Source organism: Archocentrus centrarchus, chromosome 23 (assembly GCF_007364275.1).
Source record: "Archocentrus centrarchus isolate MPI-CPG fArcCen1 chromosome 23, fArcCen1, whole genome shotgun sequence".
Taxonomy (NCBI): domain Eukaryota; kingdom Metazoa; phylum Chordata; class Actinopteri; order Cichliformes; family Cichlidae; genus Archocentrus; species Archocentrus centrarchus.
Genome location: NC_044368.1, coordinates 4,069,422 through 4,182,927, shown reverse-complemented (window position 1 = coordinate 4,182,927; position 113,506 = coordinate 4,069,422). Strand labels below are relative to the sequence as shown.

Below are 113,506 nucleotides of genomic sequence, written 5' to 3'. Positions count from 1 at the left end.
CTGTGGCTGGCTTTGCTACAGTTTTGCGTCGACCTTTAAACAGCCAATTATTAAAGGTAAGTTAACTTAACGGTTTCTAGAAGAAGACTTGAGCCAGCATGTTATAACATCTATAGTTTGAGTTAGCTTTAACCAACGTCAGCTAAGGAAATGTAGTTTAAGTACAGGCTAAACATATTAGTTAGAAGTATTGTGGTGAAATTTACGGTGATGCAGAGTGCTGGGATGGGCTGGTGCGGGGGGGTGGTCTGTGGTGTTACTGGCCAAAGTTACATCAAGGAAAGCAGGCGCCAGTTTAAATTTAAGGACTGGTCTGGTACTGATGCCAAAGTGCTTAAGCTGATATCTTGTTGATTTCAGTTAAATGTGCAAAGAGCAGTAAACCTCGGAGCAGCAGCAGCAGCACCGGTCAGCTGAATTATCTTTGGTCTGTAAATATTTCCCCAAGCTGCACCCCTGCTGCACCAGATACTAGATTTCCTCCCATCCCCATAAACCCTGGGCATAGCGTATCTGCTCCTGTTAACACTTTTAAAAGATGGTGATGATTTGACTCTTTATTTATTTTTATTTTTTTTATTTCATTTTGTTATAATTTATTTATTTGTTCTGTCTTTTATTTTTATTTTTTGTGGCATGCCTCCTTTACTGAACAGCAGCAGCAGACAGATGGGAAACACAGCAGTGAGAGGGGATGATCTGCAGCAAAGCACCCAAACTGGAACTGAACCTTGACCGCTGTGATAATAATATGTGGTGCAGGTTCTCCCAGATTAGGCCAGCTGTTTATAGATTTGAGAGTAAATTTTATTAGATTGTAATTTGCAACACGTGCACTGTAAAGTAAAAGTGTTGATGCCTCTTTAACCTAGGAGGATGTTTGTCCTTCTCTCGTCTTTCCTTACTGGGTCTCCCAGTGGTTGTCACAGACTTTATCAACCACTTTGCTGTCCTGCTACTCTGCCCTTCTGATCAGTCATGTCGAGGATAAACAGAGATGAGTGGCTGCACAGATCAGTGTACGTTAATTTAACAACAGAAGGCTTTACAGTCACCTACTTTTGTAAACACCGTGTAGCCACTTCATGTTCAATTTATGCATTTGTTGATGTTTAGCACTGAATAAATCCAGGAATCACACAATCAGCTTTTTTTACTTCTTGCTGGGTCAGCCCCTCAGGTCCCTATGTCCAGTTGTCCTGGACCTTTTCAATATTTGATCACAGATTTATATTTGATCACAGATTTTAAAAAAAAAAAGTTTTTTTTTTTTGATCACCTACCTGAATATAGATATGTTTTGGAGACTTTGCTCGGACCAGTGGATCGCTGCCCCCAGTGCAGCTCTACATGCTGTGGTGGGGGCACTGCAGCTGTTCAAGAGCACCACCTCTGTTCTGTCCTGTTTACTGCTTTATTTTTTAATAAACATTTATATCAGCAATTTCTCTGCTGCCTATTCATACAATTTTTAAACACAACAAAATAATTGATCCTTCTCCTCAGCACGGTGTAGCTGGAGAATGCAATGATGGCAACTCCACAGGGATGTGGGATGGCCCCCACTCATGACTCATCATCAGTGTCATCATCCTTTCTTTGTTTTCTTTTTGGTGGTGGTTGTTTTTTCTTTGTTTTCTGGATTTTTTTTTTCTTTCATATCTGACAAACACTTAAATGTTCACATTAGTAATTGTGTTGCTCAAAGGTATCATTGGTATGGTGAAAACACAGCTTGTATCACAGACTGGATGCCTCAAATATCCATCTTAACTATGACTGATGCTGACTTGTCCCCCTGCCAGTCTGTGTGCTTCCCATCAGCCCCGGCATTGAGGTTTGGTTCTGAGTGTTTGGTTATGTGTTTCAGGTGGAAAACAGCACAAACTCCCACCAGGTTTATGGTGAAACTGCTTCTTAATTTTCTTCATAATTCATGAAGTCGATCCCCGAGGACTCAGATGTCAGTCTTTTCCAGGCTAATTACAGGTGAGCAGTTCTATAGTTCAGTTTTACAAATAATGGGCAGATGCGGGACCAACTCAAACTCAGCTGATCTTCCTCAGGTGCACAGAGCCTGTAGCCTCAAACAAACATAGAGGAAAATAGCACTGTGTGGTATACAGTGGGAGAAATAATTATTTGATCCCCTGCTGAATTTGTAAGTTTGCTTACTTACAAAGAAATGAACAGTCAGTATTTTTATGGTGGTTTCATTTTAATGGAAACAGAATATCAACCAAAAATCCAGGAAAAAAAAAAAATCCCACATTACATAAAATTTATAAATTGATTTGCATGTCATTGAGTTAAATAAGTTTTTGATCCCCAAGCAAAACATGACTTAATACGTGGAGGATAAACTCTTGTTGGTGAGCACAGCGGTAAGATGTTTCTTGTAGTTGGTCGCCAGGTTTGCACACGTCTCAGGAGGGATTTTGGCCCACTCCTCTTTACACAAACTCTCTCAATCTTTTATGTTTCTTGGCTGCTGGTTGATAACTTGAAGCTTCAGCTCCCTCCAGATTTTCCATAGGACTGAGATCTGGAGATGGGCTCGGCCACTCGGTGACCTTCTAGTTCTAAACTGTGAAATTTATGGTTGACAAAAAGCCTACAACCACAGCCGTCAGTATTTTACTGTAAATTCAACAAAAGATTTTTAACAGTGTGCAAAAAACTAAGAAATCAAGAAGGGGGCAAATACTTTTTCACAGCGCTGTATGTAGCGTTCTTCTACTCAATTTGAACACACAAGCCTCATTCACTCATTCATGCAAGTGTTTTTTTCTCTGACTACGATGAAGGGGGAAAAAACAGCAGTCACACACTCACACTCTGATGGGGGGGCTCAGGGTTCAGTGTCCTGCTCAAGGACACTTTGACATGCAGGCTGGAGGAGCCAGGGACTGAACCACTGACTTACCTATTGTAGACGATCTGCTCTACCCCCTGAGCCACAGCTGCCTCCCACCTTTGGCTCACAGGGATTATAAGAATATATGCTCACCTCTCTAACTTTGGCTTTCGTCTTACATTCTAACAGTACAGTATATACACTCGCCTGCCTGTTTGTTAATGCAAATATCTAATTAGCCAATCACATGGCAGCAACTCAATGCGTTCAGCCATGTAGCTGTGGTCAGTGTGACCTGCTGAAGTTCAAACCAAGCATCAGAATGAGGAAGAAAGATGATTTAAGTGACTGAATGTGGCATGATTTTTGGTGCCAGGCAGGCAGGTCTGAATATCTCAGAAACGTCTGCTCTACTGGGATTTTCCCACCCAACCATCTCGAGGGTTTAGAGACAATGGTCCGAAAAACAGAAAATATCCATTGAGCAGCAGTTCTCTGTCCCCGTTAAGGTCAGAGCAGCCAGACTGCTTTGAGCTGATGGTACAGTGACTCAAATAACCACTCATCACAGCCAGGATATGCATCTCTGAATGCACAACACATTGAAACAGAAAATCACACCAGGTGCACCTACTGTCAGCTAAGAACAGGAAAGTGAGGCTGCAATTTGTTCTACAAATGAGTTCATTGCACTCAAATGGTCTCCACAGTCACCAGATCTCAATCCAGCCGAGCACCGTGGTGGAACGGGAGATTCTCATCCTGGATGTGATGCTGTCATGTCAATATGGATCAAAATCTCTGAGGAAGGTTCCCAGCAGCTTGTTGAATCTGTGCCATGAAGAATTAAGATTAAGGCAGCTCTGAAGGCAAAAGTCAAGCAGCTGGTGAGTGTGACAAAAAAATGAAAAAGCATTTAAGTATAATAGGTCCCCTTTTAATCCTAATCTTGATGTTTTAGTGTTTGAAGAAAAGTGAAGCACAAGAAAAAAAAACTGATAAAAATCAATAGAAATTTATTTTCTTACTTATCAAAAATATCTGCAACAGAATTGCATAGATGGACACAAAATAGCTTCCATGATTGTTTCATGTGACTGTAACAATGAGAAGAGAGCAAGATTATTCCAGTGTGTTGTTCTCTCAAACACATGGGATGCTTATTTGAACGTAATAAATTCATACCACAGTTTCCTGTTTTCTTTCAGTGAAAAATGAGTTGATACATACAGCGTGATATACAGCTCCAATTCTCTTCTCAAAATCCAAATAGATAAATCACTCCTTATAAATAAGGACAACAATAAATATTCCAAATATATTAATTCTTGGTTTGTTAAATACTTTCCGATTATACTTTTCTGAACCGATTATGTCACACAGAAAAGGGAAAATGCTTCATAATTATAATTTTTTCTTAACTTAAATGCTATGATGCTCCTCTATGACAAATCAAATGGAAATGAAAAGTAAGAAATAAACTATTCTTGAAAAATGAGTCCTCAGCTCCTTCACAGATCAGCGACGTGTGTTCAGTTCTGCCGGAGTCGGCAGCAAGAGAGTTTTTTTTTATTTTTGTGGGTACTGCATAACATTTTCACACAACTAGTATCCCAGAAATCAATCCTTCAGTTTCTCGTTGGGAAACATCCTCCAGCTGTCCCTCGGTTTGTGCTTATCGAAAATAACCGATTGCCGGAACAATTTGGAAATCCACGTGATCCAACATTTCCCCCCGACTGAGCGGGTGTTCGGTTGGCGGTTTGCTCCTGTCGCTGCTCCTCGATCAGTTGGCGTACTGTTTGTAGAAGGCAACTTTGACGCGCTCGATCTGGTGGCACAGCTTAATGGCGGGCCCGAGCTTCAAGTCCATGCACTCCTGGACTGTGGGCAGAGTGAGCAGCAGCAGGGCCTGACCATCGATGTCCTGCACACAAATTAAACAGTTTTAACTCACGTTTTTCAGCTGAAACTGACCAACTCCTGGGGTGTATTTCACTTATGTGCTAACAGCTGGTTTCTTTCCTTCCACTAAAAGATGCTATTTACACTTTAGGTTTCCCCACTAAGGCCTCCTGAGGCAATACTTTCAAACAAAGCAATGAAAATAAAAATGAACCAGAGCTTTAGCTTTATTATACTTGCTTGAGTTTAGTTTAGCGTTCATTAGTTTCAGTGTCGGTTTTTGTTATGATTTATGTGACATTTGTCAAGTTGTAAGAATTGAAAAGTTTAGAAGAGGGCAATAAGAAAACACAATAACTAAAGCATTTAATAACACTGATATCACAATCTCGAACATGCGCACCAAAGCTTTGATAGGTAGATGAAAACGGTAATTTGTAGGTGAATAAATATCTCAGCGTTTCTCCTGCCATCAGCGGTGTTTCATAAACCTGAGTTTTTACCTGCTCCTGGAAGATGTTGGCCAGGGATGCACAATCAGTAGAGTTTATGAACTGGACGACTTCGTCTACGCTCCACTCCAGAGGGTTTCTGTCCAAAACCAGCTGACCTTCCTCCTCCCCCACCTGAACAGACACACATTAAAGATGCACTGTGAACTACAGGATAGCGCACACACACACACACACACTGCCCTGGGTTCTGTTAATCACTCAACTATTTCATTCTAAAGCTCAATTAATCGCCATCATTGATTTATTCCAGTGTAGAAGCTCATGATGGAGCTCTTTTACACTCCTCTCAACCACAACACAATTATGTTTACACATATTTGCAAAAAAAATAAGTTTATGTAGCTGAAAAATCTTTGAAATCTGCTGCAAAAGTGAAGGCATTCAAAAATGCCCAACTGCAGCCAAAGATCCTAAAGTGCACCTAAATTATGATGCATTAATTTTATGTCAGCTCTATATGTAAACAGGACCACGAGGAACCTGTTTTGTAGTCTGTGTTGTGTGTTTTACCTGCATGTCTTGTCCTTTGGCTGGCTGGTACTTGTTCTGGTTGTAGGCCGACAGCGAGCGAGTTGACCTCCGGCGCCCTCCGGGAGCTTCTGGGCCGACTGCTGGGTTTCCCACGCTGACGGCCCTGCGCAGCGTCGTGGCCCGGCGAGGACGGCTGCTGGTCACGTCCACCGACGAGGTGTCCGTGTGGTCCTCGCGAGGTTCCGAGCTGGTGCCCTCACTGCCCGAGTGCAATGCCATCTCTTCATCCTCCTCTCCCTCGTCGCTGTCCTGCAGAGGCGAGAAAGATGGGCATTGATGGTCAAATTAGTGTTGTGGAATAATTAAAAGGAGAATCGTAAAAGGCCGTGAATACATTTTAATTTAAATCATTTTTGTGAGGATTAATGAAAATTAGCACAAAAACTGAGCATGAATATTCATGTCCCAACAATGCTCCAACCTTCCCACTTTTCTCCTGCACTGGTGTAACACTAAAGGAAACATCTGAGCTGGACAGAAGGAGAAGAAGAAGTAGACGTGAGGGAAGTCTGAAGTTTCTTTTTAGTGACATCAGCTGTGACTCGTGTTCTCAGAGTTTCTGGTTTCCGCAGACAAGGCCGAGGATTTGGAGTTTACACATGAGCTGCTGTGTTGACTTAAATGTTTATATAAATATTTGAATAAGTTCTTAAATATTATGAGTGTAGCTTACTGACAGAAAGCCGCAGTTTTTCATGCAAACTGCCAAAGCTCAAATTAGCTAACAGTATAAATTATTTTAAAGATAAGTTAAATTGATTACATTTTAGGGGGACATTTCCATTTGCATATGTAAGAGAGAAAAGGCCACTCCTCATCGTTAACATAAGTGGATTATCCCTTCAATCACTTCTTGTTTCTCTTTAGGACTGAAACCATCTTCCAACCAGTCTGGCCAGTAAAACACTCCACATTGTTGCTGAACTGCCTCACACAAAAACTATAGCTTCGATCTAACAAACCGCTCCCTCCCGGCAGCCTCCACCCTCGCAGAGGCTACATTATTTTTCTATAATGTGATGAGGCAGGTAATCAGGTTTTTAAAGGTTCCTTACTTCTCTGGATTATTTCCAGTTTGGCCAAGTATATGCTCCTGTGCCATAATTCTTCATGGAGAATATGTACATATTCACGAGGCTTTAGTTGCGTTTTTTCCTTATAGACTGCCCAGGAGTATGTAAAATAGGTAAAACTAGCTAAACTTCAACCAGCCACTGCAATAAAATACCATGTGAAATATTTAATATTAATAACCCAACAATTTAACAATATACAAGTATATTTGCATTATTTATACTATTTTTCTCCTGTTTTTACATTTTGCTGACATTTTCCAAATGCCCATCTTTTACTTGTAACTGAGTATTTTGTAGTGCAGGGTTCCTGCTTTATGGTATAAATACTTGGGTATGTTCATTGCAGGAGGAGGACATCATTTTTGTGTTAGAAGGCTAAAAAAAACGCACCTTTCACTTCATAACTGTGAGCTATGAAGCTCACACATCATAAAGCAGCACTGCTTCTCGCTTGCTGAGGTTTTGTCAGGATGTTTGTTGCCTTAAAAAAGTGACAGTGGTAAAAATTTTCTGAGGTTAGATGCTCTAAAAAAACGTTTGGCCCATATTTGAACTTAAACAGTGCCCCTAAATAATTCACACACGTGGTTTCAGGTAATGTTAGTCGGATATGTTGAAATTATTGACCTTTTTTTTGCCAGAATGCTCCCACTTATTCTGGATTATCTGTCCATCTGGGCTTTCTCTGATGCAAAACAGCACCTCACTTCTTACTACACTGACACTGGATTAAATCCTGTGACTGCAGAGGATCAAAGTTTCACTGTGGACTTAAGGAGGCCTCTACAACTGAGTGAGCTCTGAGAACAACCACTGACGTTTAGGAAGTCTTCTGGTCATAAAGAGTATTCTGTGGCGAGGTCGAGTGATCATAATACAATCACAGAGAAGATGCCGCCTGTTCACTAAAAATATCTTTACACTTTTCAGTGATGTTAAAAACATATTCATGTGGTTTAAACATGATGCAAGAAATGGAAACTTCTGCTGCTGTTAGACGAGGAACAGAAGAAACAGATTTAATTTTAGTTGTAGGTTCAAAGTCTCAGTGGGGGATGCTTGGCACAAAATTTTATTATGTGAATAACACAGCTACACTAATGCAGCCTTTTATTATCCAACATGCCAGGTTGTACTACCCTCCTACTGACAACATTCAGCAATGCTGCCTGAGAGCTGAGGACCAAAATGTAAGAACATATGATAAATCCCTTTAATTACTGTCAGTGTTAGTACAGAAGTCTATTTTTATGTGTCTTGACTTTATATTCTTCCAGTCTAAATCTACCTTTCAGCCTGTTTCTCTTCATATCATTAACACAACCGCTCATGTTAATGCTGTTGTTTTGGGTTATCTTTGATATTCATAATTCCATCCATCCTGACCCTTACAGCACCCCTCCCGAGGGAGGTGGGCCAACAGGAGGGCGTGCCCGTGTCTCCTCTTCGAGCTGCACCTGGGCCAGCCCCACAGTCTAAGGCCTCGAGCACCACTCCATGGTGGGGTCCCGGTAACCCTATCCCGGGCAGGGTAAACTGTTCCCCTGATCTTCCTCTCATGAGGGTCATCTGAATGATCGTCTTTTCAGTTAAACCTTCCATATCCATAAGCATGAACACACATTCAGTACAGTGGCCTACAGCATATTAACAGTTAGTAAATAAATAGAAATTAAGACCCACAAACATAAATCTTTCAGGGTCTACTTTTAACTTTTAGTCACTCATTGCCGTGTTGCCAATTTTTAAATGGTTACTTTTACAAAGTATGTATTGTTTATTCACCATCTCTCTTGCTTGTGTGTGTGAAACTGTCCTAATATCACCTCACCAATCACCTATAAATAACTGTGAATCACACTAACCTGCGCAAAAGGTTCAATACAAATAAAGTCTGACTAGAAGTTTCCAGAGTGTGTGTCATGCGCCCGCCCCCGCCTCCCCTTTGTGGGGAAAATGTTTTGGGTTTTTGACCACAGCAGCAATGACAAGGACATCTTACCCTCATGAATTTTTATTATTATGTTATCCAACTCTTCTTCATGTTATCTGGCCACCGAGTGACAGTTTGTTTTTCATAAACAGACCAGGAGCACAAGAAGAGAGGAAAGTGCAAAACTGCTCGCCCTGACCTGTAATTCATGCACACCAAAATTAACAGAGCCTTTTAAAATAATTACAGTTTGTTCAAATCCTTTCTCCAGTGTGAAAGGTTCTGTGCATGTTTTATTGTTTCATTCATCCAGACTGCACAGTGGGCGTATTCAAAGGCAGCTTAAGTGCTTATATGCACTTCCCATAAAAGTAGAATGTGCTATTTTTGTAAATATCAGCTGAACTGGCCTCAAATATGACTGATAACCACTGATCATTTAGTCATAAAACAAATATGATAAGAAATGCCTGCTAAAGCCTTTGTGACAAGTGACAAAGGACATAATGTAAAGCTGCCTTCAGCTGACAAAAGACAGGAATTTCTATTAATTCAGAGTCAAAGGCTGTCTGTATGCTGTCCCATCAATGCCTGATCAATGCAAATCCAAAGGTTGTCTCTCTCTGCTGAGGAGCTGCATGCCTTTCATTGTTCTAGGCTGTGGCCTCCAGATAATCACATTTACATTTAGATGGTCACAGAGACATGACATGAGGATGAGATATGGCACTCAAGGAATCCAGAGTAGAAATCCATGAGACTGCTAAAGATCCTTGGCCCAGAAGAGCCCATTAAAACCCAAAGCAGGAAGAGGGTTTTATACTTTTTCTTGGCTTACTGCACCAATAATATAGATTTCTATGGCATTTGTAGGGTGGTCTGGATTAAACTGTGGGTGTTTGCGGGGGGTGGGGGCATTTTAAACCTTACTGTGGGTCAGAAACGCCAAACTTTTGAACCGTTTTCTGTTGTATTTACCTGGTAATTTATATAAATTAAAATATTGGGTCCGCATGACCGCTGATATTAAAGTTATGGTGCTCTCCCCATTGGATAGGGGCTGCCCACTTGTTTTTTTGCTTCCCCATGTTTGACATGCTGCTTGCAGTGAATTTGTCAGAGCTGGTTTCTTTGTTTACCCCACAACTGTTTAACCAGGATGAGAAATGTTCTAAATCAGCCATTTCATTCTGCTGTCACAAATGTAAAGATGGTATTTTCTCAGTCACTCGTGCGAAAGCAACAAGGTGAATACTGAGCAGAAATTTCTCTGACTGCTGTGGAGAGCTTTTAAAAACAGAACAGTGGTTTTGCAACCGGCGTTGTTATTGATAAATACACGATGTTCAGCACAGCAGTCATCCAACGTTTGTTTAATCCATCTGAAAACTTGCAAATGTCCTCAGCTGGGTTCTCAAATATGTCTAGATCCCCACTTTCATGCTCGTACGGGTTTGTTGGACTATTGGATTACAGGGAACTTGGCGGGGAGCGGCATCAGAAGGTCCTCCGGTGCTTTCATCACCTTTGCTTGCCTCTTGTTCTTCTTCTTTACGAGTTTAAAGCTCACACACAAATGTGGCCTTGATGCTGTTTTACGGTGGTACTTAGGCTGCCTGAAGATGGTACTTCTCTGGCATCTACATATTAAATTAACGACTGTAATGTGATTGACGGCAACCTTACTGTGCCAGATGTGAGGCTATTTTTAGCTACAGCAAATAACTCTGCCCAGCAGTGGATATATCTGCATGACGCGCCACAACACCTGTCTGAGAAACTCATCTTTTTCCCCCATATTTGTTATATTCACGCATGAGCTTGTTTATATTTATACACCATACACTCTTTTGTGACTGTACACACTGCTTGTCACGTGAGCAGGAGCGCACAGGACACTTGTTCTGAGAAAGAAAGGAAAAGATTGTGTAAGAACTGAAGAAGAGAGGTGTTAACTAACCTGTGGGGAGCCAGCAGGAGTGTAGTCAACAGCAGATGAGCGTCTTTTCTTCTGCACAAAGATAGCTTTCCTCTTCTTCCTGCGGCGCGTCGGCTTGGCCAGCTCCCCCTCTGCTGTCTCTTCTCCCGCCGTCGGCTTGGACAGCTTCCTCTTCTTCCCATAGTAACAGGCTGTGGACACACAGCAGATGTTGGAAACAATGCACCCAAAACAAAACTTAGCCACTCATCCAGGGCAATTATACACTCTGCAGCGTCACAAGCTTTGATTTGGGTCTCCTTCATAGCTGTGGCGCAGGAAGTGATGCGTATAATTACAGAGACTCACTGTATTTGGTTTTTGTTTGGACGGAGCAGTTCTCTGGGCACTTGTCAGTAACGAGGATGGGGCTGAAGAGGTTCGGGCAGCATTGCAGCTTCACACATACTTTACGGCAGAAATCTGGGATCTGGTCTGCTAGGCGAACAATCCGAATGGTGGAGCGATACGTTTTCCCTTTATATCTGTAGGGAAGAAAGAAACACAAAGGGACATTGTCATCCAATAATTAATTTTATTTATAAGGACAATGGCTAATTAAACTATCTGTGATCCATCAAAGCACCCAGTGATGGATGATGATTGCCTGTACATAAGGATATGAAAAGCAGGCTATTTTAGGAGAGCACGCATGAATTCAGACTGCTCGGTTGATGAGAGCGATTCAGGACGGCAGAGTGAGATAAAGGGTCAATTTGGCAATATCCCACTTAATGGCTAAGCTCAGGGAAAAGTGAGCACATCTCCTGGCAAAAAAAAAAAATACAAAAGTTGCTTTATGCTTCATTGAGCTGAGGAGATCTATTTTAGGTAAATTTTTAAAGTTTTTTTTAACATGTACTAATAATTAAAGAAAGACAACATGAGTACAGCTGGACCGAAAGTGTGATCATCATAAGTTCTGTTTTGTTTTGTATTGTCAGAAACAGAGGTGGCAAAAGTACTGACATTCTGTACTTAAGTAGAAGTACAAGTACTTGTGTTAAAAAATACTTTAGTAAAAGTCGAAGTACTGGTTCAACTTCTCTACTTAAGTAAAAGTAAAAAAGTACAGGCTCTGAAATGTACTCAAAGAAAGTAAAAGTAGTTCTTTGGAGGATGTTTCTACAAGCTATTTTTGTGTAAAACTAACCGAACCTCATTATATATTATTGAAATAATATAAAATATTACATGAGAATACAAACGTTATTCCAATCTAAATTTTAATCCTAATGAATGCACTCAGCTTGAATCTGTTATGTAGGACACAAACTGTGAAAGGGAATTTAAACACAGCTCTATTCTCTGTGTCCTCCATAGTAGAGGGTGACTGTGCCTCAGGGGTTACAGTGGGATTCAGAAGGTGGAGGAACCCTAAGATCAGCTGTAGTGGCTCTGCATGGGGAGAAGAATCACAACTTTCTATTGTAGCTCCAGTAAATGATGTTGGTGTGCAGGCTGTGATCAGCTGACCTGCTGCTGCTGCTCTGAGGTTTACTGCTCTGTGTGGATGAACTGAACTCACAAAGATGTAACCCAGTATTTCACAGCTATCTGAGCTGATCTCCATCCCCTACACTGACAGCATACAGGCTGTAGAAATGTTGGATTCAGTGAATGAATCTCAGCATCAGCAGCTTTGATTCAAACTCATCTCTGCTGCACTGATGTAACCTGTAACTCTGACCATGAACACAAACACTGTGCTCCAGTCCAACACAGAGCTTTACTGTAAATACAGTACAACAAGCTGACCTGTTTATCACACACTAAACTGCAGTATTTTCATAGAATCTCTGAATTACACAACGTCAGCATACTTCCAGTCCTTACCTTTAACTCTAACCTCTCTTCTTCCTCTCCTGTCCTCTTTCTCCATCTCTGAGTGAACTTCTCTCTCTTTGCTCTCCCTGAAATACAGCAGCTTTTCTTTTAGCTAGCAGACACACTGTGTGACAAACTGCACACACTTTGTGTGTCTGCTGATATTTGTTGAGCATTTAGAAACGTTGCATTTACCTGCCACACGTTACTCCCTTCATGCTCGCTCCTCTTCAGTAGCGCTAGCTAAGCTGTTTATGTGCCGCAGCGTAACTTACGGACTCGGTCCGGCCCGATTATAGCGCTATAAATGATACATTAATTATATGGGTTTGCGTATTTAATCCCTTTGTACGAGATAAGCCCCGGTGATGGAGGATACGCAGTACGATTGTCTCTTATGTGTTATTATTCCTCCATTTAGGCTCAGATCGTTTGATGTTTGAAGGCGCACTGACCGGAAATAAAAACTTCTCCCTGACGTGTTAAAAAGTAACGAGTCTGTTTGAAAATGTAAGAAGTAGAAAGTACCGATACTTGTGTAAAAATGTAGGGAGTAAAAGTAAAAAGTAGTCAGAAAAATAAATACTTAAGTAAAGTACAGATACCTGAAAAATCTACTTAAGTACAGTAACGAAGTATTTGTACTTCGTTACTTCCCACCTCTGGTCAGAAACTAAAAATGAAGGTTTGCTGGTTTCACAAAACATACATTCAACTACTTAGAGAAAATCATCAATTTCATGTCACAGTTTGAATGTTGAGTCATTCAATTTGTTGCTCTGGTCACGTGACATTTAAGATAAACTAATAAGGAAAATCACTTTAAGTCAAAGCCCTAATAGGAAAAAAATAATTAAATGATCCATTTTTACCCTTAAAAAGTTCAATGTTAACATGTTTCTAAACATCCAGCAGAGCTTAGCTGATCTCTTTGTTTAATCATTAATCAGGCTGGATGAGGGGGGATTTCCACATCCCCAACAGTGTCTGTGTAACTTATTTTTCATAGGCCCCTCAATGAAGCAGTCATAATGGAGAACGCGCCTTGTGTTATTCAAGAAAAGAAAAGAAAAACACAAAAAATATATATTTTATTTCTTCATCTAATTGATTTTTTTCCCTCTGCAGCCTTTAGAGGTCTCATCTAAAAGTGGCTTCAAACAGACCTGAAGATAATTAGACCCAATCAAACTTTAACATAATAAAAAACATGATCGGCATAACAAAATGCACCAACAGTTATGAGCAACAATGTTCATAGCAGCTTATATTAATTCAATTATTTTAATTTACTCAGTTACTTTTATTCACCTCTATCTTATTAATGTATTTTTTTGGTCTTCCTGAGTTTACATTAGACAGTGGAAACTTCTCCACATTAACACCTTAAAATGTCTCCTTTTGCTTGATTATCAACCCAAAACTGAACATATTAAACTATAAAGTAGCACTAGTTTAAAAACTGCCTAAACCTTGCTTAATGATGTCTTTTCTTACATTTTAAGGCACTAACATGATCTAAAAAAAAAAAACCCTGTAATGATTATGACACAGCATGTGAGTTAATTGTGATCTGTGCATATACACTATACAGTGACCCAGAGATGTGCTCTATCAGGACCTCAATTTTAAGTAACAATATGACGAAAATTACAGCCGAACAGGACACAACCATAAATTAATGAGAAATATGTACTCTGTCAACTTGTTTTTGCCCTTGCCTAATTGAACTCAATTGTGTACAGAACCTTCTCCAATTTAGAGTCAGAAATAAATTGGCTCTCTGGGTGGTAGATGCCCCAGAAAATTAAAAGTAAATCCTTTGGCTTGAATGTGATCACTGTGCTCTGTGGGCCACCACAGGTGACTCACTCAGACTCATGACTGCCTGATTCTCTCTCGTTTCAGATGGAAAAATGGGGGAAGTTTTTGATTAGAAAACACCAAGCATGCAGCCTGAAGCTGTGGAATAATTTGACTCTGTGCTGCCAACAGTGGATGAAAATGCAGACCTTACACAAACCACTGCAGCAACAACAAAAAAAATAACATCAAAAATAAACGACGGGCAGCAAAGATGGTCTCGCAGGAAATGAGGGGAGGGTTTACTGGGCCCTTTTGGGAGAGATGGTGATGATTTATTATGAAATTCAATGGGCCGTGACCAAAACAGGAGTGGAGCAAATGAAATGAGAAAAGAACATGTTCATTGTTGGTTCCCCTGCCATTTTGTTTTGTTTTGTTTTGTATTTTTCCCCTCACTTGGCTTTGAGGGTCTCCTCTTGGCAGTCCCAGCTCTGATCCTCCAGCTCCTGCAGCTCCTTCAGGACTCGTCCAGGCTTGTACGCGGCGTTGATCAGCATGCTCAACAGCTGAAGGCAAAAGCAGATCAAAAAAAAGATAAATAAACTGAACAACTCAAGACAAAAATCAGCAAACACAAATGAGGATCCAGGTGAAAGCGAAAGGACAGCCGCAAGTCATAAAAACTGTGGCCAAAACTGCATTCTCACACCTGCATAAAGTGCATGAGCACGCACTGTCTCAGGAGAAATTAAAAGGCTGTTTTCCCAAGCGGTGGTGACGGCGTATAGCGGTAAACACTGCTGACTGACAGCTCCTCACATTAAAATGAAGGTGCTGCTGGGAAACTGCAGGTGGTTAACAAGACATCGCTGTCTCGCCCTCCGTCTTTTCCCCTCCTCCCTCCTTCAATTTCTGTCAGCCCACCTCTCCCTTTGAAAGTGTGCAACTCTTTGATTAAACCTGCTCCTCTCTGTATCCCCCCCACCTGCCTTTGACATCAGCCCACCTCTTTGAGGACCAGTGTGCATTTTCCAGGTCCGACAGCCTGCGGCAGCTCTGCGATGCGTCCCTTGTTGAGGTAGGGTCCTGAGAAACAGCGGTGGTTGACAAAAATCTTGGAGCAGCAGTATCTTCCATTAGCTGAACCTAGGACAGAAGAAAAGAAGGAAATAAATATGCTACATGTAATATTGCTACAGGTCAATAAATATCGTTCACAAATTCTGAAACAATAAAAATAATTAAAACAAATAAGTGCATATCTAAAACAAATATCTGGGAGTTCTGAAATCCAGGCACCAATCTGAATCTTTCCGGTTCTCTGGGATAAAGATTTAGCCTCAACTGTAAAAAGCTATTTTACGCAATATTGGATTTGGAAAAAATCAAATAGAAACAGAAAAGAGTGTACAAGGAAGCTTTTAAAGTAAATGTATTACTCCTCTTTTTCTGATGTAGCCACGGGTCACAACATGTCATTATTCCTGGAAGAGAATGTCAGCGTGCCCAACTGCTCGAAAGAAAATGTTCCTCAAATACGAGTCAGCCATCGAGCTTAAGCAGGCTACAGCCACTTATATAATCAAGTCAAGTTAATCGTATAGCACATTTAAGCACAACAGATGTTGATCATCACAGTAATCAATAAAACTATTAGGAAAAAACTGAATAACAGGACAGTAAGGGAATAACCTGAAAATAACCTGAACTGTTCAGAGAAAGACGGTTGTAACTTACAACTAAACTGAAAAGGCTAAAGATAACAGCTGACTTTTTAGTTGACACGTGAAAACTGTTAACGAGGCAGACCGACTGATCTGGAAGGGGAGGCTATTCCACAGATTCGGACCTGCAACCTGCAAAGGACCGAATGGCTGTAGAAGCCAGTCTGCCAGGCAGCTTACGTAAGCATTCGCTGGGAAGTCTAACAGTGATAGATACTCGGGGGCAAGCCCATGCAGGCATTTCCAAGTTTACAAAAGGATTTTAAATGAATCCTGAACTGCGCATTAACCAATGTAATGATGCCAAGATGGAAGAAATACGTTAATGATTCTGTTTGCCAGTTAGGACTCCAGCAGCAGCACTTTGGATCAGCTGCAAATGTGATGATAAGTTGGTATTAAGTACCACCAACTCACCTGTACCAGGAGTACCAGGATTACAGCAAACAAGCAACATTTAAATTGGAAATAATGGATAGACGTATTTGGTCATTACTTTTACAGCATTTAACAGTCACTGAGCTAATCGGCTTTTTCAGGACTGTGTGTGTTTTGTGGTTTGATCAGCGGTGGCAGTATAAGGAAATGACCCAACTACATTTCTCTGGTTTTGTTTCTCGGTGCTTTAACTCGACTCCAAACCAGAGAAAAGACAAAAGAAGAAAACAGAAACCTCGTCTGTGAAATTCTTCAGTTTTCATGCAGGATTCCAGGTTGTGACGCTCTTTACTCGCTGCTTTTGGTGTCTGTTTTCCACTTTATTATTCTTATGTTCCTGTATTTCATTAGTATGTGACTAACCATTTCACCACATAGGTGAGAGCAGAGTCAAACTGGGCCATGAGTGCATCCTGTTCACATGACCCCCCCAACCCCCTCCAGTGCCTTCAAGAGATGAACTAAGGGGGTCGAATGAACAATGCTGCTCTCTGCCCTTACTGCAGCACCTGAAAACTGTCTGCACCTGGAAGTGCACTGCCAGGGGTGAATAGTAATTAGATAGGGTGATGAATATGCATGAGCGAGTGGGCGGATTTTAAAGAGGGACAAGGTTCTCCTGGAAACAATGCCTAAACCCCCTCTTTGCTGTTTTTGTGCTTGAACATACATGTTGCTTACAGACGTATCTGTTCCCAAAAGAAAACACTGTCCACACAATGAGGACGTGAGAGAAGGATGTGGTATTTTGGTAAAATCTATTTTCTGCTCAGAGATTATTTACTGATATTTCTTACTGTTCGGCTGCACAAATGAACCCAGAATTATACCTAACATTGCCCAAGCACTATTCTTTAAAAGAAACAAAGAAGAAAAAAAAGCCACATTACCTGGCTGTAATTTTGGCCTAAATCCCACTGGCCTTGTTGATATTTCACAATTACTGATGTTTGGAGAGATATAGCTTCGTGGTGAATTCCCTTGGGCCACAATGATGTTGAGGAAAACCCCAGTTAAGTTCGGTTATTTCAGACATGGAGGCAAGTGAAAATGAAAAATAATACACCCACATTTATCTATCAGTTGCACTGAATACACAAAACACTGCCTGCTTCAATAGAGATGCTGCTGAACAGTCTTGCTGCACTGGCTTCAGACTGCTCTAAACATCCCTTCCTATCTGACATTTTTAACTCTAGGATCTCTATGATGTCATAGAGAGGGGATATCCCTAATATGGTCATCTCAGGTACACAGCTGTTTATGAGGGGCAGCCAATCAGGGGAAAAATGGCTTAAAAGGAGAGGAAACAGCTTGTTTGAGACACCAAGGCCCAGTACAAATAAATAAGGATATTTAAAGGATTGTTTAAAATTATGACCACTCTTAGTAGAGTCCAAGAATGCAAATATGAAACCGGAATGAGCACAATAGATTCCCTTTAAGTTGTGTGATAGAAAACCAGAAACACAAGACAATTTACTAAAAAAAAAAGAAAAAAAAAAGTAATTTTTAACAATTTACTTTATAAACACATTGAGGTTTATGTGGTTAGCAAAGAATGCTGCACTTCTGGCTCTAAGGTTTTGTTTGTGGGTGTAGCCTTCTTGCTCCAGCTGATAAAAAGCCAAACAAGCACAGAGTAGTCCCGGGGCAGCTACAATAACATTTGGCAGAACTGAAACGCTCTGGCTCTTTAATGCGTTGGAGATAAATAGGGATTTCCTGTGCAACAACATGTGCATATTTAGAATATGGTTTATAAGAGAGGGAAAGAAAAAGATGTTCACTGAGGAGGAAATGAAACTTAATGAGCCAAAGTGTGAAATATAGGCACAGGTTGCATCTTGTTGTAAGTGCTTTTTGCTTTCTCTAGTAGAGGTAAACATTTCTTTAACATTTCTGACGCAAATTAACCAGAACAGAAAAGGCTAAAATCTGAAGACAAAATGCATTTAACTTTGTAGGATCGATAATGAATTTATCAAAGAGACCGATTGATTCAGTTTATGCTGATAAACTGAATTATTGTGGCAAGGAAGATCATTTTATTTAAAAAATTATTTTTCCCCTCTTTTGACTTCAGGGGAAACGGAAGAAGAACAATAAAAGGAAATCCATGTAGCTACAACCACGATAACAAGGAGTAGTTGATAAAGTAAAACTGTGGTTCTGGTACAACAACAAATCAGAACAGGGTTGGGAACCACTCATATCGATGCCAATGCTTTTCAATCATTACAGGGATATATTTCCAACAGCACTGACTGACTTCCCAAAGGGTTTTCCTGTTCCCACTAATTCATTAACACCATGGGTGTTAAAACACAGATTTTAACTCGAGCCAATAACAACGCTGGTCTAAATTCCCACTTCATGTGCTCGGGGTAGGGCTGTAGCAATAACACAATTATAAAAAAAAAAAATCCTGTCATTTTTTTAATTCAGTGCTTCGTTTGAACTCTGTAGCCATCAGTTGTGTAAGAGCGAGCGTTTCACACACGTTTGTGACTAAAATCAGACCTGCAATAGAAACGTATCTAGGAGCACACGGGTGAATAAGGATTACAACGTTAAGCCCATGCACAACAAATTTCTCAACATAAATACTGATAACACAACAACCACACTGAAGACTGTGCTGCCATAGATTAACGTACATCTGTCTACACACCGCGAAGAGCAAGGAGGCGGAGCCACTACCGAGACAGTGAGCTCAGGTGGAGTCGAAGAAAATGTTTTTCTAGTGTCCAGAACACCAGCTCTTATTTCCGTGATCACCACTAAAACCTTTACTGGGAAAAAGCTGGTGGAAGCCCTTCATCAAACAAGCATCAACGTGAAGACGACAGAACTGTGTAGCTGGTCCCATCCACCGCCGTTTGTTTTACACATCGAAAAAAATCTGCAGTGAAACTGCAGAAGTTAAAATATGCAAATGAACGCTTAACTGAGTCTGATGCGATGTTTAAATCGGGGGCACCTGCAGCAAGCAGGAGTGAGCCTAAAGGGGAGCATGGGCTATACGAGGTCATGGTTATTTCAGAGCTTTAGAAACATTATTTTCCAGATTTAGATTAATATAAACATAAAACGAATTATTATATAAATTAAATTTTATTAATATTTTAAAATATAAAAAAAAAAGTAGGCCAGTAAAAATATACATGAACCAGCAAAACTCTGAGCCACTGACTTTTAGCTGTTGGGCTGGACACTGAATTATTGTTAACATTACTTATTAACATGTGCACCATCAGAACGGCTGCTTTCTATAGCAGGAAACGCATCAAAGCGCAGGACAAACCTCAGTTCTGAGAATGCTGATGTGCTCGCTTTTCTTTATGCTGCTTTAAAGGCTTACAGACACACATACTCATTTCACTAGCGCACACACACACACACACAAAAACATATATGAACACACACCAAATCTACCTCATCCAGGAGATACAACACTGTCAGAACACTTTTTGCTTCTTCTTGAGGTAAGAAAGCCTTCCAAGAAGACAGAATAAAGGCTATTTTATTCTATGGTATAGTTTAAGTTCCATGTATACTTTATTTTTCCTTTTCTGCATACAGATGTTGTATGCAGTCAAACCATTAAAACACTGCAAATTCTCAAATGGAAACCAATTAGCAGTTCATTTTAAAAGACCTGTGTTTTTTTTCTTATTTGAATATTAATTATTGCTCATTATTAAGACAAAAGTATTTCTCATCTGATTACTTGATTAATCAATGGAATAACTGATCGAATACGTGATTACTAAAATAATCGATAGGCTCAGGGTCGGCAGGTCTCTAGTTTTCCTGTGAATGGCGCTAGATTGGAAATGCTACTCATTAAAATTACATGAATGTCTAAAAATAAAAAACCATACTTTAAATTAAATCATTTATTTATGCTTAAAACCTACGAAAGAAAAGGCAAGATCGCCAAGTACAGCAGTGGTGTCATGACGCGCGCTTCATCGCACCAACTCTGAGTATGTGTGTGGTTTGTGGGCTAGTTTGGATTGAACACTGAGCTCACAATGATATGTGGGGGAAAAAGAAAACTTAAAGGAGTATAATAATCAGGGATTATGAAGAGAAGCCAACATGGAAGAAATCTGATCCCTCATTGTAGTTCTTGTTTGTACTTTTACTACAGTGTTTTGGATCATCTGAAGGCTTTTCAGGGAGCTTTTAGAGCAGCCTGACAATAATTTACAATATTCCAGCCTTGAAGTAACAAATGAATGAACTATTTTTTTCAGCATTACTCTGAGACAGGATGTTTCTACATTTAGAAATACTGCAAAACTAGCAGTACTGAAAGAGAGCAGTCCAACACATTTGTTTAATGTGTGCACTGAAGGACATATCCTTATGAAAAATGTCTCCAAGGTTTGGCTGAAATGACTCACAGTGTTACCGGAGGTCTAGGTAATGCCATCCATCATAAGTATCTGTGTTTCTGAGGCTTTTAGGAAGAATTACAATCACAGAAATACCTGTACTTTAACTATTTTATTACAACTTATTTATTGTCCTCCCTGCCCACAATACCCCCACCCCTCTTCTCCTTCCTCCTCTTCCTCACTGCAAGTGATAACTTGCATTTCACCTGAAAGGATGCATGAAGTCACTTTAAGTCAAACTAGTAGGGAAATCCCTTAACAGCCCCTACAGATTTTAATATATCATCACTATTTGGAGCAAGTGATGTCACATGAGGAAGTTTGATATATCTATACAGCAGTACCACAGTGGCATTATGTAAATGAAATGAAATATGTAAATGAAACTGAATAACATGTTAAATAACATTAAAAAAAGGAAAGCAGATCAGAAAGCAGCAGTATCACACACACAGATCCTCTTTTTACTGAAACTCAGAGTGGAGAAAGAGTGGGGTTTCCCTTTAACCCTCGTCATAGCATCTGCTCATCTGCATTAATCAACACAGATAAATCATATGTAATGTGGCTTTTGATTACCTAGATCCAAGGTGGCAGGCTGGCAGTGGTTGACAGGACTCATCTCAACAGGCTGGGACGGAGCCAACCTGCAGGAAAACACAATCAATCCAGTCAGACTAATCAATAAAATTATCCAAGGGATCTAATCAAACAGGAAACAGAGAAGTCAATTCAGCCGATCAATCTGCACAGCAGCAACCGCTTTCAGTTTCAAATTAGAAACAGGAGCGTCGGAAAGCTACAGGGGGGCTCAGGGGTGGAGGGGGTGCTCATGGGGGTACTGATGAAAGGATTCTCCTGAAGGTACGAAATGGGATTAGTGGTTAGATGAGTGAGCTGACAAAGTGCAGCTGAAGACCTCATATTTCTCCCGCTCTCTGACCGCCGCTCCCTTTCTCGCTCCCGCCAGCAAACAGCAAAACACGCCATTCGTCAACAAAATCAATCAGTGCCCCAGGAAAGCAATTTCTGCCCTAAAAAAGCCACAGTTTCAATTAATGGGTTTGAGTGACAGAGAGGAAGAAACACCTTCAGGGTTTCTCTGAAGAAACTTGTACTGATTTTTTTTTTCACCTCACAGGTAAAGGACAGAAACCAAAAACCCACAAATGATACCATTTTTCTGACCACACTGAATTTAAACCGATAACAGCGGTCTTCAGGTTACAGATACATGCAGCTCCTGTTTCACTTTCATCTGCAGCTGAACTGTTTTTTTAACACTTGGGAAACGTGTTTAGGTGCAGTTTTAATGACAGCGAAAATGCAGGCTGCCCGATCACTTTGACAAATAGTGGTAGGAATAGCTAGAAGAATTTATGTTAGAAATTATGTCACTAAATTCCTTCTCCCATCATCACTCCAACACAGCATATTATACTACATTTCCGAGGTCCGAAAGGGTAAAAAAATTGAGGGTTTATCAAAATAAAAGCACAAAGAATTCAAAGCTGTGTAATACACTGCTTTGTGAGGGAAATACCAGCACATTCATCCAACTCATAGACTGTACGTAAAAGATGGTGGTAGCCACTCCAATCTTAACCAGTAATTTATGAAGTTCAGGTGTCCCATCTTTTGAAACCAGACATCATGAGGGTGCAGCAGATCTGACTGTGAAACTAAAGGGCACTGCCTGCTCATACAGTAACTACTCGTCAATCATAACAGTCATAAAATCACACCCTTGTGCATCCTAACTGAGAGAATAGATGACAAATTTAACATCATGCAGAATTAACTAAGACTTGAAACTAGTGATTGAGAGCCTACACACCAGCAACGAGTTCACTGAGGCCATAGATCAAGAGAGAATAGTCATTTTCTTATAAACATCTATGCAAAGAGAGGAGTCACCCTGATTGTCATTAGAAAGAATTTGAAACCCAGCTGCTGTGTCCATCTTTAAGATCAAGTCTATAGTCAGAGTCCACATTGTTGGTTTTACTTTCAGTTTGTATAATGATGTGCTTCTTACTGTTTCTCTGGCTGGACCACAGCTATCTTCTTCTGCTTCTGGCCTGCAGAAAGAATCAGAGATTTTGTGTTAAGCTGTCACTGTCTGGCCAATTTACATTTGTGTATATTTGTTTGTGTACATACAGACAGGCTTGATTGGAGGGGTCAGAGGGTAAGCGTTGGCCTCGCACCAGCCGACAGGGAAGATGTCCATGGACTCGACGTCCACGATGCACTCTGACAGAGGCTTCGGCACACCTGGAGACAGGTAGACAGCAGAGGGAAAGTAGGGGTGAGGGAACTGTCACACATATACAGACCGCTTTTTTTTTTTTTTTTTTATCTTCACTCTGAGGCACAGCAGGAGTCCCTGACACTTAATCCTCACTGCATATACACACTCGCACACAGGCACACACTCAGACGTATGTACCTTCCAGTCGGAGCCACAGCAGGCGTCCTCTGACCTGCGTGATCTGAGCCACACACACCTCCGCCGGCCGGTGAGGGTTCACTGCCTCGAGCCACATGTCCTTGGCAAAGCCTCTGTTCTGCCATGCCTGAACACATACATGCACACACACACACACACACACAAGGGTAGATGGGAGAGAGCGAGAGAGAGACAGAGAAACAGGGAGAGTTTATTTTACATTCAGAGCAGGGATCTAACCTGAGGTAACCTAAAGCCAGGTTCAGATTACAAGACCTTCAAACTGATTTAACCCTTATTTTCCCCTTGAAGGACTTCAAACAAGGTGCTGTAACAGGGATTTTGCAGGTTCAATGCATGTAAACTGTGTCAGATGGGTCTAATAATGTCCTGTTTACAATTTGTCTCACTGTACAATGTCAACCTAAAAAGCATTAATGAAGTGCAGCTCAGTCTTTGAGTTTTTCTGACATAAAGAAATATATTTAAAAAACAGGCATTAGAAGTGATATAAAGCTGAAAAACGTGCAAGTGCAGAACATTTTGTGTTGCATCATCCAAATGCAGCAGCTTCAGGTTTTAAAACTGTATTTTTTTAAACACCTGACTAGAGCAGAATATACTGTCAGACACTATTCTGCATCATTTCTTGCATTTTCTGATTGGATCTCATTGGTGCAATCTTCTTTTGTTCTCAAAGCTTGTAGTGTGATTGGGACGGCACAGCATTATGTAATATATAGCGGGGCTCGAGACAATTAGGGCAGTGAAAGTGCAGGCAGTGGCTTTCCACTACAAGTAGCAATGTTGAGGTAATTTGCAGGATGTGCTAAAAAACCTTTGAGCTCAGGACAATGGAAATTAAAGCAGACGAGATCCAAATGAAATCAGAAAATCAGCATCAACTGAGTCTTTTGTCTCTGCTTCTATGTTGCCTGTTCCTGGTAATGTTGGACATAATAATAACACCATGGATTCAACCATGTGTTTGATTAAGTTTTTCTCTAGTTGCTACCCTGAGGTGTTGTAGGAATCGTGCTGATTTATAGTGTGCATAACCAACAAGTCTGCAAAGTGTATGGATGCACTTTTCAAGCCAATGTTTCCTGGCTCAGATTGTAACATTAATTTATGGTAGAGAGAAAATGACATACATTTGCTTGTTTAGGACTCCAATCTGGTTTTAAAATGTTTGCAGCAGCCCTGCTGAAAAGCAGCTTCCTAAACACACTGCCATCAAAACACTAAAACTAATCTTTTAACATCAGGACTGTTCTATTTTCTTACATCAGGAAAGCAGGCGTCAGGAGCTGCTTCGGTCCCGCTCTGCTTCAGGTAGTCAGCCCAGTCAAAGTCCTGGCCCTCGTAGCTCCGAGGCCTCTCCAGACCCACACCGTTCTTCATACACCACTGGACGGGCAGGATGCCAGGTGAGTTGGCGTGGCACACCACAAATTGTGGCTTAGCATCAACAAAGAGGTCGTCAAGCATCACCTGGAAGTAGATCTCATTGTAGACCTGAAGGGGAAACAGAAGGACAGCATTTAAGTCCCTTTAGTGCAACAATTTCAATACATGTGAAACAGATGATTTATTCTCCATCTTTTAATGCTTGGACACAACAAATGTAAGAAAGATAGTATGAAGGTGCATCATGGGTAATGCACAATCATTCTTTTGTCACACCTGTCTCCCTGTGTTATGAATTGCTGGATTTATCCTGTGAAACAAGCAGGGTTGTTAAATTATCAAATTTAAAGCCCTAAAATTGAGCATAACAAATCTCATAGCTGCTACGGCCTGCCTACAGTTTCTGGTCCCTCTGCAAGCCGCTCTGCAACCCACCTCCACCCCAGCTCCTCCTTTCATGCTGCGTCAGCCTTAATGATACAGCTGTTGTCACTGATGCCTGATGTTGCTGCTACTCTCCCCACCTTATAGTTAAGAATATTGTATATTATATTACGAGAAAACTTAAAACTGGAGTGTGAATATTAGAGAATACTGAATAATCCAGTGGCTTCAACTCTGAAAAACAACAATTAGCTAAGTTCCAGCTTTGAATATCTGTGCGATTTCAACTCGAAATACCCAATTAAAAAAAAATTAAAATGCGGGAAAAATTGTGTTTAGAAAAATAGGATGAAACATCAGGATTTTAGTTCCTTCTTGGTCCCACGTGGTTAGTCGTGGAACAGAAACTTTATTATCCATGTCTGAGAAACCTTCCAGCTGATTCCGGTCATGTGGAACAAGGACTCCTCCTTGGAAATGTATGTTAAAAATCCAATGCCACAGTAATAACAACAGCTGAAGAATGCTCTTTTTATTTTTTTTAAAGTGTAGATAAGCCATTGTTTTCAGAGCCTTTCGGTGTGACTCACCTTTGTGACAGAAACAGGGCAGATCTGGAGCTGCTCCCATGGAGAAACCATCTCCAGCTTCATACCCGTCTTGAAGGAGTGCTTGGGCAGGTCTACATGGTCCTGACACAGTAAAGTCAAGAGTTTTAGATAAATGTGCTCTAGTTTTGATCGCATGCACACACGGTTGCACATACATACGCACACACAGACAGACACACATGCACGACCATGTAGGTCATTCAGACTCTGCTGGGTGGCACTATAATGAATGAAGCACTCAGCGAGGCTTTATTCAGGCTGCTGGCGATCATTAGGATGAATTAAACGTAAATTTTTGCTTTTTTCAGTCTGCCACACACACACATTGTTGTTCTGGCACAATGACATCTTTTTGCATTGGATCTGGCATTGATAAGGTTGAGTTTCCTGTCATTTCTCTTTGTTTTTGCCTCGTCTGTTCAAACTGACTCAAAGTGTAATCAGCACTTCCTGTATCACACGGTACTTTCTTGGTTTCACAAGAAAAACATTCTCGGGCCTTCTCTGCAGCTTTTTTTTCTGTTGTATTTGATGACACATGATAAACTGTAACTGTATGTAACAGGTAATGCCATGACTTTTTGCCATTACTATTCTCCTTATTCCCCCGAAAGTGAGTCGGCTCTATTTATTCCAGCCTTTTCTGCGTCATGTGGTCTGTTTTGGTCATTTTAATCTTTTAATCGTTGAGATTTTTCTTTCACACTTTTACTCATCTGTCCCATTCAAATTAATTTCAGCTTCTGCACCCTCTTGCTTGTGCAACATTAGCTTCAGTCATCTGCGTCTTTGTGGGAGGCGTTCAAGCACAGCATTAGGTGGACATCATCCACACTTTGACAACACTGTGAGTCCAACACAAAATCATTCTAGTCGTGCAATAAAACAGAAGGACACGGGATAAACGGTTATGTGTCGATGCAAAGAATCTTCTGTTAATGCAAATGATGGCAGGTTAATAAATTACACTTTCATTTGTGAAGTTCTGCAAGAGTGCATCAGCTTGCATGAAAAGCACAGTTTAATGCTAAAGATCTCACCCTTGTTTAACTTAGATCTGCTTAATCATAATTTATTCTGGCTCTTTATCATGAAGGTACATCAGTTCTTTCTTTCCTTTTGTTTTATCAGGATGGATAATATTCAAATGACCTGATGGAAACGAGTTCAGCTGGTAAAGTTCCAATTAATTCCCCCCTTTATCCCATTAAATAGTTTATTTAGTGCACAGAAGGTCACCTGAACATGAAAATGTAAAAGTTCCACAGATAGACTTTTAATAATAAATTAATAAATGGATGAATGAATATATAATTATTGAGAATTTAACTGGCATTCAAGGGCATTTATTTTTCCCTATAATTGGTACCCAGTAACGTAATTTCCTGGAGATATAAAATAAAGTGTGAAATGATAAATTAGCCATAGTTCACCCCAATCTGGCTGTCCTGCAGGCTGCGGTGACTCACCTTGAACACCTCCAGAGGCAATGGACTGTTGTGCCCATCGAGCTGAGCATCCTTTAGCTCCTGCTGCCAGTTGGAGGTGCTCTTCATAGATTTGAGCTCTAGGTGACAGAGATACATCGGAAGGTATTTAACATTTTTTTTCCCTTAAACCTGAAAAACACATAAAACTGCTTGACAATAGTTAGAGAGCAAAATTAATGTTAATGAATTTGTCTTTATGTTTCCATCTGTAGGAAAACAAACTGATGATTTAAGTATTAAATGCATGCTTGTAACATGAAGTAATGCCACCCACAGCAGCTCCAGGCTGAAGGTAAAAGCTACAAACCTATTAGATTCTCACCTGTTGGCGGTTCTAAGGTCAAGTGGTTCTCCTGGGCCCAGCCGAGGGGCCGGAGCCTGACATCCAGGTAAAACAGCCAGGTGTCATGATCATGGTACTCTTCGGAGATGCCAGCATACCGCAGACGGAGCCTCCCTCCAACGTTCTGGATGACTCGGACAGGCCAGTAAAGGTAAGGGTCTGAAAGGTCCTGAAGCTCCAAGACGGATCCGTCGACAATCAGATCCACGGTGTTCTTACCTCGTAGAGGCTAAAGGGGACAGACAGAGAGACTTCTTATGGATTCAAAAAATAAAAATAAAGAATACTGGTCACAGAGCTGCTCCAAAGGCTGGCATAATAATCACTTTAAACCTCAGTGGGAAGACCTTCTATGCGTTACCTTTACATTAAGATCAGAGAAAAAAAAATGAGGAGTATCAAAAGGGGAAGCTGAGCTTATAGAGCTTGAAAGTTTTTACATGATCACACAGGCATCTGGGCCTGTTAATTAGCCTGCTCTCACGAATGTCAAGAATTACAACAAGCTCTTGTTTTCTGAGTGTTAATGAGGATACAAATCTCCAAAACGTGCCAAAACACTTTAATTTATCTGCTCTGACAGTGTTAGAAAAGGTGCCAGGCTTCTTTCTTTGTTTCTATTTAAATATCTTTAGACAATCGTTTTAGATTAGATCACATGATAACGCCGTATGCTGAGTTAATGTGTCAGATTCTATTGTGGAAAACGTGGTGGGTGGAGAGGCCATACATAATAATCTATTAAAGAACACCAAAAACATGATGAAGTACCTGATTTGAGAGAATTTTAACAGTATGTGTGCATGTGCACTACAATTTACAGTCGCGTGAAGGAAGAAAACCCGTACATGTAGAGTTTTTGAATAACTAACTTTTAAGATCCAGAAATACTTCTAACTTTTTGTACATTTCCACTCCTCTGCAGTAATGCTGGCATCACTGCACCAGGAATAACGACTCATTTTATTGAACATCTGGAATTATTAATGACTTCTCTGCAATGTTTTACACTTGCAAAGGGCCTGACTGGACCCTGTGGATTTTGGCTAGCACAATCTGGCCTTCTGTTTGGCCTCTGCTTTATATCACCATAGCAGGTACAGAATGGAAGCATGTACTGTAGCCAGTTTCTATTATAGAACTCTTATTTTCATTTCAAACTCGACATTTAGTTCTGCTGTCGTCAAAGATGACTTGGCATTTTAATTTTTTTATGAATTTTTGAAGACACATAGCACGTTTAACCTCAATGACTACTTCTCCCTTATTTATTGGCTGAATCATCTAAATTTTGCTACAAGTATCCACTGAGGGAAATCCTTACAAAATACTGCAGATGTGTTTCAGATTTGACTTTTTAGTTTTTACAAATTTTCAAAAATTTCAAGAAATACTGTAGATTGATTATTTATAAGCTGACTCTTCTGAAGCTTGGCTTCAGTATTCATTGGTAAAATCCTACAAAATGTATTTGGATGTATGGATTTTCCATTTTTGACTTGTTAAAATTTTTACAAATTTTTGACATTTTCACGGAAACTGTACAATGATGTGTAACTTCAATAGCTACTCCTCCCTTATTTTGTTGGCCAATTCTTCTGAAACTTGCTGTACGTATTAATTATGCAAAGGTCTAAAGAATGCTCCAGACAGATTTACTGTACATTGATGTTTAACGTCAAATTAACTTAAATTTAATTAACTTTTTCCAGATGCGAGGTAGGGCCTGAGATGACCATATTGGGGATCATTACAATAAGATTTTTCAAAATTGAAGAAAATATAGACTCTCCTGTGTGTCATTGTCTATATAAATACACACTCACCCCCTCTAGCAGGTTGGCTGGTGCTGTTCTGGCACCCGTCAGGTCCTGAATAAGAAAGTCTGTCCAGTCGTTGTATTTCTCCTTGATGGCTGGGGGGGGGGAGATAAATACAAAGCCAATACTGAAAAACATGTAGACCACCGCAGAATGGAAAGTGAGCACAATATGCGTTGCTTTATAGTGTTTAATTATTAAACATGTGCCACTGCAGAGCGCTGTTAGATGTAGCCACTGGAGAACAGCATGCAGAGGAAGTGCATGCATACACTTGCAAACACAAATGTTTCTGCTAATTCAGGTGTTTCAATGCATACAGACTTTTCAAATTAAAAGAGCAGGTGGCGGTGTTTGTGTCTGTGGCCTGTTTGTGTATTTGAGTGATTTCAATAATTGACCTTTAGGTAAAACAAGTGACGTGTTTTTTCCTCCCTGGAAGTGCCTTAAAAACCTCAATAGGCTCAATAAATCTACGAATATAATACTCAACACATTACTCAGCAGTGATTGATGGCTGACATCTGTTTGCTTTTTAGGCTTACGTGTGCAAAAGAGAAGCGAGAAAAGACACCGTATTCTGTAGGTTTTTACAGAAATAAATACATCAGAATGAAAGACCCTGACTAACGGCTTACTCAGTGCTGTTGTTTCTGTATTAATGTGCAAAAAAACAGCTGCAAATCTGAGCAGAACAAAGGTAAAACTTTTAGATGTGGCTTTTCGTGGTGCTATACGAGCTTTTCTCCACAGAGAAGTGGGAACGAAAAACAAGTTTCGTCTGAAATTTTACATACGAGAGTTCACCGGGATACTTGTAACTTCCTCTGTGATCAGCAAAATGGTGCACGAAGTCAAAATGACTGTCAAGGTGCTGCCACAAGTTTGTGTCATGTTTAATACCACAAATAAAAGTGGGACAAATCAGATCTGAAAATGTAAGATTCAGTGTGTCCTTTAAAACAAAACAAAACAAAAAAAACAATCTGGGGCATAAATAGAAAAAAAAAAAGCACCAACTTTAATAAATAGTGAAAAATGTGTTAGCTAGAATAAAACTTCCCCCTCTAAAAAGTCATTTGTGCTATTAATCAGCCCATAAGTTTTGGTTTTCATGAGTCAGACTGAAATGATATTTAAACCATCACTATCAGATAGGGGAAATACATGATGTTACTTAACTTACATGATTTCATTTTTGATAATAGGATGACCGGGTTGCCAAAATGTGGACGGTGGCCACCGGGTGAAAACTAAACCAATCTAACGTAAAACTTCCCAACAAATTTGGACATAGAAATTGATTTATTGATTTTTGATTCCACTGTCACATGATTATTCTGGAAAGCATCCATAAAACCTTCTCAAAGGTTTCATGGATGCTGCTGAATTAGACTGAAATAACTTTAACTGTGTGTACCTAATAAATTGGCTGAGCATAGTAAGAGACTGATACGGGTTAATGTTAATCATGCACAGTCTTCTGTTTTAACTGGAACTGAATAAAGTCTCAGTGTTGTTGCTTAACAACATAATTTTTAAAAAATGCAAGATTGATTGTTAAAATAATCTATAAAATGTTATTAAAAAAATAAAATCGCAAATGCTAAAATTGTAAATAAAATACATGTTTTAAGATTGATCTTAAAAGTGTAGATGGAGGGGGGGGCGTGTGATGGAGGGCTGCAACAGTCACACTGAGGGACAGTTCAAATCTGTTGTTTTCTATGAAATATAGCATCACAGTAAGAGACGAGCAGCTTTGAAATGCACTCAGATGTCGACCACTGCAGCGCCCTTTGTTTCGCTTGTGTCAGTTTGGAGCTTTGAAACAGCTTTTTGAACAAACTTCAGGAAACACGTTATGGGCTTCAGAAATCCTGGGTACAGGAAGCTGCAGTAGTCTGGTCTGGAAGATGTTAATGCAGTAATTCCCGTGTCCATGCCCTCAGGAGAGAGGATTAACAAGGGGAAAACTTTTACCACTGAAATGATTTGTTTATCAAATGTCGGCGCTGAAATGACACAGCAGAGCGAGTGGATGAATGCTGGTTATTGACTGCCCTAAGTTACTGGTTAAAATTGTTCTTATCTGTAGCCTTTGGTTCTCAGTAATTAAAGGGTTAATTTGCCTTCTCTGTTGCATTTCCTTCCTATTTTTTCTCTTTACTTTCTATTACTGGATTCATTATGTTAAACTATCCTCTCAACAAATGACCCTGTTTCTGTAAGCAGCAGCGCTTTCTTGCCTTTTCCTTACAGAGGAAAAACCTTTTTCTTTTTTTTAATGCCGAGGACTTAAATTGCAACTGAAAGATTAAATTAACTGCTTGGCTAATTGGAAGGAAAGGATGAGCCTGAAGCATTAGGAAATGCCAAAGTAAAATAAATAGGAATAGAAAAGCAGCAGATCTGAGCGCATGCATCAGATCAACGTCAAATCAGGATGCCAGTTTTTGTAAAATGACTCGCGTCAGAGACACTAAAGCCTTAGACACTAAATCTCTAAACACATATTTAGATATTTATTTTTTACAAGGTTTTTCATTCATGCAAAAAATGGGACATGTTTAATTAGATACTAGAATCATTTCCATATTACAAAGTGCTCTTTTTTTCCCCTCAATATCAAACTTTTCACTTTTATTTCTGTCTGTATTCTGAAGGCTTTTAGCCACAGGAGTTTGTGGCTAAAAGCCACAAACTCCTGTGGAAGAAGGAGCCACAAACTCCTTCTTCTGGTGTTTTTTTTCTGATTTAAAAAAAAATATATATAAATTCCCATCTGCAAAATCTTTCAACTCTAATGTCAACAAAACAAAGAGAGAAATTTTAAACTGGGCTTTTTTTTTTCTATGTTCTGATGTTTGAGCTCAGAAAATATGCAAATTAGTATATGTTTAACATATGCATCTTACTTAGGCTCAATTTGTCTGAACACATTGGAAAGTCCTGGAAAGTTATTGAAAAGCACAAGTTTGTTATAATTTCATAGTCAGCATGCAGAGAATGCTTCACTTCAACCTGAAATTAACTGCACCCGCTTTAAAACAATGGTTAACACGTTAGAGATGAATCCCCACAACATTACCGCAGTAAAAATAGCCTGCACAGCGTGACTTCTAGCAGTGCACACAAATGCACACGCTGATATATGAATGCACCACGCTGACCAGTGCTTCAAAGCCATGCTAACCAGCCAAGTTAAAACAAATTTGCATGGGAGCATGTGGTTTTCGTATGCTTCCTGTTTCCCATAGTGCAACAGTGTTATATAATGCCTGCTTTGCTTTTCATTTGCTTTTGAGTCTTGAAAAAAAAAAAAAAACTTCCCTTCATTTTCCAAAAATGCAGAACTTATATTCAAAGGAATTTTGTGGAAAAAAATGTTAGTTTTTCCTGTTAGTCACTTATAGAAGAAAAAAACAACAACAACAACAACGCAGACACTTGTTGGAGTTACTCAAACGAATGAGTCACAGTTGCAGAATGACTGCAGCGTGCTGAGAACTGGCATTCCTTGCAGCTCTGATTAACATCAAGCTGAAGTAAAAGAAAAAAAAAAAGGTCCATACACTGAAACACGCCACTGCTGACAATGAAAATGGGTTGAGAAGTCTTTTTTATCCAGTGTTTCTTTTTTAAGCGTGCACACTTCACCGCTATCTTTTTTATTCCTAAGTTATCAATCAACATCACTAAGAGAGTTTTAGATGCAACAGTTAAAGCCGACAATTTTTTTCAGTAAAAAGAAATACCTGCAGTCATGGTAGAAAAATGAAGTTCTGGGTTTTACATGTCAGGAAATAAAAAATATCTCGTCTTTGCATGTCTTAAAGTTATGTAAACATAACCTGAGATGAAAACCAAAACATGGCATAATAAACTGCCATTTATTTCACGAAAACAAGGTCAAAATGCAGAAACCCTGTGTGAAAATCCAAGTACACCCAATGATTCAGCAGTTTGCAGAACCACCTGTAGCAGCAATAACTTGAAGTAACTGTTTTCAGTATGACTATCAGCCTCTTTGTGGAGGACTTTTGGCCCACTCTCCTTTACAACATTGTTTCAGTTCATTCAGGTTTGCAGGTTTATGCACATCTCTCTTAAGGCCACATCACTGTATTTCAACCAAGTTGAAGTCTGGACTTTGAGCGGACCACTGCAACACCTCGATTCTTTTCTTTTTCGGCCATTTTTTTTTGTAGATCTGCTGCCATGTTTGGGATTAATGCCCCTCATTTAAAAATATGTGCATGGAAACTGTACATATGTTAGTAAATCAGAGTCAATCTGAGGCAGCAGACATGTGCAATCTGCACACTGCCATGGCCCCATTTTTCTATATGAGGAAACACGTTTACCTCAAGGTGAAGGTGAAAAAAAGCTTTAATAACAGAGGGTGCTGAATATCATTGCTCCTGAGATGCTCACTGTGGCTCAAGTTTTGAAAAAAAAAAAAAAAAAGTCTGGATGTCAAAATTAATATGAAAAAAAGACCAAAAGAAAAAGAAGAAAACAGGAGCGCATTAGCTCTCAGCCTGAGATGAGAAACTTAATGCAATTAAAAACAAACAGGAAACCAAATCCAGATTCTCCAGCATCCGTGGGATAGTCCCAACAAATTGGACTGGAAGTGAGGACATCCAGGAATGATATTTTTTACCAAATATAATTAATTGTAATTCTGAGCATTTTGTTGCTTATAGTATTTTGGGAAACTGTAAATAATGAGTAAAAGGCAATAATAAAAATACTATTATTACCATTAGTAGAAGTATTCATTATAAAGACTAGTGATAAAATGTTCTAAGACAGTCAGCCCTTCCTTTGTTCATACTCATGCTCAGAGGCACGCCAAAATTTGCTTGTAAAGTACAAAAAAAGGTATTAAAAAAAAAAAAAACTGATTTGTGCACGAAATGTTTGTATGAACCATTGATGCATAGATTTGTGTCTGACAATGGTTTTCATTTACTGTTTGTAAATGAGGACCACTGTTTTAGCTTTAGCTGCTGGCCTCACATTTGACTCAAGAACACTTTGGTATAAAAAGGTTTTCACGGTTGACTCAGTGACTGCATGGTGCCCAGTTCCTGTGGCTACAAAACAAGCCCAAAGCATCACCCCTCCACCACCGTGCTGACAGTCGGTTATGAGGTGTTGGTATGTGACGCTGTGCATTACGGCCAAACATCTTCACTTTGGTCTCGTCGGTCTAAAGGACAGCTGTGTTGCCATGATATTTCTAGAGAGAGGAGGCTTTGTACTGCCATGAATTTTAACCTTTAACATGCTAACTGAGGCCTGTGGAGTCTGAGATTAAGTTATTGGGTAACTTAACTTGCTGTACACCTTTATACTCCTGGGAAGATGGACGGATGTTATCCACTTGTGAATAATCTCTCTAACTGCACAATGATGGACTTCAGACTGTTTTATAACCCTTCCCAGACTCACGGGCAGAAAACTGCTGCTTTTATAAAAGGTGCTCACACTTGCTAATGATCAGTTAATCAAGTTCATTTGATTAGCAGCTTAATTCCTATGGAAGCAGTAAGGGTGTACTTAGTTTTTCACACATTGTTTCTGCATTTTGGTTTGATTTTTGTTAAATAAGCAATGACATGATGCAGAATGTTTCATAGTTCATCTAAGATTGCATTTACCTAGTTTTAAGGACCTGATTATTTTTTATTATGCCCTGAAAGGTAAAATTTAAATAGGGTGTCCTTTATTTTCCCCATGACTGCATGTTCATACTTATCTTACTGGAGGCTCTTCAAGCAACAACCAAACCAGTTAGTCAATCCAGAAACATGAAAATAATTCAGTATCGGTGCCAATTTTCACGCTTTTCTCCCCAAACAGCCAATCATTTCCTGCACAGCTAAATCAGGAAAAAAAAATAGGCCAATTATGTTGTTTCCCTGAAACACACAACCGCTTCATCGGTGCGGTGGTGGGCATATCCATCCGTTAGCACAGTAGACATGTAGGTACGTGTGCTTGCTCAGGTCAATCTGAGTGGATGACTGTATTAACTAACAGGTAAACTCATAATACTGTGAAACGCAGTACATGTGCAGCAGAAGTATAACTTAACAGTCAGGCAGTAGCTTGAAAGTAAGCAGGGTCTGAACTTCTCTTGTAAAGTCTCAGTTTTCACACTTCACACAATTATCATCATTTGTCTTCAAATGAGTTGTGCCACAAATGCCTTTGAGGAGAAATTTCTTTTTCTCCGAGTTTAAGTTTCTAGTCACAAGCAGCATCTACAGCAATCAAGCCTCTTATGAAGGATTAAAATGGAGTAATTAAAGTTTTTGATAGGAAGCTGATATGATCACACCACTGCCATGTTCTTAGGAAATTAAATATACTAAGATTTGATCATTTTATTACATTTGCTAATCTTTAAGGCAATTATAAATGCAACCTCAGGTGTTCAGTGACCTTGTGATTCTACTTAACTTTGGGCTGAGTAACACACTTTAAGCTGCCATGTGGACAACCAGCTTTTTCAGTTTTGGTAACAGATGCTGCTTATCTGCAGGAGTCAAACTGGATCCTGACTGGGATTCGGTTAAACTTGAACTGAAACCATTTTTAAAGACAGATTAATCAAGCAGTCACGAATGATGTGCAGTTTCTGGACCTGTGGAGCTTCACTGCATTACTTAGTTTTTAAGCGGTCTGAGTCTCAAAATCCATCTGAAATTTTTTGCTTACTGAAAGCTCCTCAGTAATATTCCTTATGTCTCTGATTAATCACATCTTAGGAAAGAGTGTGTTGAGGCCTGTCCAAACTCTTTTGTATTTTATGTGACTGACATTTTTCATAAATGTGTGCAGATCTGAGAGCTCCCGCAGGCTTGATATTGTACATGACTCTTTTCTTTTAATTTTACATTTGTGCTTTTTTTGTTTTTCAGTGCAGCTTCTTTCCTTCTTGCTCTGCAGATGTTTACTACCACAGTAACGTGGCTGATGTAATCAACAAAGTGAGAAGTTGTGGCTTTTAAGAGAAGAAAAAAAAAAAAAAAAATTTTTTCACCCTTCACACACATACATCGAAATATTCCCACAGTCCTTCTCTGTAAATGTAAAAACACGCAGGAGTTTCTACTGTCGTGCTCTGACCCTTATTATTATGGGAGACAACCGTCATACAATAAAGTATAAATGTTTCTTCACTTTCCCCTCATTGAATACTGTGCAGGTCTTTAGAAAATGCAGCTTTTTCAGACCTCACTACCGAGTCGACAGCTGTTTGGAAAAGCGCTTTGAACAACAGCAGTTAGCTCCACGGAGGCTCCCGATTTTAAATACATAATTGACTTGTGAGGCCAAATCAATAAATCCTCTCCTGGCTTCGACCCCAGAGGTCCTGCCTGAATCAAATCAACAACTGTGGAACTTTCTGGCAAATGAATCAATGTGTCAACACAGGAGGAGGAGCAGCTTTCCTACGAGTGAACACTGAACATGTGTGTGTGGCCTGACTTTCGCTGTATACCTGTTTAATAATAGTGTTTTCTTTTTCCAGTGAGACTATTTTCTTTCCTTGCTGCTGCTGCTGGAGGTTTGCAAGCACAAACATAAACACACACAGTGGCTGAATGCACTCCTCTGTTGATCTCAGGTGGTGCAGAAATAGATAAACTATTTTTACAGATCTTACTGAGATTAGTCATGAAGCCATTTAAAGCTCAGCCAGAGCTGCAGAAGCTGAAAGGTGCAAACTTCACCCTACTTCACCCTCCTTCTCTCTCACCTCCTCCCCCCCTTTCCACACCCAGCTTGTAGTTTCATTATACTGTAATGCTTTGTATACAAATAATTATTTATTTTTGCTTTCTTTCCATCACAAAGGCAGCAGCAGACACAGAGAGGTGAAAGCCCGAGTTTCACATAACAATAAGTGCATAATTAACCTTGCGGGAGGAGACCCTCAAAACACACCCCTCCTCCCTCGTGCCACTAACATATCTCAGCAGCAACCCCCTCCACCCGCTCTCTCTCTCTCTGTCTCTCTCAGAGGCCCAGCTGGCTGAAGACTCCAAGCAACTATCTAGCTTTTTAAAAAAAAAAATATGAATATGAAATGTGATACTTGCATCCCCCTCTTCTCTAAACAAGCTGGGCTCTGTGCGCGAGGATTATTTGAAAGCTTCACTTTGCCTAATCAATGTTAAATTTAAGGAAGAAAGATGGTCTCTGCATTTTTAGCTGCGATCACAGCAGTGCAACAGATTCTAATCAGAGTTAATGGGAGCAAATTAGGCGCAATTCCCCCTCCTGTCCTATCCAGTCATTATGCGCTGGCATGGAGATGCGCAGCCCTCAAAACACAACATCAATTCAACTTCCACTTTAACCAACAGGCTCTCCAAACAGGAGGCCATAATGACTACAGCAAAGAGGCACATGTAGAGTGCCACAAAGTGTGTTTATCAAGAGATGTATGGCTGTTGTGCTTGGCTGGCCAGTTTCAGATGCCATATTGTTAACATTTTTATTGCCCTGTTCACGGCAGTGAGGGGGACATTAAAGCTATTTGTGTAAATATGAAGTACCTTAGCGGTAAGAGCTAAAGAGGCCCACGGGAGCCGGACGTATACAGTGAAGATGTGTGTGTGTGTGTGTGTGTGTGTGTGTGTATAACTATGTGCCTCAGTTTTGCTGTAAACTGCCTATGCTCCATTCACAGTGCTTATGAAAATGAAGTCTAATCACACAAAAAGCAAACACAAATTTTCTCTTTATAATCTGTAAGAGAAACACACACACACACACACACACACACACACAACTGTTGTAAGGTTATGCAAATCTGGAGGTTACAGCAGGGAGCAGTGGTGGAATATCTGTCTGACTTCAGCCCCCTTGTTTTACATGATATTTGTTTGTTTGTTTTTCCAGGCTGCTGCATTTCAATATAAGGTCGATGCAGTTTGTCAGACATAAAAATATGAATTTATTTCGAGCCAGTATGAACTGTGAACTATGTTCTACTGTTGTTTTACAAATTCTTTCCAGCTGAAAGGCAACAAATGATAACAGATTTGTTTTCCCTGCCAAGCCCAGCCTGTTAAAATCACTGCCTCCACATCCGTCTCAACAGTGGAGGTTTCCTGCAAAAAGAAAATTGCGGCTTCAACTTTGACAAGAATAATTGACTAGGCTGCATGCAACATATTTAAGGTAAATATGTAAAAACCTGCAGGATTACCTGCAGAACTTAAAGCCATTTTGAGTATTTGTAAAAGTATCAACATCATTTGTATTTGTTGCTTTTTCTCTGCTTTTCTCGCTGCACTTAATCTGCTCATAATTCTGTCCTTCTTCTCCGTTGCACTTCTCTTACATGACAACCTTTTATTTTTCATTTTTTTGACTCTTTTCAAAGGCAAGACTTAAATCAATTCAAATCCATATCTGGTGCACTTTGTACAGCTGCTCTAATCTCCTTTTTACCCACCTGGATAAAACAGTTAGTTGAAAGAAAACATCAGTAAGTGTTTTGATCATTAGTCAGTTTTTTAAAGCAAAAAACAAACATTCAGTTGTATAATAAAAAAAGAGAATTTTTTTAGGTATTGGACTAATAGTGGGGCAAAACAACCAGTTGTTTAACTTTCAGAGGTTGATTACCATTTGATACCATTTTATAAGCTGATTGAAATACTGTTAATACTGTTAACTGTTCTGTTAATCAGTGCAGAAAACACTTATAAATTCTACAACACAATTATTTTGGGGTATGCAATTAAAGCAAAGTACTGAGTGGTACTATAAAAGCTGAAATGTGTGGTCTATAAATCTTTTCACTTGCTGATGTCGACGCATGCACTGTTTAAAACCAAAACGTTGTCTGCCAAACCAAACCGATCAATCAGAGGACCTTTGCATTTTTTTCCCCACAATGCGATTGTAAGCCCAAATGCAGCCTCTTACAACACGACAATGCACGCACAGCGAGGAGAACACGTCTATTTCAGAGCATCATCTCCAGCCGGCTCAGGCAGGAAGCAGTGTGGTGAATTCATTATGCAAATGATCTCTGTCAGGATTTGTTCAGTGAGTAGCTACCTTACCACATGACTAAACTTGTGATGTAGCCTTAAAAAGGCTTTTTATGTGAATGAATGAATGCATGCTCAACACATGCGGACACACGTACATGCACACGCACAGAAACGCACACAAGCACATGAGACACTGAGCTCCCAGCAGCAGCTCGAGGCCTCATTTTCTCAGCCCGACCCCAAAGCTTCAAAAACTGAAACTTTCACATGCATCTATTGTGGTTTGAGTTACATTTTTACTGTCTTTTTTTGGCTCACCTGCAGAGATGACAGTAAACAAGCTCTGCAGACACCTGTTAAAAGTTTGCATGTTTTTCTTGAAATTTCCTGCTTATAAAATTGGCAGCAGCCTTTTAATAGAAAAGAATTTCCAACTAAACTGTGTATGTTTGTAATCTAGCATGAAACAGCTGAACATATAATTATAAGCTCATTTTCCAACAGCGGGAGCGGAAGTAAGACCTTACAAGTGAGGTGGGGAAAAAAAACAAAACAAAAAAAAACAGTTCACCCCTCTTACACCGTCGTTAAGATGACTTTTTAATTTCTAAAAATAAGCAAATTACAGAAGAGAAGCGCTCAGAGCTCTGCACGCTCATTCGCTGTTCTTGCAGAAAGAGACACTGATTAAAACAGGTGCTGATTTGATGAGCACAAAAACTTTGCTGAGCGCATTAGTTAGCAAAGGAGCATTTGAAGTGGAGGAGCTGAGTGGGAGAGTGCGTGTGTGTGTGCGAGAGTTTCATGACTGAATAAGCAAGTCTGACAAGGGATTAAGGTGTGTTTGTTAGATGTGGTTTGTCCACGCAAATCAATTATGCAAATTAACCTGTATTCAGGTTTTGCACAGCCTGGAAACAAAGGAAGGTGAAACTGTTTTTGGAGGGAGTCCTGAATTTTAGAAATGAGCCTTGTGTGGAAAATCTTGCAAACTACTACGCTCCTGCTTAATGTAGGCGAGCACCACCAGTCAGGCAATCGGGAGGAGTCATAGTGAAACTGTGAAGAGTTCAGGGTGAAAAAAACAAAAATCACAGCTCCATTTTAAATCTCCTCTTAAAGCTCAGGTTTGTGTAAAAGCATCTGTCAGTGGCTTCACTGTGTTGTGTAATAATGAAACCTTGAAGAAGCATTTCAAAAGGTGCAAATTTAAAGTTCTGATAGTCTACATTTTCTTGAGCTATCGCTGGTTCACAGATCTGAAGTGTAATTGCTTCTGTTTTTATAATCTAACATTGCTTCACCTAAACTATGAAAAATATAAGGATGCCATTGGCCCACACATCTATGTTAGCTTTATTCATGAGTTCAGGCACCTCTAAAGATGACTGGGAACATTTTTTTTTTTTTTTTGTGGTTCAAATGGGTGAACGAACCCTTTAAGGCAGCGGTCTTCAAAATGAAGCCTGTAACCCAGAGCAAAGGCACATAATTTGCTACTGAGCTGTGATATTAAAAAATGCATATCTACCAATGTGTGCAAACAAAACCTCATTATTGTGCGCTTTACTCCCACCCACTTTATCTTTGTACAAACAGAAGCTCTGATACGGCCGTGACACATCATCTCACATGAGTACGCAGGTTCAAAAGTTATCAAATAAAAATAGTTTCAGTGGCATTTACGAATCCAAATGGTATGTAAGCATATGCTTAACCTGCGTCAGGATTATGAGGTGTTTTTCTGTAAAACCTTAGAAGACCCCGTATTTACTGCGCTGTTACAAACCCTGCAGAGAGACAGGTCTGCACTGTAATGCGCACAGTTTTAAGGAGAAGAATGATTTTTGCTGCTGGGAAATGTTACAGTTGTCTCAAGCAGCACACGGTGAGCATTTGTTTGTCTTTTTCAGAAAGACATGAATACAAGCTTTCTAAATATAAACCCTGCAGTTAACCTGTTTTGTGTTACATCACTCAGACCACAGCCTGGCAGCCTTGTATCTAAGACCAAACTACTTAAAAAAAAAACTGTAAAGAATAACCAAAAAAGCTCTCCCTAAAGAAAACTTTTCAAAGCTTGTTCATCCATTGGACTCTAATTACTGTATGCAGCACAATAAGCTAATTGCTAAATTAGACCTTACATCAGTGCAAGTAATGACAATAACAAAGTTTACCTGTATAGCATGCATTAAACCAGTGTGCTTTACAAAATAGATGATGCCGCGATCCACGCACGGGAGAATACAACAAATTCAAACTAAGGATAAATTATAAAAACAACCTGCTTATCAATTTAAAATGAAGCCACGCTAGACTTCAGTGCAATGTCAACAATACAACGCAGCATGACTCATTAAAAAAAAAAAAAAAACTAAAATTATAAATGTTTAAGAAAGCAGCATGGCCACAATTCACTGAGCCACAGTGTAGTTCTTTTTTCTCTTTTTTATAAGGTCTACTGATTACAACATACTGGTCCTGGCTGTACACACACACACACACACACACACACACACACACACACACACACACACACACACACACACACACACACACACACACACACACACACACACACGCACGCACGCACGCACACACGCCTTGATTTTTTTAGTAGCTGGCCTTTGTCTATTTTTCATAGACAAAGGCCAAACACAGCTCCATGCCAGAATTCCAGCATGCAGCATCTTTAAGCCCTGATGTATATTTTATAACAATTTCCAACCAAATCCCAAGCAGAGAAAATGGTTCACGCCTGCACACTTGCATCCATGCAAAGAAAAAGCAAACAGTGATTAAACAAAGAAAAAGGTGGGGAAGCAGTAACACACCACTCTTAAATGCAAGTTCTAAAATTACACAGTACATCTGACTATTAAATTTTACTTCCTAAACTTTATACTGTGTATACATCCTATCTGGAAAGTCTCAACAAAGGCTTCTTCCTAATGCAGATAAAGATCATTTATAAACTGCACAGGCAACTGATGCTGTTTGTGCTCTTCTTTGATCAGACTGATTCACTGTAACAAAAGACAGCATCAGCAGTTCAAACTATTGCCCCAAAAAGCTCCCATAGAACTGATGACACGTATTCATCATATCTGGCAGACACAGCAGTCCTTTAACCTCTGATCTTGCTTCAGACATGCACTAGTGACCTTTTTCTAACTCGCTGTTTGTTGCACACGGAGAGACGGCCTCTTTATCAGAGCATCACACTTCTCACTGAGCTGCTTCGTTTCTGCAGTAGTTATCATAAAAACACAGCTTGGTCTTAGCAGGCACAAACAGTGTGTGTGTGTGTGTGTGTGTGTGTGTGTGTGTGTGTGGCTGTCTGTCTGTCTGGGTGACTTATCACTCTTCTAAGACACACTCACTCAACATTCAGCTAGAAAGGAGCCACATGCAAGAGGAGGCAAGACATGACAACAGGGCTGTGAGGTCACTCCCTGAAAAGAGGAAGAGGAGGGAGGAGGGGGGGGGGGGGGGGGGGGGGGAGCACACTGTACATGCAGCTCTGAGACCTAACGCTGACCCAGTGTTGATTTCATGTTAGCTACTAGTGAGCCAGGCAGGTGAGTTAGTCAGAGGCTCTGTGAGAGCTGCTTACCTTTTCTTAGGTAAATGTTATCTGAGAAATAAAAACAAACAAAAAGGAAACAAATAAAACAGGTAACTGTAACACAGGTGCAAGCAGTCAAAAATACACACTTGGCTCTCATATTCCAGCCTACTAAGGATTATATACACTCACACGCACACACACAAAATGTGTATACTATGATGCAAATCCTTGAAACGAACTCTCAGGGGTCACACGGTGACAGTATGTTGCAGAAGCTTTTTTAAGGAAAATAACACTGCCTCCATTACATGATCTATGACTCCAGTTTGCATCATTTAACATGCAGTGACGTCAGCGATCCATCATTATTTTAAATATATATATATATAAGGTTTTTGACAGGCACGCAGAGAGCTACTTAATATCAGTGTTTAGTTAAAGTATAACTTCCACACAACTTTTAGTAGAAAAAACATTTTTAATTAACTTCTGCTTAACTACTTTGATCATATGATGATGATGAAGCACGTTGGAGAGAAAATATAAAATCATTTTTAATACCTGCTGAATTTTCTGTGCAGAATAAAAAGGTGGCCCTGCTCTGTTTGAGATGTTTGCCTGGCTGTCTTTAGTTTTTGCCTTTGCTGATTCTGACTGTACCTTTTGTTTCTTCTGTATTCAAAGCATGCCTCCAGCAAGGTGCTGGGTTTTGGGTGGTGCATACATCTGCCTCTGCAAATCTGTGCCACCCATGGTTATGCATAACAACCTGCCTGTGCCTGTGACGGATGTGCACGACTAGTCGACGACACTGAAATGCTAGCTGGTTAAATGATTTAATGTTTTCTTATTAATGTACAGCAGGTTTGGCAGGTTAGACTAGTGTGTTGCTCTAATTTCCTCCTGTTTAAACTACTATTAAATTAGTTGCCAGGAGCATCTCTGCACTTGTTCCTAATGTTTATTCTGGAAGGAGGTCAGAGTGGATGGTGGACAGACACAGCTCAGACATTTTGCTTTAGACACCAGTTTGATTTGGGTCCATGAGCAGTAGGCACCTTAAGCAGATTAGATAATGATTATAATTTTGGATAAAAACTTTTTAGATGTTAATAATAATAATAATAATAATAATAATGCTTTAAATGCTCTAACAATAATTTAGAAAAGGCAACAACCTGAATGTAAAAACATTTCTTTGACAGTGTTTCCAAAGAATGTGCAAATATAAATCTAACGAGCTAATCTGCTTTGAAAGTAATTTAAAAACAATCATCAAATGGCTCACATCACTGCAACAATCTGATCATTTGCAATTAAAAAAGAAATAAAATCAAAAAAGAGGAAGCAAAGAGCTTTTTAAAGAAAGAAAGATCCAGTAAGTCTGCAAAAACATGCTTCACATCATGAATGACAAAATTTTTCTAACTACTTTTGATATTTTGCTTCATTTCTTTTTAATTGAAATTCCTTAATCTTCTGTGATTTCAAATAAAATATCATTAATATTTGAACTGCTGTTGCTGAACAACAAATAAATCAATATGAACATGTCAGTTTGGACTTTGGGAACTTGCAATGGCTGCTTTTTAAAATCATTATACTGTCACTGATTGATAACAGAATAATCATTACTTGCAGCTGCTTTCACCTATGCCGCTTCACAACTTGAACCACACAAAAAGCAGATTGGATCTGTTTTCTTTTTGATAGATCACCCTCTGAGATGTGAACGTGAATCAGCTTGTGGAAACAGACAGTGTATGAACCGCCTTCTGCTAGAACCAAGTTCCTGAAAAGACGGCGCTGACTGAAAAGGACACACGGAGCTGGTGTGAGGGCGAGGACACTCGAGTCAGGTGGAAATATATCCAGGTCATCTCCACAACGACCGAGGCGCGAGCTATCCATCAAGAGGAAGGTGTCGAGAAAAATAAATGCTCTGAACAAGCCTGGGAGGATGAGTCATCTATCTGAGGGGGAGCTGCATGTGGGAATATCTCAGCTGTGAAAGCTTTGACAAACTTGTGTTATGGTGAAATGGACAAGATTTCTTAAGAAGTTAAGGATGATGCTTTGTTTGGGAAAGGCTGAGAGGAGGAGCAAATGCTGCTCTTAGAAACTAAAAATGCTCCTTCTGCCCAACAGGTGACCTGCCTTCATTTAACACCTGGCTGAGGTGAATGGGATGGAGAGGGTGTGATGCTTCAGTTAGATAAATGGCAGTTAAGCAGTCTAAAAAGAAAAAAAGCACTTGTAGGAGACCTGTCTTTCCACTCAGTTTACTTGAAGCATTCTTTGAAAGGTAAAGATGGGAGGTGTGTGTGTGTGTGTGTGTGTGTGTACGTCAGCGTCACAACTACAACTGTCAATTTTCAAGCCAAAGACAACATTGCCTTCTCAAGGAAAGAGAAAAACTCACTGCACTGAAGCAAAAGGTAGCAGGAAAACAAAGCTCATCAGTTAAATAACATTATTATTTTAAAAGATTAAAATAAAAGTTTACCCTAACATTTTATATAGTTTTCACACCCAACACGCAGCTAACCCCTGTTTATGGTAACTGTGCACTGCTCAGAATAAAGAAACTAAAGAAAAACAAACGCTGCAGTCCATTGGTCACATCCCATCAGACTGAGAGAAAAAAAAATCATTTCTTGTTTAAAGTGAGATTTTCACCATTTTTTTCTTTATTCTTATTGTTGTTTTAAGCCAGATTATAAAAACAGCAAGAATGACTTACATACACTTAAAAAGCAAGGTGGCGAACACTGTTACACTGTAACACTGGGGTTGGCGACAAGTGTATGAGCAGGTTTGTCTTTACTGGCCTTTCCATGATACAATAGTGCAGGTGCAGAGACTCCCGGATAACACAGAGGAAGGTCGCTTCAAGTGTTGGAAAACTTGACTTGAAAACTTTGAGGAACCCCCCCCTCCCAGATGTTGGTGAAAGTTGGTGAAATTCCCATCTAGACAAACAGACTTCACTAGATGAAAGCTTTCCTCTGGGTGCTGTTCACTCACACTAGCTTATCTCCTCACACAGATGGCGGGCTGGCTAACCTTAGCTTGCTTCTTTGTTAGCAAAATACTGAACCCAGATCAGTTTTAGTTCTTATCAGAGCTTGTGTTGGAGTCGGGTGTTGATGTCGTCGTTTTATGGGCATTATTTCTAAGGCAACTTTCCCTAGTGGTCAGGACGAGGTCACTGAAGCATTATATAAGTATTTAAGTATTAGAAACTGATTTTGCAACAAATGTAAATAAAACTTGCACATTTTCATCAACAGGCAGCAGTATTTCACTATCCTTTCACTGCAACTTTATTTATCTTGACGGAGAAACTGTGCTTGGTGCAGAGGGCCCTTTGTGATACAGAGATCTGAATATGAACCATGTGTGTGTGAACATGTCTGAATGACACCAGGTTCGGGCGCACGGGGGCATCAAAGTATTTCTTCCTACCTTCAGGGGGCATGAGGGTCTTGTTGTTTTGCGCACACCAGCCCACCGGGTGTAGCTCAGCTGTCATGACATCACACCAGAAGTCAGCCTTACGGTCCTCGCCGTAGCCACTGAAGCGTAGAAGCAGCAGTTGGCCACATGTGGTGATAATGGTGGCCACCCAGTACGTGTCTGGGTTGCTCTTATTGGCCACTTCTAGCTTCATGCCGGGCTGGAAGCTGCTCTGAAGACTGATCTCCACCTGGGAGGGGAAAAAAACAGGACATTAAAAGAATCGTTTTTTCTGTCCGGGTCTGAGTGTTGAAGGTTTTCCTCAAAAAAATAAAAAAATCAGAGCTATCACTGACATTTGGGAGACAAACCCGGGGTTATCATCAAAATCAGTAAATGAAAACTGCAAGTGAAAGCACTCAATTATAAAATTATAAACCCTAACTGCACAGATAAACTGTGCTAGACAACTGAAGTATGAAATATCAAACGTGACCCACAGTTCAGTCTGCAGGTTTGCAGCCACTTTGGTTACTTTTGCTTTAAAATGAGGCTGATAAACATGAGGTTTCTTTACAGCCTGTCTGGCCACCCTTTATTGGTGCTACATCAAAAATGAACCAAAATAAAATAAAGGGAATAAACTATGTAAATTTGACACAAAAAGAAAGAAAAAGAGGAACTGTCTTAAAAGTGGAACTAAAGTGGCGCCAGTAGGGGTGCATGACCAAAATAATGTAAATATCATTGTGTGGGTGATGAGTTCTGGTGCTTTTTGAATACTCAGAATATGCATTAGCAAGAAGAGCGTTATAGGGAACTCCACTAATTTTACACATAAAAGGTCAGTTTATGGGAAGTGCTACGCAGCCTGTGAAAACAGCCGTTTACAGTCTTTTCTTGCTCTGTAGGAGGCCAAAGAAAACAACCCCTGATGATCCTAATGACTGAGAGAAAACCAGTGTTACTAACAGACAGAATGAGGACTGAAAGACAAGAGCATGCAGGCATAGGCAAACACAAAGATGCTATCAGGAGTAGTGTGGGAATATACGTCATGTGCAATTTGGTGCTTTTGGAATTTCATCTATACTAGATACTAAAGGTCAGGATATTTCTGTTTTTTTAAGATGCTTACTTATGTGAGGAATGGAATTTTTTATTTACCATTTCCAGACCCTTACTGTCTTGCAAACGGAATCTTTTTCAGTTCATTGGATAAAACAGAGATGTCCTCGTGAGCCCTGGAAAACTATGATTGGAATTTTCTGACATTTGACTAAATAACCAACAAGAACAGTCTGAGACTCCATACTCCAACCAAGGCTGAACATTCCCTCCACACCATCGGCAGACTGAGTACATGTATCCAGAAAAACAACTAAATCCAGATGTAATATTTTCTTGACAATTCCTCCTGTTTTTTTTCCCCTATTTCAGTTTGTTATGTATTTGTTAAGTTATGATATGAAATTTCCAGCCCTACCATGGTATTCCAAAAATGTCCTGATCCACATCCAGATCTGGATTAAGTCCAAAAGTTAATCATTTTTAAGTTTTAAGCACTGAGCACCTCTGGAAAACATCTTGAGTATTCCTTCTAACAAACAAACAGGAAAACAAACAAAACCAATCACATCGCCTCCTTGAAGGAAGCGGTTAAAGAACAGTGTGATATCTAATCTCATATGGCAATATTTTATTAATAGCGTATCACCTCATATTACATATTAACTGGCAGGATTGAGTGTTGACAGTGCCCAAAAACTGCTTCATGGCACTACCAACAGCAGGTGAGGTGGGTATAGGTGATCACCAAGCCTGCTTTCAGAAAACACCCTAAAAAGTCTTTGGGCTAAAGTTCCTCAGTTTGTCCTTGTGCAAAAGCAATAAATCTGTATATGAATGCAGCACAGAATAATGCATTTCCACCATAGCCAGAGGCTCCAGAACATTGCAAGCCCAACAGGATGTTCACATTCAACACTAAAAAAAAAAAAAGAAAAGAAAAACACTCACAAGTGAATGGAAAAGCCAACATCTTAGAAATAAACACAATACAAATGGCCCCGTGACTTCCTGCTACAACAATGTAAACGTGCTGTATCATTCTGGCTGGCTTATGTAAGAGAGCTACGGGCAGCCTCAACAGCAAACACTGACTGACTCTGTGTGTGTGTGTGTGTGTGTGTATCTGTGTGTATTTGTGTGCAGGGATGTGTGTGCACAAGCCCAAGAGAAAACACTGTTTCAATTTGTCCAGGCAGAGAGAAATGAGGGCCGCACTTTACTGAATCACATTTTTCTGGGGAATTCATGGTCTGTTTCCCAGTGATTCAATCCACTTACCAACAAGGCAATTTAAGTTCCCAAGAAACCTCAGCCTCTCAAATCACCACAGACAGTTTGTCCAACATCGAGGCGGACTCGTAAAACTCACATATTTTAATCTCGGCTTTATTACGCTCATCACTCAGCGATGAAAGAAGCTGAAACACTGACACACATCTTTTACACCTCTGCACCTTTGCAGCCTGTCCTGCCGGCAGCTGAGCGCTGTGCACCTCCTCAGAGCGGACAGCTGCTCCGCCGCACAAACACACAGCCATCTGAGGTAGATAAAGACCTCGCATCCAGGATCAGCTAGGTTCGCCCATCTGGCCCTCCGATGTGATGTAATGTATTAATGGAGGAAAAGCTTAGTAACTGTTCAGCTACAGGGTGACTTTTTTTTTTTTTTTGGAGAACTGCAAGTAAACTTATGCTAAGTTTTTGCTATATTTTTTTTGTATTTATTATTAACCCTGTGAAGTCCAGGTCATCAGTGATCTAACTCTAAAACTAACCCTCTGTTTTAGTGGAAAAACAAAGACTTTTATATAAAAAGCATCATTAGTTTGAGTCACAAAGAACTTTCAACCATTTACAGAAACCAAAAATCCACCCAGGAAAGCTGTTAGACCCAGCTACTGTGACTGGGATGTGGGGGAGCGGAGAGTGGGGGTGGTTTGTTACAATTTAATGTTGCCCTCTATTCATGTAGTGCCATCTGCAATAACACTAATCTCTAATTTGTGCAGCAGCACAGGCAGAACAGCGGGGCTGTGTGTGTGCTGCACACAGGAGGAGGGAGACACCGAGGAGAGAGACCAGGGAGAAGACAAAGTAAACCAGTACGTATATATACCAGCACTAGACCACTTACAATTACAGCAGACATACAGTGCTGTGCAAAAGTCTTGAGCCACCACTCATTACTTTGTATTTTGCTTCCAAGGAGCCAGACTCGATTGCAGCAATTGCAACTGTAAGATTTTATTTGGAGATTGGCTGCTTTTTTACTCATTTTCAAAGAATCTATTTTAAATTGTATCTTTAGACACTTTGTTACTAGCAGCCTGTCACAGAAACACATAGTTTACTCCAATTTCTTCAGCTGAATCTTCAAAAAAAAAAAAAAAAAAGGCAAAGATAACGCAATTTGACAAGCAAAAAAAGGTGATTTCAAAAGAGCAATAAGCTGAAAACATGGCATATCTTGGCATGGTGTGTTCTTAAATAATCTGAACAAGAGAGGACTCGTTGGCAACCCCTGAGCAACCTCTGGTCACTAGCAAAAAATTGTATTCCCCGGCTGGTTGGTGAGTTGTTGCGAGATTTCTGGCTATTGCTGGGCGAAAACCTCTTTGTGATCATTTAGGTGGTACACACAGGGAATACACATTTTTCCCGAGTGAGTGGTGGTTACCAGGGGGGCACTAACTAGTCTCTAGGCTTGCGCGACTAGGGCTTTAGGGAAGGGGTATTCAACTCCAGGCCTCGAGGGCCGGTGTCCTGAAGGTTTTAGATGTGTCTCTGCTTCAACACACCTGAGTCAAATATAGAAGTCATTAGCAGGACTCTGGGGAACTTGACTGGATACTGAGGAGGTAATTCAGCCATTTGATTCAGGTGTGTTGGATCAGGGACACATCTAAAACCTGCAGGACACCGGCCCTCGATGCCTGGAGTTGAATACCCCTGCTTTAGGGTGTGGCGGTACTTAGGGTCACAAAGTTAAATACTAACATGCCATACAAGACACCAAGTCAAAATGTTTTGGTCTAAAATAACTTTTAAAAATTAAGATTTTTTTTTAAACTAAATGTGTAATTTCAATTACAACATATTTTAACCATATTTCACACAGTGTTTAGTTTCAGCTTCTCTAATATTCAACTGGTCCTCAAAGAGAAACCACTTCCCCACCAGTCTTTCTGCTGTGGTTTCTGTAAGCAGACAGAAACAGTGCAATTTCCAGCTCCTAATGAATGTATTTAGGCTGGTTCAGCTTTGCCTTGTCAGTTAGGTTCATTTTTGGCATCGCAGTAGCTCTGCTGAGCTTAGCGTGAGCCTGAATAACATTTAGCAGAAAATGAATTGGCTGAACAAGTGTTGTTTTTGGGAAAAAAAAACAAAAAAAAAAAAACAGAATTCAGTTCACCCACATGTCTTGTTTGTCTGCCGAGTCAAATCAGATACTGAACAGTAACATTTAAGCAAAAAAACAAAGATAAACTGGATGTGTTGGATGGATACTAAACAAGCAGCAAGTGGATTTAACACAATAGACAGGCAACACAGCCGCTGATGGTTGACTCGAGGCTTGGCTCCGATGCCCTCCACTACGACAGACTGAACCAACTTCAGTCCAGCAAATCACAGCAAAGCAGAGCACAGCTGGCCTATAGAGTCACTGCCGAGAAAAGTACCTTCCTCCTCCACCTCCTCACTCTCAGTAAGGGTTTTCCACTTTGGAAAAATCTGCTGTTTGCATCACATCAATCATGAGTATATAGATTTCACTGCTGTGGCAAACTGTGCTGATATCTGATAATGCAGCTTTCCTCAGAATTTAAACTGTTAGCCAAGATCTGGGCATCCTGCAGAGCAGTCATGTCTAACATGCTCAGTAATTTGCCACTTTGACAAACAGCTTTTAGTGTGATTTTTGCACAAAAACTGCTAATTTTTAACATGTAAATGTTTTAAGTGTCTACTCGAAACTGTTTTACTGTCTTCGTTAAACTTCTGCACACCAAATGAGTAACTCGTTGCAAACAACTGAGAGTTTACCCCATCAAATATACAAAAGTGAAACTTGAGTCATTGAGCTTGAGCTTTTAACTTACAAGTTTTGTGTTCTGATATTAGCTACACAATAACCTTCTTAATGTCAAGCTGATGATTTCATGCAGAACTCACAGGTCTATTTGAGAGCTTTTTCAAGCAGGCATGACTGGAAGAGAGCAGCTTAAGCTGCCACACAGTATACGACTGAAAAAGATGACATGTCCAGACACCACACAAAGCACAAGCTTAATGAACAAACTCCATAAAAAAGATCAGAATCATCCCTACTGTGTTTGCAACTCTCAGACCAGGACAACTGACTCCTATTAGAGACACAAATCTTTCGAGGTCACTGGCAGATACACTTTTCTCTTTGTTTGGAAATACACTTTGTTTTGCTCGTTTGTTAATTCCACAAAAAAGACCAAAACCAACAATGAATTAAATCCATTTAAACAAGCTTTTGTTTGTGCCTCCAAAGTCTGATACAGTATATCTTAATCCTGTGACAGAAAGCTCAAAACCTACCACAAAAACACAATAATAAGCAACGCTGTTGCACTGGCTGGTATTCATTACGATGAACACACACAGTACTGTTTGTTTCCACTAAAAATCATGCTCTCTTGCTTCCCCCAACAGAAAATAGTCCTCAACAAATTCACTATTTACTCCTCTAAAGTAATACCTGCCAGGCATCCAGCTGTTTAAGGAGGTTACTGAGACTTTAAGCCCTTCCTGACTCATGTTAAGTCTTTGTGTCAGAACCAACTGGCCCGGGCCTGACAGCCACAAATAAGGCAGTCTAAGATTATCAAGGAAGACTGGTGAACACGCCGTTGATGAAGAGAAAAAAAAATGCTACAGGGGTGATACTATCATAATGTCCTAATATCATTAGAATGACTTCTTTCATTTGCCACACCTACCTCAGAGCAAGAGAACAGGAAAGACTGGGTGCGATGATAAGATTCAAATATATTCTTTGGAAAAGTGAATGAACACTCAGCCCGTATTATGGGATTTATTTGTATCTATTGTCATGTTTTCTTTGGCACTTTACTAGCTGCCTACAATCGTATTAACAAAACAATAAAAACAGCAAAGGACGCCCAACAACTTGTGCGTCACATGGAAACAAAGGCACCGAGAGTCCTCTGTTGAACTGCCCTGTTTTGGCTCTCTCCAGTGTGTTGTTAAAGGATCTCTGCATAGGGCACTTATCTATGAGGCTCTATTTAAAGGATTAAAATGTCAGGTGAAGTTTGCAGGCAGTCACTCACATGCTTGAAGTTGGTGTGAGGGGCAGCGTCGGCCCCAGTCTCCTCCAGGTACTCCTCCCAGTTAAACTCCACCTCTTCCTCCATTGAATCTGCATCTAAATGAACAAGAGTCAACTGAGCATTAACCATTAAACTCGGTGGGAGGCCAAATATACATTTTCATTTAAAAGCTAACGGATTAATACAGATGTTTAAAACAACAGTTCAGCCCACGGCTGACGCTGATGGCAACATTTTTTTTTGTTTACGTTGTTACTTATTCCCTTATTTGTGTCCAGAAAACAAGGAAATGTTACTAATAATAACAACTGGAGCTTTCAGCGCTTCATCATACTACACATTAGCTCACAGCTTTAGGGCTGAAAGTCAGTGGCCTGGGTTCGAGTCTGACCCGCGGCCCTTTGCTGCATGCCTTTTCCACCCCCGCTCTTTCTGCCTACTTCACTGTCGCACTATCCAACAAAGGCCAAAAAATAAATAAATAAAATTGTTGTTATACAACATAAACACCAGACACTACCACTGGAAAATGTCATCTTATTTATCAATAGGCCTAAACTGATGTTGGCCTGTATTTCAGTGCATCCCTAAAGCAGGTAGTAATTAAACACAGCTGTAATTTCACAGCTAATTTTGCCTAAACCCAAAATCCACAGCAAACTATCTGGAAGTGGTTCGAGTGCGCAGCATGCTACAGCTCGTCTTACATAATGTCATTAATGTTTCTCCTGAAGGTGATGGAAGCTGATGCATTCGAGGCATGCGTCAGTCCCCCCCCCCAGCAGTATGCTCCTGTGTGAGTGAAGTGTGTGAAGGCTGTGTGCGTTTCAGTGTGTACTGACTCTCTGGAGACTCCTCAGAAAACTGTGCGACTGAACCTATTCTGTGTAATGAGAGGAGATGTAGCAAACTGATGTTTTGAAGGAGTTTGTTTCTAATAGACTGAAATGTCTGCTCTTGTTTTTCTCATGAATGCACACTTACACACACTTTGGCAGTTTTTTCTTTGTATATTATTAAATTAGTACAATTCTAAAGCACAACTTGTTTCTTATCATCAACCAAAATTCAGACTTTTCACTGATGCTAAGTAGAGACTGACTCACAATGCAGAAAAAAAAAATTCTTGGAAAATGGTGCCATCACATAGTTTTTTTTTCCAGCATAGCATCTCTGACTCCATTCTTTAAAATAAGGTCAGTACATGTGAAATAATTTGCCAGGAAATTAAACAATTAATCTCTCAATTTTCAGTCTGGGCAGCATGGTGGCGCAGTGGTAAGCACTGGAAGGCCTCTCCCGCTCTCTGTGTGGAGTTTGCATGCTCTCCCCGTGCTTGCGTGGGTTTCCTCAGGGTACTCCCACAGTCCAAAAACATGCGCATACTGGGGTTAGGTTAATTGGCTACTCTAAATTGCTCATAGGTGTGAATGTGAGTGTGAAAGGTTGTTTGTCTCTCTGTGTTGGCCCTGCGACAGGCTGGCAACCTGTTCAGGGTGTACCGTGCCTCTCGCCCTATGACAGCTGGGATAGGCTCCAGCCCCCCCGCGACCCTGACCAGGATGAGCGGAAGCGAATGGATGGATGGATGGAATTTTCAGTCCAATTGCAGCAATAAGTATGCATGTTATACATAAAAATAAAGAATACTGGCTAATATATGAGCCCTGTTACAGGCTGGCACACATCAAAGAGTCTGATAAGCAAGAAGGATAACAACATTTGTGAGGTGGTTAAACAGATCGCTTTCTTGCATGCAACACTTAACTACTAACTGAAATGATTATGTGATAAGAGCAGATGCTGCAAGTGTGCTATTAAAATAAAAAAAACCTTTGTCCGAAAATATAATCAAAAGAGGAACTGACAACATTTCAGGTGACAAAGAGGCCGTTTTCTATAGATAGGAACACCTGAGCCTTGCACTGTGTGGTTTTTGTTTGTAAACCTCTGTATACTCTCACTCAAAGTTAGATAAACTAAATTAAAGTATCTTCACTTCGCCCACCGATAGGTGGAGGGAGGTACAAAGAACAATTGATTACATATCGGTGGTGATCTGGATCCAGGAATTTTTAAAAGGATTCTTTATCATTGTGAGATAGGGACAAGATTCACAATCATCTTGAAAAGTTGAAAAACATGATTTATGTGTATATATATATATATATATATATATATATATATTTTTTTTTTTTTTTTTTTTTAAGTAAAGCGCATCTCTGTATATTTACTACACCCTCAAAATGTGTCATATCAAGCTGAGAGCAGGCTTACAAAGAACAGTATGGGTGCCGATGTTCCAACGTGCGTCAGGCATCTTTAAATATACGGGAAAAAAAAACTACAGACTCCTAGTGACTAAGCCATGAGTACATGGAAAATGAATCTGAGCAAAAAAACAGCCAATGGAGCCTTATAGCAGAGCTAAAATTAAAATCTGCAGACTTAACAGAATCAGAAGGTGACACAGATGGGACAAGATGCCGTTTCACGTTTCCTGTCTTATCGAAGAGATTCCTCACGTGCATTTTTAAATCCATGTCAACCATAACAATCTGTTGATCTGTTGAGGGCTGCATCATGAAACCACCTTGGCCATATAAAGAAAATGCTTCTGGGTCTTACCTGTGTTCATCTCTTCTTCTTTCCCATTGGTTGGATAGTGTGGCTTCACTGTAGTGAGGGCCAGCGGCTGCTCCTGAGTGCGAGACTGCATCCTGCCCCTTCGACTTCCTGGTGAGCATTAACCTTTAAACCTGAGATGTTTCAATTCACAGCATCTCTCGCCTTCCTCAACAGCCCTGCAGCAGAAGAGATAAATTCAATCAAAGCTCTAATTTAATCAGATAATTTTCAAACTGCCCTCTGTCCAGAATAGTCCAAGATCCTTCCAGGAAACAGAAGATTTTTACTGCTCTTCACTTACAGTAACACGAACGGAACAACAAAGTTCACAAAAACTTTGAGGTCTGCACAAATAAACAAGTACTATTATAATGTGGATTTCCTCAGAAATTGTGCACGCTGTATTTCCAGTTTCTTAAGAATAAACAAAAGAAGAAGTGGCCGGTTACCACAAGCAGCAGCAGCAGTCACTTTGTCTTAATGACCCCAAAAGAAAAGAAAGCCACTTTGAGAAAATTAACGCATCAGCAGATATTTCCAAAGAACCAAAAAGCACACTGGTTTTCTCCATAATTAAAATCCAGTGAAAAACTTTCTGACCCTCCTCAACATCTTCTGCCTGTGTGCCTTTCCAATACCCTGCATGCTGCATGTATTTGCATATCACAGCAAAACTGCATCAGATAACCAGTCAGAGTGAAACAAAGTAGAAAAACTGGAATAACACAACCAAGCAAACAGGTCGACAAATAAGTGTGACTAGAAAATATGCATACAGGTATCTGAGGTGAGAGAATAACACAGAAGTGCAGAATCATGTAACTGTAACTGCATATGGAAGACAAAGGAAGAAATACTGCCTGACTGTAAATATGTATTTCTGACACATAATGAAGGATGCTGAGCTGTGTAACACTGAGCTGTAATGACCATAACCACACTCCTTTTTTATCTTTTCTATCATTAGTTAAGTAAATGTGTTAACTGTGTATTGTTTGTGAAAGGGAGAACTAAAAACAGCTGACTCTGGATATTAAGTTTGAATCTTTTTCTCATGGCTTTCTGTTAGTAAAAAAAAAAAAAAGAAGAAGACACCTGTAGACATTGTTGCCACTTGCTAGACTTCTTTTGTCTGCAATCCTGCTAACAATGCAAACCCTAACAGGTAAAACATGGTTCTAGGTGTTGATTAGCAAACTTCACCCTGCTGTTCAAAGGTTAGTTTTTTTTTTTTTCCTACTCACAAAACTCAAATCTAAATCTAAATGTGACTGAGCGGCCTGTTTTATGTATCACTGTTTTTCTTTAGTCAGCTAATCCCTTTAGCCGTTTCACCACTTCCACATCGACTAGTAAACTGTTTAGGCTATAACTATCACTAAATCATGCAAAAATATAGCAACATTTTCACAGAGTCCTCCTTAAATGTCTTGTCTGTGTCAACCATGAGTGCACTCACAGTAGGGCCGTTCTGTGTGGAGTTTGGATCTTCTCCTCGTGCCTTAATGTATATTCACAGCATCAAAAACATGCTAAGTTAATTCTCCCATTGCTGTGACTTTGACCGAGGCACCTGCTCACATCTGGAGCTGGTGCACAGTTGCCGCCTACTGCCGATCACAGCTCAGATAGGTGACATGCAGAGAATGATTTCCTACAGGAATCAATAAAGGATATCTTACTCTTTAGCCCTCTTGTACAAAAACAGAGAAAATTAGCAAATCCTACAACTGGAGGAGCTGCTTAGGAACAACTGACTATCACTCCTTGCAGTGTATCATTTAATTTGTATAAATACACTTAAAAAGCCAGGACAGCAGCAGATGTTAAAAGTGATGCTTTTTTTTTTTTTTTTAAGTGGTATTTTAAGCCATAAAGCTCAGGCAGTCCCAAAATGAAAACCTAAAGGAATACAAGACAAATGTATGAATAAAACAAACAAAAGGAATCAACACTATGCAAAAGTTCATTATCCTCACAACAACAGGCTATGTTTGTCACTTGCCTGGTGGTTGTTCTTGGTCAGGCAGTCACATCACCAGTGAATCACTCACCAACTTACACCCACTTTCAACAACCTGGCAATTAGAGCTGAGGAACGCTGCCGTCACACAGCGATCCTCAATCAAAACGAAAACAACTCCAAGTTCACGGGGTGGCACCCTCAACTTTGACAATCAATATCCAAAAGAGCAGAAAATACTCCGTGATTAGCCGAGGCACCCGACCTGATGTGCGCCCATGCGGGGGGAAAATAAATAAAACACAATTATGAGGATGCATACAACAATCCTCCGATGAGAACAGATTGAAGTCCTGCTTCCAAAAAGAGCCTTAAAATCCACAGAAAATGGAAACACTTGAGCTCCTGTTTGAGCTGCGAGTGTGTGTAGAGCCGTGAGGCTGCAGTACAAAGGCTGTGACAGTCTCCACAACTAACTGTGTGTCTGTGTGTGTGTGTGTGTGTGTGTGTGTGTGCCATCCCCCACCACAGAATACACACCCCCTGACGTCCCACAGTGGCTCCGGCGTACATCCATTGCGTAAACAACACGCTGAGCTAATTTGGCTCACATGACGCTGCTGTTTGCTGCCCTTCTCCCCCACTCACTGCCTAAGTGCACTACAATCTTCAGCACTGATACATCACTGTCGTCAGCAGCCTTCCACAGCTCTCATTAAACTCATCAGACTGCTCAAACACTGCTATCAAACAGTAGGAGGAGGAGAAACTCTCGCAATGGTTTCTTTTTCTTAAAAAAAAAAAAAAACCTTCAATGTCACATTCACTCTACATCAGCTTATTTCAACACTTCAGCAAAACAACACGAAGCCTGACTGACATCTTTTAAATACTTTTTATGGTTAATGATTTTAAAAACAGAAAAAAAAAAATCATATGTTGAATATCTCCAGGGTTTTTGAGCTGATGTGAAAATGGGACCCAGAGCAATACAAGAGCTGTGTGCAATAACTATTAGCAATTTACACACTAACCTATTAACCGCTTAAGTTAAAGGCTACTGTCTGTTGACTATTTTACTTAATAATCCAACATTTCAAACACACTTTCTCTTCTATCCATGAAACAGATATGTAAAATGTTTTGGTTTGTTTCCAGTCTTTACTTCCACCCAATCAACATTATAAATGAAGGGAAGTTACAGCCACGAAACAATGAGCCAGTAACACTGGTGTTATTGAACCTGTTCTCAACACTCCCATCTAATTTGTTTCAACAGAAATAAAGCACAACAGATCCTGCATACAGACTAGGGGGCTCTGCTGCACCCCCCTTTTTGAGCCATTTTACTTCAATACTGTAGGTCATTTTCTCTGAACTGAAAACAGAGAGTTAGCTCTGCGGTTAAAGAAACTTTGAGCTTTAATTTGAGGGCTTTAGCAACCACATGAGATGAAAAGTGGAGCAACTGCAGCCCTATCATTGTCCACCTGCACTTCCCTGAAATTGGAAGCAGAATGTATGAAAAAGGACCAACCGTTCCCCACACTAATTAGCTCACTACGTGATGAGAACACCTTTGAAACATTTAAGCTGAAAGTTTTATTTTCAGTACGCTGGAAGTCAAAGACAAAAAACAGGAAATGTGTCATTGTTCAAATACTTATGGCTTCCATTGCTCATTTCCCTAGAAGTCACTCCACATATTTATTATCCTTGTAAACTTTTGAATATGCTCTGGAATAAAAGGTCACACATGCTCATTTTATCAAATAGAGGAGTTCCCAGGGCTCTTGAGGAAAGAAAGCCCACATTTACGTGCTTATAGGCATTTTACAATTAGTTTTCACAAGACAGAGCTTTTAAAATTAATTTCTATGCATGTAAAAGTTTGCAAACACGGAAACAAACCCCTCCCTCGATCATCTTCCATAAAATGACATATTACAATTAATCACTTTTCTACACTGACAACTCCATACAAGAGCAAGCTGAGTTCTCTCTTAAATCGGTCTCTCAGTAGACAAACAAGTTTTTAAACCCCGAGGGATGGAAAACCATCCACAGCCATTTTCCTGACTCTGTGTCTCAATGTTTGGAGCATTTATTATTATTATTAACTATTATTATTATTTAATGGTAGTTCTGCATCTGTACTTGATGAAGCCTGCTGACCTGCAGCCTCCTGGAGGAAACAGCCCAGATTGGTCACCAGGGGATTAAACTGGTCTGCGAGTGTTTAATCTCAGACGCAGGGCATTTGTGCCCCAATTGTCTCGGATTGAGAAGAGGTTTTTTTTTTAATTGATTAGCCCCTGATGGGGCGCTCGGGCATCCACGTGCTGTCCTCCTGCCTTTCTCTAAAGCCATCCATGCCAAAGATTTAATAGGGGATTTAGGAGCTTAACTACCACTGCATGGGCTTGGGTTTTATTGCATTACTCCGTATTAGGTTCTCCTCTTTTAGACCCATCCAAGAGTTGTTTCCTCTTGGCAACAGGATGTCTTCATATAACAATTTGTCCTCTGTTTCTAACTCTTGATTCCTGCTGTTTTAACATAGAGCACACAATGCATCCAGTGTGCTTTACTCCCCAATTACAACTGCCTGTGATCACTCACTGAGACTGTAAGTATAAAATGATGAAGCACAGACAGCATCTGCCCCTCAGGACCACAAATAAATAAATAAGTAAATAAAAGAGAGAGGAAGCCAGGGGTGAAACTCCCTCATCCCAGAACTTTCTTACAACTTCCTACAAAACACACTTGCATAACATGTACAGCCTGCAGCTCAGGGACTTTGGAAAGCAGGAGGAGAAGATGATATTTGCCTAAGTCCTCCCCTTATTCAAATACAGGGGAGTTAGTGTGCCACCAACAGAAAGAAAGAAAGAAAGAAAGAAAGAAAGAAAGAAAGAAAGAAAGAAAGAAAGAATCCAGTTTTTTTCTGTCGTTCTATCTTTGCTTCCCTTATCTGTGCAGAATATGTGATTGCTTTTTCCCCTGAAACATTCACAGTTGATTAGCATACAATGCCTTATCAAAGCACAGTGAGGTGATAAATGGCAGTTGGATGGCTCTTGTAGAAGAAAATAAATAAATAAAAGCCAAACCACCAATAATGAGTAGCTCGTGACTCGTATTGATCTCTACCATGGAGAAAATGGATCATATATATTTTACATTTATGGCCATGTTCTCATTTCACCCCCTTTAAAAGTGCTCGTTTTAGGCGTTTTCCCTTTATCCGCACGCCTGCGCTCACGCATTCCCACTCAGCGTCGTGGAAAAAAATATCTTTGGAGCCACAAGAAGTCTAAAAGCATGATTTATTCATACTGAACGTCTATCTTGGGCTCCGTTACGCGCAGTCTTTATTGTTTCTGCTCATTATGGTGACGAATTTAATCTGGAGGTGGAATCCTCTGGAATATTGCAAAGCCAGTAAAACCCCGGATTTTGCGAAGCAGCCCGAAAAAGAGAGAGGAAAAAAAGGCGAAATAATTAAATAAATACGCCTGCGGTTTTACCCAATTATCTGCTTAATCATAGCAAAAAAAAAAAAAAAAAAGAAAATGTCCCTCCAGAGAAAACAATACACCGCGAAAGAAAGTATCCTCGCCCGACTGTGCCAACATCAACATATTAATCTAAGACTGCAGGGGAGGGGGGGAATGCGGGATAAAATCATCCTGTTGGTTTTCTGAGGGAAAAACAGTATTAACCTGACACAGTGCGATCTAGAAGCATCGAATGAGCCGCAGCATTTTTGATAAAAGTGAAAGAGGAAACGTTAAGTGCACATAAGGAAGATGAGGCTGTGAGGGGTGTAGCCGACCAGCAGGCTGGCTGGCACTCCGGTCATGTACTTTGCACACTCAAAACTGCAGCGGAAAAAAACTCCCACGGAGTTGCCAAATGCACACTTTGAATTTAATTGATTAAACCTCGTCCATGTCCACCAAAAGAAACCGAACCGGGCGCGTTATCTGCCGTCGTTTTATTTTTTCCTCGTTCAAAGATTTTAAGGCGCAGTTTTCCCCCTACGAACACCATAACCCGCCATGTTGAAAGTGGTTTGACATTTTGGCAGTGTCCGGTATTTTCCGAAGGCTTTTACGCACCTAAAGGTGACGGAAAAAAATCCCACATGACTCATCTATATAAGAATGACGACAATAAGTCATTTCTGGCGTTAATCTCTAAAAACAACTTCGTGCTCACGCCAAACAAAATTGCGTCGCGGCCATAAAACAGAGCATAAAAACACATTAAATAACACGCCAGCAGCGACTCAGTGCATTTTTTTCCTGCGAATTATATTAATTTATGTTATTTTCAAAACAGTTAATGGCACAACACATGTTAACAGAGGCAAGAAAACAACGCAATAAACGATATTACCGAGAGTGCCACGAGACAGTGTCCTCCCCGCCGGTGAAAGCTTTTAATTACAGCGCGTGCGAGACACTTTGAGCAACTTGGGCTCGCGAACGAAAGCTCGCGACTATATTTTCGCGTTTCTACAGAAACCGCCTCTGGAGCACTTCGCTGTTTCAAAGCGGAGGAGGAGAAAAAATAACTCTGCCTGTGTTTATTTCACCGATACAACGAAAACAATAAAAAAAAAAACGCTGCAGCCCCGAAAAAGCCCCCCCAGGACCGCCGGCGCCGTCACCTGTCTTACCTGTCCAAGTTTTTTTTTTGTCGCCTCTCCTTCTCGTGACCCCACTGTTTTCTCTCTCTCTCTCTCTCTCTCTCTCTCTCTCTCTCTCTCCCTCTCTCCCTCTCTCTCTCTCTCCCTCTCCGTTCGCGCGAGCTACGCCAGCGACGTCTTTCAATATGGCATCTCCCATCTGCGCATGTCCAAAAAACATCTACAGATATTTTCAAGTCAGCTCCTTCATTGACCTTTCAGCGCAGTAGCAAAAAAACAAAAACAAAAAATGTTTCTTCAGCCTTTTATAAAAATGGAACCGACACCTACAACCCAAAACGGAGCTGCGTTTTACTGCAGAGGAACATCCTCCACACTAAAACTTATGCAGATATAATGGAGACAATCAATTTAAAGACCTTTTTTAAGTATATAAAATTTAAATAAACTATATATGTTGTGTAAAAGCTGCCATTTGACCCACTACCCAGACCCATTTTTCTTTATCTGTATAGTTACAGTTTTATTATTAACAGGAAGATAAACTATGACCCCATATAATCACATGTAAAGCACAGTTTAAATGGTCGTTCTTTTAAGGAGGTATACACGAGAATAGTTAACTGTAACAGCAGCACAGCGTGCATCATCTTAATCAGCTGCTTATGTGCATGAAAAAGCGTGAAAAGTCAGTCATTTACTCGTCGTGAGCTGCTTCTCTCAGTTCCATTTGACTTTTTTTTTTTCCTTCATTTTGGACATCTCTACCCCACCACTCTCCCCCTCCCCAATAAGTTCTTCAGAAATAGCCTTGAGATTTTTTTTTTTTTAATAATCCAGAGCTAAATCTTATCAAAGTCGACACTATCCTCTAGCGGTAGGAGCGCATTGCATCAGCTGGGGAGGCGAGGCGGTCGCGCGTAGAGCTCAAAGGTTGGCATGCATTTTCAGAAAGATCTGGAAACGGTCAGATATTAACAAACTGTGATGGGAAGTTAGTCCCAGTGGAAGGCAGCGCATGGTGAAAGTTTTATGGTGTGGAAATAAACTGAACTTTCAGCCTGGCTTATTGCCCGGAAAGTGAAAGATACGCAGCGCTGTGACGCCCTTGTGGCGTTTCTTCTTTTTTGGGGGGTGGGGGGCATTTCTAAAAGAGGTTTCAGTGAAGTTAAAGAAGGTTCCTCTTTAACCGCTGCTCCTGACCTTTGTAAACAGTAAGCCTCTGCGTGAGTACTTACCCACTATCCATTTTGGACTTTTGAATGTAGGTGGACATTTTTTGGGAATTCCTTATAAAGAAGTCATATTTCCCTTACTTTAGTCATATGATGACAAATAGGGTGTTTCTGTGTGTTCCACTCTTTTGTGGGACTGCAAAGCATTTTTATCCTTTGTCCCACGAGACACTGTCCCAAAGTTTTATTGACTGATGTTTATTCAGCTACAAAATATGTCCTGACCTATTCGGCAAAAAAAAAAAAAAAAAAGGATCGTTTGCCAAAAAAGTGATTTCCGGTATTTCCCAAACAATTTAAACTATTGTAAACGACTTGCTGGTCTCTAATCTTTCAAACACATCTGAAACAGATCTCACATCAATGATATGAAGTCATTTTGAGATAGAAAGTACATCTCTGTCACAAGGTAGGAGCTGCGATCAGTTTTTGGCAGAGTCCTTTATTCATCTCATAGACATTAAAACAGAGATTGGCCAAGAGGGCAGCAGAAATTGCAACACATATAACTACAGCCCATTTACCAGTATACACAAATATATTACACCAAAAAAAAAAAAAGTAGAAACATGTGCAATCCCTTTTTGACAAACAGCAGCTCAGATGACAGTTTATTACTTATCAAAACTAAATAAAAATAAACTGGATTCCATTATGTTTGGAAAATTGGAACAAAGTCCATTTACCCTTTGATATGATCGATGCCAAAACTTTACCTGCACAGTTTGTGCGTGTTTTAAACGACCCCTCAGCTTTAACAACATAAACACAACCAAACTCTTTGCTCGAGACTTATATTATTTTGTGTATTTGATCACACTGCTCATAAAAGGAAAATGCAATACAGGTCTTCCATGGGCGAATATAACTAGGTAATGTATTCATTTTCAGGGCATAAAAAGGGTAACATGGTTATATGTTTGCCTTGATTTGACATGTTGAAACTATTTGAATGATTAAAGAATCTTATATTTCACAAATGAGACTAACAGAGTTAATAAAGAGACACAGATCAGTATATCTGTGAAGTGCATAAATGGAAAGTGCAGGACTTCTGGAAAGGTTCCTTGTGATCCACACAAGTGAGTAACCTAAAACTGTTGCGCAATCATGTCTGAAGAATTAATCCCTGCGTAACCCCTGGTTATACTTGTGTAGGTGTCGTTTGATATGCACAAGAGAAACCAAAACCGCGGATTCCTAATGTGTGGTTTCGGGTCCAAAGCCACCTGGAAAAGGTGGAAATTGGTAACATAACCTGTTAACCAGGGCATTTCTTATTAAACGGGTAAAGGGATAAGAAACGGAATCGATTTGTGTTTGTTTAAAAAAAAAATTAATCCATTTATATTTAGGAATCAAACATAATCTCAGTCAGCTATGGTGGTCGAAAAGCTGATTTGCTTTATTTTAAGGGGCAATCTGCTAAAACCAAATAAAACGAATGTCTTTCTGCACAACAAGTAAAAACGCACTCGACATAAAAGCTGCGTTCAAGATTTTTAATTTGAAACTTGTAGCGGGAAGTTCGGTGTTGTATTTACAGCAGATCTGCTCCGTGGAGACACAAAGGAGTCCTGTAAAAAACACGAGAAGAGGCGCTGGTGCTGGTGGGATGCCACTCGTGGAACAGATGGTTGAAGCGTGCGCCGTGCCCCATTAATCTGCCAGAGAAGAAGCTTTTCCAAGCGCGCGGGAGACAGGATTATGCCTCCATTTGCACGTACACGCGCACGCACACAAACACGGATGGCACGTGCGAGTCGTGCATCATGAGCACGCGGCCTGTCTGCACGCCGCGGGGGCGTTTCCAGGACTTTCTAAGTGGGGAGGCGCAGGTGGGACCAAAAACAAGGCGCACAGGAAATCATAATTATTGTAAATAAAAACACATGGGCGCAATTTTCCGGCTCATGCGCTTCCCTGCACCCTGTTACATGAAAAGAAGCGCTGCTCACACATTTAAACACAGATAACTTTGTGCTGGATGATTGTTTTGAAAGTGTAAAAATACTTAAAAAGTGAAAAAAAAAGACCCTTTATTCAAGTAAAAGTTATAATCCTACTTCAGTATCCCAACAGCGCACAAGCTGTATATTTAAAGTAATTAAAGTGAACACACTCGTGTGTAGAATGGCACTTTTCAGTCATTCAATTCAGTTAAATTGATTTTTATTTCTATAGCACCAGATCATAACAAACAGTCGCTCCAAGGCGCTTTACACTGTAAGGTGAAGACCATACAATGATTACAGATAATAGAACAATTAAAATGACTCGCTATGAGCAGCACTTGGTGACAGTGGGAAGGAAAAACTCCCTTTAACAGGAAGAAACCTGCAGCAGAACCAGGCTCAGGGAGGGGCAGTCATCTGCTGCCGCCAGCTGGGGGTGGACAGAGGGAGATGGGACAAAAGACACAGTGAAATCATATACAATAGGATCATTGCACTGATGTTTTTAAACATTCACTGTGATGGTCCCCTCTGTCTTATTATCCCTGTGTCTTCACTTCCTGTTTATTAAGGCTTACAGTTTGTGTCCTCTATTTGTGGACTTATGGTTTGCCTTATGTTACATCTGCCTGGTTGTGAGTCTGCATTTGGATCCCTTTACCTGCAGCTAACGACACTTATGTCTTGCTGGGTAGCTTGATTTGGCATTTGCGTCAGGAAGAACATCCGGCATAAAAATCTGCCAAAGCAAATATGCAGAGCTATCTGCTGTGGTGGCCACTCGTGAATAAGGGAACAGCCAAAGTAGTTTATCTGCAACATAGTAAGAAACTATCCATCCATCCATCCATCCATTTTCTTCTGCTTATCCTGTTCAGGGTCGCGGGGTGGCTGGACACTGGGCGAGAGGCAGAGTGCACTAACATTTTAAAATAAATAGTATGGAGTACCAAGTGCAATGTTTGCATCCAAAATAATGTTGAGAAAAAACAGATAGTTTCTATTTGTGCTTTTATCCTTCACTGAAAGAATAGCAGTACTCTAGTCCAGTGGAATGAGGGGTGGGGGAGCAGTCATATTTCAGGCGGGGGTGGGCTGCACTGTTAAATGATTCTTAAAGTGGGGGTCCATCAGCCAACTCATTTTTAAGGCTTTCCATAAACAGTCTGGGTTTGTATGATGGTTTTGTTGTAAACTAAACTGATTGATTTTATAGCTGATTATGTTGAGGTTATAGTTGCTTCCAATCAGCCACAACTGCAGGAGTTTTTGGCTAAACATGAACCTGATGGATAGAATAAAAAGTCTGTTAGTGACAGTGAATGTTACTGCATTACTACAGAATACAGTTTGTATTGGAGAAACAGCTCAGTCTAAAGTTAATTAAGGACTTCTGCTGAAGGCTAATGTCACTCTCCTCAGTTTTAAACCTGCTCTTATGTATCCATCATGACTTATATGGAACTCACAGTAATGTGCCTGCAATCCACCTTTCAGTAACTGCATTTATCCATTATGTCCTGTTTGCACAGTAATCTATGCGTAGATCAGGGCTGGTTCCGGGATTTCCAGAATAGGTTTGGCACAGCGGGCTGACATAAAATTAAACATTAACTTCAACTATTTAGACCCTTTCCTCAAGTAATAATATATTTAAGTAACTGTCCAGAAGCTTTCCATCAAAATATACTGAAAGTACGTAAAATAAAAAAATTAAGAAAATATTAATAAAAATACTTTTTGGCATCGGTAGGGGAACAGCAGCAGCCAATCATATTTCAGGGATGTGCCTGAGGTCTTAGGTTCGCCCTGGGGCTTCATGGGACAACAGGTAAGTATAATTTAATGTAGGGTTAAATATATAGAGTTATACTATTATATCATATTTCATATAAAATAGTCTAAGCCTTTTATTTTATCGGAAGCTACCAAAAGATTTCTTTTGTTACATCCTCATGTGGGCCAGCGATTTGCCCGTCACACGCATCACCGAGTACAGCTCTGAAACACACACACACACACACACACACACACACACACACACACACACACACTGGATCAATATCGCGCACATTAAAGAAATTCTGCTGTGAGAAAGCTGCGTTAATTCAACCGAACAATAACAGGAAGTTTGACTAATTTCACTTCAAAATAAAACGTCAACCTTAAGAGAAAACGTGCTGAAGAAAATGACTGACTAAAAGACAGCTAGGTGGGAAGGAGTCACATTAATAATATTTTTTTTTAAAACAAAGCAAAAAAAAAACAAAACAACTTTTTTGTAAATAGTTTTCCAAAAAGGGTGATTAGCAACATATAATTCAGGGTGGTGTCAGAAAAGGTATTTTTGTGCATTTAATGTGAAGATGTAAAAACTATTTTAAAACACAAAAAAGGTGATATTGTATTGTTTATATTCTGTGCTCTATGATTGTAGCTGTGCAGATGGAAGTCCATGAATGCTGAAAAGCTCAGAAATAAAATGTGATTGACAGCTGAGGTCAGGCAGGAGTCTCCGTGGACTATGATGACACTGTGAACTGTAGTGAGAGCAATGAGCAGGTGGAAGAGAAATGATCTGTTGTGGTGACCACTAACAGGAGCATCCATATTTTCCATCCATAACATATTTTAATGAAAAACTAGTAGGTTTTTAAATAGGAAGAACTATAAACTTTAATGTGTTTCAAAAAACACAACATACGAAGTGATTTATATTTTAGTCCATGGCTGCTCTCATTAATCCTCTAATTGCTCATTTAACTGACCACAAATCTTTCTTATTGTTTTAGTCATTCTTTTCTTTTCATTATTCTCTATGTAAGTTGTTCTTATTAATGAAATAAAATAACTGATAAGCATGCCAGCTGGTTTGAAATGGGAAAATGGGTTCTCTCTTTGCATGAATATTTAAGGTTACATACAGCCCAAATTAGGCCATATTTCAATTATTGTGAAATAAGTTTGTTAATACTTTGCACAATTTGTACACTCTGTGTACACTAAGCAGTTTTATTCACTACTTTAAATACACTTATTAAGCTTTTTTTTAAATTTTAAAGGTTTATTGAATTGATTAAGCTATCTTACTTTATAGAGCTTCTTATATTTAGCTTCTACATAGCATTTTATCTTTGCTCATCAAATGACTAAAAAAAAATTTAATTAAGCTTTTTTTTGAGTGATAATTAATTGAGCTGGTTTTTGTCATGTTTTGTTTTTTGGGCATCTTTAAACTATTTTGTTATCGGCTGTGTTTACTATCTATCTATCTATCTATCTATCTATCTATCTATCTATCTATCTATCTGTCTGTCTGTCTGTCTGTCTGTCTGTCTGTCTGTCTGTCTGTCTATCTGTCTGTCTATCTGTCTATCTGTCTGTCTGTCTGTCTGTCTGTCTGATTTAAGGCTGAGCTAAGAACAGCCGGCTTTTATTTTGAAACAGAATTACCGGAAACCAGAGTTTCAGTTTTGGAGCCGCTCCACGGTCGTGTTTTCGTTGTCAGAAACATGGATGCGAGTCAGATAATCGATGGACTTGTTTTCTTTAGCATAATAACAGGTAGCATCAGCCGGGGGAGGCGGTGAAGGGAAACTTCACCTGGAGTCGGTCGCCGGAAATTACAAAAATTTGTGCGTTTGTCTTTATCGAGTAAGAACAATAACAAAAAAGGGTTAAGCCCTTCTCTCCCCGCCGAGGAAGCGCTCCTTTTGTCTCTGACGGTTGTGCGGGTTTGTTTGTCATCGTGTCAGTATGGACATGTACGGGTACAGCGGTGTCGTGTTGGTGAAAAGATTCTTGGATAATGTCCCGTTTGAAGTGACAAACATGTCCGACATTAGCAAGGCGAATCCTCACGGCTGCGACAACGGAGCTCTGACGGACAGGTTCGGCGTCTTGATCCAGGGACTCCTGGCTATCGTCGCCTTCAGCACGCTGATGTGTGAGTATCGGTACCATCACCGCCTGGAGACACGTCCCTGAAAACACGTTTTTGTGTATCACTGTGTGTGTTCATAAAGGGGGAGAAGGGAGGAAAAGGAAAATGCACAAAGCTCCAGAAGTCCACGTGGCGTTTTGTTTGTTGACGTTTGTTTTCCGTGAGCCTCCGCTGCTCGGCACCAAATTCCACTGAAAAATGAGCTAATTTAATGTTGCCATGCGTTTCTCCAAGAATATATAGCAGACAGCAAACTTAGTAAAACAGTACCTAACGTAAAAGATTTCGCTTTTCATTTCGGCGTAAATAAGGTTTTGTAAAGAAAGAAGTTAAAAAGAAAACAGCTTTGTTTACCTGCGCGAACCGGGCTTTCAGGATGTTGTTTAATAAAATTAGCCTTAAATAGTTGGGACACACTGGTATGTGTGCCTACTGGCAAAGCAGCATAATTTTAGGGCCAGGAGCTCATTTTGTTTCTCCTTAATAACCAGAATACCTCCAATCAGCATACTGGGATAATACAAGCATATATCAGACTTGAGCGTAATAAATTTCTTTTCTGTGTGTATGTTGTATCCAGAATATCAGCTTATTTTGTAGTGTTTTTAGTATTTTGAGCTTTGTTACTACAGTTGATGGTGCAGCGGATTCGAACCCATGACCTCCCTGCTGTGAGGTCATGGGTTCGAATCCACTGGCCCGCTGGAGTTTGCATGATCTGTGTGAGATCTGTCTGTATTCCAGGTCCAAAGACCCCTGGCTCCCAGCGCCATTGAAGAATAGGTTAGGGTCAGGTTAACTGGTGACTCAAAATTGGCCGTAGGTTTGAGTGCGAGTGGTTTTCTCTCTCTGTGTTCGCCCTGCCACAGATTTATGACCTCTCCAGGGTGTACCCCCACCTGTTGTCCCGTAACAGCTGGGATATGCTAAAGTGATTAAAACCCACAAGTTACAGCCAGAAGAGAAGTAGAAATGAATAAGGAGATAATTTAAGCCAACACAGAGCAGTAAAAATGCTGAGAACCATAAGTAAAAACCATTAAAAGGTGTAGAAATAAAATGAAATGATAACTGAGATGAACGGCAGTTTAGGAAGATGGATGGTAAGAGTAGGAATTGGACTACTTAAAGACATATTTTTAGTTTGGTTTAAATACTAATTAATATGATTTGGTAGGTTTTTCCAGCAGCTTTGTACTATAAAGGTAAACGTTTGAGCAGTACTGACCAGGTGAGCTGAGGGGTCAGGCTGATTTACAGCTTCTGACCAAATTAGAGAGATAATGGCAGCGCCTCCAGAAGGTGGGCAGCATGGCCACAGTTCACCTATCTCCCCACGTTTGGATGGGTGTTGTGTTTAATTTCCCCATTGTGGGATCAATAAAGTATCATCATCATCATATTAAAGTCCCAGATCATGCTAAACCTTTAAAAAATCGCTTATAAAACTAAAAAAGCAAAGCAGTAGAATCTGGTCTGTGTGGTAATTTAAATTAAAGGTTTGTTTTGTTTTTTTTTCCATTTTTCTAGTGAGCACAGTAGTCCAGCTGACTGGAAATCTAAGCACACACACGTTTTTCAGCGTTCTTGTGGGGTAAAAAGCTGTTATCCTGACCATAATGTCTCTGTATGATTTAAAATTGATGCAGTTTTACCCGCTAAACAAGATGCTCCTTGTGATCCGGAGCGCTTACTTACTCAGCCCTAACAATGGCTGTTGACTTGCTAAGAAACTTGTGATTCTGGGGCAGCTGACCTGGGAAATGCTGAGCATCTAACCACGTTTGGCACCCCTGGCACTGTTTTTTATTTTGGCAGCAGCTGAAAGATGTGACTGTCACTGGGTCAAGAAGCTGCGATAAAAAACAAACTCAAGGCCTCTCAGAAATCTTATATTGTGAAATGTGGCATTATTTAAAAAACTAATACCACATGCCACACAGAAATAATGTTTGATTTCCTGTAGGACATTCTGGGTTATATTTAAGCTTCAGTTTGAGTTATTTCCCAGTCATTTCCCTGGAATATTGTGACATTAGTCAGCTGCCAGGCATCTTGTTATGCAATTGTCTGCACACATGTTCAGGGAAAACATTAGGACTGGAGTGTTTCGTTCTCCTTTTTTGGCAAAATGCCCAAATACCACACAGAAATAACGAGTACAAATGCTGATTCAGAGCGATATAAACTTATTTCACTAGAGTGTTGGCATATGATCTACTGTAATGATCACTGTGTACTTTAAAAGGTCGGTGCAGGCGTGGTGATTTCATCAGCTAATCAGCATGCTGAAGCCTCAGCAGTGAAGTTTAGCAGAATCAGGCCAGGCCTTAAGAGGCAGCGATCAATGAGCTCTAACCTTCACTCAGTTACTTATTAGCAAAAAAGAATCAATATCCTTCCTCTCGCTCTCATTTCCCCACTCTCTTGTTCTCTGAGTGTCATTCTTGGTCAACCTGCATGCATATGTTAATACTTGCATGTAATTTCTGTGCAGTGAGACATAATTAGACCTCGAGCCATGGCCACAGTCACAGGCACCCCTCCACTCATCTGTCTCCCTCAAAGCTATTTTTGGGAGTTTCCTTCCACTGCACTGCCTGCGCTCACAGAACTCAGATAACGACTGGATGTTTAGTATGTCATAAAGTAATTTGACACCTTCTGTTTATGCTTGTTTTTCAGCTTCAAACCAAGTATCCAAGTATAGATTATTGAGAAAGCTGCTCAGCCACCTCTGATTTGCCTGAAAATATTGTGCTTTAAAATTTTGGACGTTTTATGACGCCTATGAAATTTTTTGCTTTAAAAGGCCTGATGGATTAAAAATGCAGTACTGATGTAAAACTATGTGTACATACAAATAAATACAGCGTAATGGAAAAGGAATTTGTCGCTCATTTCCGGTCAGTAGTCTTAAAATATAATTTTCTTCATTTTTGTGACTAAGAATTTCATGTTAAAATATTCTGTGTGTTTTATTTTGCATTATTGTGAAATATAATTATATATCATTAAGAAATTGTCACTCTCAGTAATTTCTTTTTAGTGTGTTCAAATGTGGGACATGCAGTTGGAAAGGGCATTAAGGAATCTAAAAAATATGAATTATTATGCCGAGCCCTGATTGGTCTGCATACAGTTTAAATGTAATGTGTCTCCATTATCTTATCTGACAGATGCATCTTCCATATTGTGGCCATTAGAGAAAATGCTACTCATGATGCAGTGAATTAACCCAAATGAACAGAACTATGTTTTAAAAAAAGAAGCAGCTTTGGCTCCAGAAAACTGTCAGGAAAAGAAAAAACGACTTGAATTACGAGTTATGGTCATGGTGCTGTGGACCCTCTTGTATTTCGTCATGCTTTATAGTAAACGCTAACTCACAGGAGATCAACAAACTTCTGGGGAAATCCGTAATGAAGGAAACCGGTTCTGTTTCTGACCTTGTGGATGTGAGATGAAGGAGCAGTTGGTGCCTGTTTACTCTCAGCCTGCTGGGCAGAAATGAAGCTTTGTGGCTTCGTGGCATTAAGATGAATCATCTGTGTTTTATCTGCAGCCTTTCTCCCCTTTGCCTGCGCAGAGATATGGATGGGCGGGGGGAAAAAAATGCAGAGGAATTGTGTTTCATGTTGTTGTTTTTTTGTGGGACAGTCAATTAATTGATTTTTTTTCTTTTTGTTTGCAGTAAAGAGGTTCCGGGAGCCTGTAGGGATCAGAAGACCGTGGAGGATCTGGTCAGAAATGTTATTTATTTTCTCTTTGGCTACATCCACCCTGTCTTGTCCTATTTACTTATGTTTTTTTGTTCCAACAAAAACATAAATAAATATAAGGCGACCCCAAAAATGATGGAATTCCCGTCGGGTTAATCAAACACAATGAATGACAATTTTTTTTAGAAAATCTTCCCTTTCCTGAGTTTCCTGACCTTAAAATCTGTGGCAGTCAAAACCAGGAAATAAAAACAACTCTGTCTGCTGTGCCTTTTCCAGGTTTTTCGATACGTCCAAACAAGCCATCGGTGCTCTCTTCATCCACTTCGCCAATGTCTTCCTGTCCACTCTAACCAAAGAGGACCCCTGCTCTCTGTGAGTTCTTTATAAGTAGACAGGCCATGATAGGATGTCTCAGCAGTAAATTGATTTAATATTTTTCCAAAGCTACCTGATGAACTTCCTGCTGGACGCCACTCTGGGGATGTTGGTCATCTGGCTGGCTGTGAAGTTGGTGTCCAAGTTGGTGGAGTACAAGCAGTGGACTTTGCTCATATTTGGAGAATATGGTGAGTGAAAATAAATCATATGATTTACTTTTAGTTTTTTCCATTTTCTTCTCATTTATTTAAACAAAATGCTAAATGGACTGGATCTTATATCGTGCTTTTCTACGTGAGCACTCAAAGCGCTTATACGGCATGTCTCATTCACACACACACACACACACACACATTCGTACAGGCACTTTCTACATCTAAGTGCTTTCTATTCGCACACACAGTCGCACTCCAGTGAACACATCTGGAGCAACTATCGGTTCAATATCTTGCCCATGGGTACTTTGGCATGCAGACTGGAGCAGCCAGGGACTGAATCACCAAGCTTCCGATTAGTAGGTGACCTGCTCTACCTTCTGAGGCACAGCCACCCAAAATGAACAAGGAACTGTATTTATGAATGCAAGGACTGGAGAAGGAAGGCTGCATTTGGTCTAAGGAGAAGGAGCAGTTTTTGCCAGCAGAGAGTGCTGTAGACCCACCAGAGGTAAACGGGGAGTACAGCCAGCATCTCCAGCTGCAGTTGAGTCTGGAAATCATTCCCAATGGCTTCATACAGTTACTGCACTCTCATCCTCCTGTTGTTTTTTCCTTTACGTCCTTCCTTTTCCTTCCTTGTGTGATGGAAATTGTTACTGAAACATGCCTGATTAAATCCATCTTACTTCTGTCCTATGGTTTGTATTTAATTCCTTCGTTTGTTTGACAGGCGCGCTGACATTTCCAGATAGGTGTGTTTGTTTGTGTCTTTGTTTCCTTCGCTCTCTCTCCATCTGGCTCCGAGTCTTCCTTCCTCCTTCCTGCCTTAATGACAGACCTGTCCTCCTTTGTGTTTGCTGTGGTGAGACACCTGTGTAACAGAGATTTTGGAAAGGTTGAGACGAGGGGAAGAACGTTCATCCCTCTTGAGATTATTATTAAATGCAGTCTTCAGCTTGGAAACTGGCTCAGAATAGCAATAGGTAGAAATAAGGAGCTTGATAGGAGTGGGATCATTTTAAAATGGACTTTTTCCTTATTTCTGTCACACATGTACTGTTATATTGATGGGTGCTTATAGGAAACGTAGCCAGACTTTACAATAGTTAGTTTAGAAAGCTGCTTTATCGGAGTATAAGAATAAAAACATGGAAATTTAAACCTTTGATGTTATCAAATAAAATGCAAATAAACAAGAAGCTTAGTCTAACCTCCACCCCCCTCCAGGTGACCCCCCGCAGGCAGCAGCATGGCTGGGCCAATGTGGCGTCTACATGCTCATTATGGTGCTGGAGAAAGGTGTGATCAGCCTGGTGCTGTTGATCCCTGGATGGTCCAAGGTAAGAAGACTTTTCAGCTCATCGTGCACTAATCCTATGACATTTTGATACATCCAGGCAGAGGAAACAGTTTCCACTTCCACTCATCATTTCACCTGAGCGAGGTTCAGCCAGTCTTATGACTGCACTTAATCCAATGGGACTGAGCGAACCATGGTCTCATCCTAAAAGAATCACAATTCTTTTTTTTTTTTGGTCTTTCTATTTTGACAGTCTTAAATGTCAGAGATTGATCTTGGTCAGGTTAGCTGGACAAGACAGAAAAAAACACATTTTTACATTTTTTTCCCTCTCACATCCAAATTTGGATTTGTTTGGTTTGTTTTTTGAATCAAAATCATCATCGAAAGTGTCTCTGAGGCAGACATGAGAGAGAATACAGCTGTGGCCCAAAGTTTTTATTTGTTTGCCAATACAAGGTTTTGAAACTTATGAAATCCTTGTGATTGATCTTCAGTGTTTCATTGAAATATGTAAAAAATAATGTAAATAAAACCTAAAGCAGAAAAGTGCTTGTAAAACAAACTTTTGGCCACGACTGCAAACAAGCGAGTGGTTAAAAAAAGATTTCTTATTTGATCCCAGTGTAAACGTGGAATTGAGTTGAAAGAGAGTTTGTTTTGTGACATTCTGAATATTTGTGATTAAATTGGACAATCACAATGAAAATGCAGCTTATTTGTCTGCCCTGCCTCCTTCTGATCATCCTTTATTTAAAAGAAGGGCCCTTTGACAAACACAGCACCGTCTGCTGCATCCTTTATTTCATAAATTTAATACTTTCAATCTAATCTTATCCTCACTGAAAAAAAAAATCCCACATGCAGCTGTCATCAGCTTTATTTCCACATATTGTTCATTTTTGAATGTTTTCATCTTCTGTTCCAGTTGCAGGAGGTGTTGCTGAGCTACATAGCTAACCCTCAGCTGGAGCTGGCACTCGTCATGCTCATTGTGCCCTTCATAGTCAACGTAAGTTACATTTTTACATTACGACAAGACGAGTTAAGACGATTTTCTTTGTCTTCATGCATTTTTGTCTCTCTGTCTCCCTCTGTAGTCCATCATGTTCTGGGTGGTGGACAGCCTGATGATGAGGAAGTACAAGACGATGAAGGGCCTGGACGACTCCTCTGACAGCTCGGTGAAGAAGGCCGAGTCTCTGCCGTGGATGGACAGTGAGGAGTCACAGGTGAGAGTGAGTTCAGCAACAAAGAAGAACAATGTGAATTTCATCACATTACTGCCAATATTATGAAATATTAACAGTAATTAGAGGGTTTCCTTCCTTCTCATTGTAAATGTGTGTCAGAATCTGCAGCCAGTTGCTGTATGCTATTTTATTTATGAGTATAAAGCCATTAGGTTTCTTCTGTATACATGTAAAAGCCAACCGGTGTAACTTACAAGTTAAAAAGAATATGCAAGATGATATTATAATGTTACATTTGTGTAGTTTTTTAAAACAAATAATTAAAAGAACTTATTATCAAAGCTTTTAAAACATTTTCCAGCTTTAAGTTCTGAAATAGTTGTTTCTATTTTGTTAAATTTTTAGTCCATGTGACATTAAAATCTCAATTTTATGCAGCCTTGAGTGAAGTTAAATCCTTGGAGGAATCTGACAGGTGTGTGTGTGTGTGTGTGTGTGTGTGTGTGTGTGTGTGTGTGTGTGTGTGTGTGTGTGTGTGTGTGTGTGTGTGTGTGTGTGTGTGTGTGTGTGTGTGTGTGTGTGCCTTCTGGAAGTGACTCATCAGTGTTTTATTCTTTTAAGTTTTGTTTAAAACAGGAAATAGAAGCCTGTTCCCAGCAAACACTCAGTGGGACTGTTGCCCTGAACGGACGCAGACACGTGAAAGTTAAATGCTTTTTGAAGAAAAGCCTTCATGGTGTGTAAAAATGAGCGTTAACGTACCGACGCCGTCTCGCCGGGTGTGAACTGCACCTGTTGTTTTGGTGCACACCCATACACAGACAGATTTTGTCTCTCCACACTTGATCTAATGAGGAACCAAACCCATGAATTTAATCCAAGAAACACTGAGTCAGACTCTTCTCTCTGGCCTTCCTCAGTGCTGTTGGCTCGGGCGATTATAGTTTGATTATAGTTTGTTGTGGTGGTTTCAGACTCCCTTAATGAAAATGTTTGCATGTGGTTTTGCATACTGAATTAAAACCTCAGCAGACCTTATAGAGAAGAAATGAGGGGAAAGGGATAAAGGGTAATGACATAAGGCAAAAGTCTCTCACTGGAATCAAACTATCAACATTGTGGATGCCACTTGATGAAGAGGAAGCCCACACAAGCCGGCTTTTCTTGTGAGTACGGCTGAATGCTGGTTTGTCTGGTCTGTAAAACTGGAACAGGCTTCTTGCAGTAATTCATACCAGGCACAGAAGCCTGTGATATTTCTTCTTTCCCTCTCAGGAAAGACTGAACTCACAGACTTCGGGCCGAATGACTGCCGGGGTCCGTGACCCTCGTGTGCAATGCGATGAGTGTTTGTCCCTCCCTCCGCTTTTCTTTTCCCTGGTCGTCTGCCAAGCAGACATAAATCAAGCCTTCATCCCGAGAATAAAAGTGACATTTAGGATTAGTTTCCTCACGCTGATGTTATGGAAAGCAGAGTGGAGTGGAGGAGGACAGCAGAAAGACAGGCATTGACTCTGATGAGGTCTTAGTCGGGGTGGTAGCTAGAGTTAGAGCAGCAATGCTGCTGTTGTTGTTGGTTAGTCATGCTGCCAGTGAAATTAAAAGTTATAAAAGTGATCAGACCAATATAAGATTCATACAGAACAGCAGAACTACCAGCACGTATGAGCGCTCATTCTTGGAACATCAAAAATCCTGCTTGGTTATTGCTGCTGTCTTGGCCACGGAGATTCTCAGGGTTTGCTTCCTGGTTAAAGAAAAATTAATAAAAGGTCCAAAATGAAACCATCACAGCTGTCGCATGATGAGAATATCAAACATTTTTTTTATATTCAGCTTAAAGGATGTCAGTATCTTAATATTTCATTAGCTGGTGTACTGTAATATTGGGTTGTTGTACAAGAATTTAAGAAGCACTCATTCATTTGTTAAACATTCAAATGGAGTTACACATCAGTACAGACTGACTTTCATTCATGAAAAGCTTTTGTTTCTTTTCTCTGTGGTTACATGGAGTGTTTGATAAGAACACACACTTCACACTGGAGAACACAGCGGTTGGAAATTACTGCGACTGTGTGCGGTGAACTTGCAATCTTGTTGCCTTTTGTAACATTTGCTTTGAAGATGGGGATCGGGTCTGCAACCATTTGCAGTCAGTTGCCATCTTCAAAGCGACTGGTGCAAGACCGCGATCAATGTGGAGTCAGTCTTTCAGTCTGAGGCTAAATAGGGTCAAGATGGCAATTTCATGCAATCTGTTTGTGATAAGACAGTAAGTAACTGATAAATTTCCACAATCATACACAGAAATTCACATTAACTACTTACTTTCAGATTCCAGCCAGAACCTCATAGATTTGAAACAGAAATTCAGAAATAGTGACATTGTTGCTGCAGGACAGCACTTTGCTTTTATATAGGAATATAACCAGAATGCAACCAGTTGGCAACCGGTTCCAAAGAGAGATGAGTTTTGTGCATCAGCACAGACTGACTCAGATGGATTGCAACATGTTGGCAATATGTGTGCCAGCTCGTCACTGTTACACCTGCTGTTTGTACATTGCTTGCTCTCTGTTTAAGGTGGGTTTGCAGCTTTCCACATCAGCTACACGGATCAGAGTGCTGGTCAAACACAACTGCTGGCTTAAAGGCTTAGAACTATTCCCTGTAATAACCCTGACTGCTGTCATGGAGAACACGTGTTTGATTCATCTTCACAAACTGATGTGTGGGGCACTTAAATAAACTGGATGTTAACTTTAGCCGTTGTCAAAATTGTCAAAGTCCCTGTTTGGGAACACTTTGGCTTTCACAACTAAAATGTTTAATGCATTCTCACGGCAGTTTGTGAAATACATTTTTGTCCTTTTTTCATTTATATGAAAAATGATCCTTTCAACAGGTTTTCCACATGTCAAACCCTATTTTAAAGCAGCATATGGAAGTTTTGTAGTGCTGTAAATGTCTAATAGTCATGGAATTCTGCCCCTTAGAGAACTGAATTCCTCCTGCTGCTTCTGGAGCATCTTCAAAGCTGCAAATAAACAGGGATATTTTTTCCTGGGAATCCAGAGCTGAGATATTTCCCAGCTTTTTGTCTAGGAAACAAAATCTGAACACACTTCAGCAGAAAATGACTCGTCTGTTTTTTGTCTTTGGCTCATAGTGCTGTTCATATATTCATTCATAGTCATTCACTATTCATTCACCAGGTGCAATACCATCTTCATTATTATATGTATGCAAATTATTTTATTTTTTTACAACATATATATCTTTATACATAATGTTTTATTTTCTGTATATTTTTAGAAGTTCTAATTTATATTTTAGAAAGTGTGACTTTCTGCTGCATGGCACTGAACACGAGTGGCCCTCTAATCTTATTGTACATCCTGTATAATGACAATAAAGGCTGTTTTATTCTATTTTATTCTACTCTAAGTACTGGTTGCTAACAAAATCCCCCTCTTTCAGGTCCTACTGTCAGCTGAGACGGACACAGAGGAGGCTTCAGACGGGGAGGAGGAGCCGGACGATTTTGGACCAGTCCCCCATGTGCAGTATTCAGGTGGACCACTGAGGCCAAGCTGGGTGGTGGTGTAAACACATGTGATGTGTCCTTCATTAATGACTGTCCTCACTCACAACACTCAGAAGAGCATAAATAAAAAAACAAACTCCCATCCATATCTTCTCAGACCGTCCTCAGTCTTAATGTCAGCTTCTTAATGCAAGCAAAGGCACACTTTAAGGTCATATAACCTGTGAATGTGAATACTACACCTTTAGCTGCCTTCTTCTGGATTGAAGGTTAGAACACTTAGAACGCGAGTGCGACTCAGTATTTACATGCACATAGCATTTTGGGAATTAGAAAGTCTTTAGCCTCTCTCTTGACTGCCTCCACTTGCTGCAAGAGAACATCAGACAAACCACAGCTGAACACACTGTGTGTGTGGAGAGAGATCATTAAGGTGCACAGTGCCCACAGGGCAAAATGCATGGATGGTAATGACAAAGACTAAAATAAATCTGTCTTCTCTCAACTCAAGGGGACTTTTGGAAATGGCGTTTCTCTAAGGAGAGCCATTTATCAAGTGTCATGTTCCAAAGAGGAGCAAGAAAGTATACGCTATATATAAAAGGTTGTATTCAAATATAATCACTTCAAATCCACCTTTTTATTTAAGGTGTAATTATAGTCATTCCTGCACGTTCTCCCCCCGGCTGCTTACTTTAAGTTAAAAGGAGGATCAGCGGTCTCTTATTTTTTTTTTTTTAAACCACACACACGTCAGTGCTTTGGCTGCTGCAGTTTCAACATGTGGATGATGTGGTTGATGAAATACACTACCAGCACCTCTTAAGCTTGTTTTATACTCCTGGGTTGAATCTATGGATTACCTTCCTCTGACATCGCACCACCAAAACGCCAGCCGTGTGTGTTGTTTCTTCCATAGACTGTATGTAAATGATGTAACCACAGTGGTCCAATCTCGTAGCGTCGACTCAAAGTTTCTGACGTCACCGTCATAGTTTGTTCCAAAAAAATTGGGTTCTAACTGTAAAGCTGAGCACACTGTATGCTCATATGGTAGCAACTTGCTTGTCACAAGTATGCCAACCTCCTTGTGATTGCCTGTAGTTTGCATGGAAGACGCCGACTTGTCTACAAATACTCACTAACTGCTGAGTGGTGGGGAAACTGTAAAAAGTGCAACACAAACCAGAAACAAAGAACACGTGCCTTTAAAAGTTGTGCCTCACTACTGACACCAACATGTTTCAAAAGGATTAACTTTTAATTTGAGGCTGAACATTTTGCATTTGCGGTTTAGTTTCACTTTAGCGAGTAGCTGGTGAGTTTGCAGATACGCCAACGGCTTCCATATAAATTTTAGGCGACCACAGCAGTCTGCTAGTGACCAAAGCAATCACAAGGAAGGAAGTCTTCAGTACAGCACTGTATACCTCTGTGCATCCAGTTTAACCAATCAGCTTCCCACCAACTGGTCAGGAAGTCCACACTTCCCTAGCTAGCAGACTTCAGCAACTAATGGCAGCTAGTTAGAGAATGCTCATTTTCCCCTAGCAACTGGCAGTCACCATCTAGTCTCTGTGACTGGGACCTAAGAAGTAGGTTAATTTTTCAGACTTCTATACAATACGGCTTCTTTTGGCTACTACAGTGGATACCCCCTGCTGGCCATTAGAAAGAATGCAGGCTGAAACCACTTCGGCATTGGCTTCACTTTTCACACCTGGAGGCTACCTTTATTTATTTTTTATTTGGGTGTACTTCAGACATTTTGAATAGAAACTGAGCTAATCATGTTGAACTTGGAACTAATAAATGCTGAGCAACAGCTATTTCTACTGCAACATAGGAAAGAGAAAAGACATTAGTACTGATTTGGTCAAAAGCTGCGGAAATGAGAGAACTGCATGTGGTGCATTGGTGGCTATTGCTTTAGCATTGTGAGCAAGCCAGACAGAATTACAACCTAATACATATTTCACACAGGCATTATACGTGTTCCAACACGTCATGCTGTTACCAAGCATATCAGTCAAGACCACAAAATGTACCTGCACGCCTGGTTATGGAGTAGGATAAATGTCCATAGTATAGATTTAACATGGAAGCGTCAATCAAGCTTAAAGCTTAATATCAGGTATTTTTGGGCACTTTTTTTTTTTATAATTATGGAATATCTCGTAACACTTCAAATTTTTTTGTCTCCTATAGGAGGCCTTTATGCCACATGGTAGTGGGATGATGTATTAAACTTTTGCAAAGTATAGCACAATGTTATTTATTCGGTTATTCTCTACATATGTGCTCCAGTCTGTGGTAAATGCAGTGAATAGGAGCATTAGTGAATAAAGAAAAGGTGAGAGTTTTGAGTCTTCATCACCAGGCTAAAGGTGGTAAACAGGCAAGTGTGATGGATGTGCGTTACTTTATCCTAAAAGTCCACGTTTACATCTATAATTTCAAAGGTCTACAGTTTGATATATATATTATCTATAATATTTTATTTTGTATTTCATTGTACCTTATGTTTTTTTTTTTATTTGTTTTTTTTATATAATATAAACCAAGTTACAATCATGTGGATGACACAGCACAGCATGACCTGTAGTATCCACAGGCCGTAAGCTGCCACAGTGCTTCTTACGAATGTATTTAATCTGTACTATGAATAAAGATGATTGACACATGAACCCGTGTTCAGTGTTGAATTCCTGTTGTGGCCCGGGTGAAGCAGCGCATTGACAGACAAGCTGAATAGGACCTGGCCAGAGCACACCTGTGTGGGTGTGGCCTGTAGCCCTGTGACCCCCACCTGATGACAAGGAAGAATATGGAGCAGTATGTAAGGGTGTATAGTTGTGTGTTAGGTGTCCATGTAGTCATTGGCAGTGGTGACAAAGGGTTCATTAGTGGGGTTCTTCTCAGTGGTAAACAGGTGTGATTTGCTGCTTCCTAAGACATGCGAACATGAATATCAAAAAATATGTAGTTCCAAATATAGTTTTAATGGTTTTATTTACACTTTTTATTAAACATTTGTAAAAATAAGAAATTATATAATAAAACATTTAATTTTCAGCAGAAATAATAAAAATATATTCAAAAGGGACCTGAAGGAAGAAAAATACTTGATGTGTGGAGCCTTTTAGGACTATTTGGATGTGATAATTATGTTTAAAAGGAGTTTAGTCAAGTAATTAAATGCTGAAGCTACACATCTCACACCCTGTTTGTCCCATGTGGCCAGTCTCCTGTGTCGAACATGTGTGACATCAAATAGTCCTGGTACTCTCCGTCTATCAGCTTGGCAGCATTGTTCCGGGCGAACCAGCAGTCCACGCTCTGCGTCCCGCTGTAGATCCTCCTACTTTTCTGCACTACCGGCACTGAGCGGTTCTTCACCTTCAGGACCGCGGAGGGCTTTGTGTCTCCCTGTGCGGGAAGCTCTGCCAATCCCACTTCCTCATGCAGGAACTGACCTAAAAGGAAAATGAATCCGGGCTTCAGGTTATTTTAAGTCTTTCTGGAGGCCAGTAAGTTAATTTCCTGCCGATGTCAGATTGTTTGAAACCACTATTACAATATGTTTTCAGAAAAATGCAAACATTATGCATTTATTCACAATTGGTGAAAATGTAGGTGCAGGTCAGTTTTTTCCCCCAAATCTCTGCATCATTGGGGTAGATTGTCCCAGATGAAAGTGTAGCTATCTAAAGCTTAGCTTGTAATTAAATACTTAAATAGGGCTTAATTTTCTCCCTCTCTCAAAATGTGACCTTTTTCCTGGCAACTTTGTATCGTTGATTAAGTGAAGTAATGTAACCTAACAAGTAGCCGTGGGGACAGCATTGGACTGTGTTTGCAGTGTATGCAGCTCTTTATTGCGAAGTCAGATTCAGGTTTAGTAAGAACATTTCTGACTTTATGTGATTTAGATATTGATCATCCTCAGAAGATGATTCCTGCTGATTTTGGTGAACTTTTGTCCGTGTTGTTACAATGCAATGTTCTTCTAGGAAGCCTTGTGTCCTGGTGTTCATGTGAGGGTTACTTTAACATGTCTTGCACACCAACCACACCCCCATGTTATTGACACTGCTGGACAGCAGCAGAACATTACGCCCTACCACAAAAACTGCTAAGAATGACTCAGATCATGGCTAAGAGCTGAACTCCCCAGATCCCCAGAGTTTGGTCAAGCACAACCCTAGAGGCCGCACCCCACTCTCTGCAACATCCAAATTGCCAACAACCCAGTGGCTGATCTCACGGGACACTTATGGAGGTCTCCTGTCCATGCTCCAGCAGATTGTTGTTTTTTGCAACCCAAGAACAACCTACTCAATTTTAGCCAGCTGACTGGTTGTTAACATTAAGTAGTCACTACTGCAGTGACTAGGATTTATGATTTGTGTTATCAGCTCAACAAGTTTTTACAGATAATCTCCTTCAACACCCACCTAACAGCCCATGGCAGCTGTGTGACAGTCCCTTGCTGTTACTGATGTAGAACCCCAGGTGGTCTCTCTGGTAGGGCGCTGGGTTCTTGTACTGGTGCAGCAGGATTACGAAGCTGATGTTCTCTCTGACAGTCACGGTCACGTTAGACTTTCCCACAATGGCCACTGACAGCACCCCACTGTCCACAGACACAGTGGAGTGGCAGGGCAGAACGATGCGGTCTCGTCCATCCAGAATAACTTTCTTAGGGGTCACCTCGATGTAGGCACGCTTGGGTTTATCCACCACAATGGTGATAGTGCTGAAGTAAGTACGCTGCTGCTTGTGACTGCCTGGTGGAGCTGGGGCCCCAATGAGCTTACCGTTGACTGTCACACCTGAGAACGCACATTTATGTTTTATTAAAAGCAGAGAAGATTTAGATCTTGATGTGAAATAAGAGTTTTGGTTCCTTTACAGTGTATAATCATGAGGCTTACCAGAGTCCTTGTGGTCAGAGACCAGGCCAAGGATGTGTCCTGGCTCACCGTTGATGTTGAAGCAAACAGTCAGTTTACTGAGGGGGAACTCAACCACAAAATGGGGATCACCATCCGCTGAAGAAGTGTAAGGGTATAAGAGGAGAAACCCCACACACACAATTAGATCAACTCCACCCATGCAAGAACTGTTAGATTATAAATCTGCTTAGACAATAAAATTTGGTATTTTCACATAGTGAAGACAAACTGTTGAAGTTCATCAAAATGGGGGATAAAGGTGATTTTAGCGATGTTGAACTGGAAAACAATGCCTGGTCTCAACTATTGGTTTCAGTATTTGAAATGTAGGGTCAGAGTTTAGCGTAAACGAGATGAAAGCATGGATCAATCCTGCCTTGCATCAACCGTTCAGGGCGGTGGTGGTGATGTAATGGCGTGGGGGGATATTTTCTTGGCATGCTTGGGGCTCTCAGTACCGGCTGAGTATTGTTTAAACACCACAGCCTACCTGAGTGCTATTGTTGACTGTGTTCATAACATTTCACACCCGTTTCTTGAACATGACATTGGGTTCTGCTGTACATCATGGATGTACAGCTGACAAATCTGCAGCAACTGTGTGACGCTATCACATCAATATGGACCAGAATTTCCGAGGAACGTCTCCAGCACCTTGTTGAATCTGTGGCATGAAGAATTAATGCAGTTCTGAAGGCAAAAAGGGGTCTAACCCAGTACTAGAAAAAGTAAACCCAGTGAAGTGGCTGGTGAATGTAAACCAAGAAATCAAGGGAAATTCTCTAGCTTCACAGAACTGATTGAAGCAATGCTGTGCAAAAAATAAATAAAATGGTTGCAGATGCTAGTGTGACAATGGGTGGCCAGGAAATAAAGAGGGGTGCAGGACTTTGACTCAGATGAGAAAAATTGGCTAAATTCCCAAAATAAGTCATCTTGTATTAATATAACAACCTGCAGCAAGTTTTGACCATCAGTAATCAAAAATAAATCCTGTATTATTACCTTACCCATCTCTGAACTCAGCTGCACACCTGTAAAGTTTTGTGACAGCATGTGGCACAGTTGTGATGCTATCGACAAAATCTATCAAGGTAAAGATATAGACGTACTGTAAACACCAGCCAAAGTACCTAAACCTGCCTTTAGGGTACTCCCACCAGCAAGTGTCTCAAGGTCCACATTTTTTACCAGGTGAAACGACTAGCTACATTATCACTGCTGGTAAAAAAAAAAAAAAAATAAGGCTATAAATTTTTTTTTTTTTTTAAAGTGACTCAGTGTTTTTGGGCTCAAAATGACATTGTGTCATATGTGAAAAAAACATGTAAAAACAAGCAAATAGCAAAAGCTGATTGATGATTGTTTAGATATGTTTACAGCAATGTGTCTGTTTGTGTATTAGTCAGCTAAGTGTCTCTTCTGGAATACAGTTTATTTATTTAGATAGAATTCCCGAAAGGCTCATGGGAACCAGTCAAGATGCAGTGAGGAGCAATGAGATGATAGAGCATCACTAATGACAGGGTTATTAGTCCTCACTAACTGCTTCTGATGAGCTCCCTCTCTTTACTGTAGCACATGCACAAACATCCTCTTTCAAACTCCATTAGCACACAGCACTTAAGGTTTAAAGTGCTACGTGTGTTGGCATTTCAATTAGACCCTGAAGGTTCTTTCCTCTTTTCTGGTCAGGTTCAGAGGAACTGCTGAGCCTCTTGCTGTCTGTGTGATCACTGCCGACTGTCTGACGAGCATCCAAATTACAGGCTGCCCACACATGGAGTGTATAGAGAGTCTACTGTACCTTCCCCTTCCCCAGTCTTTTATGTTTTACTATTGAGCCCTATCATCACTTCATATATGTGTCCAGTACCCTCTAACAAAGATGTGAAAAGTACAGAAACTCTGGAGTTACCCGATGTCTTGGAGAAGGTGATGGATTTCTTGGCTGGTCTCCTCTCAGCTTTACCTACAAGGAAGAGAATTATCTCAGTGATGAACCAGAGAAATGCCATTGCTAAAAAAATATATATATATATATACAGTAACTATTTTTTTTTAGATCAGATATTAGTGTGATACACTTTGTCAGATGAGATAAGAAACATTCTGCATGTTTACATGAGATAGTGGTTATAATGCCTTTCAAAAGTGCAACATGATTGCACCTTCTTTTTGTTTCCTAGTGCTTCATTTGTATTGACTTTATTTGCTGTTTCCTAAACACTGGATATACACTCACCAGCTGCAACATTAAGATCACCTGCTCGGTACTGAAAGTATGTAAGTCTGCCTCATACTAATGAAACAGCTTTTGTCAGTTGGCAGAAGGATTTGGGATCTTTAGAGGGTGTCTTATAGAGTCTGTGATTTGGATATTGGCAACCGATCCTTTGGGTCCTGTGAGTTTCAAATTCAATTCTGGATTTAACAGGGAGCCAATGAAGAAAAGCCAATATGAGAGAAATATGCTCTCTTTTTCTAGTCCTTGTCAGTACTCTCGCTACAGCATTTTGGATCAACTGAAGGCTTTTCAGCCTGATAATAATGAATTACAATAGTCCAGCCTGGAAGTAATAAATGCATGAATTAGCTTTTCAGCATCACTCTGAGACAGGGGGTTTCTAATTTTAGAAAAACCGTTCAAATGCCAAAAAAAGCATTCCTACATATTTGGTTAATATGTGCACTGAAAGACAGGTCCTGGTGAAAAATGATTCCAAGATTCCTCAGAGTGTTACTGGAGGCCAAGGTAATGCCATCCAGAGTAAGTATCTGGTTAGACGCTGTGTTTCTAAGATTTGTGGGGCCGAGTACAAGAACTTCAGTTTTATCTGAATTTAGAAGCAGGAAATAAGAGGTCATCAGGCCTTTGTGTCTTTAAGACATTCCTGCAGTTTAACTAATTGATGTGTGTCATCTGGCTTCATGGATAGATAAAGCTGGGTATCATCTGCATAACAATGAAAATGTATGCAATAATACTATACTGCCTAAGGGAAGCTTACAGGAAGTTACAGGAATACTCAGCTCAACAGAGCTCTGACTCTTTGTCAGCCTGGCTACAGTGCTGAAAAGAAACCTGGGGTTCTTATTTTCTTCAATCAGTGATGAATAGTAAGATGTTCTAGCTTTACAGAGGGCCTTTCTGACATTCTCACTCAAAACACAAGTTTCCATTTATGCACTGATTAAGCAGACTTTAAAGGGTTAAAGACACCCTGCAGTGCCTGACCTGGGAGCTGCCACCTTACCGATTGCATTGCTCAGTGATAAAGCCTGGTTGACAAGTTTCCCATCAGGCGTCTGTGGCTTTCTGTCATCTGTGTCATCTGGCAGTTCATTGGCAGGTGAAGCATCCTCGCCAGCTTCTGGCGTGATGGTGGGTGCTGGGGCCATGGTGCCATCAGCCAGGACTTCAGGCTTCTCCACCACCATGTTGGTGACAGGAGTGAAGAAGTGATAGGTCATAGATAGGTTGGCTGCCTGTTGAGTATGATCTTCCCTCTCCTTGCTGGTTTGGCTGCGCAGCCGTGACCGCAGTCCCTCCTTGATGCTTAAGAAACCCCACACACGTTCCACGAAGTCTTCTGCTACTGAACCCAAAGCGACTCCTAATTTCTGTGTTGCATCGGACCCCAGGGCTTTGACTCCGGCCGCCATTGCAGCAGTGGCTACCTTCACATGCTTCTCGGTATCTATCCGTCGGCGTCTCAGTGGAACATCGGTCTCAAGGATAATGCTCTTGTCATTGTTGCTGGCAGTGACCTGGACATGGAGGGATTCTGCACTTTCATTTATGAGCTTCCCAGCAATGACAATCTCAGAGCCATTGAAGTAGTTGGTGAAGAGATTCTGAGTGACGTACTGGACTGAGTTTTCAGTGTAGTTGATTCTTATGTCAGACAGCAGAGGAGTTCCTATTTCATTATAGAACCTAGAAAGGAACAAAGATATCAAGGGTTGCATATGAATGAAAGCAAAGCAAAAAAGAGCAATCAAGTGATGATGGCAAGTCAAGGTCACTGCTAAAATCCCTAGGCTTTCCAATAGGTTTCAATCAAAAGATGTTCAAATTCATCAACTGTCACAACCTCTATAACTGACTGCTGCCTGATCCACAAAGCACCAAACTCCTAAGGCCCCTTCTGTGAGTGGTGGGCCCAGGAGAAGGTAGGTCCCCAACCCTATCCCGTGCAGGGCAGTCATGTTCCTTGGTTTCTTTTTCATGGGGTTTTTTCTTTTCTTTTCTGAATCACTCTTAATCTGGCTCCTCACCCAGGACTGCATTGCCTTGGGAGACCCTACCAGGAGCAAAATGCTCCTGACAGCAAAGCTCCTGGGATCACGTGGGCATGCAAATCCCTCTACCATGATAAGATGGCAATTCATGGAGGGGGCTCAGAGTAGAGGCGTTGGTGAGGTGAGGTGTTTTGGGCATAGAGGCTGCCCTGGGGCAGACCCAGGACACGCTGGAGAGATTATATATCTCAGCTGCCTTGGGAACATCTTGGTAACCCCTCAGATGAGTTGGAGGTGGTAGCTGGGGAGAGGGAGCTCTGAGTATCTCTGCTTAGACTGCTGCCGCTGTATTGGAATGAAAAGACACAGTGTTATCAGTTAATGCTAGCAAAACTGTGTGGGTCCATACAGAGAATTTAGCTCATTGGAACTTGAGCAAATAACCATCGGACAGGCAATTAAACTCACAATAAGATAAAGTCACCAAATCTGCAAACACATTTGAGAGTTCCAATTCGGCAACTCATCAGCAGAGGTTAAAGCTAGGACAAAGCAGCTCCAGCTGCCTGTTTCTACAGCCACCTGTTAGTCAGTGGCCACATCCCTAATAATAGAAACTTTAAGTCTTAATAAGATTTAAATAAGTGAGGTATTAAAAAGGAAAAAAAAATCTTTCGGTCTCCTATTTCAGGAGAACTTTCCACTAGGTTGGTCTGATTGAACGAAAGATAGTATAAAAGACGGGTGTAGCTTCCGGGTCTAAAATGTGAGTTTAGTGGAGAAGTGCATTAAACCCGTGTGGTTTAACAGATCCACCACTTATTTGTTACATGAAGTTTCAAACACCAAAAAAAGAGATGGTGAAAATGCTGATCTAGAGCAAATGCTCTTCTGGACTCCACAAAGCCATGAGTTAAATCATGGTGACTACGCCCATCAGCTGTTAGTCGAACAAAGTACTAATGGTGTTGTGTTTTTTTGGCTGGCTCAATATTCAAGTTTTAAGATGATAAATTGAAGTTTTAATATAATTGACTATAAATTGGCATACATTTGATAAAGGTGGGGCTTTGCTTGCCCAGCAGAAGCAGAACAGAGAGTATTGCATTAATTGGAGGCAGTTCAAATATTAACGATGCTATAGTTGTTCTGTATGTTGCTTAACTAGTCAAGAACCTGCACTTAATTTTACACATTATGCACAGAGTTTCCAAACCTGCATTTGCTTGTTCATTGTCACTATTGGACACACAATCAGTGCCAGAAAAAAGGGTCTGATTGTATATTTCCTCATCTCGTTTATTCAAATAAGCCACCTTCCGGCCATAAACCCGCTCATCTAACCCCTTAAGCTGCTGCTACCCCACTTCAGAGTTCCTCTGGCCTGTCATTGTTGTCACGCCACAGCAAACTTCCTCACCTCCTAACCAGCATGTTTGTGCAAGCAGATCAGGGGCTATTAACTTTGGAGTCTATCTGTTAGCCCCTCATACATGCTCAGACGCAGGTTTCGCAACACACACACACACACACACACACACACATACCTGCTCAACTGAACAAACACCTTGTGTGTCTGTGCAGAGGAAAGAGGGAGAAGAGGGCCTTGTGTCAAGGATAAGAAAAAAAGAGCTCTGAGAGAGGGTTGATTAAAGAGGTATTTTGTCAGCACCGTCACATTTGTGGCCGTCGTTCCCTCACAGGTTGTGAGAGATGGATGGACATGTTAGAGGGGGAGAAGGGAGGAAATAAGGGCAGCTAATTACCTAATAAGAATGAGATTATAAATATATGAAAGTGAAAGGTACAGGACAGTAATTGCCTGTTAAAAGTAATAATTATTTATTATTTAATGTGTCTTCTGTGTTAATATTAAGTGAGTCCTGGTCAGCTCATTGCAGAAACAAGACAACATGCAACAAAGGTGAACCCCCTCTAAAAAAAAGCCTACAGAGGTGGAACACTGCCTGTATTAAACTTGGTTAAGTTTATCAATGGATTACAGTGAGAAAAAGGCTTCAGGCCTGTTTTTTAGCCCAGTTTGTTGGAATTTAATTGTCCTTAAAGTCCAACAAAGATAGGTTAAAAATTACTGTTCCTTTGTTTCCATGGTTTGAAAACATGAAATAGAACAAGAGCTTCTGTCTTCTGGCCAGTGTTATGCCAGCTTTAAACCAGTTTACTATCACACTAATTTTAAACCATTTTTTATACTGTTTTTATTGGCTTTCCACTCTACTGTCAAGTAAAAACTAGACTAAAGACGAGCACCAGACCATCAGAATTTAGAGCTGCTTCCACAATTCAATGTCAAACATTTCTGGGGTCAAATTTAGAGCAATTTCAGACTAAAATAAAACCAGTTTCACAATGCAAAACAAAAGACCAGAGCTAGGAAGCTTTCTAAGTTGTCCAAGACCAAAAGAGTATCTGATAAGTTTCATGCTATTTTAAAGAACTTCCAGACCACATTTACACTAATCTTAGGTTTGTTTCATTACATTTTTATTAAAGTCTGTCCAAGATATTTTCAAGACACCATTTCAGGCTCACTGTAATATACTTTCACTCCAACATCAAGTCAGAATTCAGACTAGTCTCACATCTATTTTAGATCTCATCCAGAGTATGTTAGAGTACTTTCACAGCAGTTTAGACCACTGTGTAGTAAATCTTAGGCCATTTTTATTAAAGCCTTTTGTCAACATCAGTTTCAGAATATTTATGAACCACTTTGATAAATAAAAAGAAACTTTCTTAAATTCTCTTATCTTCTTTAGGCCTATGAATATTTAATGCCACCTCCAAAATCTTGAGTGAAGGTCATCTCAAAATTAGGATAATGATTGATGTATAAATTTGGAAAGCATAGAATCTGCCCCAAATCTTGAAAACTTAATAATCGAGTTAGTAGTTTGCAGGATAAAATGTCATATCAAAGTCTTACCCTTTGAGCATGGCGCTGGCATCAGCCTCCTCATTGATGCGTCTCATCATCCCGCAGTTTTCCAGAGCCATGCGCTCCAGCAGTCGGTAATCCACATCATTACCAATCCCAATTGTGAAGATGCAGAACTTTTCCTGCACAGCTGAACGAGTGTTCCCTAGGATCGCCGCGGACTGGATCTCTCCGACAGTGGGTCGCCCATCTGTCAGGAAAATAATGAGCGAGACGCTGTTCGGGCTGCTGTCAGGGCCCGAGAGGTACTCACGAAGCAGAGAGGAGCCAGTTCGGATGGCGCCATCGATGTTGGTGCCTGCAGTGAAGGGATGTCACTACTGATTATGACTCTTTTTCCACTTTAAATCTAAGCTCAGTGTTAAGTTATTAAAGACAGTTTTACTGCTTTTATTATATCTTATGGTACACTTAAAGTCATCAAAAATCATAGCAAAGACAAACCACAAACAATAATGTCTCACCTCCAGTGGGCATCAGCATGTAAATAAACTTCTTGGCATCTCTGATATTGAGGGGGGTCACTGGCACGAGACCATTCGGCTGCCAAACTTTGATCTTATTGGAGAAGCTGACGAAGTTAAAGTTATCGCCGGGCCTCAGGTCCCTCAGGATGGTGAACAGGGCATCTTTAGTCTGAGAGACAGCCACAGATGAAGGGAAATAACCGATTGTGAGACGCTCTGTGTGGCACACGTCTCCAGTTTAAGACAAGCGTCTGTGTTTTTGTTGAAGATCTATGTTAGATGGCAGAATAAAGAATATTTTGATAAAGAATTTATTGCAGCATCGGGACCATTTATTTTCAAAAGAGTTTGGTAAGCTTTCACTTTTTCTGTCTTTAGGCTTGTAAATCTGGCAGATTTCCTCTATCTTTGCTCATTTCTATATTGTACAATAAGTAATTTATATAATATGTAATTCATTTATATTTCCTAATTATGTTCTTACATTCTTTTGAACCAGTGTGATCTTGAGTTAAATGTGTGTTTTTCTACTGAACATGAGTTGAATATTTTAGATATTAATTTATGCTAATTAAAGTCCAGAGCTTCAGACTGAAGTCCTGCAGGTGTGAAACAGTAATTTTGTGCTATTTTACAACTTGTGTCAGTGTTTGCTTTAGGTCATCTCAGGTTAAACTGACTTGATCATTGTGCCTGTGGTGCATTTATTGTGTTGTAAAATGAGGCGGAAGGGTTGGAAGCAAACACACAAACATCAATCAACACCAACCCCATTGAATCAAAGTTTAGATCAGGGGTAGGGAACTCCAGGCCTCAAGAGCCGGTGTCCTGCAGGTTTTAGATGTGTCCCTGATCCGGCACACCTGAATCACATATAGAAGTCATTAGCAGGACTCTGGAGAACTTGACTGCAGACTGAGGAGGTATTTCAGCCATTTGATTCAGGTGTGCTGGATCAGGGACACATCTAAAACCTGCAGGACACCGGCTCTCGAGGCGTGGAGTTCCCTACCCCTGGTTTAGATGGTGGTGCCAACAACGGCAGAAAACTGTTAATGATTATTTACTTTGGTCGTGCAGTTCTGATTGTTTCCACTGTCGTATTTTTATTTATTTTTTTAACAGACTAAAAAGATCTTGGATGATTCCTAAAGAATGCAGGCAGGACATTTTCCACAGCTTCTAACATGGAGCTCATTTAAAATGATCTTTAGATATGATCAAACTACTGGATGTGGTTTAAGTGAGGGAGCTGCTTGGATAGACGACCCTGAATGTTAGCAGAACTATGTGCATGTTGTCACAATCTGACATCACATGGACTTTGTACTTGGAAGGTGGCAAGTCACAGACCGGCTTATGTTCAATTCACCAGCATCATCCACCCCTGCTGGGTGCTGTCTAGAAGAGTTCAAGGCTGCAGTGCATGTGATTAATTTTTGCAGCGATGCTGACACATAAATTCATCCATCCATCAATTTTTTGATGCTTATTGGGGTCCAGCAGAGATGACCAGACCTCCCTCCCATGCCAGGGTCTGCCACGGGGCCTACTCCCCATAGGACATGCCCTGAACACCTCACCCAAGAGGAGCCCAGGGGGCATCCTAGTCAGATGCCCAAATCAGCTCAATCTTTCAATGTGGAGGAGCAGCGGTTCTACTCCGAGCCCCTCTTGAATGGCTACACTCTTCACCCTATCTCTAAGAGATGTCAGTCCACACATTCATCATAAAGTTAGTTATTTTGACAAAGCTCTTTCTTACAATAAAATTGTTATCCTATAATTGTCCTGCAAAGGTAACATTTCTCTCTTGTTTGACAGACGGGCATAAAAAGAATACTTAAAGTCCAGGTACTTGCTATTGATGTAAAGCCCTCAGATTTAATTGCACCATAAAACTTGATATCAGATTCTGCCATTTATTCACAAAACATAACATTTTCAAAGGCATGGAAATAAGAGTTATTTGGAGTCAAGACTTCCTACTGCTTTTCTATCTTGAAGTTTCTTCTTCACATTCGCAGCCATGAGTGTGGGTGACACATATGATTTCATGTTGAGGGGCTTCATAGATGTCTATATGGGGTGTATACAGCAGGGGTCAGAACCACAGGCTGACCTCCACTGAAAAACCTCTATTGTGAAGCCACATCAAAACACACTTGCTGTTCTGTTCCTGCAGCCCACTTGGGGCTGCTGACGGTGGGGAGTGGGATCAGGGGGTTGAGGGTACTGTTGTCTAGAAAGTTCCATTACCCCATAGACACTGACCTTCCTCCCTCACAATTTCCACTTTTCTTTCTCAGTGAAAATCTGTTTTTCACTTTCTCTCCTCTTTTCTGTTTCAGGGCAGCTGCAAAGATCAGCACTGGAAGAGGGGATTATCGTGCTGCAGCAGATGGAGGAAAAGGTCTGATATTGATATTCCAGTGTGGGAGTGAGGAGGTGGGGTGTCACATTTCCTATCCAGTGCAGCAATAAAAATTCAACATTAAAATGGAGAAATTGCTTTGTAAAGGAAGAGAGACTGTCAGAAAATTTTGATTTTCTCTGATTCCTTTGGGAGAAGAGTTGAGAATGAATTCATATCGCTGCTCCAAAGTGGAACATTTAGGTAAGACTCTAATGTGAAAATACTCCAAGCCTATGAGCCTAGTGTAAATCCAAAGCTGGCCAAATCCAAACTCAGCATGAGTAGCAGGAAAAGACTGCTCACCAGTCTTTCCTTATTTCTAGCTCTGGCAAACACACAAGATGCTCACAGTGCTGGTATTTTGTGGTGTAATTAGTAAGTGAAAATTGTGAGCAGTTATATTTCTTTATATTATATTTCTTTTTTTATTTGAAATTTATAGCCAAATTTTCAGACTGGGTGGAGGTCTTGGAGGCGGGGAATTGGGGGATAGGTTACAAGGGGTATTGGAGAAAATAGGGATGAACTGATCCTTTAAATCAAACAACAATGTTCTTCACTGAAAAAAACCTGAGACATGGTTTATGCACCATCACCATATAAGGATGGTGATGGTGCTGATAATGGTTACTAACGTAAAGGCTTAGAGAGCCCAGCAGCCCAGGAGGGGGCAGCCCCTCTGGTTACAAAAAGACATCAGATTGTAACCAGATTGATTACTTGCAACACTTTTGTTTTTTGATGAGTTATTTGGTCTCGGTTTCGAGTGTCATGTCTTATTAAATGTTACATGATGTTCATTTTGTAAAGTTTCCATTGGAGTCAAAGTAGAACATAAAGCAGTGTATCCTTTAGAGCAGATCTGCATTGTGACTGAGAATCTGTCGCCAGCGTGTTTGCACGTTTTGTCACATTCCTTACCAGCATTTAGTTTTGCAGACACGTTACGATTCCACCAGACGTGCCACAGTGTTTTTCAGAAGTGCCTTTCCATTGTGTGTCACTAAAAATAGTGCAGGGTCTGTTTTTTTAATTTTAATGGAAGCTGCGTCAAGCAGAGGAAGAAGAAGGACAGGAACTCGGACAATCACTGGTGTGATTTGAAGTCAAAGACACACACAATACCTGTCTGATCTTAGTCCCCAACATGGAGGCGCTGGTATCAATCACAAACACCACGTTCTTGGGCACAGCAGGGAGGTCTTTGGGGGCAAAGTAGTGCACGAAATGGCCGTTTAAAACCTGGAAAACAAAGACAGATGTGCAGCAGACGGTGAGATTGGTTGCAGTTGTAGTTCTGCTCTGAAGACAGACAGGAGTTTGGCAGCAGTGTTAAGCTGGTGGCAGGAGGCCAGAGAAACAAATGACTAACAGGTGGGTGGATAAGTGTAGCTGGATGGGAAGTTTGCGAGCATGGATCCAATATATTACAATTATCATCACAGAGTTGTTTCATCACAACCTTTGGCCATGGCTCTGTTTATTGGGGACATTTGGCAAATTCCTTCACCTGGATGTCTCCGATCCCCGTGTCTCTCTGAACATCGTAGCGGACCACGAAGTCTCCCAGGATGCCGCTGGTGGTGATCTTTGCCTGCTGGGTGATGTTGGGGCTGAAGGTGATCTGGCAGACGTTCTTTTCGTTTTTGATCACAGTGGTGATGGGAAGCTTGGGCTTGGCTGGGACACATTGACAGGAAGTACTTTAACAGGGATCAAGAGCAAAAGCCTTAAAAATGACCTCTGCACATTTTATGTACTACAAAAGCAGTTTTAACATCATTTTATCGAGTACTTTATGCTCATAAGAGTTATCAGTTTGTACTCTGTATGATCTTAACTGATAAACCTATCTTTGGTAGAGGCTTAACTTTAACTTCCCCTAAATTTTGCACAGTACTCAGTATCCATAAACCTGGTGTGTTTGGAGCAGTTGCAGTGTTGGCAGCGCCATTGCTCTTGCCGTTGCTCTTGCTGTTGCGGAGTGGCAGCACCTCCAGGTCAGTGATGGGGGAATGGTCGACGATAGTGACGTCCAGGCTGAGGCGGCTGACCAGCTGCATGGGCCGCAGGCTGGTCACGTGTTCGTAACGCCCCAGCCGGCGCTGCAGAAGCTCCTCATACGTCAGAAGGAAAACGGCCCGGTTTCGACCAGGAATTTTAGCTGCCATTCTGAACACCTCCACCTCCGGGTCTGAGCTGGAGAGGACGAGAGAGGAGGCAGTGATAGAACGTGAAGGGACGAGATGGTAAAACTGTGAAATTACAGTAAATTACCTCTTAAATCAAAGCAATGTAATGACAGCTAGACTTGCAGCAATAAACAGTTATTGCCATAATGCATTTTAGTATTTCTACTGCAATCTCTATCAACAGCTCTGCTACATTCCCCCTGCTTCTAGAAAAACACAGTCATTGAAATACGAGTTTCAGTCACGGTGGCTCATTGGTAGAAAAATCCTGAAGCGCCCAGTTAGTATCTGAAGGTTTTATGCAGACCGATGTCTACATTTTGTAGCTGTGGGGCAGTGCAAGGGTGCAGTGTCAAGATTATATGGAACAACTGGTAGTGTGGGCTAGACTTGTTTATGTGTCTGCTGTTGTTGGTTCCTCAGCTTAATCCCTGCTGCAAGGCAGATGTTACTCCTACTAGACAAGAACCTCCTTTGTAGAGTGTAAAGCGTTAAAACCAGTGAAAACTCTTGACTGTGGGCTTTTTTGATCTTTGACATTTCTTCCTCTTTCTGCTGAACTCCACTGTTGTTCCATTTCCTTTTGAGTCACCATTCTACCTACGCATAAAGCCATCGCCATCAGGCTATGCAATGTCAGCTTTTTTGGAGGACAATATCCAAGTGCATCCCTGTATCCTCTGCGTTGGTTAACTTTCCACAGTCCTTCTCTCTGTGGAGCCAAAAACCAGTGTGGGACCATAAATCCAACAAAACAATTTCCACAATGGGAAACTTATCACGCAAACACATCAATCAAACTAAAAACCCAGAATAAATGAAACGGCCGAACTTAAACCTTACAGAACTCAAACACTCACAGAATACTGCAAAAACGCACAGTAGCTTGCTGCTCTGCATCTGCATTTACATTCTTTAAACCATAGTCACGAAAAAACACTATATTACAGTCATTTTACAGCAGTTTGGCAGACAATACTGACAGAAAATCAAGAATAAACTTGGCATATAAAAAATTATATCATGCTGTAGTATGCTTTGGGGACAAACTCTGAAGTAATTCAACTGGTAACCAAACCTGTTTCTAGTTTTATGTTTGGAGACTTGCACAAGCTAAATGATTATGCAAAGATGTGTGATATCCAGAGGTTTCCAAGTTCTGAAATGAACTTGCTAAATGGAGCTGAATTAAAATTTATGAGATTATAAAACCTTCCATATTCTATAATCTCATGAGTTTTTGGTTGTAGAGTAAAAGGCAGTGCCAGTGAAAAGTTCAATGTTCCGAAGTAGAATTGTACATTATTACCAGAGTATGCTTTGCATTTAGAAATGTCAAATCTTACTTCCTACATTCAGACTTTAGTGAAACTGCCTGTGTTTTCTGCACTTTCATTTGCTTTGATATGCTTTATTTTAAAATGTTACCTTGTACATTAACTAACATGCATCTTACATGGGTGTGAAGATGAGGTTTTCTTGGCCAGGCCCCTCAGTATTAATATAATAATTGAATAACTGAGCAGCTGTAAATAGAAAATAATAAAACATATACATTAGATGAGAGAAATACATTACAGGAGTGGTTCCCAAAGTCAAGCGTGCTGCGGCCCCCTTAAAAACCAGAAAATCCCATGGACCCCCCCTTTACCCCCACCACCACCGCCCCACCCCCCATCTGTTAGCACCAGCCTATGAAGTTTTCCTCGTTAGAAGCCTGTTGTCACTCTCATCAAAATACAAGAGAAACTGATGTATTTCCTCAAAAATTTGATTTAAAAAAACATAAACAACACAGGCTGTTAGCTATAAATTGATAATACTACCCAGTCATATGTAAAGTGCTATTGCCAATATGTGACCCACTTGCCAGTGGGACAAAAACTTCAATACAAGAGCAGTAAATTTAGATCAGAGTAATGATTATTATAAACTAAATACCTCCTCTTACCCTTTAAAATCACTTTTTATATAAATAAATAATGTATGTAAATATGTAATTAAGCATACTTGTGAGTAATTTTATGTTTGTAAATGAGAACTGGTTCTCAAACATTTTACCTGGTAAAATAAAGGTTTTTAAAAAAAACAAAACAGTATTTCTGTTATTACTGCGGGCCCCCTGCAGTACCTTCACAGCCCCCTGGTGGGCCGGGGCCCACACTTTGGGAACCACTACATTACAACATTTAGGGAGGGTAGAAGATTTTTAAAGAGGTGGAGCAGTGAAGCAAACAGTCCAAGTGGTGATATCATTAAAAGGGATGCACTGCTTCCACATAATCTCACATTTTTCCCTCCAGTCTGTCCTCCTTCGTCCGCTTCCTCTATTTACAGTCCGTGAATCACTAAATGACATTTAATGAAACGTCAGTTTTTTTGCATGACAGTTGTAAATGGTATGATGTCACTTTTCCCATGTGTCAGCTCTTGGGTCACAGATTTGTCAGCCCGTCTGCTCACATGCATTAACACATGCTCGCCCTTTGTGGAAGCCTCGCTGTGGAAGAGGGGGTTTTAAATGGGACGCTATCAATCTGTGCTGCCAAAATATAAATACTGAAGGGAGCACGTGCTGCTGTGTAATTTGGAGGAAGCAGCCACACAGTTCAGCTGGAACAGGCGCACACACATGCTCTTTCTCTCTTACCTTGTGTCACCTGGCTCCTTCTTCTCAGGTTTGCCTTTTTCCTGTTTGATCCTCTTCTCCTTTGGCTTCACCTCGCTCTGGTAGACGCGCCCCCCAATGATCCTGGTTCATGGGGTCAAAGGTTGAGATTCAGAGTGGTGCTCATGGTCAGGACCACCTATTGTCACAGTTCAACTAGATTTTCTTGGACAAAGGATAGAATTCGTTGGCAGAAATCCTGTTGTTACCTGTTTACAGAGTCCAGTGATGAACTTGAATGAGCTAGTCAGTCAGTGTGTGAGTGAGTGTGTGTGTGTGTGTGTGTTTTAACAGCAGTGTAAAGGTTTTCACCCTTTCCTGTCATCCCCACAGCAACTGAACCAATATAAAACCTTCCAGCCACTAAATCCTATTGTAAACATAAAATACCTTCTAAAACATCCCAAACAGCTTCAATCAATCAATAAATAAATAAACAAAATAATAATAATCTAATTTAAAACGGGCTGCTGTTATTTGCTAACACTTATATACATGATCATTAGTAAAATCTATGGGAATTTGAATGGAAATGTTATTGAAAACTGATTTAAATTGTGAAGCTAGAGCAGATATAACTGAATGTTTGGTCCAAATGTCTCCCATATCTGCAGTTTTCTAACAGGCCACATTTGTCCTCGACTGACAGCGTTGACTCAGGTTAACTCAGGTTGTCCTCACTGTCACTTCCTCAGTGCAGCCTCAGTTCAGCCACATGTGGACCTCATATTTTAACCACATCTGGCCCACAAAAAAAATCTGCCAGTGCCACAACTGAGCTATGAGTGCCAAATAAGCAAATATCATCATAAGTCCAAGTGTGTCTGACATCTGAGGGGTAGCAAAATGAAAGCAGAATCACTCACAGTAAAGATGGAGCTTCAATGTCAAGAGAAAATGCGTAAAGGTATATAGAAGCAAGATTTCCACCATCTGAGAGTTTTTGTTCCTGTTAAGGTGACCTGTTTGGCTCTTACATGGTGAAGTTGGACACGTAGGCATTAGCGGGGATTTGAAACTGGAAGACACCCTCACTAGCGGCGGAGTGTCGGTTGAGCAAGGCGCAGTACACCGCAGTGAAAGCGTAGCGGGAGATGATCGTGGTCTTGATGGAGAGTTCCTGGATGTGAGGTTTGGTCTCCTACAAAATAAAATAAAAAAAAAATAACAAAAAAACCCACCAATAACAACAATATTACTATAACCGGAAGCAGCGGCGCTTAGGCTAAATTTGGCGAGATTTTACGCATATCTATTGTGCGCGCTGATAATTATTAATAGTTTCAGTTTTCATCCCAACGAAAGCTGGAATTATAAATTTACAGTGACTCAGTACCGAGAGGAATTCGTTCTCGTGAGCTAAGATCCAGGCCATGACAGACACTTTGGCACATCTGCGCGCTTGGCAGTTCTCCTGTGCGTTACGCCCAACGTGCAGAAGTTCACAGTGACAACTTCTAAATAACTTAAAGTAGGTCATATATTCTATTACAAATACACAGTTTGCTTTAATCAAATGTTTTACTGAGGCCAGGTCAGTTCAACATACCTTAGAGCACAAACTACTCAACTCTCTGATTAAAATTTTGCAGATATTGCAGCAAATGATCAGATCTAGGACGCCAAGATAAGATAAGGCATTTCTTCTTATCTTTAATTTTAAATAAACCTTTAAATAAACTCTCTAATTAAAGAGTTATTTTACCTTTGTTATTACAGTTTTCACCTGGCGAGGGACCCTGCGCGGCGCCTGTGGGCACAAACATCATCAGAAGGCGAAATATTAACACCAGAAAGCGCAACACTTTCTTCTTAAACAATCTTACAATGTTTAAATCAAAGTCTGCCAGATCAACATCATCTTCAAACTGGGAGTCCTCCAGCTGTCCCAGGACACCCGCGCTGAAACCGAGCAGCAGCAGCAGCAGCGGCAGCAGCATCTTGGACTTCTTCTCCATTTAAACGCGTTAAAAAGATGAACTGGGCATCGTTTCCCACCGCGGAGCGTCTCCAAGTTCGAATCCCAGTCCAGAGCGGAGTGACCGGACGGAGACGCTGCAAGCTGTGAGGAAAACACGCCCACCCGCTGGAGGAGAAGGATGGAGTGTTTTCAGTCCCGCTACTGAAAGAGGCGCGTTGGGGCGCTGCTCCTTTCAGGGAGAATCCAAGTTTTTACAGGGAAAGCGTCGGTGTCAAGAAGCAGGGAGGGAGCGCTTCACTTTCTGCACGCACACTTGCTTTTTCTCTCTTCCCTGCGTCACCTGGCTGCTGCTTGTCCAAATTCAAAATGTGGAATACAAAGGGAATTTCATGCTTAAATGTTTCTTATTTTATTATGATTATGTGATATAATGTTGCGGAGTGACGGCAGCTGGCATTGTATTATATTTTCCAATGTTCACCTCTAGTTTTTACACACTTGCTTGAAATCTAGACAACAAAATATCTCATTTGGAGCACTTCATGTATCCACTAGGTGGCGTAAAACACCATGAATTCAACTGGAACCAAGGCACAAACAAAAAAATAAGCATTACTTGATTTATTATTTGACATATAATAAATCAAGTAATGCTTGATTTATATATATATATATATTTATATATATATATATATATATATATATATATATATATATATATATATATATATATATATATATATATATATATATATATATATATATATATATATATATATATTCTCCTTCACTACATCCATGAACCTCCTCTGAGGTCTTCCTCCTCTCCTCCTGCCTGCAGCTCCATCTTCATCATCCTCCTTATCTCCACCCTCCCTCCTCTGCACATGTCCAAACCATCTCAGCCTCTCTGACTCTGAGCTGTCCCTCTGATGAACTCATCTCTAATCCATCCTGCTCACTCCCTGTCAAGATCTGAGCATCTCCAGCTGTGCCACCTGTCTTTGTGTCAGAGCCTCCATCTCCAAACCATCACAGCAGGTCTTACTACTATCCTGGAAATCTTCCCTTTCACTTTCTTCTGTCACAGATTAGACCTGGCACTCGTCTCCACCCACTTCACCCTGCTACAGTCTCTTCTTCAACTCTTGTGCACTGTCTGTTGGTTTGGATGGTTGACTTGCATGTTCACCTCTCCACCTGTCTCCCTCTCACTCACAGATGGATTCTGTCTTGCTTCTTCTGATTTTCATTTGTTTTCTCTCCAGAGCATACCTCCACCTCTCCAGGCTCTTCTCCACCTGCTCCCTGCTCTCACTACAGATCAGTGTTGTCTGTAAACATCATCATCATCCACAGAGACTGGAGAGAGGAGAAAATATGGTGTGAAATAGTATGTGTTTCATAATTGGCTAAATATTGCTAAAATTGTCAAATATCTGAAAAAGGTATGAAATTTATCGCTGTTACATCCAAAGTAAACCAAACAACTGTTACCAGACAGAAGAGCAGCTAAAATAAGAGTGAAATGACTGAGAATATGGGAGTATATAAAGACTTTCGCATGAGACCATGGGCACTAACTTCAGCTTTCTTTTATTCTGATTGAGTTGTCGTTGTCTGCAGAAAGGTTGCTAATACATCCCACTTTGTCCCACACAAACACTGTTTGTGTCCCACATTTAGTTTGTTGGGATCTTGTCATCCTATTGTCTGCATGTCCTGTAAAGTACAGTATGGCTGCTGTGTAGCCACAGGGAAGGACAGAAGAAGGTGAGTAGCAGCCAGTGTTAGATTTGTGAACTAACGTTGCTCTCTTTTTAACATTTATGTGGGTTATTGTTGCAATGGCATTCTCTGGATGAGCTGTATCTGTTGTAGTCCGTGGGCCAGAGGCCAAAATTTCACTTTTTGGTCCATTTCAGGGTGAAAAAAACAGTTTTTGAAAAGTTGCATGTCTGTAGATGATATTTTGGTATGACAGCCCTTCCAAAGTGGTAGCTTAGTCACAGTTATCAGCTCATGAAGTTAACCCCATAAGAAAAATTTTGTTTTGATAATGTGTATATCTGGTTTAGGCTCATGGTACAGACATTTATCAAAGATGTAGAACAGGGGTATTCAAATAAAATTTAAAGAGGTCAGTCAGCCAAGGTCCGGAAGTTGTTTATATATATTTTTTATATATATATATATATATATATATATATATATATATATATATATATATATATATATATATAAAATGTGTGTGTTTATATATATTTATATTTTTTTTATTTATTTATATATACATACATACATATATATACGCACATACATACCATAGCATAGCTGGAATAGTGTAGTGGTTAACATTATGGTCTTTGGAGCAGGAGGTTGGGGGTTCGAATCCAACATATGAAGGAAGCAGCTGCTATCGCAGCTAGAGATTGATGAGGTACAACACAAATGCTACGGCAAGGGGGAGCCAGGACAACAGGTCAGGGGGGAGATTTCATCATCCCCACACTCTAAGATTGGGTAATATATATATGAGATTGGGTAATATATATTTCTAGTTCTAATGACCTGAAAGATAGGATAGGTGACTACCAAGATGTGAAGTACTCTCTGACCTCTCTGATCCTTGGGGGTTACAAATGAATATACAGTGAATATCAGAAATAAATTCCATTAAACTAGTAGAAGTAGAATTGTGTGCCAAACTGTGTGTCTTTGTGGTAAGATTGTGGTAATCTTGCATCTTCTTTATCACTTTATCATCATTTTGTGTTTGTGATCATTTTGAGAAAGTTTAAATAGAGCTGCTGTCTGAAAGCTAGCACCTACCTCACTTGGGCATTTTTCCCCCCCAAAATCAGAGTTTCAAACATATTTTAGTCATTGCTGGTTTCGCTCATCTTGTTTCATGTAAACATGAGCCAACCAATAATTTTCAGCATCATTGACCCAAAATTAGTAAAGACTGCATTTATTAGCTTGGCATTAGCACCCCTTTATTTCCTGCAGTGATTCTGCAGGGTTAGGGTTACTCTGGCCTCCTGAATGCTGCCTGTCTGCATGTGTGACCCTCAGCCTCAAACTCATCCTGGAGGATCTCAGAGGTGTGCTGCTCTCTGCCAATAACAGCTCTGTTATGAACTGTCAGTCTCATTCACTCTTAACAGAACAAAAAATTGAGTTCTTTCATATTTACAAATATGGTTATAATTTGTGTCTGAATATCTTTTCTTTTGCTGACACAAGCAGGAATATTAATATATAATTATATTGATACAGCATTTGTCTGCAGACACAGAAAAGTCAACGTTTTTCAACACAATTTTAATATTTCAGCACTTTTGTGATGTGTTTCTCTTCAGTTGTTCGGCCCCTGCTTTTTTAACTGCTTACATAAACATACACTCACTAAGAACAAATTATTTATAAAGCTCTGAGCTATTGAAACTAATCACATTAAAATAAACATAATTACACTGGTGTTAAAACATTTATCAGTATTCTGTAAGGGCTGATGATGCCTGAACACCACAACTGTGGAGGAACAGCAGCTCTGCTCTGAGCTCCTCTCAAATGACTCAACTCTTCATTCTGTCTCTAAGTGTTGCAGCCATTGAGCTGTGTGTGTGTGTGTGTGTGTGTATATTCGGTTTTCTCCTGCCTCCCTTGTATAATGAGGGTCCCAATAGTTGGAACACACCCTCCGGCCCCCCTTGTTGAAGATGGGGACCACCACCTGAGTCTGCCAATCCAGTGGCCCCGCCCCAGATCTCCATGTGATGTTGCCTAAACGTGTCTTAAAACATCCAGAGCCCCTCAGGAACTCAGACGGGAGATAAAAGTATTATTTTAAAACTACAAATCAAGTATTGAAGTTCCATCATTTCATTAAAAAAATTTTTTTTAAAAAGGCACATTATGGGAATATTTTGAACAGCATCATGTGACCTTTCACAGCTTTGCTTTGAGACTCGGGGCGCAGCACAGGTGAAGCTGCAGAAAACTCAAGATCTTCCTCCAGGAGTCCTCCTGAGCGTCCGAGTGAGGTTTGGTTTGTCCTCCCCACAGATATTTCACTGCAACACACACACACACACACACACACACACACACACACACACACACACACACACACACACCACACAGCACATTTGACTAATAAATACCAAAACCCAAATGTTTCTCTTTTGTGGCAGACTAACCCAGCTCTGTGTGAAAACTACAGTAAAACATTAAGTGTAAAAACAACAATTTTTCTTTATGGGAGTAATGTGGCGTCCATTTCTGAGTCTAAACTTCAGAGGTATATATTATTGTGCTTGATGTGAACTTGTGTCATTATTACCAGACTCTACAGCAGGTAACAGACAGGAAGTCAGAGCCTCTGTTCGTGTGTGTGAAACCGACCTTTCTGTTTAATGTTTCTGATGATGAAGTTCGTAGCTCTAAAATGAGGCAAGAACGGCGGTTCAATCAGGTGTCCACTGCCTGGGTATGCTAATCTGCTCAGCAGGTGTTCTTTTCCAACTTCACGCATCATTCTGGCTATCTGAGGGTCAGAGGTCAACCTCAAATTAACCTCAGGTTCTTATTTTTAAATGGTAACATCTTTGAATGGTGATTTGCCCCTCACAGTGTTGTACTAATACTCAGATGAGAATTGCTAAATTTGCAGTATTCTTGACATCCAGTGTGTGTGACCTCACTTCCTCCGCCGTCTCAACCGAAGGCCAGCTCTGATCGTCACAGCCGTTAACCAGCAACATCGGGCAGTTAATTCTTCCTACCTGTCAATAAAGAACACCTTTAAAAAAATATTACAAATACTAAAACTGTTCCAGCTTATCGAGGTGCCCTCAGTTCAGCACTCACTTCTACAGTTTTTGAGGGGTCAGCGATAAATTCCAGAGCGGCATATTTCCATATCAGATTGTCGTCCTCATCCACACGTACCTTTGAAAATTGGCTGTCATCACACATATTTAGCAATTAATAAACAGTAATAATAACTTATTAGACTGAAAAGCATGGGACCCACCTGCTTAGGTCTGCAAATTGGGACATGAATGTGCTCCCAGGTGGATAAAAGTGGTTGCAGCTGATGCAAACAACACAACGAGGCTGGAAGGCAATAATAATAAGGCAATAAGAAATTTAAGTTGCACCCTGGAACAGGGATACCTGGGCCCCACCTGGAGTCAGGTTGAGGGGAGTGGCTTAATGGCCTTAGGTCCACTTTAAGGATAAAAGAAAGAAAAAACACTGACCTTGATAACGGTGCTGTAGGCCACCAAGCTGAGAGCCACGAGTGAGCCGAGGGAAAGGCCCAAAATTCCAACTCTGTCTGGTATCACTTGAGGATGGTCCTTAATAATATTAAACGCTGTCTGAAGAGAGGTAGATATCAGGAAATTAGAACATTAAATATTATACATGGCAGCACGGTGGTAGCACTGCTGCCTCAAAGCTAGAAGGACATCTAGAAGGTCTGGGTTCGATTCCACCCTGGTCTGGGCCTCTAGCTGTGTGGAGTTTGCATGTTCTGCTCATGTCTGTGTGGGTTTCCTTCCACAGTCCAAAGACATGCACTTACTGGGGTTAGGTTAACTGGCCACTCTAAACTGTCTGTAGTTGTGAGTGTGAATGGTTGTCTGTCTCGACCCTGTGACAGGCTGGCGACCTGTACAGGGTGTACCCTGCCTCTCACTCTATGACAGCTGGGATAGGCTCCAACAACCCCCCCATCCATCACATGATTTTGGATGATAGATTATCAGATTAATTCCTTTCTGCTGTTAACTGATTAACTTTAGAAGGAGATATGAGATTGAGTGGAGTCAGAAAAACGTAGGGGTGCAGCAGGACAGGTTATATTATATTTCTCACACAAACCTCAAAGTATGTGAACACATTTGCCGACTCCTGGTTAAGCAAGAGATAATTCAGCGCCAGAGAAACATAACCATGAGACGCCAGCAAGGCGGCGCGATACTCCACCAGGCCTCCACCACCTCCCCACAGGTCCAGCAGCCCAGGGAAGGGTCCCGGACCTGAAGGTGGACAAACGGGACAAAGACTTTGGTGCAAGTAATCCCTGTGAGTCAAAAGCTCAGAAGGAGGACAGTTTTTTTTTACTCTTGGACCTGTATAATGTCAAAGAGAGGGGACATCCCTAATATGGTCACACCAGGCACAGAAGCCCCACCCACATGCTGTTCAAAGCCTGAGCATTTAGAGCAGCCTGAAACCTGAGCTTTTACTTTGTTACCATGGGTTACTTGTAGATATGCTGACCTTCTTTTTAAACCTAGGCCATGTTTATTATGAGAATCCCCACGGTGAGAGTATACATGAGACAGACAATAAGGACAAGCAGAACAGGTCCACTTTAACAATCACACTTCACCACTAAGAAAGGAAAACCCCAGCCACTAACGATGAACAAAATCCATATTTTAGAGAGAGAAAAAAAGAATAAAACCATCATTTCAGGTGTCGCAGGTGTACCTGGAGGTATAAACAGAGTCCCTCGCACTCCTTGCTCATTAATATCGATCCTCTGGACACCAGGAGCCATGTACCATCTCTCTGTGACTGCTGAGGCCAGAGGGGCCCGGTCCCTGAAGCCCTCGTGTCCACTGTGGACCGAGATGTTGACCACCATGGGGGTGCACACATTCTGCTTCCTTAACCTGAACAGTAATGACATGAGAGAATAAACAAAGAACAGCCCACACAGTTAGTCATGGAGTTCCACAGGGTTCTGTACTGGGACCAGTCCCATTTACATTACTCATGCTTCCCTAAGGTAATATTAGAAGACACGGCATACATTTGCAGATACCCACCTGCAATGACTAACTTTTGCATGTGAGGAAGACGCCCCGTTGTTAAAAGCAAATCAGAATCTATCAGGGATCAAGGAGAGAGAATATTTCTCCTGTATTAGTCTCTCATTACTGGCTAAGTGTCAGATTTCTGTCTGTATCTGTAACACAAACTAGCAGCCTTTGCTGTTTGCCATTTATGCAGACCGATGACATCTTGATCCAATAATTAAAACTCATTTATAGAGCCATGCCACGAGCTCGCCTAGAAGACTGAACACTCGTTACCTGAGGCCAGGGCGGCTGCCCGGGACGGGCCGCATGCTCCACAGTAAAGCCATGGGCTCTTTTCCCGTGTACGTGCCTCCAAAACTCAAATCCTCTGATACTACAAGAGAAAAAACCCAAAAGTTTATTCAGTTTTATTTTGCTTTATTGAATCTGAGCCATAAGTGAAGTAATTCAGATATTCAGAGTTAAATAATACAATGTGTGCAATAGAAACACATGACAAGCACTAAATTTAAATCTCTGAAATGTCACAAATATTTTCCGATATTCCAGTCCAGAATTCCTGGACTTCCCGGCCTAGCACAGTGGTTTTCACATGGTGTCAAACATTATTCTTACTAATTATTGGATTAGCACAAAAAGTAATGAATTAAATTGAAGTTTTCTGTACTAGTATACACCAAAGGGCCTGACTGAAGGCGAGGAGGGTGACACTTGTGAGGAAGACAGACTGATCTTCTTCCTCTGTAGAGAAGAGTGAAAGCTGAGTCATGCCTCCATCAGGACCGGGGACGTCAGCAGCCTTCTGCCGGTGGGTGTCATTTCTTGGGAGGTGTTACCTAAGGTGCCAAAATAAAGAAGCACCTAGAAACCAAAGATCACGTTGCCTGCTGTAACACAGCTTTGGATGTGGACCAGAGGCAGAGAAAGCTTGGTTGGACTGTGTGAAAGTTATTTGACACAGTGTGAAGAAAAATTGATTTTGCATATATGAATAAAGGCGCTCCTTTAAATTTTGGGTAGCCCTTTCATTTGCCTTGGATATGGCTTTAACTACTTCTGACTAATCAAACATTTATATGTTCATTTATAAAAACGGCACCCTCTGACCCTCTGCTCTCTTCAAGCTACCAAAATATGCTGCTCAAAAAAAAAAAGTCAAGACAACGTGATCAGCTCAGTGTAACAGAGTCAGTTAAACTGGACCACACAGGGGTGCCCAGTTGGCTTAGTGGTGAAGCCGGCGACCACATGCATATGCCGCGTTGCGGTGTGGGTGGCGCAGGTTTGAGTCCCGGCCTGTTGCCGATTTGCCCGCGTGTCTTCCCCTGCGTCTTTCCCCCATTTCCTGTCTCTCTCTGCTGCCGATAAAAGCCGCTGTGGCCAAAAATGCAAAAAAAAAAAAAAAAAAAAACTGGACCACACATGTGTGACCTGAATGGGCTGCAGGTACCACAGTGTGCCAGCCACCAAAGTCTGATGACTTGAATAATGTTTGTTTGTCTCACGTTGTGCAAAATTTCACTAAGGAAAGAAGGAAAGTGTGGTCAAAGTGGCATTCCATCAGTGTAATTTTTTACTTCAGCCGATGTCTCAGCACAACAAGACACAGACCTCTTGGACATAATGTCCAATCTTCACATTCCCTTAACTGGTTTAGTTAATTTTTCTTCAGGTAACTGTTTTCTTAATGTGAAAAAAGAAAACAGAGGAGCCCACCTGACACGATGCCTCTGTGGTCGCTGACGTAGTGCCCGTAGGCCTCCCAGTCATCCTCGTCCTCGGAGCGGTGGAGGGATCGGACGGTTACCGGACATCCCGGAGGAAGATTCTCCACCAGCACTTTGAACTTCTCATCAACCAGAGCCCGATTCGGGGTGACTGAGAGGATCGGAGGAGTGACCTGCATCAGGGCTCTGTGGAGAGAAAAGGTGTGACAGGTGAGTAACAGACAGGTTGTCCTGTCAGTGATTTATAGGTTGAAGTTACTGTGGCCACAGTCTAAACATCTGCCCACAGAGGAGGGAATCCATGTTTGTTTGCACTCTTTGTTTTCATCATTAATAATCTACATCACACATGCCGAGTGTACTGCAGAAGGGAGAAATTTCAGGAAGAAACAAAGACCAACTGTAATTGGAAGGAAATACTCCTCCCTTCTCACATCAACCCTCTGCATCTCCTCCACCCCATCCATGAACCTTCAGAGGTCTTCCTCTTTTCCTCCTGCCTGGCAGCTCCATCCTTTGTCCAGTAGAGCCACCATCTCTCCTCTGCACATGTCCAAACCATCTCAGCCTCGCCTTTATGAGCAGACCTGTCCCTCTGATGGACTCCTTTCTAATCCTGTCCATCCCCCAGTGAAGATCTGAACATCTTGAGCTTTGCCACCTCCAAGTTGTCCTCATGTCTTTGTGTCAGCGCCACCGTCTCCAAACCATCCATCATAGCAGGTCTCACTGCCATCTTGCAAACGTTCCCTTTCACTCTTGCTGCCATCCTGTCACAAATCACCCCTGACACTCGTCTCCACCCACTCTCTTCTTCACTGTCAGTTGATTTGGATGGTTGACCCCAGGTATTTAAACTCAAGCAGCTTCACAACCTACTGGAAACACACAGCTGCTGGAAGCCAGAGCTGTCACTGAAATTAGAGGGTGAATATTTGCACATTCCTAGTTCCACTGCACTGGAGAGAAAAAAAATCATGGAAAATCAGCCTGCTGGTAAGGCCTGGTCACACGCCTCAGAGCCGCTCTGCTAAAAACATCTCTTTGCACCCAAAGACACAGATAAGCAGCCGCACTGAGCAGACGGCCTGTTGCTGTGACACGTCAGCACGTCCACCATATTGGATGTGGCAGATCTGCGATATAAACTAATCCAAGTGAATGGACTGAACTTCATAAAGCTACAAAGTTATTTAGTGCGTTTCATTCACACATTCAAATATGCACTAATAAACACTGGGAAACTGCCAGGCACAAAATACTTCCTTAACTTTCTCTGATAATTAAAAATGTTAAATCCACGTATGTTATAGGGTGCAGCATAATTGTATTTCTAATGTTTTTATGAGTCTTTACAGCTACTGATGTTTGTAACACTGTTACTGCCATGATAAACGTCTACAATAACCAGATCCTGACATGTAGATATAACATCTGCAGGTTTATGAATTAAAATAAGAAACTGCAATAGAAACTGATCTACTTCATTTTCTTTTAACAGTAAAACTGTATACTAAAATTATAAATCCATACGTTATTGCACACAATAAAAAATTATGGTTAAAAGGTAAAACAACAACAAAAAAAGCGCTGTATCCAACTTTTGTAAAGTGCTTCATAAATTAAATGCTCCTATTATTACTACTACACAAAAACAAGGGCCAAGAAGCACAAATGCAAAAATACTCAGCAGCAAACAGAAGGTCTGATTTGACCTTAATCAGTCTGTATTTGTATCATATCTGTATTTGTTAGTTCGGCCCAATGTAGATTGACTTCATTGTTTGGAGGTGCACCGCAGGACTCCACAGTGTCACTGCAGCGTCTGAAAATCCTGTTTTCAAACTGCTAGAATGGCCAAATCAATTCTTCAGTCTTACCTGTGAAAGGTAAAACCATGTGATCCCGTTTTGACTGTAAAATGGTTCAAACAACGCCACGCAGCACCAGAGCGCAGCATCTCTGTCATGTTGTTTGCCGATTTTGCCACATCCAATATGGCGGCGGTCTAAGTGTGTATGTCTATGGCTGCACGCACTCGAAACCTTTCACTCAAACTGCAGCTTAAAGGTCACTTTGACTATATTTTGCTTATCTCTGAGTCTCCGTCACGTGCTTTCCCACGTCACCTCCACCCTGACAGTCAGCAGTTTGACCCCAGCCCAGATGAAGTACCCCGTTTATCTGAAAGTCACCCACAGTTTAACGAAAGCGTGCTTCATTCACACCCCACGTGTAAAACTCACCGCTGCGCTCCGTTAGCTCCGAATCACACACACACGATATTCTCTTGAATTACGAAGAACTGAAGAAGAAGAAGAAGAAGAAGAAACAGCCTTAACGCCTAACTGCGTCTTAAGGCAAAGGCCCACCTGTGCACTTTGTGGAGAAACTTCTTCTTCTTCTTCTTCCTCTCCTCTTCTTCTACTACTACTTCTTCTTCTACTACTACTTCTTCTACTACTACTACTACTACTACTACTACTTCTTCTTCTACTACTACTACTACTTCTTCTTCTTCTACTACGACTTCTTCGTGGTTATTTTCACCGTTTCTTCCTTCCTTCGTCAGTATTACCGCTGTTGGTGAAGGACACCGACCGGACTTTAGCTGCAGACTGGAGGGGGCGGGGTTTAAGGGCGACGGGCGGGGCTGTGTAGCAAACCACGCCCTCTCATTCATTTATAGTTTTTCTAGTATTTTATGCCATTTTATGGTCCTATGTAGGTCTTTTGGCCCTGTTTTGGTCATTTTTTAATGATTGGTTTTTGTTATTTAACTCCTTGCTGTTATTTTTCTTTTATCTTTTTTCAGCCAGTTTCTTTTCCCCACTCTTGTTTTCATGTTTCTTAGTCACATTTTTGTTTGCGTGTGGTCATTTTTGTTTATTGGTGTTTTCCATCCTAGGCATGCCAGGAGAAAAAAAATGAGCACGGCAGCCTGGCTTAGTGCTGACAAACAAAAGCACCTCTCACTAATCAATAAAAAAATGATTTTTTTTAGATCCATCCAGGTGGAGGTCGATGTTAACAGTTGTATTTACAGCAAAGTTAGTTCACTGTACATTCTACACACTTTTCCATTAGTGGATGTTCCTATTAGACATGGTCAAAGGTTCAAATATGAGATCAGAATATGTGAAAGCTCATGCTTCAGTCTGCTCTAAAAAAATTCTGTTTCAGACAGTTTTTTACTCTATACTCTGTATGATGTCAAAGGGAGCAGATATTCCCAACATAGTCATCTTAGGAATATTTGCAGGAGGAAAGGAACAAATGCAGGACAGCAGAGTCCAGAAATGTCCAGCAGGAAGACTTTACTCTCTCCTGCAGTTTGGATACATCCCACAAAAGCCATTTAATGATTGCCTGAATGTGATGGTTTTGCACTCTCCTTAAATTCCGTCACACTGCTAAGATAAATGAGTAAAAATAAATATCAATGAATA

At 40.6% G+C, this 113,506-nt stretch overlaps 4 protein-coding genes across 11 annotated transcripts; 1 reads left to right on the top strand and 3 right to left on the bottom strand.

Annotated features, from left to right (window-relative positions):
* Positions 1–3,856: 3,856 nt before the first annotated feature.
* sfmbt2 (Scm like with four mbt domains 2) lies at positions 3,857–72,897 on the bottom strand. Of its 4 annotated transcripts, none has more exons than XM_030720127.1 (21): positions 72,805–72,897; positions 55,600–55,775; positions 52,972–53,066; positions 46,586–46,826; positions 43,163–43,183; positions 29,516–29,604; positions 27,669–27,918; positions 27,326–27,423; positions 25,836–25,937; positions 24,739–24,969; positions 23,452–23,578; positions 23,163–23,276; positions 23,038–23,080; positions 21,579–21,646; positions 15,435–15,574; positions 14,885–14,994; positions 11,105–11,280; positions 10,778–10,947; positions 5,788–6,057; positions 5,266–5,388; positions 3,857–4,784 (listed from the first exon to the last, which is right to left on the bottom strand). In XM_030720127.1, exons 2-21 carry the CDS (start codon positions 55,688–55,690, stop codon positions 4,644–4,646), a joined length of 2,700 nt encoding a protein of 899 aa, XP_030575987.1. In that variant the 5' UTR covers positions 55,691–55,775; positions 72,805–72,897; the 3' UTR covers positions 3,857–4,643. The 4 variants fall into 4 exon arrangements, with proteins under 4 accessions (XP_030575987.1, XP_030575986.1, XP_030575985.1 ...); XM_030720126.1 differs by lacking the exon at positions 72,805–72,897 and adding an exon at positions 62,253–62,339; XM_030720125.1 differs by lacking the exon at positions 72,805–72,897 and adding an exon at positions 61,970–62,068.
* On the top strand, positions 68,888–82,335 carry tmem110l (transmembrane protein 110, like). 2 transcript variants are annotated; one of them, XM_030720130.1, is made up of 8 exons: positions 68,888–69,358; positions 73,050–73,098; positions 73,357–73,452; positions 73,525–73,646; positions 74,844–74,956; positions 75,845–75,928; positions 76,017–76,148; positions 79,593–82,335. In XM_030720130.1, the coding sequence occupies exons 1-8, from the start codon at positions 69,169–69,171 to the stop codon at positions 79,719–79,721; spliced, it is 915 nt and encodes a 304-aa protein (XP_030575990.1). In that variant the 5' UTR covers positions 68,888–69,168; the 3' UTR covers positions 79,722–82,335. The 2 variants fall into 2 exon arrangements, with proteins under 2 accessions (XP_030575990.1, XP_030575989.1); XM_030720129.1 differs by having other exon boundaries at positions 76,017–76,154.
* Positions 82,336–82,739: 404 nt separating this feature from the next.
* On the bottom strand, positions 82,740–101,608 carry itih5 (inter-alpha-trypsin inhibitor heavy chain 5). The gene is made up of 14 exons (XM_030720349.1): positions 101,391–101,608; positions 101,270–101,314; positions 100,542–100,705; positions 99,547–99,648; positions 96,620–96,903; positions 96,215–96,384; positions 95,830–95,946; positions 92,286–92,457; positions 91,810–92,119; positions 87,875–88,557; positions 86,536–86,589; positions 84,597–84,713; positions 84,117–84,494; positions 82,740–83,135 (listed from the first exon to the last, which is right to left on the bottom strand). Exons 1-14 carry the CDS (start codon positions 101,520–101,522, stop codon positions 82,876–82,878), a joined length of 2,988 nt encoding a protein of 995 aa, XP_030576209.1. The 5' UTR covers positions 101,523–101,608; the 3' UTR covers positions 82,740–82,875.
* Positions 101,609–104,797: 3,189 nt separating this feature from the next.
* Positions 104,798–112,676, bottom strand: LOC115773745 (acyl-coenzyme A thioesterase 1-like). Of its 4 annotated transcripts, none has more exons than XM_030720644.1 (11): positions 112,430–112,676; positions 110,047–110,243; positions 108,604–108,703; positions 107,996–108,180; positions 107,381–107,538; positions 106,756–106,875; positions 106,527–106,609; positions 106,361–106,454; positions 106,195–106,275; positions 105,896–106,037; positions 104,798–105,564 (listed from the first exon to the last, which is right to left on the bottom strand). In XM_030720644.1, the coding sequence occupies exons 2-11, from the start codon at positions 110,234–110,236 to the stop codon at positions 105,440–105,442; spliced, it is 1,278 nt and encodes a 425-aa protein (XP_030576504.1). In that variant the 5' UTR covers positions 110,237–110,243; positions 112,430–112,676; the 3' UTR covers positions 104,798–105,439. The 4 variants fall into 4 exon arrangements, with proteins under 4 accessions (XP_030576504.1, XP_030576505.1, XP_030576503.1 ...); XM_030720645.1 differs by lacking the exon at positions 112,430–112,676 and adding an exon at positions 112,304–112,404; XM_030720643.1 differs by lacking the exon at positions 112,430–112,676 and adding an exon at positions 111,938–112,021.
* Positions 112,677–113,506: the final 830 nt, after the last annotated feature.

What these genes read in the sequence shown, in the direction of transcription:
- tmem110l (XM_030720129.1), top strand. Translation starts at nt 69,169, where the DNA reads ATGGACATGTACGGGTACAGCGGTGTCGTGTTGGTGAAAAGATTCTTG. An exon ending in GCTCATATTTGGAGAATATG is followed by an intron (nt 73,647 to 74,843) that starts GTGAGTGAAAAT and finishes ACCCCCCTCCAG; the next exon opens with GTGACCCCCCGCAGGCAGCA. An exon ending in GTGAGGAGTCACAGGTGAGA is followed by an intron (nt 76,155 to 79,592) that starts GTGAGTTCAGCA and finishes CCCCTCTTTCAG; the next exon opens with GTCCTACTGTCAGCTGAGAC.
- LOC115773745 (XM_030720643.1), bottom strand. Translation starts at nt 112,017, where the DNA reads ATGCTGCGCTCTGGTGCTGCGTGGCGTTGTTTGAACCATTTTACAGTC. An exon ending in CATGGTTTTACCTTTCACAG is followed by an intron (nt 110,244 to 111,937) that starts GTAAGACTGAAG and finishes TTCTCTCCACAG; the next exon opens with AGCCCTGATGCAGGTCACTC. An exon ending in ACCCCTCAAAAACTGTAGAA is followed by an intron (nt 106,276 to 106,360) that starts GTGAGTGCTGAA and finishes CTTTATTGACAG; the next exon opens with GTAGGAAGAATTAACTGCCC.
- itih5 (XM_030720349.1), bottom strand. Translation starts at nt 101,522, where the DNA reads ATGGAGAAGAAGTCCAAGATGCTGCTGCCGCTGCTGCTGCTGCTGCTC. An exon ending in CTCTGACCACAAGGACTCTG is followed by an intron (nt 84,495 to 84,596) that starts GTAAGCCTCATG and finishes GTGCGTTCTCAG; the next exon opens with GTGTGACAGTCAACGGTAAG. An exon ending in CAGCTGCCATGGGCTGTTAG is followed by an intron (nt 83,136 to 84,116) that starts GTGGGTGTTGAA and finishes TTTTCCTTTTAG; the next exon opens with GTCAGTTCCTGCATGAGGAA.
- sfmbt2 (XM_030720127.1), bottom strand. Translation starts at nt 55,690, where the DNA reads ATGCAGTCTCGCACTCAGGAGCAGCCGCTGGCCCTCACTACAGTGAAG. An exon ending in TAACATTTACCTAAGAAAAG is followed by an intron (nt 29,605 to 43,162) that starts GTAAGCAGCTCT and finishes CCCCCCCCCCAG; the next exon opens with CCATCAAGGAGAAATACAAC. An exon ending in GCTGTGGCTCCGACTGGAAG is followed by an intron (nt 23,277 to 23,451) that starts GTACATACGTCT and finishes ACCTGTCTCCAG; the next exon opens with GTGTGCCGAAGCCTCTGTCA.